Source organism: Borostomias antarcticus (genome assembly GCF_949987555.1).
Source record: "Borostomias antarcticus genome assembly, chromosome: 19".
NCBI lineage: Eukaryota > Metazoa > Chordata > Actinopteri > Stomiiformes > Stomiidae > Borostomias > Borostomias antarcticus.
The window spans coordinates 4,964,888-5,109,066 of NC_140252.1; the positions used below are offsets into that span (position 1 = coordinate 4,964,888).

The 144,179-nt window shown below is 43.1% G+C and overlaps 2 protein-coding genes across 2 annotated transcripts; both read left to right on the forward strand.

Annotated features, from left to right (window-relative positions):
* Positions 1-13,196: 13,196 nt before the first annotated feature.
* Positions 13,197-87,738, forward strand: LOC311321594 (NACHT, LRR and PYD domains-containing protein 14-like; the record flags this gene model as incomplete). The annotated part of the gene is made up of 16 exons (XM_084453587.1): positions 13,197-13,292; positions 13,538-13,607; positions 15,299-15,541; positions 15,720-15,734; positions 16,725-18,492; positions 27,666-27,833; positions 29,562-29,729; positions 32,120-32,287; positions 34,401-34,568; positions 36,425-36,577; positions 52,490-52,657; positions 65,082-65,249; positions 68,710-68,877; positions 86,934-86,998; positions 87,314-87,436; positions 87,647-87,738. 16 exons carry the CDS (start codon positions 13,197-13,199, stop codon positions 87,736-87,738), a joined length of 3,801 nt encoding a protein of 1,266 aa, XP_084309713.1.
* Positions 87,739-99,687: 11,949 nt separating this feature from the next.
* Positions 99,688-124,673, forward strand: LOC311321596 (NACHT, LRR and PYD domains-containing protein 3-like; the record flags this gene model as incomplete). Its single annotated transcript, XM_084453589.1, has 12 exons — positions 99,688-99,921; positions 100,084-100,329; positions 100,574-100,643; positions 102,342-102,584; positions 102,763-102,777; positions 103,963-105,730; positions 108,307-108,474; positions 110,595-110,762; positions 112,887-113,054; positions 115,175-115,342; positions 122,403-122,546; positions 124,547-124,673. 12 exons carry the CDS (start codon positions 99,688-99,690, stop codon positions 124,671-124,673), a joined length of 3,519 nt encoding a protein of 1,172 aa, XP_084309715.1.
* Between the last annotated feature and the right edge of the window lie 19,506 nt (positions 124,674-144,179).

The following is a 144,179-nucleotide window of genomic DNA, read 5'->3' on the forward strand; positions in this document are numbered from 1 at the left end:
GATGACTATGTGAGTGGAATTGGAAGTATTGAAGAGGAACAAGCTCAAACATTTGGAAGCCAAATAGGGAAAAGATAAACTAGGAGAGTGCTTAAGGGAAAAGACTCAAATGGGACTGTTTCAAGGAAAACTCCTTCTACTACAAGACGAGCATCTCATTGCATAACAGATATACTGATGAAACAAGCAATGAAAAACATCTGGTACCAATGGTTGAACTATACAGGGCAAACTAACAAGAAAGAAAATTGCTATATGTGCTCCAAGGCCAAAGAAAGCACATTGATAGTGATGAACACTCAATTCAGCTGGAAAAACTGTGTAAAGCTAAAGAGAGCCTGGTTGAAGAAGATGAAAGGACCAAAAAACTTTGATCAACTTGGACGCCCATCTGGTACATTTAAAGCAATTGACTTCGCACCACTCTGCGAAGCGGAATGTTTGCAACTCCTGGGATCAAAAGAATACTACGACAATACAGTGATGAAGGGCCAGAGAGTACTTGATTTGACAGGACTGACAGAATCTGTGAAAAGTATGGAAGAATGATGTACAGCTCTGGACGTTCGAGTAGATGCTCAACTAGGAACGAAACCCGCCGAGACTGAATTGAAATTAGTGGGTCATTTTGAATGTTTTGAAAGAGCAGGAACTGAACATGTAGGTATGCTGCCTACCAAGTTCTGTGAAACTATATGGGACATTTCTCACAAAGATAAAGGTGCATATACAGTTGAAGCCTTCGACTGTGCGCCCAAAAAAGGAAGACTGAAACAGGTACCAGCAGAAGTATTGAAGAAGGGGAAGCAGACTGCACCCCCACCAAATGTTTGTCCTTACCACTGTTGAGGAATTTACATCCAAACACCTTAAACCTTTGTCCTCTCACTTCTCTTGTAATTCTTTTTTTTTTAGGGGGTTTTAGGCTGCGTCGTGTTTATTAGGGATTTGTTTCAGTATAGCTTTTATTAAACTTAAATTTCCCCGCGCACGCCCACATACAACATCCGGGTCTTACATGCAACATTTTGGGAGCACCACTAGGTGTCCCTGTAACACCGGCTACTAACATATGCCTATATGTAACAGGTTAAGGGAAAAGCCTGTTAATTCTATAGACTGGTCTGCTTTTAAGATTTGGGAGAGAGTAGCACGAGAGGGTTTTTTAGATCAGGAAGGAAAGATAAGGAGGTTCAGCAGACTGTCTCTCCGCCATTTCCCCAGCAGAATAACTCTGATTTAAAATTAGATTTTTCCCCCTCGACTCGTTGCTCCGTGCTCACACCCAACCAGGCTGTTCTAACCCCCTTTTTCATGCTCCCGCCATTAGCCACGCCCCTTCTCTCTCCCCTCTACAATACGAGTTAAGCGCGCCCCTTTCTACGAGGTATTCGTCCGAACAAGAACAGGTTTTGAATAGGTGTTTGAGTTTAGGATATGAGACAGCGCTGAGGGCTGTTCTCTTTCGATGGGGCTATGTGCTAGTAACCTCTGGCCCCCGATTTGCTTTGTTGCTGTGTGATGATTTTGGTTATTTGTATGTGTTTAATGTTTTTGTTAAATATCTCATGTTTATAGTTTGAGGCACATTCATCGGGGCGGAGTGTTTTTCTGAGTGTTTTACAGACAACTGTCGTTCCGGGAGTGATGGGTGAGTGCCGAACCAGGAGACGACACAGGACCGGAGGTGGAGATGGAGGTTACCGGCCTGTTCCTCTACAGATGGGCGACCTGTGGTTCGTGGGATGCAGGGCCAACGCCATGTCACCGACTCACCGTGAGCGACAGATAAGTATGACATAGGGAAGAGACCATTTTGTCCGAAGCGGTGCCCAATACTCTGTCCTCAAATGCAGAAGAGGGAAGTTTTAGATATACAATTTTAATAATTAGCTATACAAATAAAGTTTTGATTGATTGATTGATGTTTTGTTAATTGTAAATGAAGCGAGTTCATTTTAGTGTCATTTTATTTGAGTGATGCATTTTTTTCCCCCATCTCTGTTTTATCCTGACTTCAGGAAATTTGTTTCTACCCTTAGGGGGGTGTTATTTTGTTGAGACGAGAATGTGTTTATTTTATTTTATTTCATAAAATCGCGAGAGAAATTCTAGAGCCAAATCCAATTGCCTTGATCATGACTGGGGACTGGGCGTGTTAAAGTCATTCTAACACTGCCCCTGATGTCACTGTAGGCTACTGCAGAGCCTAGATCCCTGCTACTGTCCGATTCGGTAAATGGACAAAAGCTAGATTCCCCACTGACAAACTACATAGACTGACGAACTGACTGGCTCTAATGACACTTGAACAGACACCCTGTTTAAGTTTTCCTGACTGAATAACAAAATTTTTCCCCAAAGCAGGAGCTTGCACTTAACCATGTTTCTGAGTATCTCCAACAGACTGCTGATAACCGTTCCTGACCAAAGAGGGGAACAGGGAGACCAGACCAGAGGACTCAAAGAGGGGAACAGGGAGACCAGACCAGAGGACTCAAAGAGGGGAACAGGGAAACCAGACCAGAGGACTCTCCTTTTGCTCTTCTGTTTTGTCTCTGTTGTCTCTCTCATCTGTGGATCCACAGATGGAGCACTTCATCAGCCTGTACTGGGGGAGCGGGAGCGCCGAGGTGGCCCTCCAGCAGCACGACCCGGGCCGGCCCTACGTGGAGCAGTACCGTGTGGACCGGGCTCAGTTCAAGAGCCTGTACGTGCTGCTGGCGCCCTGGCTGTGTGGGGTCCACACGGACACCGTGTCGCACCGCACCTTCACCCTGCTGAACCAGGACAGGGACTCCCTCCTCACCTTCCGAGAGCTCGCTGGCTGACCGCTCTATGTAGACCTGCCCAATGGGGAGACAAGAGACTACCAGGAGCAGATGAGCAGCCTGAGAACAGGCCAGAAAACATGGAAGAGAAGTAGATGTTGCGGGGTGAACCTACCCGTCAAAGATGGAACAATCAGCACCAGGACATTCTGGCCTGTGTAGAATAGCTGTCAAAAGTAGCTGAGAGGACGGTCCATGCAGCCGAACCAGAGATCTCAAGAGCAATCGGAGTGACCTTGACAGTCACCGCCACACTGTCCTCTCCTCTGATGAGCAATCGGAGAGTGACCTTGACAGTCACCGCCACACTGTCCTCTCCTCTGATGAGCAATCGGAGAGTGACCTTGACGGTCACCGCCACACTCTCCTCTCCTCTGATGAACAATCGGAGACTGACCTTGCCGGTCACCTCCTTCTCGTGGTTGTGGTATGACAACGTGGACAATCTCAACAGCAATGACTGCACCTCTAACCGCACACACTGGAACCTACATTAAACATTCAGAGACGCAAACATGGAAGCTATGATCCAGAGGAAATTACATGCGATTATTCACAACAAGAGTGAATGAACTTTGAAATTATCTTGAAAAAATATCATATTTGTTTACAAGAGTTACAATGGTTGAAACATGAGTTGATAAATAAGTTTGGGTTTTTCCTCTAAATTGACCAAGAGGTTTTTTGCCCTTCTTACACTGGTAACCATTTCATCTTTTTGCCTTGTTCAAACTTTAAAATCAAGTTTTTTTGGTGAATGGTTGTCCACTTTTAGACTATAAATAGTATATAATCATGTCATCTTTTTTACCTTGTTTCCTGTCATATTTCTGAAACAAGGGGTTTTGGTGCGTGATTTTGCACGTGGAAAGAAAATAATCTATTTTTTGGTTAAATATTTCACAATAAAATAAAAAAATATTATTTTTTTGCTCCACCTAGTGGAGAGATTACTTCCTTTCCACATGTATAGTATAGCTGAATGTTAACACTTTGTGTTTGGATTTTATATTTTATTTTTGTGTACCTGTTCAGGCACAAATGGGGGATTGTTGAGGAATTTACATCCAAACACCTTAAACCTTTGTCCTCTCACTTCTCTTGTAATTCATCACCTCCCCCAAATATTCACATAGCTGTGCTAACATACAAAATGGCTTCCAGAGAGGCCATCTGTCTACAACAGAATAACCATCCTTTGTCATCCTTTGTCCCCAAATTGCCGCCTTTTTCTCATGTCACATGTCTGTACTCTTGGCCACGCCTGCCATTTCATATGACGTACAATGCAGTAGCCAATCACATCCTGGAAGGACCTTACCTGTGGTTTGACTGCATATAAGGCACAGCAAAAGACCAAACGGGCACTTCGCCGAATAAACCACCCTTGTTGCGTTGTTCGGGAAGTCCTTGCGCTCGTATGCTTTTCACAATAAACCAGACTTAACCTTTTGAACGATTGGATCAACTATATCTATTACAATCAACAAAGATTCATCAATCGTACTAATGAGGCTCTTGGGGCATTAGGGAAACAACTTGCAGCAACTAGTGAAATGGCTTGGCAGAACAGAAAAGCTTTGGACTTTCTTCTTGCAGAAAAAGGTGGAGTTTGTGCGATGTTTGGCGAAACTTGTTGTTCCTTCATACAGCTCCTGAGGGGTCCTTTACTCAGGCCATGAACAAACTCAAGAACCTCTAGGCGGAAGTCAAGGGGAATGCCGGATTTGGACACGAATGGTCGGACTGGCTGGAGTCCCATCTGGGGGGCTGGGGTATTTGGTTTGCTAGAATTGGAAGTATCATTCTGATCGTCCTAATTATTCTGGGCTTAATATTCTGCTGTTGCATCCCAATCTTAAAAGGACTAGTGACTAGAGGCATCAGTGGTGCAGTGAACATTCAAGCCCTTCAGTTGGATTATCTACTAGGAAGAGATAAGGATTTTACTCCAGAGAATTGTGACCCAGATCTGTATCCAGTTCCATGGTATGAGAGATATAATGAGTTTTACAAAGACGACGAGGATGTAAAGGATGATGAAGATTGGAAGGATGGCATCAACTCTGTCTAGAATTCTGTGGAACCACCGACCCTTGTGTGAGTCTGTTCTATAACATCTTTTGAGGTCAAATACCTAATAAGTTACTTCATGATCAGTTTCAACAGCCCATAATACTCAAGTTTGAAGGATGCCGTTATTGAACTTCACACAGAAGAAACATTGACTTTGCTGTTCAAAGGAGAAAGGATCATGCAGCAACAGTGTGCTATTTGAATGTATTGATGAACTTTTCTGAAGGCAAGTCCTCATCTTGGGTGAGGCGAAGATTGGATTTAGCAGCCCGACGGCAAGGCCGTCTCCTACAGTTAGATTATGCCCCCAGTCCCCTACTATTTCATCTCTATCGCTACGCTCTATCCTCTATCTATGATTGAATGAGACAGTGGACAATACTGTTCTCCTATGGTGAGGTCATGTGCTAGTAACCTCTGACCTCTAGGTAATGGTATGTCAAGACATGAAGACAACATCTCCTGGACTTTCGTTTGTTTTTGTTTAATTTGATTTTGATTATGTAAAAACTGATATTGAATACTATGGAAGTAATCTGTTTTATGTAATCAATGTTGATACTGTTTAATGGAGTTAAAGTTTCTCAGGAAAGGTATTCTTGTTTGTTTTATTTTGTTGATGCATGAAGGTGTGCCCAGTTGCAGACTTTGTACGGTGATCGCCCTGGATGGATGGTTGGTTATGGGGGTCGCAAGAGACTTTTTCCATTACATATTGAAGTGATATTGAAATGATTATAATTTTTTTTTCACTCTGCCTGCTTCTTGGGACGTCTGCATCTTATGTGGTGTCTGCCTATTTTGACATTTATGAGTTATCTTGTAGTATTGTAGTTTGTGTCTTTTTATATGATTTAGTTTTTTATATGGCTTGTCTTAGTGTATGTGTGAGCGGAGAGACTGCAGCTCAGGGATTTTCTATGTTTATTTTCAGTTATTTGTAGTATGTGCGATGAATTGGGTTTCCCTTCAGTTGTTTTTGTGCTGGGACCCCAAGTGGTCCCAGAGGGGAGAATGTAGTATATTTTGACCAGTATAATCACAAGTTATATAGTGAATTTTAAATGCACACACATACTGGAGGGATGGAATACTACAGACAGGACACTGGGGATTTTCCAGAGTGTGTTACTGTGGCAGACTGGCACCACCTATATTTTACTAAGTGCTTCTTATCTAAACTATATGACAGTAAGTGCCTTTTAGTAAAATCCAGATATTCACTATTGCCACCTATATGACATTTAGTGGCTTTTAGTAGAACCTATATATATACTAGGCGTCAAGTTTCTGACTATAGGATTAGTTGTCTTACAGCAGAGCGTTGAATTTCAAAGGCAACTTACAACACACACACCGTCACACAGACATGGCATATAGGATCTGTTTAACTGAGACATTAAACTGTCTAACTTTAGACAAGGTAACGAAGAACAGGACAATTTTGGGTAACACCTCTTTTTGTATAACCAAGAGCGATGCGCTGTGTTAAGTTAGTTCATGATAGACCATTGGCGAGTGAACTCATCACAACTGCGCAGTGTGATTCTGATGCCAGAGATTCAATAAAAGTATTGAAACTTGCATCGACGGATCCGAGTCTTCTTCCTTACAGCCAGAAATTATCAAGAGACGACACTGCGCAGAATCGATTAGCGGTGGTCAACGCACAGTGCATGCCGGTTAGTTTTCTGTCCGAGGTGACCCAGGCTCCTAGGATTCAAAATCTAAAGTGAAGCCCTATAGGACCGCGCCATCTTTGAAAAAAACGCTTCACTGGCGCCTTTGACATGCGCAGTCAGAGGCACCAATGACGCGTTTTTGTAGTCCACGAACAGATGTGAAATGCAAACGCACGTTCATGGCTCTCCCGGCTCTAAGTTAGCAATGAAAATCGGCTTGCTTATTAATGTACTTTCGTGAAATATATCCGTTGGAAAACATATTTTTTTAGCTAGGCATCTTAGTTTTGGGAGTGGGGAGGGACTGGATTTGGAAAGGCCCCATGCACCGATGCAGGCTCGCTATTTAAGGGTATGACAGTCCACTCGTACTCCAAGTGCACTCTGCATTAATTGATTTGGGACAACCCTTAACATGGCGAAGCTTGGCATGAGCGCGCAAACGGAGGGGGCTTAGAGGACGAGGGCTTAGGGGTTGGTTTGAGATTGGGCCTTTGTCTGGTTGTCATGGAAATGAGATGACAAGTTTCCCCGAAAATGTTGAGAACAAAATCAGCGTTTTCTTTCTCTCACACAACACGCATGCGCCGGCGAGCTCGCGCTCTGCCGTTGAGCATAGCGGTTGTGAACTGTCTAGGACCCATTGCTTTCTGCCTTCACTGGCAGCATCGAGGCTGGATATGCAAATGTGGTGACACGATTCCCTGATTTACGAGACTCTGCCGCTTTGTCTGAATGTGCAAATCGACAGCGGGTTGTCAGTAATGCGGGCGCTGTAGACTCACTTCCTCATTCTATGAATGAAGTGCTTCTTGGCAGAAATGCTATTCACCTTCATACTGAATCAGAACATGGAACTTCCTATGGGGACTTTTCATGTCCCTTTCGAGGACATGGACCAGCAGAGTTTCTCCGCTGTCTGGTGGCGGTCAGGGCCAAGTTGAATTACAACAGATTCCTCAATCTGATGCCACGATCTCTGGAACAGCCTCTTTCAGACTGCTTAACAATTTGGCAGAAGTGCCTTTTGGACAGCTGGTTACAGCGCGTTCTAGGGATGTCACTGTTACAGCCAGTGGTCTGGCTGTAGCTTGTGTGTGTCGTATGTGTCCGTTTTGTCTCCCCCTTCTGTCTCCTACTCCCCTTTCAGTCATTCAGGTGCTGTGGGCGTGGCCCGGTTTCCTGGTCATCATGCACAAACTCCCTGGAGCTGCGGCCGTCCAATCAGCGAGCACGCCACCCACTATACAGTATATACCCTACTCAAATTCATTAATTTGCCTTTGTGCCATTTGCTGTATGCTACTGGTTTGTACAGTATGTTCAGTTGCCTTTGTGTTACATGTTTTTTGTTAACCTTAGTTATCTTGCCTCTTTGTTGTCCTCAGTTGTAGCCACACTAGTTTTGTTTATTGTATTTCTTAGTTGTCTCTATAAATTGTATAGCCGTTTTTGTTTGTTTATCACAATAGCTTAGCCAAGTTCTCAGTTAATGACCCAGGTGAGTGGGGGGGACAGGCTATCCACCCCGGGTTTTACACTTTTCAGCCCGGAGGTGACTCCCCTGTTTAGTACACCAGTTTAGGAGTGTGTGTCAACCCCTTGTCCTTTTATAGTCATGCTGGTCTTTACTCAGCTGGCTATTAGGTAGGGAAGGTATAGGGAAGTATTTTTGTTTGTTCAGGTAGGTACGCTAGGTAGGTTTATAGGTAGGGATGTTTTATTTTTATTTGACACCGCTCTTAGTTCCCTCTGCTCCCCGTGGTCTATTTTGGCTTTGTTAAATAAAAATACATTTTTGTTATTCCTTAAATTGGTCTCCTCCTCCACTTTGTGCCCACTCCACCTCCACTGGTACACCACGCCCTCCAGGGGGCGTAACAGTCACGGTGTGGATCTTTTCCCACCGACTAATAAACCCATGAAAACACCGGTATTACCGGTAGCACCGTCTACAATAAGAGAGCGCTTGCTTTGATCTTTAACATTAGACCTTTGCCTTACATTGTACTTAAATTTGGTGTTGTATGCCTCCACTTGCCTGCAAATGCGTGATCACAGTGAGATATAAACGTTACACTCAGTCTTGTGCTTCTTTATGATGAGAATCCGTTTTTTGACATGTCGTTTTTCAACGTAGCCTACTAGGAATATGTAGCCTACCATGCCCGAAGCAAATTCCTAGTAGGCTATGTTGAAAAACTACATGCCAATAAACAAATTCTGATTATAAAGAAGCACAGGACCGAGTGTAACGTTGATCTTATTCTTACCTTACTCAGATCGCGCATTTGCAGACTAGCCGTGGAGACAACGCCAAATTGCCGCAGTTATGTTAGTTATGAGCGAAACGCTGCTAGACTACTAGAATACAGGGGTAGCCTAGCAAATTTACCAAACTACGACCAATGTGTCCCGTCAGCTTTACGTACTGTGTTAGTAGGGTATTCCATTCAGTTTCGCTGCCCCCCACACGGGCGTTGTGGAGATGGTGATACAGCGTCTCCACAATTTGGGAGAGTGGTTGTCCACTTCTACAGTAGGCTGTACTTGAAAATTAGAATATTTCAGACTATAAGAGAGTCACTTCCTGATAACTTTTGTTGTTTCTTATGTTGTATATTTCTGATGCATCTTCTTCTTGTGAAACAGAACTTCAAGGAGGCCAAAATCGTCGAATCATCAATTTATTGAGCATGCCTAACAGGGCCAGAACTAAGGCAATACTACTTTCTTTCACGAGGCGGCCAGCTTATATGTCCTGGCTTCAGGCCAGATCTCACATGTCAAACACATTTGCATACAAGGAATATAAACATGGTCACAAATGGTTCAACTAAGTTCTGAATGGTCAAGGTGTCAACTGGTCTTTGTATCAGCTGAGCTCTTGCCCCCCTTCCTCGGACACGGGGCTTCCTGGGATCATGTTACAACTGTAGGCTCACTGACTTCTTCTTCAGAGGTGTTATCTTTATTGACTCAGGGACAAAGGAATGTTGACTTTAGGACAGGACATATGTTGTCACTAACCTGTTAAATTACTTATAATAACACAGTTCTACCTAAAGTGAAGTTTATTCATTATTCTTAATAAATTGATTACTACATGAGAGTAATACAAATGTATTGATGTAATACAGTATAAAAATATACTACACTTATAAGGAAGGTGGTGCAACAACGCCCATAATTTCAGAACAGGAAACAGTAACACAGAAACACAAGCAAGACAGTACGGAAGTAGGCTACGGAATGGAAGACAAGAAAATATAAAGTAAGTGCAAATTACATATGATAACATGCATTGTTTTATGTTGTCTGAATCACAATAGCTTTCTGATTCTGTGGAATCTACTACACACTTAACAAGTCAAAGCAAAGAAGGACCTTTTGCAGAATATTACTGAACTTTAGATCAGAGACCTTAATCAGAGCACCATGGGAGGAACAGAGGTAATCCTAACATTAGGAAATGTGCTGTTAAGCTGTGTCATCACTAGAGTGAGAATATGCATGCAACCATTATGGTACATGTACAGCATGTAACACTTAATCTGATTAATAATTGTGATAGGAGAAGTCCAATAAATCCAGGTCCAGGCACCCAATGTGGGTTTGAAAAATGTAAAAGGTTAATTCAATTCATAGAGCTGTAGAGAAGTGTAAAAACACCTACGTGGATCAGCTTGTTCCTTTTTAAGGGTGTGGCGCAAGCCGATACACGTTGGTGTATTTTACCTGTTTGGGTCATAATTTCTCCTCTGCTCTTGAACTTGATTCCTTCCATGACCACTGGTGGTTGGAGGGACACCAGTAGCACTCTAATACCGCGTCTTTCCTCATAATTGTGATTGTTTGTGGCACTTTTGGGGGTTAAAAAGTCAACACGGGGAGGGAGTTGAATACTTTACATAAGTCCCTCTGTACAGTATCTAGTTCTGAAGGCGCAAAATATAGGTCCACCTTTGTTAATGAATTATCCAGTAAAAAAAATTAATGATTAATTTATCATGAGGATGAGAAACACATTCATAAAATAGCTCTCTGACGTGACTTTGTTACTTCTATTGAGGCTGACTATTGGAGATTCTGAACCAGTAGAACCGACCAAACCCAATCAAACGATTGGCTTGTTTTCAAGGTTCCTTCTGTCCATTCTGAACTCGGTAGATCTGCTTTTGTCCATGATGCTCCTTATACCTTCAACAGACTCTAAAGCTTGAAGTACTTCCTTCAGTCGCAGAGTTTAAATCCATGGCTTTGGCATTTGTACTTCGACCTGACACTGTTTTTAATTATTATTATTATTATATTTAATATCATTATTATTATTATTATTATTATTATTATTATTATTATTAGTGTATATTGTATTTGTTCTGTACATCTGTGTGAAATCTTCAACACTGTAAATGAGGGAAACCTCAGTACTTTACGAGTATATATAAAGGTTTTAAATTAAATTAAATGAAACAGAAAGGACCGAGAAAGGAGTGGCCTAGGCTCTTGTTGAAAATAAAAATATGGACGTGACAGTATGGTTTTGAAAGCAACAATATTTTAAAATGTTAAAATTTTTAATTTCTGACTTTAATATTATGTAGCCTATTTTGTATTATCAATTAGGGGTAGGGTCAGGTTAAAGGAGTAGTAAAGGGAAAATGCATGTTTAGCCCTGTTTTAAGGTTACTTATGATCATATACAATGGTTCAGATCAAAAAGTTGACAAAACTAGCACTTTTGAGAAAGTCTGATAATTGCTCTACCACCGTTTTGGTCATACAATGGATGTGGGTGGGCACCCTGAAAAATCATTCCAAAAACATGTTAAGCTCTTAATACCTTTAAATTGTATACTTTAATTCCAATTGGTTACCTTCCAAATTGTTTACTCAGCTTTTACTTTCAGTTAGCTTTAACCATTCAAATACATTGATAATGGGTCTGTATAATAAAAACAAGATAAAACAAACAAAAAGCCGGCACAAAACAAACCCCACGGTCAGTTGCAGGCCTGTTGGTGCGTCGTAGCCACCTATAATGGCTCCTTCGCTCCACTGAGCCGAATGGCAGACGGTTCACTCAAGCAGTCTCCCAGTCACAGCGCGCTCACAGCGTGTCCCACGTGGAGAGAGAAAATTGGACAAGACATGGATAATTTCTCTATGAACGAAGTGTCTTCAGATGTTGCTCAGACACTCCCATATGCTGAGCTAGCGATCCTGCAGTGTCCTCACTCCATCCCGACAGATCTAGGTCAAGGTAAACTTTATTTATATAGCGCATTTAACAACCAAAGTGCATTCCAATATAAAAACAGACAATACAAAATACAATATAAAGTGTAAGTCAAAGTTCAATAGACAAACTCAACATGACTAGGAATGTACTGTATGTCTACTATAATAGTATTAGTATTAGTAATGGTATGTACTACTATCTTCGAGGTAGTGCAGAAACAGCTGTCAATCTCCCCCGACGCTCCCAACTTTATATTGGGTGATTTTAACCACGTTTCTCTTAAAAAGACACTAAGGAACTTTTATCAATATGTATCCTGTCCAACCAGACGGGACAGGACATTAGACCTTTGTTATGGGTTGGTGAAGGATGCCTACAAATCTCTCCCCTTGGCCCCGCTGGGCAGAGCGGACCACAACTGCGTGCACTTGCTGCCTACCTACAAAACTGTCTTGAAGAGAGAGAAGGTTCAGACAAAGGACATCAAGGTCTGGACACAAGAAGCTGTGCTCCGCCTGCAAGCGTGCTTTGACTGCACGCACTGGGACAGCTTTAAGAGGTCCTGTGGTGATAACATAGATGCACTTGTCTATGTAATATGTTCTTACATTGTTTTTTTTAGGGACATGATTATTTCTTGTAAGCGGTTAAAATTTACCCGAACAACAAACCATGGGTGAATAAATCTGTGAAATCCAGCCTACAGAAAAAGAGAGCTGCTTTTAAGCAGGGTGCTTCCTCCTCTGACTTTCACACAGCCAATAGAGAGCTCAAAAGAGAAATCTTAAAGGCAAAGCAGAACTATAAATCTGAGCTAGAGAACAAGATGGCCACAAATAACCTGGGCTCAGCCTGGACGAGTATGAAAACTATAGCAGGCCTCCAGGGCTCAAAGAGTAACAACCAGATCAACATGGATGGCTTCAACTCAGACACTGAGTTTGCGAATGCTCTTAATGAGTTTTATAACCGTTTTGATAAATTTGATTTTAGTGATGAGGTCCAGGAGCTGAGGCACAAACTGGAGGAAGACCAGCACTTTAACATAGACCTCAGAGACGTGGAAAAGGCCTTTTTCTCAGTTAAAGTGAATAAAAGTCATGGTCCAGATAATGTAGACGCCTACTTAAATCCTGTGCGAGGGAGTTGAGTCCTATTTTTCATTTTATTTTTAATAAGTCTTTACAGGCCCAACATGTCCTCGCAATCTGGAAGGATACTGTGGTAGTCCCCGTCCCCAAAGTCAGCTGCCCCAAGACTCTCAATGATCTCAGGCCAGTGGCTCTCTCATCACTTGTGAGGAAAACCTTTGAGAGACTGGTCAAGACAGAGATCCTGACCAAAACAGAGTAGGCACCAGACCCTATGCAGTTTGCATATAGACCTAATAGAGGGGTAGAGGATGCCACAGTCACCCTGCTCAACCTGATCGTCAAGCACTTGGAGGAAGTTGGGTCACACGTTAGACTACTTTTTATTGACTTCTGCTTTTAACACAATGCAGCCTCACATTGTAGCTAGCATGCTTCTAAAACAGTTCGGCTTGAGTAACAATCTTGTGGGTTGGGTTCTTGATTTTTTAACGAACAGAACACAGAGTGAGGGTAAATGGATCCCTATTGGATCAAGTCTGCTTTTCCACGGGTTCCCCACAGGGATGTGTTTTGTCACCCTTATTATATATCCTCTATACTAATATGTGTCAGAGTGGGTTCGAGAAGAGAACCATTATGAAGTACGCAGATGACACAGTCATTATCAGTCAGCTACAGCCAGGTGAGACCAGTCATGGTTCGGTCGTTGACCATTTTGTAGAGTGGTGTGACGAATCATATCTTGAGGTAAACACAAAAAAGACCCAGGATATGATCATAGACTATAGGAAGCAAGCCCCCCCATATGAAGTTACAACCATCAAGGGCCAGACAGTTGAAAAGGTACAATCGTATAAATACCTGGGGACAATCATAGATTCAAAACTTAACTTTGGGGAGAATTGCGAAGCTGTGTGTAAGAAGGGACATCAGTGTCTTTTCTGTTTACGGAAACTGTCTTATTTTCATGTTCACAGAACTATGATGATGCTGTTCTATCACTCTTTTGGTGAATCTGTCCTGTCTTTCTGTCTAATGTCATGGTTTGGTAACCTGTCTCTTAAGAACAGAAACTCACTGAGTCAGATTGTTAAATGGTCTAGTAGGCTTATCGGTGAGACACAGCTCAGCCCAGAATCCCTGTACATGAGACAGTTGCAGCGGTTAACTGGCTCAATCTTAGCTGATAGGTCTGAATCTCTGAACTGTGTGTTCCAGCTTCTCCCATCTGGCCTCACTGTACCAAGATGTAAAACCAAACGGCACAGGTCTAGCTTTGTCCCAGCAGCCATCACCCAGTTAAACACAAACCAATGATCTCTTTGATGGTGGTGGTGGTGATAGTAATGATGATGACGACGACACTAAGGTTTTTGCTATTGTTGTCAAGGTAGTGTGTGTTGCACACCAGGGGACTCTGAGAGGTAGCAGTATTTAATAGCCTATGCAAGATGGTGGTGATGATGATGAGGATGTTGATGAACTGATCCTGTTTTTTTTTACTGTATTTAGTTATGTTTTTGCTTTGCATTGTCCTGGGTTGTACGACTGACTCAACTGCAAGCCAAATCTACCTTTGGGTATCAAATAAAGTAAATTAAAGAGCAAAACCTCCTATCTGAAAAATTCACTTTTTTGAGAAACGAAAAAAAAACAACAACATGTTTTTGTGCAGAATGCTATTTTTTAGGTATACAGAACTATGCAGATAGGAGGTTTTGCTCTTCGGCCATCGGTAGGCTCAATCATGGATCAGGATCCAGTGCAAGTTCAAACGTTGCCTAAGACACTAAGGTGTTTGATTTGATTCAGCTGAATAGGTTACATTCCACCCTAATGTTACCTGTCCCTCACTAATCTAGGTAATCAAGTCACTCCGCTGCCACTAGAAGTCGTTTGATCAACGATGCCTCCTGGTGGTTAGTGTGCAACACACTGTGTGAAAGACAAAACGTGCTGATGCCACGGTGCCACCGTGCTGCTGAATTTTGCGATTTCCAAAATTAGAGGCTCAGGCACTATATGTAGTAATGATCATGTGGTTTGTAGACAAGCCAGTACTAGGTAGGTACTGTTTGCAGGAATGTACTGTAGCAGAGTGCGTTGTTCCTAGTCAAAGAGAAGAGAATGTGGTTAAAAATAAAATGAGAGCTGTTTCTCCATCTTGTGAATGTTATTCTGTATTCAATTAATTGTATTTCAATTAAATGCATCACACAACTGTTAAGAGGAATCTGTTGTACAACCCCAATGTAAACTAGACCATAACCGGCATGGCTTTCAAACTAGTTTTGACCGTTCAGCTATACAATATGAGAATCTGGTATCTGTTCTACTTTCTGTAGTGATCTACAATGGCCGCATGTGGTAAAGAACTGTTGTTGGCCATTCTGGATGACCTGTCAACACGAGAGTTCAAAAAGTTTCAGTGGTACCTGCAGAATGAAGTTCTGGATGGTTTCCTGCACATCCCAAAGTGCAAGCTGGAGAACGCTGAAAGACACGACACAGTGGATAAGATGGTGGAAGCCTACCACCATGATGGAGCTCTGAAAATCTCAGTGGCGATCCTAAGAAAGATGAGCCTGAACAATCTAGCCGAGAGGCTGAAAGCAGGTCATTCTGATTTCTTATCTTAGCTCTTCTAACATTCAAATAACATCAATGAAGTTCAAAACAGGGTTGAAACCCAGCACCGCCTCAGGCAATCCTTCATAACCATCACAGAATGTAGAACATGAGTCTCTCACACAGCATCTCCTGATCCTCCCTGTTCTCTCTTTCCATACTGTAGGTGCTGAGGAGGCTGGTGAGAAGAGTTCAGCGTCCTGCCTTCCTGAGGAAGCCCAGCGCTCCTCTCCTCCTCCCTGCCTTCCTGAGGAAGCCCAGCGCTCCTCTCCTCCTCCCTGCCTTCCCGAGGAAGCCCAGCGCTCCTCTCCTCCTCCCTGCCTTCCTGAGGAAGCCCAGCGCTCCTCTCCTCCTCCCTGCCTTCCCGAGGAAGCCCAGGGCTCCTCTCCTCCTCCCTGCCTTCCTGAGGAAGCCCAGGGCTCCTCTCCTCCTCCCTGCCTTCCTGAGGAAGCCCAGCGCTCCTCTCCTCCTCCCTGCCTTCCTGAGGAAGCCCAGCGCTCCTCTCCTCCTTCCTCCATCACTGAGACTGGAGGGCATGTTGCTGCTCCTGCACCCCCTGATGGAAACTCCACAGAGGATGGTAAATAACCTGACTGTCTCACAGTAGAATAGTGAGAGTTGAAGGACATGGAGGAGATTGTTTATGACTGCTGTGTAAACTACTGTATGAAGAAACAGTAAAATAATTTAGTATTGAGGTCCCAGTGCTGTAGTTATGAAGTCGGAAATGTTTAAAATATAAGATAACATACTTGTTTTTGCTGATACATTATTATAAAGTGATAAAATCAATCATCAATCAAACTTATTTTATTTAGCCCATTTCATACAGAAAGGCAACACAATGCACTTCACAGGAAGAAAGGTGGGGAGAATGTACATACTGATCCCCCCTGACTTTCCAGAGGGAAGCAAAAAATACAGGTCACCCATTTGAACCAATATAGACAACTGTAAAAATTCTTCCATGACCTCTCTCTCTCTCGACAAGACAATCAAGCAAGCTCCTGGAAAATGTGTAACTGTATTAGCTATATCATATGATGCATATATGTGCTGATATATTGATAGTAACATTGTTTTTTATTTTTATATCTATCTGATGAAGGTACTGCATACAAACGTGAATTCCAATTGGCACTCAAACTAAGGTTTCATAAAATATCTGAAGGGAAGAAAAAGCATGACAGGAAGACACTTCTCAATGACATTTACACAGAGCTCTACATCACAGAGGCTCAAAGTGCAGAGGTCAATCAAGAACATGAAGTGAGACAGATTGAGGCAGCATCCAGGAAATCAACAAGACCAGAGACACCAATCAAATGCAATGACATCTTTGAACCCAGAAATGGAGGTACCATCAGAACCGTACTGACAAAAGGTGTGGCTGGTATAGGAAAGACAGTCTCTGCGCAGAAGTTCATTCTGGACTGGGCTGAGGGAAAAGAAAATCAGGACATCGAGTTCATCTTTCCTCTCACGTTCAGGCAGCTGAATTTGTTGAGAGAAGAAAACTACACTTTGGTTGAAGTTCTTCATGAATGCATCAGAGAGACTGAAGTGATTGAAAAGGGATTTCTCCACCACATTCTCATGCAATTACAAACGCCTGGGACAACAAACAATGATGAACGCAAATACAAAACGTTGTTTGTTTTGGACGGTCTGGATGAGTGTCGACCACCGCTAGACTTCAAAAAGAAGAATCGCTTTGATGATGTCACAGCGTCAACCTCAGTGGACATACTGCTGACAAACCTGATCAAGAGGAAGCTGCTTCCTTCTGCTCTGCTCTGGATAACCTCCCGACCTGCAGCAGCCAATCAGATTCCTGATGATTATCTTGATCTGGTGACAGAGGTACGAGGGTTCAATGACTCACAGAAGGAGGAGTACTTCATGAAGAGATTTCCAGATGACCAGGACCTGGCCAGAAGAATCTTCTCACACATCAAGACATCAAGGAGCCTCTACGTCATGTGTCACATACCAGTCTTCTCTTGGATTTCAGCTGAGGTTCTCAAGAAGATGGACAGAGAGCAAAGTGGAGAAATGCCAAAGACCCTGACTCAGATGTACACTCAGTTTGTGATAGTACAGATCAAACAGAAGAACGTGAAGTATCATGACAAAACTGGGACAGATCCACCCTGGGATAAAGAGAACATCAACATGATCCTGTCACTGGGGAAACTGGCTTTCCAACAGCTGGAGAAAGGCAACCTGATCTTCTATGAGACAGACCTGGAGGACTGTGGCATTGATGTCACAACAGCCGCTGAGTATTCAGGAGTGTGCACAGAAATATTCTCTGAAGATTATGCATTGCAGGACAAGGTGTACTGCTTCATGCATCTGACCATCCAGGAGTTTCTGGCTGCTCTCTATGTGTTTCTGTCATTCCACAATGACAATGTTCTAGCAATGCAGCAATCCATTAAATGGAAAATGGCAAACTGGTTTAAATATAAACCTGCTGTCACATTCTACAAGAGTGCTGTGGACACGGCCTTGCAGAGTAAGAATGGACACCTGGACCTTTTCCTCCGCTTCCTCCTGGGCCTCTCACTGGAGTCCAATCAGACCCACTTACGAGGCCTATTGAAACAGACAAGAAGCAGCCCACAGAGCCATGAGGAAACAGTCCAGTGCATCAAGAAGCAGATCAAGAAGAACCCCTCTTCAGAGAGATGCATCAATCTGTTCCACTGTCTGAATGAATTAAAGGACTGTTCTCTAGTGGAGGAGATCCAACACTACCTGAGCTCAGGAGGTCTCTCTGAGGAAGATCTCTCACCTGCACAGTGGTCAGCTCTGGTCTTTGTGTTGCTGACATCGGAAGAGGAGCTGGCTGTGTTTAACCTGAAGAACTACTCCAGATCAGAGGAAGGTCTTCTGAGGCTGCTGCCAGTGGTCAAAGCCTCTACAACTGCTATGTACGTACAATATGAGGATATTTGATTTAATCATAGGGTGTCAATTATGTTTTCAAGCAACATATTTGTCTTTTCTGTTTTCAAAATATAATTCCACCATTATATGAAAACATGAAGCTGAGTAGGCTATACTTATTTATCATTCAGGCTGAGTAGCTGTAACATCTCAGTGCAATGCTGTGAAGCGCTGGCCTCAGCCCTCATCTTTTTGCTCAGTTATCCATGTCAGAGCTGTTAGCCCAGTTAGCAGTAGAGCATGAGAGTCTCAATCTCTGGGTGGCAGGTACCCCACTTGCGCAATAATTAGGTGGGCTAGCTTGCAAAAGCTAGCCCAACTTGTGATATTCCCACTATTTCTTTCTTTATTATTATTAGGTGGGCTAGCTTGCAAAAGCTAGCCCAACTTGTGATATTCCCACTATTTCTTTCTTTCTTTCTTATTATTTTTCTTCTCCCCGTTTTTTGTCTCCTTTATAACTTCTTCATACTTTGTGCTAGAAACTTCATTCAAACTTGTTCACGATATTTAGCTCTTTAACGGATGTATTCAGATTTTTGATATTTGTTATAGTTTTTTAGTAATTTAACTTTTAATAGTCATTTTTGTGCTATTGAAACTGCTGGTGGAGTGTTCAGTATCATTATGTTTTTAGAGTGGTGGCAGCTGTTGCTTTGAAAATATTTACACATTGTGTAAACTGCTGGCACTCCTACAGTTTTGAAAGCTCACACACGTATTATACATCAAAACTTTCACACAACTGTGCTGATTCGTACAATGTAAGTATCTCAGCTGTGTGACTTATACTTTTCGCTGTATGATGATTTGTTCGGCAACTGCGCTCCCCATTGAAACGTATGGCGCTGCACTCTAGCTTTTGCTGCTAATTTAGCATTTTTCCCCATTTTCTAACTTGTCGCTATGCCTACAATTTTAACAGCTCGTACACATACAGTATTATACATCTAAACGTTCACACAACTGTGCTGATTCGTACAATGTAAGTATCTAAGCTGTGTGACTTACCATTTTTGAGGTATGACGATTTGTTCGGCAACTGTGCTCCCCATTGGAACGTATGGCAACGCACTGTAACTTTTGAGCTGCTAATTTTGCATTTTTACCCTTTTTCTAACTTGTCGTCATACCTACATTGTTTAAGCTATACAGACATATTATACATAGAAATGTTCTGCAAGTTCTCAGGATCCCTATGGTGTCAATATATAAGCTGTAACATTTATAGTTTTCGCGATGGAGCTGTCTGAAGCGGACCATGTCTAGGATCAGAGTGTCAGTTGGGATTAGACTGGTGGCAGCTGTTGCTTTTTTTGAATTTGTGTGCATGTGCAGCATGTCTTAAAGGTACAGGCACCCTTTTATAACTAATGTGGTAGCACAGAACTCCAGTGGAGTCAAAGTGGAATAGAGACACAAGATCTTCACTGGTGGGGGCCGGTGGGTAGCCCGGAGAGGAGTACACCGTCCCTGACTAGCTATGACCAAGGGGGGAGCCTCGCCACCACGCCACTATTCATGTCACAGAACCCACTTTTCAGCCCCTGAGTGGGCTAGAGACACACAGTCTTCAATGGTGGATGCATGGTCACTGTACTGTCCCCGAGTAGCTGTGACCCAAGGGGGCGGAGCCTAACCAGCACGCCACTATCCACGCCACGGGCCCCACAACTCAGCCCCTGAGTGGGCTAGAGACACACAGTCTTCACCGGTGGAGTCAGGTAGGTGGCCCGGAGAGGATTACACTGTCCCCGACTGTCTCTGACCTGAGGGGGCAGTCTCTCACCACCACGCCACGGGCCCCACAACTCAGCCCCTGAGTGGGCTAGAGACACATGGTCTTCACCGGTGCGGGCGGGTAGCTGGCCCGGAGAGGGGTACACTGTCCCCAACCAGCTCTGACCTGAGGGGGCGGAGTCTCACCACCACGCCACAGAACCCACTTATCAGCCCCTGAGTGGGCTAGAGATACACAGTCTTCAATGGTGGATGCATGGAAATTGCCCGGAGGTCACTGTACTGTCCCCAACTAGCTGTGACCTAAGGGGGCGGAGCCTAACCAGCACGCCACTATCCACGCCACAGGCCCCACAACTCAGCCCCTGAGTGGGCTAGAAACACACGGTCTTCACCGGTGGAGTCAGGTAGGTGGCCCGGAGAGGATTACACTGTCCCCGACTGTCTCTGACCTGAGGTGTTGGAGTCTCACCACCACGCCACGGGCCCCAAAACTCAGCCCCTGAGTGGGCTAGAGACAGATGGTCTTCACCGGTGCGGGCGGGTAGGTTGCCCGGAGAGGGGTACACTGTCCCTGACCAGCTCTGACCTGAGGGGGTAGAGTCTCGCCACCACGCCACAGACCCCACAATTCAGCCCCTGAGTGGGCTAGAGACCCAGGTCTTCGCCGGTGAGTGCATGGAGATTGCCCGGTCCGTAGTAGTTCTAGCAGTAGCTGTTACATACAGCTGCAGCAGCTAGCCCACCTCACATTTTCTCCAGGAAATGTTCTTTCTAGTTATTAGGTGGGCTAGCTTGCAAAAGCTAGCCCAACTTGTGATATTCCCACTATTTCTTTCTTTCTTTATTAGGTGGGCTAGCTTGTAAGAGCTAGCCCAACTTGTGATATTCCCACTATTTCTTTCTGTCTTTCTTTCTTTATTAGGTGGGCTAGCTTGTAGAAGCTAGCCCAACTTGTGATATTCCCACTATTTCTTTCTTTCTTTATTAGGTGGGCTAGCTTTCAAAAGCTAGCCCAACTTGTGATATTCCCACTATTTCTTTCTTTCTTTCTTTATTAGGTGGGCTAGCTTGTAAAAGCTAGCCCAACTTGTGATATTCCCACTATTTCTTTATTATTCTTCTTCTTCTTCTTCTCCCCCTTTTTTGTCTCCTTTATAACTTCTTCATACTTTGTGCTAGAAACTTCATTCAAACTTTAAAATGTTCACGATGTTTAGCTCTTTAACGGATGTATTCAGATTTTTGATATTTTTTATAGTTTTTTAGTAATTTAACTTTTAATAGTCATTTTTGTCTTCCTTCCTTCCTTCCTTCCTTCCTTCCTTTCTTCCTTCCATCCTTCCTTCCTCCTTTCTTCCCTTTCCTTCCCCTTCCCTTCCTTCCTTCCTTCCTTTCTTCCTTTCTTCCTTCCATCCTTCCTTCCCTCTTTCTTTCTTTCTTTCTTTCTTTCTTTCTTTCTTTCTTTCTTTCTTTCTTTCTTTCTTTCTTCCTTCCTTCCTTCCTTCCATCCATCCTTCCTTCCTTCCTTCCTTCCATCCTTCCTTCCTTCCATCCTTCCTTCCATCCTTCCATCCTTCCATCCTTCCATCCTTCCTTCCCTTCCCTTCCTTCCTTCCTTCCATCCTTCCATCCTTCCTTCCTTCCATCCATCCATCCATCCTTCCATCCTTCCTTCCATCCATCCTTCCTTCCCTTACTTCCATCCTTCCTTCCGTCTTTCTTTCTTTCCTTCCTTCCTTTCCTTCCTTCCATCCTTCCTTCCTTCCTTCCTTCAATCCTTCCTTCCTCCTTTCTTCCCTTTCCTTCCCCTTCCCTTCCTTCCTTCCTTCCTTCCTTTCTTCCTTTCTTCCTTCCCTTACTTCCATCCTTCCTTCCGTCTTTCTTTCTTTCTTTCCTTCCTTCCATCCTTCCTTCCTTCCTTCCTTCCTTCCTTCCATCCTTCCTTCCTCCTTTCTTTCCTTCCCCCCTTCCTTCCTTCCTTCCTTCCTCCTTTCTTTCCTTCCCCCCTTCCTTCCTTCCTTTCTTTCTTTCTTTCTTTCTTTCTTTCTTTCTTTCTTTCTTTCTTTCTTTCTTCCTTCCTTCCTTCCTTCCATCCATCCTTCCATCCTTCCTTCCATCCTTCCTTCCATCCTTCCTTCCATCCTTCCATCCATCCATCCTTCCTTCCTTCCATCCTTCCTTCCTTCCTTCCCTTCCCTTCCCTTCCCTTCCCTTCCCTTCCCTTCCTTCCATCCTTCCATCCTTCCATCCTTCCTTCCTTCCATCCATCCATCCTTCCATCCTTCCTTCCCTTCCCTTCTTTCTCTTTCCTTCCTTCCTTCCATCCTTTCTTTCTTTCTTTCTTTCTTTCTCTTTCTTTCTTTCTTTCTTTCTTTCTTTCTTTCTTTCTTTCTTCCTCAAAGAAATATTCAGAATGACACTCTTTTTCAGGCTGCAAACTCATATTAATATATTTTCTCCTCTTTCAGCTATTGAACTCAATAAAACTATGAGTTATGATGAGTGGTCTAATCTATTTTTGAGTGTAGTACTAGCAGTACTCGTAACAAACACCTACTGCAACACCTCCACAGCTACTGGTCCGCCCGGGGTGGGCTATAGACACATGGTCTCCAATGAGGGGTGCATTGGGATGGCCTGGCAATCACTGACCTGCCCCCCACAACCTCTGATCTGAGGGGGCGGAGTCTCGCCACCACGCCACTATCCACACCACCGTCCCCACATCTCAGACCCTGAGTTGGCTAAAGATGCAGTTTTCACGGTTGGGTGCATGTGGGTGGTCCGGGGAGCAGTACGCTGTCCTAGACCGGCTCTGAACCGAGGAGGCGGAGTCTCGTCACAACGCCACTATCCACGCCACTGTCCCCACATCTCAGCCCCTGAGTGAGCTACAGACAAACGGTCTTCACTGGTGGGTGGATGGAGATTGCCCGGATGTCAGTGCACTGCCCCCGACCTGCTCTGACCAGAGGGGGCGGAGTCTTGCCATCACGCCACTATCCATGCCACGGACCTCACAACACAGCCTCTGAGGTGGCTAGAGACACACAGTCTTCACTGGTTAAGGCGGGTAGGTGGCGCGGAGAGGGGTACACTGTTCTCGACCAGCTCTGACCTGAGGGGGCGGAGTCTCACCACCATGCCACTGTCCACGCCACAGACCCCACAACTCAGCCCCTGAGTGGGCTAGAGACGCACGGTCTTCACTGGTGGGTGCATGGAGATTGCCCGGATGTCAGTACACTGCCCCCGACCTGCTCTGACCGGAGGGGGCGGAGTCTCGCCATCACGCCACTATCCACGCCACGGACCTCACAACACAGCCTCTGAGGTGGCTAGAGACACACAGTCTTCACTGGTGAAGGCAGGTGTGTAGCCCGGCATGGCCTTCACTATCCACGACCGGCTCTGACCCAAGGGGGCGGAGTCTCGCCATCACGCCACTGAACATGCTACGGACACCACAACTCAGCCCTTGAGTGGGCTGGAGACACACGGTCTTCACTGGTGAAGGCAGGTGGATAGCCCGGTGCGGCCTACACTGTTCACGCCTGGCTCTTAACCAAGCGGGCGGAGTCTCGCCACCACGCCACAGACCCCACAACTCAACCCCTGATTGAGCTAGAGACACAGTCTTCACCAGTGGGTGCAAGGAGACTGCCCAGAGGTCTTCATGGTGGAGTCAGGTAGGTGGCCCGGAGAGGGGTACACTGTCCCCGACTGGCTCTGACCTGAGGGGGTGGAGTCTCACCACCACGCCACTATCCACGCCACAGACCCCACAACTCAGTCCCTGATTGGGCTAGAGACGCACGGTCTTCGCCGGTGGGTGCATGGAGATTGCCTGGTCCGTAGTAGTTCTAGCAGTAGCTGTTACATACAGCTGCAGCAGCTAGCCCACCTCACATTTTCTCCAGGAAATGTACTTTCTAGTTATTATTATTCTCCCCGTTTTTTGTCTCCTTTATAACTTCTTCATACTTTGTGCTAGAAACTTCATTCAATCTTTAAAATGTTCACGATGTTTAGCTCTTTAACGGATGTATTCAGATTTTTTATAGTTTTTATAGTTTTTTAGTAATTTAACTTTTAATAGTAATTTTTGTGCCATTGAAACTGCTGGTGGAATGTTCAGTATCATTATGTTTTTAGAGTGGTGGCAGCTGTTGCTTTTAAAATATTTACACATTTTGTAAACTGCTGGCACTCCTACAGTTTTGAAAGCTCACACACTTATTATACATCAAAACTTTCACACAACTGTGCTGATTCGTACAATGTAAGTATCTAAGCTGTGTGACTTATACTTTTCGCTGTATGACGATTTGTTCGGCAACTGCGCTCCACATTGAAACATATGGCGCTGCACTCTAGCTTTTGAGCTGCTAATTTTGCATTTTTACTATTTTTCTAACTTGTCGCTATGCCTACAGTTTTAACAGCTCATACACATATTATATATCGAAACGTTCCCATAACTGTGCTGATTCGTACAATGTAAGTATCTAAGCCGTGTGACTTATAGTTTTCGCTGTATGATGATTTGTTCGGCTACTGCGCTCTCCATTGAAACGTATGGGCCCACACTACCTTTTGAGCTGCTAATTTTGCATTTTTACCCTTTTTCTAACTCGTCGCCATGCCTACAGTTTTTAAGCTACACGGACATATCATAGCCTAAAATGTTCAGCATTTTCTCAGGATTCCTACGGTGTCAATATCTAGGCTGTGACCTTTATACTTTTTGAGAGAGAGCTGTCTGAAGCCAACATGCCTTTCCATTGAACTGAATGAGAGGATGCTCACAGTGTCAGTTGGGATTTGAATTTGGGGACATGTGCAGGCTCTCTGTACAGGCACCCTTTTATGACTACTGTGGTAGCATTCATATTCCATCCTCCATCCATCCATCCTTCCCTTCCTTCCTTCCTTCCTTCCTTTCTTCCTTCCTTCCATTCTTCCATCCTTCCTTCCTTCCTTCCATCCTTCCTTCTTGCTTTCTTTCTTTCCTTCCTTCCTTCCCTCCTTCCTTCCTTCCTTCCTTCCTTCCTTCCTTCCTTCCTTCCTTCCCTTCCTTCTTTCTTTCTTTCCTTCCTTCCTTCCTTCCATCCTTCCCTTCCCCCCCTTCCATCCTTCCTTCTTTCTTCCTTTCTTTCCTTCCTTCCATCCTTCTTTCTTTCCTTCCTTCCTTCCTTCCATTCTTCCATCCTTCCTTCCTTCCTTCCATCCTTCCTTCTTGCTTTCTTTCTTTCTTTCCTTCCTTCCTTCCTTCCTTCCTTCCTTCCCTTCCTTCTTTCTTTCTTTCCTTCTTTCTTTCCTTCCTTCCTTCCTTCCTTCCTTCCATCCTTCCCTCCCCCCCCTTCCATCCTTCCTTCTTTCTTCCTTTCTTTCCTTCCTTCCATCCTTCTTTCTTTCCTTCCTTCCGTCCTTCCTTCCATCCTTCCTTCCTCCTTTCTTTCTTTACTTCATTCCATCCTTCCTTCCATCCTTCCATCCTTCCTTCCATCCTTCCTTCCATCCCTTCCATCCATCTTTCTTTCTTTCCTTCCATCCTTCCTTCCTTTCATCCTTCCTTCCATCCTTCCTTCCCTCCTTCTTTCTTTCTTTCCTTCCTTCCATCCTTCCTTCCTTTCCTTCCTTCCATCCTTCCTTTCCTTTCCTTTCTTCCTTCCTTCCTTCCATCCTTCCTTCCTTTCCTTTCCTTTCCTTTCCTTTCCTTCCTTCCTTCCTTCCATCCTTCCTTCATTTCCTTTCTTCCTTCCTTACATCCTTCCTTACATCCTTCCTTTCCTTTCTTTCTTTCTTCCTTCCTTCCTTCCTTCCTTCCTTCCTTCCTTCCTTCCTTCCTTCATTCCTTCCTTCCTTCCTTCCTTCCATCTTTCCTTCCTTTCCTTCCTTCCATCCTTCCTTCCTTTCCTTTCTTCCTTCCTTCCATCCTTCCTTCCTTCCATCCATCCTTCCATCCTTCCATCCTTCCTTCCTTCCATCCTTCCTTCCATCCTTCCTTTCCTTCCTTCCATCTTTCCTTCCTTTCCTTCCTTCCTTCCATCCTTCCTTCCATCCTTCCTTCCTTCCTTCCTTCCTTCCATCCTTCCCTTCCTTCCTTCTTTCTTTCTTTCTTTCTTTCTTTCTTTCTCTTTCCTTCCTTCCATCCTTCCTTCCTTCCTTCCTTCCTTCCTTCCCTTCCTTTCTTTCTTTCTTTCTTTCTTCCTTCCTTATATTCAAAGAAATATTCAGAATGACACTCTTTCTCAGGCTGTAAACTCATATTAATATATGTTCTCCTCTTTCAGCTATTGAACTCAATAAAACTATGAGTTATGATGAGTGGTCTAATCTATTTTTGAGTGTAGTACTAGCAGTACTTATAACAAACACCTACTGCAACACCTCCACAGCTACTGCTCCGCCCAGCGTGGGCTATAGACACATGGTCTCCAATGAGGGGTGCATTGGGATGGCCTGGCAATCACTGACCTGCCCCCCACAACCTCTGACCTGAGGGGGCGGAGTCTCACCACCACGCCACTATCCACGCCACTGTCCCCACATCTCAGACCCTGAGTTGGCTAAAGACGCAGTTTTCACGGTTGGGTGCATGTGGGTGGTCCGGGGAGCAGTACGCTGTCCTAGACCGGCTCTGACCCGAGGGGGCGGAGTCTCGTCACAACGCCACTATCCACGCCACTGTCCCCACATCTCAGCCCCTGAGTGAGCTACAGACACACGGTCTTCACTGTTGGGTGCATGGAGATTGCCCGGATGTCAGTGCACTGCCCCCGACCTGCTCTGACCGGAGGGGGCGGAGTCTCGCCATCACGCCACTATCCATGCCACGGACCTCAGAACACAGCCTCTGAGGTGGCTAGAGACACACAGTCTTCACTGGTGAAGGCGGGTAGGTGGCGCGGAGAGGGGTACACTGTCCTCGACAAGCTCTGACCTCAGGGGGCGGAGTCTCACCACCATGCCACTGTCCACACCACAGACCCCACAACTCAGCCCCTGAGTGGGCTTGAGACGCACGGTCTTCACCGGTGGGTGCATGTAGATTGAATGGTCCGTAGTAGTTCTAGCAGTAGCTGTTACATACAGCTGCAGCAGCTAGCCCACCTCACATTTTCTCCAGGAAATGTACTTTCTAGTTGTTTTTGTTATTTGTTTTTATTTTATTAAGATTTGTCTTTATTATTATGAATCACGTCGAGATATGGATAAACTAATGAGGTCTTATTTTCTGGGTTGTAGGTTTGAACCCCACACCAGCCACTGCTAAGCATTTCATTGTAGACAGAACCCATATTATTTACATATGGCAAATGTACAAGACTTGTTATTTTTTATTATTATTTATCAGATCATAGTATGAATACAAAATGCTGATGTCTTATTTTCTCCTGATGTCATTCAGCCTGAGTGGGTGTAATCTCTCAGAGGGATGCTGTGAAGCGCTGGCCTCAGCTCTCATCTCCTCACATCTGAGAGACCTGGACCTGAGGCTCAATGCCCTGCTGGATTCAGGAGTAGAGCTGCTCTCTGCTGGACTGGGGAATCCACACTGTAAACTGGAGACACTGAGGTCAGTATTATTGGGCATATTCATCCTGTCATTGATTGTGTTTGAATGTCTCAGTACAACAGTAACATACATTTTATATCTCTTCCCTTAAAGTAGCATGTCGAGCATGGATACTCAGCTTAAGAAATAGGCTTTCAAACAAATGGTTCACCAAACAGAGACTATCACCACAAATCAAGTACATCTGATCAGCCAAGTGCCCAATATCGAATCAGATGTACAACTTTTAATAACACTGAGTAACATGTTTACGTTATCAGAATCTGAAGACTTAAAACCATCTGATCTCTACATTAGAACATGTCTGAACAAAAGAAAGAAACCACACACTCAAGCTCTCAATGCAGGGTTATTTAATTGAACGGACGAACGTTTCGGCCTTGCGGCCTTTGTCAAAGTCATACAGCAGCCATGGGTGACACACCTTTAATAGTGCACGCCCCTGATTAACCAGTGACGTCAGGGGGCAGGTTATGCATTTCAACATTTTAAGATGTAAACAGTTTCATAGAATAATTGAGTATACAAATACAGTTGTACAAATATGAAATGCCTAATCAGCTATGATGATGAATAGTGGTGACAGTGTATACAGTTACAGAAAGTGCACAAAAGACAGCCTCAGTAATAGAATAGGGGCATAGAATACATTACACCAATAAGATATAAAATATACAGAATATTTACATAAATAATTTACAAGAAAGGGCAAGAAAAGCTTAAACATCAAATCCAAAAGGGCATCATATGAAGCTCAAACTGGACTTCCTATCAGGTGGATGAGCGTGTAACGAGGCCATTCCCCGTGGATGACAAGATTATAGGAAACATTTCAATTCAAAATAAGCATTAAAACCATGAGGGGCCAGAGTTTTCAAATAGTGAATGTAGAAGTTCTCCCTTCTGGATAGTAGGTTGTCTAAATTGCCACCCCTTCTAGGGAGGGAGACATGTTCTATTCCTATATAACTCAAAGAGGAAATAGGATCATTCTCTTCTACAAAGTGCGCTGCTACTGCCAGGGTAGTTGTGGTTTTTACATAGATAGTGCTGCCATGTTCCACGATGCGGGTCTTTAGTTCACGGCTAGTCTTACCTACATAAGACGTCCCACAAGGACCTATGTGATTAAATATACAGTATCACTGACTGAGTATGGCAAATGATGACCCCTTTAATGGGAATGGACTGTGAGGGGTGCTTGAGGGTGCTTCAGGTGTGTGTAGTTACACTGTACAGTTACACTCACAACCTCAAGAGGGAATAGAACACTGTCAAAATGTAACCCAGATGTTCATACAGGTGTGGGACTGGTACTCTAGTAAGCCTGAACTGTTAACAACTACATGTACTGTAGAAAATGTCTCCACTTACGAGGCAAATGTGATCATTATTTTGACCCGTGGCCCTTTGGTCTACAGACAAAATTAATGTTGTAGACACACCTAAGGGTTTGGTGGTCTATTCCCACTTTCTGTCATTGTGATTATAAAATATTTGCTGTCTTCCATGTTTGGGCTGTTGGTTAACTCAGTCAGGCATGGGGCTCAATCTCAGGGTTGAATGTTTGAACCCCACACCAGCCACTGCTAAGCATTTCATTGTAGACAGAACCCATATTATTTACATATGGCAAATGTACAAGAGTTGTTATTTTTTATTATTATTTATCAGATCATGGTATGAATACAAAATGCTGATATCTTATTTTCTCCTGATGTCATTCAGCCTGAGTCGGTGTTATCTCTCAGAGGGATGCTGTGAAGCGCTGGCCTCAGCTCTCATCTCCTCACATCTGAGAGACCTGGACCTGAGTCACAATAAGCTGCAGGATTCAGGAGTGAAGCTGCTCTCTGCTGGACTGGGGAATCCACACTGTAAACTGGAGAAACTGAGGTCAGTATTACTGGATTATTCATCCTGTCATTGATTGTGTTTGAATGTCTCAGTACAACAGTAACATACATTGTATATCTCTTCCCTTAAAGTAGCATGTCGAGCATGGATACTCAGCTTAAGAAATAGGCTTTCAAACAAATATGGTTCACCAAACAGAGACTATCACCACAAATCAAGTACATCTGATCAGCCAAGTGCCCAATATCAAATCTGATGTACAACTTTTAATAACACTGAGTAACATGTTTACGTTATCAGAATCTGAAGACTAAAAACCATCTGATCTCTACATAAGAACATGTCTGAACAAAAGAAAGAAACCACACACTCATGCTCTCAATGCAGGGTGATTTAATTGAACGGACAAACGTTTCGGCCTTGCGGCCTTTGTCAAAGTCATACAGCACCCATGGGTGACACACCTTAAATAGTGCACGCCCCTGATTAACCAGTGAAGTCAGGGAGCAGGTTATGCATTTCAACATTTTAAGATGGAAACAGTTTCATAGAATAATTGAGTTTAAAAATACAGTTGTACAAATATCAAATGCATAATCAGCTATGATAATGAATTGTGCTGTCAGTGTATACAGTTACAGAAAGTGCACAAAAGACAGCCTCAGTAATAGAATAGGGGCATAGAATACATTACACCAATAAGATATAAAATATACAGAATATTTATATAAATTATTTACAAGAAAGGGCAAGAAAAGCTTAAACATCAAACCCAAAAGGGCATCATATGAAGCTCAAACTGGACTTCCTATCAGGTGGATGAGGGTGTAACGAGGCCATTCCCCGTGGATGACAAGTTAATAGGAAACATTTCAATTCAAATTCAGCATTAAAACCATGAGGGGCCAGAGTTTTCAAATAGTGAATGTAGAAGTTCTCCCTTCTGGATAGGTTGTCTAAATCGCCACCCCTTCTAGGGAGGGAGACATGTTCTATTCCTATATAACTCAAAGAGGAAATAGGATCATTCTCTTCTACAAAGTGCGCTGCTACTGCCAGGGTAGTTGTGGTTTTTACATAGATAGTGCTGCCATGTTCCATGATGCGGGTCTTTCCCACTGAGCAAAGACACATCTAAAAGACGTATTTTAGATGTCTTTTTTGTCTTTTTCGGACGTCCAAAGACATCCAATTAGGAGCCAGAATGAATGTTTTTTTTTTACGTTCAGATATTGAACCGTTTGTGCACGTTCACAGATGTCTTAGAGGGGTCCAAGCCAGACGTTAGAATATTGAGGGGTCCAGCAGACGTACAAATGGGGTTCTGGACCGACGGACGTTATTAAGACATGATCTGAACGTCTCCTTGATGTTGCGTGTTTGCTGGGTTAGTTCACGGCTAGTCTTACCTACATAAGACGTCCCACAAGGACTTATGTGATTAAATATACAGTATCACTGACTTAGTATGGCAAATGATGACCCCTATAATGGAAATGGACTGTGAGGGGTGCTTGAAGGTGCTGCAGGTGTGTGTAGTTTGGGGCGGCTGTAGCTTAGTTGGTAGAGCAGGTCGTTCAATGATCGAATGGTCAGCGGTTCGAATCCCAGCTCTGACAGTCCACATGTCGAAGTGTCCTTGAGCAAGACACCTAACCCCAAATTGCTCCCAATGAGCAGGTTAGCACCTTGCATGGCAGCTACCACCATTGGTGTGTGAATGTGTGTGTGAATGGGTGAATGAGAGGCCATTGTAAAGCGCTTTGAGTGCCGCTAAGGTGGAAAAGCGCTATATAAGTGCAGTCCATTTACCATTTAGTTACACTGGACACAGACATGTGTGTGCGGGTCTTTTCTTCAGTCTGTCACCCTTTACACACCTCTCCAAGACCACGGTGTGCCTTTTCTTTTTTCTAAACTCCACTTTTCAACACAGCGCACCACCACTCACAACCTCAAGAGGGAGTCGAACACTGTCAAAATGTAACCCAGATGTTCATACAGATGTGGGACTGGTACTGTAGTAAGCCTGAACTGTTAACAACTACATGTACTGCAGAAAATGTCTCCACTCATGAGGCAAATGTGATCATTATTTTGACCCGTGGGCATTTGGTCTACAGACAAAATAAATGTTGTAGACACACCTAAGGGTTTTTGGTCTATTGCCACTTTCTGTCATTGTGATTATAAAATATTTGCTGTCTTCCATGTTTGGGCTGTTGGTTAACTCAGTCAGGCATGGGGCTCAATCTCAGGGTTGTAGGTTTGAACCCCACACCAGCCACTGCTAAGCATTTCATCTTAGACAGAACCCATATTATTTACATATGGCAAATGTACAAGAGTTGTTATTTTTTATTATTATTTATCAGATCATAGTATGAATACAAAATGCTGATGTCTTATTTTCTCCTGATGTCATTCAGCCTGAGTGGGTGTAATCTCTCAGAGGGATGCTGTGAAGCGCTGGCCTCAGCTCTCATCTCCTCACATCTGAGAGACCTGGACCTGAGTGACAATAAGCTGCTGGATTCAGGAGTGAAGCTGCTCTCTGCTGAACTGGGGAATCCACATTGTAAACTGGAGAAACTGAGGTCAGTATTACTGAGCATATTCATCCTGTCATTGATTGTGTTTGAATGTCTCAGTACAACAGTAACATACATTTTATTTCTCTTCCCTTAAAGTAGCATGTCGAGCATGGATACTCAGCTTAAGAAATAGGCTTTCAAACAAATGGTTCACCAAACAGAGACTATCACCACAAATCAAGTACATCTGATCAGCCAAGTGCCCAATATCGAATCAGATGTACAACTTTTAATAACACTGAGTAACATGTTTACGTTATCAGAATCTGAAGACTTAAAACCATCTGATCTCTACATTAGAACATGTCTGAACAAAAGAAAGAAACCACACACTCAAGCTCTCAATGCAGGGTGATTTAATTGAATGGACGAACGTTTCGGCCTTGCGGCCTTTGTCAAAGTCATACAGCAGCCATGGGTGACACACCTTTAATAGTGCACGCCCCTGATTAACCAGTGCGACGGGGCAGGTTATGCATTTCAACATTTTAAGATGGAAACAGTTTCATAGAATAATTTAATTTACAAATACAGTTGTAAAAAGATCAAATGCATAATCAGCTATGATGATGAATAGTGGTGTCAGTGTATACAGTTACAGAAAGTGCACAAAGGACAGCCTCAGTAATAGAATAGGGGCATAGAATACATTACACCGATAAGATATAAAATATACAGAATATTTATATAAATAATTTACAAGAAAGGGCAAGAAAAGCTTAAACATCAAACCCAAAAGGGCATCATATGAAGCTCAAACTGGAATTCCTATCAGCTGGATGAGGGTGTAACGAGGCCATTCCCCGTGGTTGACAAGATTATAGGAAACATTTCAATTCAAATTCAGCATTAAAACCATGAGGGGCCAGAGTTTTCAAATAGTGAATGTAGAAGTTCTACCTTCTGGATAGGAGGTTGTCTTAATTGCCACCCCTTCTAGGGAGGGAGACATGTTCTATTCCTATATAACTCAAAGAGGAAATAGGATCATTCTCTTCTACAAAGTGCGCTGCTACTGCCAGGGTAGTTGTGGTTTTTACATAGATAGTGCTGCCATGTTCCACGATGCGGGTCTTTCCCACTGAGCAAAGACACGTCTAAAAGACGTCTTTTAGATGTCTTTTTTGTCTTTTTCGGACGTCCAAAGACATCCAATTAGGAGCCAGAATGAATGTTTTTATTTTACATTCAGATATTGAACCCGTTTTGCAGGTCCACAGACGTCTTAGAGGGGTGCAAGCCAGACGTTTGAATATTGAGGGGTCCAGCAGATGTACAAATGGGGTTCTGGACCGACGGACGTTATTAAGACATGATCTGAACGTCTGTCTCCCTGATGTTGCGTGTTTGCTGGGTTAGTTCACGGCTAGTCTTACCTACATAAGAGGTCCCACAAGGACTTATGTGATTAAATATACAGTATCACTGACTTAGTATGGCAAATGATGACCCCTTTAATGGGAATGGACTGTGAGGGGTGCTTGAAGGTGCTCCAGGTGTGTGTAGTTACACTGGACGCAGACATGAGTGTGCGGGTCTTTTCTTCAGTCTGTCAACCGTTACACACCTCTCCAAGACCACGGTGTGCCTTTTCTTTTTTCTAAACTCCACTTTTCCACACAGCGCACCACCACTCACAACCTCAAGAGGGAGTAGAACACTTTTAAAATGTAACCCAGATGTTCATACAAGTGTGGGCCTGGTACTGTAGTAAGCCTGAACTGTTAACAACTACATGTACTGCAGAAAATGTCTCCACTCATGAGGCAAATGTGATCATTATTTTGACCCGTGAGCCTTTGGTCTACAGACAAAATAAATGTTGTAGACACACCTAAGGGTTTTTGGTCTATTGCCACTTTCTGTCATTGTGATTATAAAATATTTGCTGTCCTCCATGTTTGGGCTGTTGGTTAACTCAGTCAGGCATGGGGCTCAATCTCAGGGTTGTAGGTTTGAACCCCACACCAGCCACTGCTAAGCATTTCATTGTAGACAGAACCCATATTATTTACATATGGCAAATGTACAAGAGTTGTTATTTTTTATTATTATTTATCAGATCATGCTATGAATACAAAATCTTGATGTCTTATTTTCTCCTGATGTCATTCAGCCTGATTGCGTGTAGTCTCTCAGAGGGATGCTGTGAAGCGCTTGCCTCAGCTCTCATCTCCTCACATCTGAGAGACCTGGACCTGAGTCACAATAACCTGCTGGATTCAGGAGTGAAGCTGCTCTCTGCTGGACTTGAGAATCCACAGTGTAAACTGGAGAAACTGAGGTCAGTATTACTGAGCATATTCATCCTGTCATTGATTGTGTTTGAATGTCTCAGTACAACAGTAACATACATTTTATATCTCTTCCCTTAAAGTAGCATGTTGAGCATGGATACTCAGCTTAAGAAATAGGCTTTCAATCAAATATGTTTCACCAAACAGAGACTATCACTACAAATCAAGTACATCTGATCAGCCAAGTGCCCAATATCAAATCAGATGTACAACTTTTAATAACACTGAGTAGAGTAACATGTTTACGTTATCAGAATCTGAAGACTAAAAACCATCTGATCTCTACATTAGAACATGTCTGAACAAAAGCAAGAATCCACACACTCAAGCTCTCAATGCAGGGTCATTTAATTGAACGGACGAACGTTTCGGCCTTGCGGCCTTTGTCAAAGTCATACAACACCCATGGGTGACACACCTTAAATAGTGCACGCCCCTGATTAACCAGTGCGACGGGGCAGGTTATGCATTTCAACATTTTAAGATGGAAACAGTTTCATAGAATAATTTAATTTACAAATACAGTTGTAAAAAGATCAAATGCATAATCAGCTATGATGATGAATTGTGCTGTCAGTGTATACAGTTACAGAAAGTGGACAAAGGACAGCCTCAGTAATAGAATAGGGGCATAGAATACATTACACCGATAAGATATAAAATATACAGAATATTTATATAAATTATTTACAAGAAAGGGCAAGAAAAGCTTAAACATCAAACCCAAAAGGGCATCATATGAAGCTCAAACTGGACTTCCTATCAGGTGGATGAGGGTGTAACGAGGCCATTCCCCGTAGATGACAAGTTTATAGGAAACATTTCAATTCAAATTCAGCATTAAAACCATGAGGGGCCAGAGTTTTCAAATAGTGAATGTAGAAGTTCTCCCTTCTGGATAGGAGGTTGTCTAAATTGCCACCACCTCTAGGGAGGGAGACATGTTCTATTCCTATATAACTCAAAGAGGAAATAGGATCATTCTCTTCTACAAAGTGCGCTGCTACTGCCAGGGTAGTTGTGGTTTTTACATAGATAGTGCTGCCATGTTCCACGATGCAGGTCTTTAGTTCACGGCTAGTCTTACCTACATAAGACGTCTCACAAGGACTTATGTGATTAAATATACAGTATCACTGACTTAGTATGGCAAACGATGACCCCTTTAATGGGAATGGACTGTGAGGGGTGCTTGAAGGTGCTGCAGGTGTGTGTAGTTACACTGGACGCAGACATGAGTGTGCGGGTCTTTTCCTCAGTCTGTCACCCGTTACACACCTCTCCAAGACCACAGTGTGCCTTTTCTTTTTTCTAAACTCCACTTTTCCACACAGCGCACCACCACGCACAACCTCAAGAGGGAGTCGAACACTGTCAAAATGTAACCCAGATGTTCATACAGGTGTGGGACTGGTACTGTAGTAAGCCTGAACTGTTAACAACTACATGTACTGCAGAAAATGTCTCCACTCATGAGGGAAATGTGATCATTATTTTGACCCGTGGGCCTTTGGTCTACAGACAAGAAAAATGTTGTAGACACACCTAAGGGTTTGGTGGTCTATTCCCACTTTCTGTCATTGTGATTATAAAATATTTGCTGTCTTCCATGTTTGGGCTGTTGGTTAACTCAGTCAGGCATGGGGCTCAATCTCAGGGTTGTAGGTTTGAACCCCACACCAGCCACTGCTAAGCATTTCATTGTAGACTGAACCCATATTATTTACATATGGCAAATGTACAAGAGTTGTTATTTTTTATTATAATTTATCAGATCATAGTATGAATACAAAATGCTGATGTCTTATTTTCTCCTGATGTCATTCAGCCTGTGTTGGTGTAGTCTCTCAGAGGGATGCTGTGAAGCGCTGGCCTCAGCTCTCATCTCCTCACATCTGAGAGACCTGGACCTGAGTGTGAATAACCTGCAGTATTCAGGAGTGAAGCTGCTCTCTGCTGGACTGGGGAATCCACACTGTAAACTGGAGAAACTGAGGTCAGTATTACTGAGCATATTCATCCTGTCATTGATTGTGTTTGAATGTCTCAGTACAACAGTAACATACATTTTATATCTCTTCCCTTAAAGTAGCATGTCGAGCATGGATACTCAGCTTAAGAAATAGGCTTTCAAACAAATATGTTTCACCAAACAGAGACTATCACTACAAATCAAGTACATCTGATCAGCCAAGTGCCCAATATCACTACTATAATAGAGGGCACTTGGTATATTAATGAGCATTTATGACCCCCTAATTTGATATGCAAATGAGATTAAACTTATTTTATGACATGCACCTGGTCCGGGGTTTGTCTGGCACAATAGGAGGGGGTGGTTTTGTGTGTGTGTTTGAAATGTTTGTGAGGTGTGACTTTATAGTGGGTTTATAGGGTTTGAATTAAGGTCTGTATTATAGATAGGTTGATAGTGTGCTATCAAAATGCTATAGTGTGTATGTGTGTTAATGTAATGGTATTAAGATAGTATAGGGGTTATTCACTATTCCCCCAGGACTTTATGGGCTGCAGGTGGTCTTCTGTGTGTGCGTGACTGGGTCTTCTGTGTGTGCGTGACTGGGTGTTCTGTGTGTGTGTGTGTGTGCGTGACTGGTTGTTTGTGTGTGTGTGTGTGTGTGTGTGTGTTTGGATGTTTGTGAGGTGTGACTGGTGCCATGTGGACTAGTGAGTTGATTCCTTTAGTTATCAGAATGTTTTAATGTGTGTGCGTGACTGGTTGTTTGTGTGACTGGGTGTGTGTGTGTGTGTGTGTGTGATTGAATGTTTGTGAGGTGTGACTGGTGCCATGTGGACTAGTGAGTTGATTCCTTTAGTTATCAGAATGTTTTAATGTGTGTGCGTGACTGGTTGTTTGTGTGACTGGGTGTGTGTGTGTGTGTGTGTGTGTGTGATTGAATGTTTGTGAGGTGTGACTTAATAGTGGCCTAGTGGTTTTGATTCAAGGGTTAGATATCAGAATGTTTTAATGTGTGTGCGTGACTGGGTGTTCTGTGTGTGTGTGTGTGTGTGTGTGTGTGTGTGTGTGTGTGTGTGTGTGTGTGATTGAATGTTTGTGAGGTGTGACTTAATAGTGGCCTAGTGGTTTTGATTCAAGGGTTAGATATCAGAATGTTTTAATGTGTGTGCGTGACTGTGTGTGCGTGTGTGTGTGTGTGTGTGTGTGAGGTGTGACTTTATAGTGACTTTATAGGGGTTGAATCAAGGGTTATATTATAGATAGGTTGATAGTGTTTAATGTATGTGTGTGTGTGTTTGTGTAATATAGTGTGAATGTGTGTGAATGTATTGATATTAAGTTAATATAAGGTTTATTCTCTGTTCCCCCCATGATTTTATGGGGTGCAGGTGTTGTGCTGTGTGGAGGGGGCTAGGAGAGCAAGGAGTGGGGTTTGTCACTATATCAGAGTGAGAAGGTGTGACTTTATAGGGGTTGAATCAAAGATAGGTTGATAGTGTTTAATATTGGGTGTGTGCGTGACTGGGTGTGTGTGTGTGTGTGTGTGTGTGTGTGTGTGTGTGTGTGTGAGAAGGAGGCGGGGTGTGTGACTGTGTGTGTGTGTGTGAGAAGGAGGCGGGGTGTGTGACTGGGGTGTGTGTGTGTGTGTGTTTGTGGGTGGCTACTGCCAGGTGTTCTAGTGAGTTTGATTTCCTTTAGATATTAGAATGTGTGTGTGTGTGTGTGTGTGTGTGTGTGTGTGTGTGTGTGTGGCTATTGCCAGGTGGTCTAGTGAGTTTGATTTCCCTTAGATATTAGAATGTGTGTGTGTATGTGTGTGTGTGTGTGTGTGTGGCTATTGCCAGGTGGTCTAGTGAGTTTGATTTCCCTTAGATATTAGAATGTGTGTGTGTGTGTGTGTGTGTGTGTGTGTGTGTGTGTGTGTGTGTGTGAATGTATTGATATTAAGTTACTAGGGTGGGGGTAGGAGGGGGTGGGGTGTTTGTCACTAAATCATAGTGAGAGAATGATAGGGGTGTGATTTTTAATGCAGGCTTCCCCTTTTCCCTGTTTGATCTGATTGAAATGAAGATGTTGTAGTAGGTCTAGTGAGTTTGATTTCCTTTAGATATCAGAATGTTTTAATGCATCGGTGGGTGGGGTGTGAATGTGTGTGTGTGTGTTTGTGTATTATAGTGTGAATGTGTGTTAATGTAATGATATTAAGTTAATATAGGGATTATTCTCCATTCCCCAGGGTTTATGGCCTGCATGTGGTGTTCTGTGTGAGGGGCTAGGATGTTTGTCACTAAATCATAGTGAGAAAATGATAGGGTGTGATTTTTAATACAGGTTTCACCCTTTTCCCTGTTTGATATTAAAATAATATAGTGTGAATGTGTGTTAATGTATTGATATTAAGTTAATATAAGGTTTATTCTCCAAACCCCAGGATTGTATGGGGTGCAGGTGTTGTGCTGTGTGGATGGGGCTAGGAGAGCAAGGAGGGGTTTGTCACTATATCAGAGTGAGAAGGTGTGACTTTATAGGAATTGAATCAAAAGGGGGGTGTGTGACTGGGTGTGTGCGTGACTGGGGGTGTGTGACTGGGGGGTGTGTGTGTGAGAGGAAGGAGGGGCGTGTGTGACTGGGTGTGTGTGTGTGTGTGTGTGTGTGTGTGTGTGTGTGTGTCTAAGAATGTTTGTGAGGTGTGACTACTGCCAGGTGGTCTAGTGAGTTGATTCCTTTAGATATCAGAATGTTTTAATGTGTGTGTGTTTGTGTAATATAGTGTTTAATGTATGTGTGTGTGTGTTTGTGTATTATAGTGTGAATGTGTGTTAATGTAATGATATTAAGTTAATATAGGGATTATTCTCCAAACCCCAGGGGTTTATGGCCTGCATGTGGTGTTCTGTGTGAGGGGCTAGGGGGTTTGTCACTAAATCATAGTGAGAAAATGATAGGGTGTGATTTTTAATACAGGTTTCACCCTTTTCCCTGTTTGATATTAAAATAATATAGTGTGAATGTGTGTTAATGTATTGATATTAAGTTAATATAGGGCTTATTCTCCAATCCCCAGGGGTTTATGGCCTGCAGGTGGTGTTCTGTGTGAGGGGATAGGGGGGGTTTGTCACTATAACAGAGTGAGAAAATGATAGGGTGTGATTTAAATACAGGTTTCACCCTTCTCCCTGTTTGATATCAAAATAATATAGTGTGAATGTGTGTTAATGTATTGATATTAAGTTAATATAAGGTTTATTCTCCAAACCCCAGGATTTTATGGGGTGCAGGTGTTGTGCTGTGTGGATGGGGCTAGGAGAGCAAGGAGGGGTTTGTCACTATATCAGAGTGAGAAGGTGTGACTTTATAGGAATTGAATCAAAAGGGGGGGGGGGGTGTGACTGGGTGTGTGCGTGACTGGGTGTGTGTGACTGGGTGTGTGTGACTGGGGGGTGTGTGTGTGAGAGGAAGGAGGGGCGTGTGTGACTGGGTGTGTGTGTGTGTGTGTGTGTGTGTGTGTGTGTGTGTGTGTGTGTGTGTGTGTGTGTGTGTGTGTGTGTGTGTGTGTGTGTGTGTGTGTGTCTAAGAATGTTTGTGAGGTGTGACTACTGCCAGGTGGTCTAGTGAGTTGATTCCTTTAGATATCAGAATGTTTTAATGTGTGTGTGTTTGTGTAATATAGTGTTTAATGTATGTGTGTATGTGTGTTTGTGTAATATAGTGTGAATGTGTGTTAATGTATTGATATTAAGTTAATATAGGGATTATTCTCCATTCCCCAGGGGTTTATGGGCTGCAGGTGGTGTTCTGTGTGAGGGGCTAGGGGGTTTTGTCACTATATCAGAGTGAGGAGGTGTGACTTTATAGGGGTTGAATCAATTGCCGTATCATAGATAGGGTTATAGTGTTTAATGTGGGTGTGTGTGTTTGTGTATTATAGTGTGAATGTGTGTTAATGTAATGATATAAAGTTAATATAGGGAATATTCTCCATTCCCCAGGGGTTTATGGCCTGCATGTGGTGTTCTGTGTGAGGGGCTAGGGGGTTTGTCACTAAATCATAGTGAGGAAATGATAGGGTGTGATTTTAATACAGGGTTCACCCTTTCTCCCTGTTTGATATCAAAATAATATACAGGGTTCACCCTTTCTCCCTGTTTGATATCAAAATAATATACAGGGTTCACCCTTTCTCCCTGTTTGATATCAAAATAATATACAGGTCTCACCCTTCTCCCTGTTTGATATCAAAATATTATACAGGTCTCACCCTTCTCCCTGTTTGATATCAAAATAATATAGTGTGAATGTGTGATAATGTATTGATATTAAGTTAATATAGGGATTATTCTCCAATCCCCAGGGTTTATGGCCTGCATGTGGTGTTCTGTGTGAGGGGCTAGGGGTTTTGTCACTATATCATAGTGAGAAAATGATAGGGTGTGATTTTAATACAGGTTTCACCCTTCTCCCTGTTTGATATTAAAATAATATACAGGTCTCACCCTCTCCCCTGATTGAAATTAAGATGTTGTAGTAAGTCTAGTGAGTTGATCACTTTAGATATCAGAATGTTTTAACGCATCGGTGGGGGGTGTGAATATGTGTGTGTGTGTGTGTGTGTGTGTGTGTGTGTGTGTGTGTGTGAGTGAGAAGGAGGGGTGTGTGGGAGAAGGAGGGGTGTGAGGTGTGACTACTGCCATGGGGTCAGTGAGTTGATTCCTTTAGATATCAGAATGTTTTAATGCATAGATAGGGTTATAGTGTTTAATGTATGTGTGTGTGTTTGTGTAATATAGTGTTAATGTGTGTTAATGTATTGATATTAAGTTAATATAGGGATTATTCTCCATTCCCCAGGGGTTTATGGCCTGCATGTGGTGTTCTGTGTGAGGGGGTAGGGGGTTTGTCACTATAACAGAGTGAGAAAATGATAGGGTGTGATTTTAATACAGGTTTCACCCTTCTCCCTGTTTGATATCAAAATAATATACAGGTCTCACCCTCTCCCCTGATTGAAATTAAGATGTTGTAGTAAGTCTAGTGAGTTGATCACTTTAGATATCAGAATGTTTTAATGCATCGGTGGGGGGTGTGAATGTGTGTGTGTGTGTGTGTGAGTGAGAAGGAGGGGTGTGTGGGAGAAGGAGGGGTGTGAGGTGTGACTACTGCCATGTGGTCAGTGAGTTGATTCATTTAGATATCAGAATGTTTTAATGCATAGATAGGGTTATAGTGTTTAATGTATGTGTGTGTTTGTGTAATATAGTGTGAATGTGTGTTAATGTATTGATATTAAGTTACTATGGGTAGGAGGGGGTTTGTCACTATAACAGAGTGAGAAAATGATAGGGTGTGATTTTAATACAGGTTTCACCCTTTATCCCTGTATGATATCAAAATAATATACAGGTCTCACCCTTCTCCCTGTTTGATATCAAAATAATATAGTGTGAATGTGTGTTAATGTATTGATATTAAGTTAATATAGGGCTTATTATCCAATCCCCAGGGGTTTATGGCTTGCATGTGGTGTTCTGTGTGAGGGTCTAGGGGGTTTGTCACTAAATCATAGTGAGAAAATGATAGGGTGTGATTTTTAATACAGGTTTCACCCTTATCCCTGTTTGATATCAAAATAATATACAGGTCTCACCCTATCCCCTGATTGAAATTAAGATGATATAGTAAGTCTAGTGAGTTGACCCCCTTTAGATATCAGAATGTTTTAATGCATCGGTGGGTGGGGGTGTGTATGTGTGTGTGTGTGTGTGTGTGTGTGTGTGTGTGTGTATTGTGTGTGAAAATATAAACAATGATGTATACATTTTCAAAATGTTTATTGATGATAAATATGTATTGATGCATCATTATTATACAATAAAAAACATATTGAACAATAAATAGTTGCTCCACCTTGCTTTTATTTTATGTATTTGAAATGTTACAACAAACTCTGAAATATGATATACATAACACTGACATAACACTGACATAACACAACATAACACTGACATAACACTGACATAACACTGACATAAGTCAACATAACACTGACATAACTCAACATAACACTGACATAACTCAACATAACACCCTCTTTTATGATTTGATATAGAATGTTTATCACATTATGTTGATGTTATACTACGCCTCATAAAACGTATTCAAATACATCCATCCAATGGTTGGAATATCTATCCTATTCACGCGGCGTGTCAATACAACATGCGGTAAACACTGGGGAGGCTCAGTTTGGACATTACTATGTTGATGGTTTTTATGAACGTGACGGCTTGAACTATGCATTTGAATTCAACGGGTGCTTTTTCCACGGCCATTCGTGTCGATATAATGCGAACTGTGTCCACCCCTTGGCAGCCGTTTTCTTATGGTCTTTTGCACATGCGATTTAACTATAAATTAGAAATTCTTAGGACCGTTTATAATCTAACGGTTGAAGTAATGTGGGAGTGTGTATGGAATCGAATGAAACAGACAGATCCTAACGTTATAGCATTTATGGATACCTACGAAACACCGGAACGCCTACGATCCAGAGAGGGCGCCAACGCTAGGTCCGTATTTAGGTGATCTTACAAATGAAATTTCGGGGGGTAATTATATTATAGAGTTTTGCTCCGGGGGTCCAAAGACTTATGGATACCGTACTTCTGACGGTGCAGTTTGTATGAAGGCCAAGGGGATCACTTTGAACGCCGTCAATTCAGAAGTGATTAAATTGGATAACTTGAAGCAATTAGTAAGTCAGTTCATTTCTGAACGTGATGATTCAACACATCTTTTAGCCCCCACCGAAAATATCATACGCGTTTAAAAGACCCTAACTTTGAAGAACCAAACAAATGTTAAAAAATTCAGGATCGTCTACAATAAGAGGGTGTTATTATCAGATGGTACCACGTTACCCTACGGTTATTAAATATGGAAAAACAATCATCCGTCCTAAAGGATGATGTCAATTTTGATTTTAGACTAGCCCATCCATTTTCCTGTATTATAAGCGGTCCTTCTAACTCAGGCAAAACGTATTTCGTGGAGGGGTTACTACGCGAGGCCGATCGTCTAATATCTCATAAAATTGATCATATCGTATACATATATGATTGCTGGCAACCGCTATATGACCGATTGTTAACAATAAGAAACATTCATTTTGTGCAAGGATTACCTCAAAAGTTAGATGATGATGAATTACTACCCCAACTAAAAATTGTTTATTAATAATAGATGATATGATGAATGAGGCATCTAGTAATCATGAGGTTGGTAAAGTCTTTACACAATTTGTCCATCATCGTAACCTGTCTGCTCTATATTTAATTCAAAACATATTTGTACAGGGCTCTGCTAGTAGGAACATAAGTCTTAATACTAATTACATGATTTTGTTTAAAAATCCTAGAGATACCTCGCAAATTTCTGTATTGGCTCACCAAATGTACCCCGGTAATACACGTTATTTTATGGACGCTTTCAAAGTTAGCCGTAAGGTATAGAGGTTGTATCTTTGAAAGCGTCCATAAAATAACGTGTATTACCGGGGTACATTTGTAGTAGTGTAGTAGTGCGTAGTAACCCCTCCACGAAATACGTTTTGCCTGAGTTAGAAGGACCGCTTATAATACAGGAAAATGGATGGGCTAGTCTAAAATCAAAATTGACATCATCCTTTAGGACGGATGATTGTTTTTCCATATTTAATAACCGTAGGGTAACGTGGTACCATCTGATAATAACACCCTCTTATTGTAGACGATCCTGAATTTTTTAACATTTGTTTGGTTCTTCAAAGTAAGGGTCTTTTAAACGCGTATGATATTTTCGGTGGGGGCTAAAAGATGTGTTGAATCATCACGTTCAGAAATGAACTGACTTACTAATTGCTTCAAGTTATCCAATTTAATCACTTCTGAATTGACGGCGTTCAAAGTGATCCCCTTGGCCTTCATACAAACTGCACCGTCAGAAGTACGGTATCCATAAGTCTTTGGACCCCCGGAGCAAAACTCTATAATATAATTACCCCCCGAAATTTCATTTGTAAGATCACCTAAATACGGACCTAGCGTTGGCGCCCTCTCTGGATTGTAGGCGTTCCGGTGTTTCGTAGGTATCCATAAATGCTATAACGTTAGGATCTGTCTGTTTCATTCGATTCCATACACACTCCCACATTACTTCAACCGTTAGATTATAAACGGTCCTAAGAATTTCTAATTTATAGTTAAATCGCATGTGCAAAAGACCATAAGAAAACGGCTGCCAAGGGGTGGACACAGTTCGCATTATATCGACACGAATGGCCGTGGAAAAAGCACCCGTTGAATTCAAATGCATAGTTCAAGCCGTCACGTTCATAAAAACCATCAACATAGTAATGTCCAAACTGAGCCTCCCCAGTGTTTACCGCATGTTGTATTGACACGCCGCGTGAATAGGATAGATATTCCAACCATTGGATGGATGTATTTGAATACGTTTTATGAGGCGTAGTATAACATCAACATAATGTGATAAACATTCTATATCAAATCATAAAAGAGGGTGTTATGTTGAGTTATGTCAGTGTTATGTTGAGTTATGTCAGTGTTATGTTGACTTATGTCAGTGTTATGTCAGTGTTATGTCAGTGTTATGTTGTGTTATGTCAGTGTTATGTCAGTGTTATGTATATCATATTTCAGAGTTTGTTGTAACATTTCAAATACATAAAATAAAAGCAAGGTGGAGCAACTATTTATTGTTCAATATGTTTTTTATTGTATAATAATGATGCATCAATACATATTTATCATCAATAAACATTTTGAAAATGTATACATCATTGTTTATATTTTCACACACAATACACACACACACACACACACACACACACACACATACACACCCCCACCCACCGATGCATTAAAACATTCTGATATCTAAAGGGGGTCAACTCACTAGACTTACTATATCATCTTAATTTCAATCAGGGGATAGGGTGAGACCTGTATATTATTTTGATATCAAACAGGGATAAGGGTGAAACCTGTATTAAAAATCACACCCTATCATTTTCTCACTATGATTTAGTGACAAACCCCCTAGACCCTCACACAGAACACCACATGCAAGCCATAAACCCCTGGGGATTGGATAATAAGCCCTATATTAACTTAATATCAATACATTAACACACATTCACACTATATTATTTTGATATCAAACAGGGAGAAGGGTGAGACCTGTATATTATTTTGATATCATACAGGGATAAAGGGTGAAACCTGTATTAAAATCACACCCTATCATTTTCTCACTCTGTTATAGTGACAAACCCCCTCCTACCCATAGTAACTTAATATCAATACATTAACACACATTCACACTATATTACACAAACACACACATACATTAAACACTATAACCCTATCTATGCATTAAAACATTCTGATATCTAAATGAATCAACTCACTGACCACATGGCAGTAGTCACACCTCACACCCCTCCTTCTCCCACACACCCCTCCTTCTCACTCACACACACACACACACACACATTCACACCCCCCACCGATGCATTAAAACATTCTGATATCTAAAGTGATCAACTCACTAGACTTACTACAACATCTTAATTTCAATCAGGGGAGAGGGTGAGACCTGTATATTATTTTGATATCAAACAGGGAGAAGGGTGAAACCTGTATTAAAATCACACCCTATCATTTTCTCACTCTGTTATAGTGACAAACCCCCTACCCCCTCACACAGAACACCACATGCAGGCCATAAACCCCTGGGGAATGGAGAATAATCCCTATATTAACTTAATATCAATACATTAACACACATTCACACTATATTACACAAACACACACACATACATTAAACACTATAACCCTATCTATGCATTAAAACATTCTGATATCTAAAGGAATCAACTCACTGACCCCATGGCAGTAGTCACACCTCACACCCCTCCTTCTCCCACACACCCCTCCTTCTCACTCTCACACACACACACACACACACACACACACACACACACACACACACACACACACACACACACACACACACATATTCACACCCCCCACCGATGCGTTAAAACATTCTGATATCTAAAGTGATCAACTCACTAGACTTACTACAACATCTTAATTTCAATCAGGGGAGAGGGTGAGACCTGTATATTATTTTAATATCAAACAGGGAGAAGGGTGAAACCTGTATTAAAATCACACCCTATCATTTTCTCACTATGATATAGTGACAAAACCCCTAGCCCCTCACACAGAACACCACATGCAGGCCATAAACCCTGGGGATTGTAGAATAATCCCTATATTAACTTAATATCAATACATTATCACACATTCACACTATATTATTTTGATATCAAACAGGGAGAAGGGTGAGACCTGTATAATATTTTGATATCAAACAGGGAGAAGGGTGAGACCTGTATATTATTTTGATATCAAACAGGGAGAAAGGGTGAACCCTGTATATTATTTTGATATCAAACAGGGAGAAAGGGTGAACCCTGTATATTATTTTGATATCAAACAGGGAGAAAGGGTGAACCCTGTATTAAAATCACACCCTATCATTTCCTCACTATGATTTAGTGACAAACCCCCTAGCCCCTCACACAGAACACCACATGCAGGCCATAAACCCCTGGGGAATGGAGAATATTCCCTATATTAACTTAATATCATTACATTAACACACATTCACACTATAATACACAAACACACACACCCACATTAAACACTATAACCCTATCTATGATACGGCAATTGATTCAACCCCTATAAAGTCACACCTCCTCACTCTGATATAGTGACAAAACCCCCTAGCCCCTCACACAGAACACCACCTGCAGCCCATAAACCCCTGGGGAATGGAGAATAATCCCTATATTAACTTAATATCAATACATTAACACACATTCACACTATATTACACAAACACACATACACACATACATTAAACACTATATTACACAAACACACACACATTAAAACATTCTGATATCTAAAGGAATCAACTCACTAGACCACCTGGCAGTAGTCACACCTCACAAACATTCTTAGACACACACACACACACACACACACACACACACACACACACACACACACACACACACACACACACACACACACACACCAGTCACACACGCCCCTCCTTCCTCTCACACACACACCCCCCAGTCACACACACCCAGTCACACACCCCCAGTCACGCACACACCCAGTCAGACACCCCCCTTTTGATTCAATTCCTATAAAGTCACACCTTCTCACTCTGATATAGTGACAAACCCCTCCTTGCTCTCCTAGCCCCATCCACACAGCACAACACCTGCACCCCATAAAATCCTGGGGTTTGGAGAATAAACCTTATATTAACTTAATATCAATACATTAACACACATTCACACTATATTATTTTGATATCAAACAGGGAGAAGGGTGAAACCTGTATTAAAATCACACCCTATCATTTTCTCACTGTGTTATAGTGACAAACCCCCCTATCCCCTCACACAGAACACCACCTGCAGGCCATAAACCCCTGGGTATTGGAGAATAAGCCCTATATTAACTTAATATCAATACATTAACACACATTCACACTATATTATTTTAATATCAAACAGGGAAAAGGGTGAAACCTGTATTAAAAATCACACCCTATCATTTTCTCACTATGATTTAGTGACAAACCCCCTAGCCCCTCACACAGAACACCACATGCAGGCCATAAACCCTGGGGAATGGAGAATAATCCCTATATTAACTTAATATCATTACATTAACACACATTCACACTATAATACACAAACACACACACACACATTCACACCCCACCCACCGATGCATTAAAACATTCTGATATCTAAAGGAAATCAAACTCACTAGACCTACTACAACATCCATTTCAATCAGATCAAACAGGGAAAAGGGGAAGCCTGCATTAAAAATCACACCCCTATCATTCTCTCACTATGATTTAGTGACAAACACCCCACCCCCTCCTACCCCCACCCTAGTAACTTAATATCCATACATTCACACACACACACATTCACACCCCACCCACCGATGCATTAAAACATTCTGATATCTAAAGGAAATCAAACTCACTAGACCTACTACAACATCTTCATTTCAATCAGATCAAACAGGGAAAAGGGGAAGCCTGCATTAAAAATCACACCCCTATCATTCTCTCACTATGATTTAGTGACAAACACCCCACCCCCTCCTACCCCCACCCTAGTAACTTAATATCAATACATTCACACACACACACACACACACACACACACACACACACACACACACACACACACACACACACACACATTCTAATATCTAAGGGAAATCAAACTCACTAGACCAACTGGCAATAGCCACACACACACACACACATACACACACACATTCTAATATCTAAGGGAAATCAAACTCACTAGACCACCTGGCAATAGCCACACACACACACACACACACACACACACACACACACACACACACACATTCTAATATCTAAAGGAAATCAAACTCACTAGAACACCTGGCAGTAGCCACACACACACACACACACACCCCAGTCACACACCCCGCCTCCTTCTCACACACACACCCAGTCACACACCCCGCCTCCTTCTCACACACACACACACACACACACACACACACACACACACACACACACACACACCCAGTCACGCACACACCCAATATTAAACACTATCAACCTATCTTTGATTCAACCCCTATAAAGTCACACCTTCTCACTCTGATATAGTGACAAACCCCACTCCTTGCTCTCCTAGCCCCCTCCACACAGCACAACACCTGCACCCCATAAAATCATGGGGGGAACAGAGAATAAACCTTATATTAACTTAATATCAATACATTCACACACATTCACACTATATTACACAAACACACACACACATACATTAAACACTATCAACCTATCTATAATATAACCCTTGATTCAACCCCTATAAAGTCACTATAAAGTCACACCTCACACACACACACACGCACACACAGTCACGCACACACATTAAAACATTCTGATATCTAACCCTTGAATCAAAACCACTAGGCCACTATTAAGTCACACCTCACAAACATTCAATCACACACACACACACACACACACACACACACACACACACACACACACACACACACACAGAACACCCAGTCACGCACACACATTAAAACATTCTGATATCTAACCCTTGAATCAAAACCACTAGGCCACTATTAAGTCACACCTCACAAACATTCAATCACACACACACACACACACCCAGTCACACAAACAACCAGTCACGCACACACATTAAAACATTCTGATAACTAAAGGAATCAACTCACTAGTCCACATGGCACCAGTCACACCTCACAAACATTCAATCACACACACACACACACACACCCAGTCACACAAACAACCAGTCACGCACACACATTAAAACATTCTGATAACTAAAGGAATCAACTCACTAGTCCACATGGCACCAGTCACACCTCACAAACATCCAAACACACACACACACACACACACAAACAACCAGTCACGCACACACACACACACACACAGAACACCCAGTCACGCACACACAGAAGACCCAGTCACGCACACACAGAAGACCACCTGCAGCCCATAAAGTCCTGGGGGAATAGTGAATAACCCCTATACTATCTTAATACCATTACATTAACACACATACACACTATAGCATTTTGATAGCACACTATCAACCTATCTATAATACAGACCTTAATTCAAACCCTATAAACCCACTATAAAGTCACACCTCACAAACATTTCAAACACACACACACAAAACCACCCCCTCCTATTGTGCCAGACAAACCCCGGACCAGGTGCATGTCATAAAATAAGTTTAATCTCATTTGCATATCAAATTAGGGGGTCATAAATGCTCATTAATATACCAAGTGCCCTCTATTATAGTAGTAATATCAAATCAGATGTATAACCTTTAATAACACTGAGTAACATGTTTACGTTATCATAATCTGAACACTAAAAACCATCTGATCTCTACATAAGAACATGTCTGAACAAAAGAAAGAAACCACACACTCAAGCTCTCAATGCAGGGTGATTTAATTGAACGGAAGAACGTTTCGGCCTTGCGGCCTTTGTCAAAGTCATACAGCACCCATGGGTGACACACCTTAAATAGTGCACGCCCCTGATTAACCAGTGACGTCAGGGGGGGGGTTATGCATTTCAACATTTAAGATGGAAACAGTTTCATAGAATAATTGAGTTTACAAATACAGTTGTACAAATATCAAATGCATAATCAGCTATGATGATGAATTGTGCTGTCAGTGTATACAGTTACAGAAAGTGCACAAAAGACAGCCTCAGTAATAGAATAGGGGCATATAATACATTACACCAATAAGATATAAAATATACAGAATATTTATATCAATTATTAACAAGAAAGGGCAAGAAAAACTTAAACATCAAACCCAAAAGGGCATCATGTGAAGCTCAAACTGGACTTACTATCAGGTGGATGAGGGTGTAACGAGGCCATTCCCCGTGGATGACAAGTCTATAGAAAACATTTCAATTCAAATTCAGCATTAAAACCATGAGGGGCCAGAGTTTTCAAATAGTGAATGTAGAAGTTCTCCCTTCTGGAAAGGAGGTTGTCTAAATTGCCACCCCTTCTAGGGAGGGAGACATGTTCTATTCCTATATAACTCAAAGAGGAAATAGGATCATTCTCTTCTACAAAGTGCGCTGCTACTGCCAGGATAGTTGTGGTTTTTACATACAGTAGAGAGTGCTGCCATGTTCCACGATGCGGGTCTTTCCCACTGAGCAAAGACAGGTCTAAAAGACGTCTTTTAGATGTCTTCTTTGTCTTTTTCGGACGTCCAAAGACATCCAATTAGGAACCAGAATGAATGTTTTTTTTTTACGTTCAGATATTGAACCCGTTTTGCACGTCCACAGACGTCTTAGAGGGGTCCAAGCCAGACGTTTGAATATTGAGGGGTCCAGCAGACGTACAAATGGGGTTCTGGACTGACGGACGTTATTAAGACATGATCTGAACGTCTCCCTGATGTTGCGTGTTTGCTGGGTTAGTTCACGGCTAGTCTTACCTACATAAGATGTCCCACAAGAGCTTATGTGATTTAATATACAGTATCACTGACTTAGTATGGCGAATGATGACCCCTTTAATGGGAATGGACTGTGAGGGGTGCTTGAAGGTGCTGCAGGTGTGTGTAGTTACACTGGACGCAGACATGAGTGTGCGGGTCTTTTCTTCAGTCTGTCACCCGTTACACACCTCTCGAAGACCACGGTGGCCTTTTCTTTTTTCTTAACTCCACATTTCCACACAGTGCACCACCACTCACAACCTCAAGAGGGAGTAGAACACTGTCAAAATGTAACCCAGATGTTCATACAGGTGTGGGACTGGTACTGTAGTAAGCCTGAACTGTTAACAACTACATGTACTGCAGAAAATGTCTCCACTCATGAGGCAAATGTGATCATTATTTTGACCCGTGAGCCTTTGGTCTACAGACAAAATAAATGTTGTAGACACACCTAAGGGTTTTTGGTCTATTGCCACTTTCTGTCATTGTGATTATAAAATATTTGCTGTCTTCCATGTTTGGGCTGTTGGTTAACTCAGTCAGGCATGGGGCTCAATCTCAGGGTTGTAGGTTTGAACCCCACACCAGCCACTGCTAAGCATTTCATTGTAGACAGAACCCATATTATTTACATATGGCAAATGAACAAGAGTTGTTATTTTTTATTATTATTTATCAGATCATAGTATGAATACAAAATGCTGATGTCTTATTTTCTCCTGATGTCATTCAGCCTGAGTGGGTGTAATCTCTCAGAGGGATGCTGTGAAGCGCTGGCCTCAGCTCTCATCTCCTCACATCTGAGAGACCTGGACCTGAGTGACAATGACCTGCTGGATTCAGGAGTGAAGCTGCTCTCTGCTGGACTGGGGAATCCACAGTGTAAACTGGAGAAACTGAGGTCAGTATAACTGAGCATATTCATCCTGTCATTGATTGTATTTGAATGTCTCAGTACAACAGTAACATACATTTTATATCTCTTCCCTTAAAGTAACATGTTGAGCATGGATACTCAGCTTAAGAAATAGGCTTTCAAACAAATATGTTTCACCATACAGAGACTATCACTACAAATCAAGTACATCTGATTTGATATTGGGCACTTGGCTGATCAGATGTACTTGATTTGTAGTGATAGTCTCTGTATGGTGAAACATATTTGTTTGAAAGCCTATTTCTTAAGCTGAGTAGCAGCTTTTAATAACACTGAGTAACATGTTTACGTTATCAGAATCTGAAGACTAAAAACCATCTGATCTCAACATTAGAACATGTCTGAACAAAAGTAAGAAACCACACACTCAAGCTCTCAATGCAGGGTGATTTAATTGAACGGACGAACGTTTCGGCCTTGCGGCCTTTGTCAAAGTCATACAGCACCCATGGGTGACACACCTTAAATAGTGCACGCCCCTGATTAACCAGTGCGACGGGGCAGGTTATGCATTTCAACATTTTAAGATGGAAACAGTTTCATAGAATAATTTAATTTACAAATACAGTTGTAAAAAGATCAAATGCATAATCAGCTATGATGATGAATAGTGGTGTCAGTGTATACAGTTACAGAAAGTGCACAAAGGACAGCCTCAGTAATAGAATAGGGGCATAGAATACATTAAACTGATAAGATATAAAATATACAGAATATTTATATAAATTATTTACAAGAAAGGGCAAGAAAAGCTTGAACATCAAACACAAGAGGGCATCATATGAAGCTCAAACTGGACTTCCTATCAGGTGGATGAGGGTGTAACGAGGCCATTCCCCGTGGATGACAAGTTTATAGGAAACATTTCAATTCAAATTCAGCATTAAAACCATGAGGGGCCAGAGTTTTCAAATAGTGAATGTAGAAGTTCTCCCTTCTGGATAGGAGGTTGTCTAAATTGCCACCCCTTCTAGGGAGGGAGACATGTTCTATTCCAGGGACGGACTGGGACAAAAATTCAGCCCTGGCATCTTGGCCCAGACCGGCCCACAGGACTGGACTGGGTGAATATTTCCTATGTAGCCCCAGTCGGCCCACTAGCCGAGCCGACGCGTGAAATGGAACACCTTCAGTCTCGTTTTGTTGATGGGGGGGGGGGGGGGGGGGGGGTGCTGCTGCACGATTTGTTGACGGGGGGGGGGGGGGGGCCTGCTGCGCGATTTGTTGACGGGGGGGGGGGGGGGGGGGGGGGCTGCTGAGGCTCTCTAGCGGCCCACGCAAATGACACCTGAAACTAACAGAGGGAGGGGTGGGGCCTACATATGATTGGGCCAGCCCAGTGTCAGTATAGAAAATGGACCAATGGGCCGCTGTCCCTGCTCTATGGGCCGTTCGTTAGCTCGTTTTTTTAGATCGGCCCACAAGTAGGTCCGGCCCACCGGGCATTTGCCCGGTACGCCACATGGCCAGTCCGGCCCTGTTCTATTCCTATATCACTCAAAGAGGAAATAGGATCATTCTCTTCTACAAAGTGCTGCTACTGCCAGGGTAGTTGTGGTTTTAACATAGATAGTGCTGCCATGTTCCACGATGCGGGTCTTTCCCACTGAGCAAAGACACGTCTAAAAGACGTCTTTTAGATGTCTTTTTTGTCTTTTTCGGACGTCCAAAGACATCCAATTAGGAGCCAGAATGAATGTTTTTTTTTTACATTCAAATATTGAACCCGTTTTGCACGTCCACAGACATCTTAGAGGGGTCCAAGCCAGACGTTTGAATATTGAGGGGTCCAGCAGACATAGAAATGGGGTTCTGGACTGACGGACGTTATTAAGACATGATCTGAACGTCTCCCTGATGTTGCGTGTTTGCTGGGTTAGTTCACGACTAGTCTTACCTACATAAGAGGTCCCACAAGGACTTATGTGATTAAATATACAGTATCACTGACTTAGTATGGCAAATGATGACCCCTTTAATGGGAATGGACTGTGAGGGGTGCTTGAAGGTGCTGCAGGTGTGTGTAGTGTAGTTGAATAAAAATGAAAGTATTTGCCAAAGCCTGGGTTCGCTCAAAAATATGTTCAGTCAGGTTTATTAAGAAAACAATACGATTGCAAACGGACCTCAAAGTAAAAACACAGAGTGATTCTAACAGGAGAAGTAAATCAGATCGCCAATTCTTCTCCTTATATCTTGCTCAGGCCAACGAGGTAGTACAGGCGTCATTTGATTGGCCACACAGTGGGCGGGGGATGAAACTCACTTTGAATATCACTTTGAATATAGACAAAGAAAACAAAAGGTCTGAGCCAGGGCAGGAAGGACATAAGGTGTGGCCCTTCTGACTTAAACAAAGAAAGGAGGAAGAGCGAGGCAGAGGAGTTGTTTACATTTACAAAAGGGAGAGTTGAGGTGTTTACAATTACAAAAGGGAGAGTTGAGGTGTTTACAATTACAAAAGGGAGATTGAAACTACAGGTTGCAGGGGACTTGATGATTGAAATAAAAGATATGAATCTGAATAGTCTTGAGACTGTGTGTTAAATTCCATGACAACTCCCTCATCTGTGGCTGAAACAGCCACATAAAATATATACATCAGATATAAAATAAGCATAATAAAAAAAATAAAAAATAAAAAAAATAAAAATTATAAACACAAATTTCAAAAACTCTATGCTATACATGTGGAAAGGAAGTAATCTCTCCACTAGGTGGAGCAAGAACAAAATGCAAATTACGCTTTAAAACTCCTTGTTTCAGAAATTTGACAGGAAACAAGGTAAAAAAAACATGTATAGTCTAAGAGTGGAGAACCATTCACCAAAAACCCTTGATTTAAATTTTGAACAAGGCAAAAAGATAAATGGTTACCAGTGTAAGAAGGGCAAAAACCTCTTGGTCAATTTAGAGGAAAAAAACCCAAAGAAGTAAAACTTCAAAATCATCTATCAGCTCATGTTTCAAAACATTATAAGTCTTGTAGATAGATATTATGCATTTCATCGAGATAATTTTCAAAGGGGTCATCTACTTCTCCGCTCGGTACTGAAGTCTGGACCATTAGTGCTTGAGCTGGAATATCCACTAAACACTTTGTAGCACATTTGATAAACCTTCTGGAGAGGGACGATTTTGAATTGATCAGTGTTTGTTTGAACTCTAAGATTAGTTTGGTTGAATAGTTTTCTCTGAGACTGGACAAAACAATCAATAATCTGACATTTTAATCCGGAAAATACAATTGAATTTCTCCATTCTACAGTTGTGGATAAGCCAGTACACACTAACTGTGCAGTTAAAGGAACTGTATATATCTGTGTGAAGACAGCTTGAATATTATGAATTAACTGCGGTCCAGGTACTCTGGAAAAATGTATAACTCTAGCTAGTTCTAGTCGAGTAAATTCTCTTGGTTTCTGGTGTTGATTGACCTGCATAGTTAACTCTGTTAAAATGCTATTCTCTATACCGCCGTAGGAATAAATTAATCTATCTACTCCTGCATGAAATTGACAAGATGAGACTTGTTCCCTAGTGGAGAATGTATGGGTTGCTAACCCTTGCCAGTCATATTGTAACCACTCAGCCTTTGTTAAGGGAATAGGATATAGGATAGGTGATGTTGTACTAGAGGGGACCTGTTGACAAATCCAACAATCATCATAATCCATTTTTGATGCAAATTCCCGTACCATACTTATAGCAGTGTTAGGATGGGTCTTCCGATCTGAGTTGGATGACCTGGTTAAATACTTGTTACAATTAACTACCATAGTAGAGGGATAATCTGGGACAGGTTTGCAAATATCAGCACCATAGTTTCTGCTTCGAGCTACATTAATCACATCTCTGCTTAAAACACACCAATATGGCATTCTCCAATCAGCATTGGTCAGAGTCACCAGGGTAGATCCAAGGAACTTCTCATCGTCTTGGATTTTGACATCTGTAGAGTGTAACAAAGTCCAGTCATTCTTGTTCACAGTGTATATCCAACAGTCATTTAGGTGACACTTCTCTTTTGGGCAATAGAATGTCACTGGGGAATGCAAGGCGTCTTCTCTTCTGGATCGCAACTTCAATGTCGCGTTGTTTGAATCAGTTATGTTCAATGTTAGTTGCAGTGTGTGCAGGTGTGTGTGCGTGTGTGGTGCATCTTGTGAGGTCATGGCTGTGGAGTTTCTCCATGTTGCCATCATAACGACCATGAGAAGGAGGTGACCAGCAAGGTCATTTTTCCTCCGATTCTTCGTCAGAGGAGAGGACAGTGTGATGGCCCATGGTTTTGGCCTCTGAGCCCTCTGGTTCAGCTGCATCCTTGATCTCCTGGTGTTGGCGATCCCCTGGTGGACCGTCGTCTGCTGCTTTGACCCGTCGGCAATGGCTTGCATGGATCCACGAAGTCCTCTCAGCTACTTTGACCGCTGTCTGCGTGGTGAGTAGAACCTGGTACGGCCCGAGCCACCTCGGCGAGTTCCAGCTCCTTCGTCTTTGGTCGCGGACCAGGACCCAATCCCCAGGAGAGATGTGATGCAGGAACCCCTCCTTAGCCTCAGGAATGGCGGTCCTCACTCTGTTGAAGACATTTTTTAGAATGTTATTCAGTGCAAGACAATATTGTATCATATCATCTTCACATGACATGAGACTAATCTTATTTTGGGGAAACGGTGTGTTAGTCATTTTCATAGGTCGACCAGTAAGGACTTCATATGGAGCCAGCCCTGTGGTCTGGTGCGGTCTCCCTCTCATGTACATGAGTGCCAGAGGTAGAACTTTCATCCATGACAGACCTGTCTCTGCCATCAGCTTGGTGAGCTTTACTTTCAGAGTTTGATTAGCTCCCTCCACTATTCCAGCACTTGCTGGATGATAGCTACAATGCGTTCTAAGGTCAATCTGTAGGCTATTGCAGATTTCCTGAATGACACTATTTACAAAATGGGTCCCTCGATCTGAAGAGAGTTTGGTTGGCAGGCCCCATCTTGGAATGATCTCTCTCAGGAGACTCTTTGCCACTGACAACGCTGAGAAATGCCTGCAAGGAAATACCTCAGTCCATTTGGAGAAAACATCAGTTAACACTAGGCAATATTTGTACCCCTGGCATGGAGAGAGTTCAATAAAATCCATCATAACATGTTCCCATGGCCCACTTGGCCGAGGATGTGCTGACAGTTCCATTTTTATCCCTTTTCCAACATTGTTTTGCATGCATATGATGCATTTGGCACAGTTTTGTTCTGCAAAAACCGTGAAACCTGGTGCATACCAATACCTGTTAACATCCTCCGCCACCCCTGTTTTTGAAACATGATCTGGCCCGTGGGCTAGTTTGAAAGCATAATGAAAACATGAACGAGGTAGTACAGGTTTGTCATTAGGCCCTAGATACAGGTTAGTTTGGTTGTGGAATGTGCACTTATTCCTCCATTTCTTTTTCTCCGCAGGTGGAGCAGATGCTTGTAGGTCAGAAATGTCTGCCAGGGACAGTGGAGGAATCTTGTCAGGGTCTGTGGATGGTACAGAGAGCATAGAAAGCACAGGGGAGGAAGCAGAGACGGCCGCAGCTTTTGCAGCGAGGTCAGCAGTCGAGTTACCGACAGAGACAGGATCAGAGCTTTTAACATGAGCTTGGCATTTACACACTGCTAGGCTAGATGGTAAAAGCATAGCTTCTAGAAGGTTGTTGATCAACACATGGTGTGCAATAGGTTTACCAGTTGACGTGAGGAACCCACGGTTTCGCCAAAGGGAGCCGAAGTCATGCACAACTCCAAAAGCATAACTACTGTCTGTGTAAATGGTTGCAGACTTTCCACTTGCTATTTTACAAGCTCTGGTCAGAGCGAACAATTCAGCTGCTTGCGCTGAAAGGTGTTGTGGGAGTTTTGCTGATTCTAAAACTCCATCTAATGTTGTGACTGCATATGCGACAAGTGGTTGACCTGTTGTCGACCGCTGGGCTGATCCGTCCACAAAAAGCTCAAAATCAGGGTTAGAGAGAGGAACATCAGTGAGGTCTGAGCGTGGCTTATTGACCTCCTCTACTATAGCTACACAGTCATGCGGTTCCCCGTCTTCTGGAGTCGGAAGCAGAGTTGCTGGGTTGAGTATAGTGCATCTTTGAAGTGTAAGATTAGACATAGTCAACAGTACATTCTGGTAATGCAACAATCTTGCTGGGTGCAGGTGCGATGTCTTTGCCTGTAAAAGAAGAGCAGACACGGCATGCGGTACATGGACTACCAGCGGCCGCAGTGCTACTAGGTCTACAGAACTCAATACAGCCTCAGTAGTAGCTGCCACTGATCTCAAGCAGGACACGAGTCCTCTAACAACAGAGTCAAGTCTTTTGGAGTAATAGGCTACCGGTCTGTACCTATCTCCATGCTTCTGTGCTAATACTGCTGCCATGTAACCTTCCCTCTCGTTCGTGAACAGGTGGAAGGTCTTGTCATAGTCAGGAATACCTAGACAGGGTGCTGTGGACAGTCTTTGTTTAAGTGTCGTTAAAGCCAGTCTGGCTTCGTCAGTCCATGTGATTTTGTCTGAGGGAGCTAATTTCTGTCCATGAGCTAAATCAGATAGCGGCTGTGTTATCTCTGCAAAGTCAGGAATCCAAGCTCGGCAGTAACCTACAGTCCCAAGCAGTGACATCATCTGTTTTTTGGTTGTGGGCAGGGGAAGTGTAAGAATTACTTTAACACGGTCAGTCCCCAGTGTCTTGCCATCTTTTGTTATTAAGTGACCAAGGTATCTGACCTGCTCACATACTAACTGGATCTTGCTTCTAGACACCTTGTGGCCATTTTCTGCAAGGAAAAACAACAGTGCTCTTGTATCCTCAATACATGACTCCTTGTTTCTACTGGCAAGAAGTAGGTCATCCATGTATTGAATGAGAGTGCTGCCTTTTGGCGGGATGAATCCTTCTAGGTTCCGTGCCAACTCGACATTAAAGATGGTTGGAGAGTCCACATATCCTTGAGGCATTACACACCAGGTATAACTCCGTCCTTGAAAGGTGAACGCGAACCACTCTCTGGAGTCAGGGTGAACAGGGATAGAGAAAAACGCATTACTCAAATCAATAACACTAAAATGTGTAGCTGTGGCAGGTATGAATGACAGAATGGTAACAGGGTTCGGAACAAGGGCTGTTCTAGCATGGACAGCTTCATTAACAATTCTCAAATCTTGAACAAATCTCCATTCACCTGAAGCCTTCCTCACAGGCAGAATAGGGGTGTTGCAAGGTGAGCTGTCAATCTCAACAATAGCACCTCTTTCTAATAAAGAGGCGTGAACCTTAGCAATCCCCTCCTCTGTACCTCTGTTCTCAGAGGATACTGGGCACGTCTTGGACGGAATGTTCCCTTTGGGCTGACGACTACTGGGTTGACATTCTTAATCCTGCCTATATCAAACTTATCTCTGGCCCACAATGAGTCGGGCACCCCCTGCAACACAGATGGACTTTCTATGTTGTCATAAGGAATTTGGACAAACGTGGGGTTGAGGCGTTGACCCTCCATTCCACGTACCACAGGTGTCAGCCATCTAAAAGGGAAGCAGCTTACCCCTGTTGTTGGAGAGTGTCTTACTTGGTGTGGATCTCCAACCCAGTCAGTAGCTTCCATTGCCGTCTGCAGCCGCATGCCTGTCTCCTCCTTGGTAACAAACTCAGAGACACCCAGTGAAATGTGTGGGACACCTTGTTTTTCATCATACAGCTGTTTCTGTGTCTCTGTCAGACACACAGAAAGAGAGCTGCATGGTCAGGATCTACATACAGCATAGCACATTCAAGAACCTCACTACTTTGTGGTTGTAACCAGACTTTCTCAAAATCATGATCTTGTTGTAGTGGAGATACATTTGCAGTGCAGTGTAATGAAGTCTGTGGTGTGAGAGGGGTGTCATATGAATAACAGGAGTTAATTTTTGAGAACAGCTTAGAACGTTGGAGTGACATCTGATCATTATTTTCAATGTTCCAGGAATATGTCCAACTTGTCATATGTTCTATAAACATGAGGTCGCGCAGTGGTGTTACCTGTTTAGGCCGGATAATGGTGACCCCATTTGAGTCACAGCACATCTGAAAACCTAGTTTGCACAGCAGATCTCTCCCCATTAGGTTAACAGGACAACAATGAGAATAGATAAATTGGTGTTGGAATTCAGCATCATCCAACACAACAGGAAGTGACGTAGTCATTCTCTCAGATTTTTCAATACCTGCTGCACCAATGGTTTTTGCAACTTCATTTGTTAGTTTAGGAACAACATTAATTTTTGAGGAGCTTAGGACTGATGAGTGTGCGCCGGTGTCAGCTAAAAACATGAGTTGCTCTCCATTAACTTCTAAAGTTACTACTGGAAGCTCGGACGGTGTTGTATGCAGATTAAGGTATTGACAAATATGAACAACCTTCTCTTTATCCTGTACAGCTGTACTATCTGACGGTCCCTCAGCAAAACTCTCTGTCTGTTCCTGGCCTAGTCATGACTGTTGCTGTGGGTTGTTCAGGGAAATTCCAGCAGGTGGCGCCGAACCCCAGGTTGCAGGATTCTTTCTCTCATTTCGCCTGCGGTAACTGTGACAGTCTTTGATCCAGTGACCAGTTTTACCACAATGAAAACACGCGTCAGTTTTGTCTCTGTTTTCGTTTCCCTCCCTCGGTTTCCTCCTGTAGCTTATTCTGTTACTATGCCTGCTATTTCTGTTCATGTGACGACCCTGTGGTCGTTGTTCCCTCTCTGATCTCTTGGACTGGTTTTCTATCTGTTCCAGTTGAGCGGCTTTTAACTTGGCTGTACCTAACTTAAGTTCTTTCGCCTCCCTTTGTTCAATGTGAACGCGAAGCCGCTCCGCATACCGGAAATGGTCAACAACTTCCTCGAGCGAAGTTGACTCCCAGGTGTAGCAACACATCCTAACTTGGTCAGACAAAGAGGAGAGAGAGTTATTCATCAACTGTTGTTTTAGAATTTTCTTATAATCGGAATTCTCTTTGTCCATGCCACTGTGTGACGCGAAGACTGATTCCAGTCTTTCCCAAAATTTCTCGAACTGCTCATCGGATTGTTGTTTACAATATGTGATACGGTCCCAATCCATTTTCTTTGGGAAACGAGTTTTGATTCTGTTCAACAGTGCAGTGTTTTGGTCAGCAAAATCAGCATGAGAGAAAGGCAATGTAATGTCAAACGGATGTTTCACATCCACCCATTTTAGCCCAAGGCATTGTCTCATGATCATGGCGATTTCCTCTGCGTGAGGCTCATACATACGAACTAAACTGTTAAAAAGATTTTCAAACTCGTCAATGTCTTTGGTTGGATCGGGCAACGTTTTAGCAACATCACGAAGTTCGTCAGAACGCCATGGTCTATACACTCTGATTTCAGGGGTCCAGGCCGCGTGGCCCTCTTCATCATCTGTTTGAGACGGTCGGGGATTAGGGTTCGGGCATCGTACCATTGGGGCTAGGAGTTGCGGTTCCTCCAGACTATTACTAGCTATTTGTAGTTGTTCCAAATTTAACTTAGCCTCAGATATGGCTCTAGCCAATTCTTTCTTCCTGTCCTGCTTTTGCTTTGTGTAACATCTAGTCGACAGAGCTATAGAATGGACGGGAGAAGAGGGTGGTCCTGGAGGTACGCTTCGTTCGGGGGAAAGGGGCGCATTTAATTCGTATTGCGGAGGCGCCTGCATGGGTGGTGCAGAGGCAATACTGTGAGGGGATACGGCAGAGAGAGAAGGGACGTGGCTAATAATGGCGGTGGCATTGTTAGGGGGTGTGATCACGGCGCAACGAGTCGAGGGAGAGAAGTCTAGGTCAGAGTGATTCGATGGGGGAAGCGGCGGAGACGCCGTTGGCTGTATAGCTTCATTGTATCTTTTCTCTGACATCAAAAACCCTTCCCGCGCTACTGACTCCCAAATTTTAAACGCTGCCCAATCGATGGCATTACCGCTTTTCTTACCCAACTTAGTCTTCTCAAATGCTTCTAGTTGAACCCTAATGTTGGCCAAAGCTTTAACGCTAAGAGTACCAGATGGAGACGGAAAACTGTTATTCTTATTTCATAACTGAATCTGCCAACAGGCACTAGCAGAATATTTTAGCAAAACAATTTTAGCCGGACCAGACAATTTGAGAATATCAAGTGGCGAGCTAGTAACGGCACCCATTTTGCACCAAATCGCTTACGAAAAAACAAACCAAAAGATACTCTCCCACACTCCTTCGTAACACGGAGATGAACGTCTCTCAGACTACTCACTAGCAGTTACGATTTACGGCCCTTAAAAACAGTGTCGGAAAAAAAATAAACAGTACTTTTACCTGGAAAAAAAATATAGCGCTTAACAACACATACAAGACAGAGCCGAAACTCCAACAGTAAAACAGCAGACTAACAACCCCGTGCACATACAAAAAACGAAACTCCAACAGTAAAACAGCAGACTAACACGGGAACGCAAAACAAAAGAACGACCAAAGATGACGAAAAGACGACTAACATACGACTTAACACACAAGCATGCTCGAACTGCACCAGCCACTTGGTCAAGGCTAGACCGGATGTCTAGATCCTACCAAATACTGTACAGCCACTTGGTCAAAGCTAACTCTCGTTAGGTTTACCAACTTGGTCAAAGCTAACTTCTCGTTAGGTTTACCAAACCACCCGGGATCAAAGGGGAAAACGTTTCTCCAAGAAACGCGGATTGGAAACACCAATCACTCCCGTAGCTATCTTCGTTGAGCAAAGCACTCTCAACGGGCTCTGCGGTTTTAATCTCACCCGCGACCGGCCAAAGGGAATCCTGTTCTGAACACTGCTTATACCCTCGTAACGAAACAAGGACGAAGTCAAAGGACAATACGATATAAATATATATATTGCTGTTCACAACTTCCTTAGATAGTTACTTTAACTCATACGTACTAAAAATACCCACGCTGGGGTTTCTGTTTTCAATAATCTAGACCAACAAGCTGAACCAAAACCCAAGGCAAATAACAAGCATAAAAGGATTTCGCTTTTCAACGTACCGTGAGCTTAGCCGAGTGGAACCAACGGCGGGGCTTCTCCAAAACCAATGCGCATAGACGCAACGAGAGAAGCTTTCAAAAGCGGCTACCGCTCCGCACGTCTGCGTCCCTCGCTTCCACCCCGGCGAATCTCACGGCAGTCGATCCCGTCCTCGAGTCGCCAATTGTAGTTGAATAAAAATGAAAGTATTTGCCAAAGCCTGGGTTCGCTCAAAAATATGTTCAGTCAGGTTTATTAAGAAAACAATACGATTGCAAACGGACCTCAAAGTAAAAACACAGAGTGATTCTAACAGGAGAAGTAAATCAGATCGCCAATTCTTCTCCTTATATCTTGCTCAGGCCAACGAGGTAGTACAGGCGTCATTTGATTGGCCACACAGTGGGCGGGGGATGAAACTCACTTTGAATATCACTTTGAATATAGACAAAGAAAACAAAAGGTCTGAGCCAGGGCAGGAAGGACATAAGGTGTGGCCCTTCTGACTTAAACAAAGAAAGGAGGAAGAGCGAGGCAGAGGAGTTGTTTACATTTACAAAAGGGAGAGTTGAGGTGTTTACAATTACAAAAGGGAGAGTTGAGGTGTTTACAATTACAAAAGGGAGATTGAAACTAGAGGTTGCAGGGGACTTGATGATTGAAAGAAAAGATATGAATCTGAATAGTCTTGAGACTGTGTGTTAAATTCCATGACAGTAGTTACACTGGACGCAGACATGAGTGTGCGGGTCTTTTCTTCAGTCTGTCACCCGTTACACAGCTCGCCAAGACCACGGTGTGCCTTTTCTTTTTTCTAAACTCCACTTTTCCACACAGCGCACTACCACTCACAACCTCAAGAGGGAGTAGAACACTGTCAAAATGTAACCCAGATCTTCATACAGGTGTGGGACTGGTACTGTAGTAAGCCTGAACTGTTAACAACTACATGTACTGCAGAAAATGTCTCCACTCATGAGGCAAATGTGATCATTATTTTGACCCGTGGGCCTTTGGTCTACAGACAAAATAAATGTTGTAGACACACCTAAGGGTTTTTGGTCTATTCCCACTTTCTGTCATTGTGATTATAAAATATTTGCTGTCTTCCATGTTTGGGCTGTTGGTTAACTCAGTCAGGCATGGGGCTCAATCTCAGGGTTGTAGGTTTGAACCCCACACCAGCCACTGCTAAGCATTTCATTGTAGACAGAACCCATATTATTTACATATGGCAAATGTACAAGAGTTGTTATTTTGTATTATTATTTATCAGATCATAGTATGAATACAAAATGCTGATGTCTTATTTTCTCCTGATGTCATTCAGCCTGAGTGAGTGTAGACTCTCAGAGGGATGCTGTGAAGCTCTGGCCTCAGCTCTCATCTCCTCACATCTGAGAGATCTGCACCTGAGTCACAATAAGCTGCTGGATTCAGGAGTGAAGCTGCTCTCTGCTGGACTGGGGAATCCACACTGTAAACTGGAGAAACTGAGGTCAGTATAACTGAGCATATTCATCCTGTCATTGATTGTGTTTGAAGGTCTCAGTACAACAGTAACATGCATTTTATATCTCTTCCCTTAAAGTAGCATGTCGAGCATGGATACTCAGCTTAAGAAATAGGCTTTCAAACAAATATGTTTCACCAAACAGAGACTATCACTACAAATCAAGTACATCTGATCAGCCAAGTGATCGCACTAGATCGCACAACAGCCAGATCAATAGCCATTTTTCTAGCTGCTAACCAGGGGCATTTACAAAGTCCTTAATATTATATTAACCCCCAAACATTATAAAGATACACGCTACCTAACAGGCCGTATCCTCGAATTTGCATTAGGCCTATTTGGGAAAAGTACGATAAAAGTATAACGACGACACGTCTCCCCCACGACACAGAGGAAAAAGCACCCTGCAGCCGGCCACGCAAGCTTGGAGGCTTGGGCTATTAGACTAACGTTATAGCTTTCAGACAGCTACGAACAGTACCTATTTAGTCAAATAATTGCAATTGTGGGTCTTGCCAGAAGACAGATCATTTGCGCTGTGAAACCGACATAACATCCGCATTGTTCACCAGTCTAACGTTATTTATCTTAGTAGGTGTCCAACAAAGCCAGTTGAACACTGAAACGTTACTGTTCTGGGTTCAACATCTGTCAGTTGTGGTGATGTAAGGAATCGAGCGGAATACCACTGCAATAACTGATTATTGGTCAGATCAATTAAATCATTATAGCTCATTTCACATACAAAGGCAACACAATACATTTTGCAGAAAGGGGCTGGGGATGTAGCCTACATATAGGCTAGACTACTGATCCTACTAATATGTGGCAGACTGCATGCGTAGCGCAGCGATTCAACATAATCGATGAGTTTGGAGACAGAGGGCCGTGCACCACGACTCCGTGAGCGCAGCGGTCAAGGGGCCTACTCCGGAGTCTGGAGACTAACAGGTCATGCAGTCAATAGATCTCGTTTTGAATGTTATTGTAATGCCCTCTGGTTATAATAGAATATCGCTACTGGAGCTGTTTAATCCCAAAATGCGCAATGCTTCCTGAAGTTGGGTCGGATCGAGGTGCTGGGATGATCAACATTATGTGGAGCAGATGCCACAGTGATGATAAGCCTTACACAACTTTCAGAATGTTTTGCAGAATTACAATTATTTGGAGTTGTAAATTATGAAAGGAACATAACTTGACTTAATATCTTCACCTCCACCCACCCTGAAATGTAGTCATAATTTTAGCACAGTAGCCTCTATATGCGCATCACAACGCTGCAATACAAGACCTTAGGACAAACGATTCAGTACACAGCAGGTGTGTTTGATCAAGTTAAGATCTCAATGTGAGAATAAATAAATGACAAAAACCCGCACGGGTAGGACTACGTCTTTATTTTCCGAGGTAATTGTTGCGCATACAACATGACATTAAATTAAGACATAGGCTACTTTCTCATAAAACAGGGCGGTGTTGTAACATTTATAATATCATTAGGTGACATTGGCTGCAACCTGCCCTCCAGGACCTGCACACCTCCAGAGCCCTGAAGCGCGGGACCTGGACCTCCCGAGTCCCAGTATTGGAAATGTAGTGATCTGGCTACAAGAAAAGGGGGCAAATTATAAAAGCGATTAGTAATAGCATCGTTATTTTGCATATGCAAAACAGCATAAATTACAACAATAGGCTATTTATCAGTAAGTCTACATTATATCGAATTAAGTTTGAGCGAGAGATAATCGGGAGATTCTTGTGGAGACAAACTGACTTATATCCAACTTTGACTTCGTAACGTTGCCTATTGTATTGGCCAATACAACAAAGCACGCTCACAACAGTTCTGGTAGGCTATCGCTTCGGAAACCTTACAGCACAGTTTGCACCTGGTGCAAGTAGATTTGATGCCAGGGAAGAGTACAGTATGGTGCGCTGTGTTTCTGCCATTGCACTGGAGGGCTAACGTTACCAAAAGCAAATGCATTGAGAGCTAACGTTAGCATGCTAGGATAATTAACACAGCTAGCTGACATTCCAAACATTAGGCTAGCTAACGTCAACATGCTGGATAAAGACAAATAGCTAGCTGGATCAGACAGCTTTTTAAAAACTGTTGCCAATTACAGCTAACGTTATGGTTCGTTTATCTAACATTAGCTAGGTTGGCTACTCAGACACGGAGATCATGGTGAAAACTTCCCAATATGTATGACAACCACAAATACAATTAGGCCTATAAAACGTACTAATTATATAAAATAAAGAGACTGCAACTATTCAATTATTCTCAAGATGAGAAAGGGTTCAGAGCTGCCTTACCATGTTGGATAGTAGGTGAAAAGGCGCAAAGACAGCAGGTGCGGGAGGCAGACAGGTTTCTGTTGGAGGCGGTGCAGGGGAGTGGAGGCGGGATTTTCAAACTTTAGGGTGACGTCAACAAAGGGAAAAACGTCACGAATTCGGAGTATTTTTACCCCGAGTCAAATTGGACTGAAAATGTTACGCTTCCAGTTTCTCAAAAACGACAAAACGGATATATTTAATGTTTTTATTGTGTTTCTTCAATGTCCTATTGTGCAAATAGCACGTTCAAACTCAAAAAAAGTGAAAATTACCATGTTAATCCTTTAAGACATCATCTGAACATCTCCCTGATGTTGCGTGTTTGCTGGGTTAGTTCACGGCTAGTCTTACCTACATAAGACGTCCCACAAGGACTTATGTGATTAAATATACAGTATCACTGACTTAGTATGGCAAATGATGACCCCTTTAATGGGAATGGACTGTGAGGGGTGCTTGAAGGTGCTGCAGGTGTGTGTAGTTACACTGGACGCAGACATGAGTGTGCGGGTCTTTTCTTCAGTCTGTCACCCGTTACACACCTCTCGAAGACCACGGTGGCCTTTTCTTTTTTCTAAACTCCACATTTCCACACAGCGCACCACCACTCACAACCTCAAGAGGGAGTAGAACACTGTAAAAATGTAACCCAGATGTTCATACAGGTGTGGGACTGGTACTGTAGTAAGCCTGAACTGTTAACAACTACATGTACTGCAGAAAATGTCTCCACTCATGAGGCAAATGTGATCATTATTTTGACCCGTGAGCCTTTGGTCTACAGACAAAATAAATGTTGTAGACACACCTAAGGGTTTTTGGTCTATTGCCACTTTCTGTCATTGTGATTATAAAATATTTGCTGTCTTCCATGTTTGGGCTGTTGGTTAACTCAGTCAGGCATGGGGCTCAATCTCAGGGTTGTAGGTTTGAACCCCACACCAGCCACTGCTAAGCATTTCATTGACAGAACAGAACCCATATTGATTTACATATGGCAAATGTACAAGAGTTGTTATTTTTTATTATTATTTATCAGATCATAGTATGAATACAAAATGCTGATGTCTTATTTTCTCCTGATGTCATTCAGCCTGAGGTGGTGTCATCTCTCAGAGGGATGCTGTGAAGCGCTGGCCTCAGCTCTCATCTCCTCACATCTGAGAGACCTGGACCTGAGTGACAATAAGCTGCTGGATTCAGGAGTGAAGCTGCTCTCTGCTGGACTGGGGAATCCACACTGTAAACTGGAGAAACTGAGGTCAGTATTACTGAGCATATTCATCCTGTCATTGATTGTGTTTGAATGTCTCTGTACAACAGTAACATACATTTTATATCTCTTCCCTTAAAGTAGCATGTCGAGCATGGATACTCAGCTTAAGAAATAGGCTTTCAAACAAATATGTTTCACCAAACAGAGACTATCACTACAAATCAAGTACATCTGATCAGCCAAGTGCCCAATATCAAATCAGATGTACAACCTTTAATAACACTGAGTAACATGTTTACGTTATCATAATCTGAAGACTAAAAACCATCTGATCTCTACATAAGAACATGTCTGAACAAAAGAAAGAAACCACACACTCAAGCTCTCAATACAGGGTGATTTAATTGAATGGACGAACGTTTCGGCCTTGCGGCCTTTGTCAAAGTCATACAGCACCCATGGGTGACACACCTTAAATAGTGCATGCCCCTGATTAACCAGTGACGTCAGGGGGCAGGTTATGCATTTCAACATTTTAAGATGGAAACAGTTTCATAGAATAATTTAATTTACAAATACAGTTGTAAAAAGATCAAATGCATAATCAGCTATAGTGATGATTGGTGCTGTCAGTGTATACAGTTACAGAAAGTGCACAAAGGACAGCCTCAGTAATAGAATAGGTGCATAGAATACATTACACCGATAAGATATAAAATATACAGAATATTGATATAAATTAGTTACAAGAAAGGGCAAGAAAAGCTTAAACATCAAACCCAAAAGGGCATCATATGAAGCTCAAACTGTAAACTGGAGAAACTGAGGTCAGTATTACTGAGCATATTCATCCTGTCATTGATTGTGTTTGAATGTCTCAGTACAACAGTAACATACATTTTATATCTTAAAGTAACAAACATGATTGATTACATTAAATATGATGATTCATCAAACAGAGACTATCACCACAAATCAAGCACATCTGGTCAGCCAAGTGCCCAATATGAAATAGGATTTACAGCTTTAATAACTCTGAGTGACATGTTTATGTTATCAGAATCTGAAGACTGAAAGCCATCTGATCTCTACATTAGACCATGGTGCCCTGTCTTCAAATTTACTTCCGGGGTTTAAGAATTTGATCGGAGCTCGGAATTTGGTGCCCGAGACGCAGTGGCGGCGCATGCATTTGGCATACAAGGCGATTGCCATGGACGCCGAGGCACTAGGGGCGCACAAATCTCCGCTAGCACCCCCCCCCCCCCCCCCCCCCGATCAAGAAATCTTCAAACAATTTGAATTGTCCGCTAGCACCCCCCTCCTCCCCGCTCAACAACTTGTCGGGGGCGCACTATCGTTATTTTGCAGGCCCCCAGGATTCGAAATCTAAAGTGAAGCCCTATTGAACCGCGCCATCTTGGCAAATTTGTAGTCATTTGGCTATTTCCGGTGACTTTCGTACTTGCGCAGTTGTTCTTTTCTGTCCTACGCGTGTCCACGAACAAGTTCACGTTTATGTGAAATGCAATGAAATGAAAACCGGCTTGCATATTAACCTGTTTTTGTAAAATATATCCATTGTAGACATTATTTTTTTATCCAGGCATTTTAGTTTTAACAGGTTTATTATAGCTGAACATGTTTTGTTTGCTAGTCGATGGCATTCATTCCGTTCGTGATAACGTTATTGCAGCCAGGCTAAATTCCTCCAGGGAGCCAGTGACAGGCGAGTTGAAAAGCTTCACTCCCCGCCAGCAGGAGCTTTGGCCGCAGCTACCGCATCTCGGATAACCCGCTGAGTTCGTGGCTGCTATTTCACATTCGCCCTTGATCAATCCCAATATCATTCCATGGTAATAATGAATCAATCGTTCAGATATAGGTTGGGTTCCGGTGCATAGTTGAAATGGTAGTGGGATACGGTGATAAACTGGAGTGATCATTTGACATAGCCTTTTCAAGAAATGGACAGAAACGGGATATTTTTTAGAATAACAGGAATTTATTCACATACAATGGAAAGGAGTTGATGTGTAGGCATAAAGATGAAACGATACACTGCCATTCAACAATCCACAATAATTAGCCTACATGGTTAAGTTTGGGTGTTTTCAGTCAACGTTGGCGTTGACCGCTTCTAGCTTCTATATCGATAGCCTAAGGTTAGAGAGATAAATGTAGGTTATGTTAATAAAGCTAACAATGATGTTGTAAAATGCATGCAGCACTGCTGATCTGAAAGATTGATTCATTATTACCATGGATCGGTATTGGGATTGATCAAGGGCGAGTGTGAAATAGCAGCCACGAACTCAGCGGGTTATCCGAGATGCGGTAGCAGCGACCAAAGCTCCTGCTGGCGGGGAGTGAAGCTTTTCAACTTGCCTGTCACTGGCTCCCTGGAGGAATTTAACCTGGCTGCAATAACGTTATCGCGAACGGAATGAATATCCATCTACTAGCAAACAAAACATGTTCAGCTATAATTAACCAGTTAAAACTAAGATGCCTGGGGCCTCATTTATCAAAGAACGTGTAAATTCAGGTGTAAAAGATGGCGTACAACGAAAACGAGAAAAGGGCGGACTGCCGCGTACGACGAGAATATTTACAGTACACGCTTTTCGGATCTTTCAAACATGGCGTACACGCTGCTGCCTCGATTTCTCAATGATAAATCCCACGGTGTCGTAGAAGACAGCGGACGTGCACGCGCCTCATGTTCCGCCCTCTCCACGCCCACATTCAACCATATATGGTGTTGAAGAAGTTTTGATCTTAAGTCAAAAAAGGATTTGCCAAGGTTTGCACAAAAAGGTTCAGTCAGATTTATTATGAAAACAATACGATTGCAAAAGGACCTGAGGATAAAACACAGAGTGGTTCATCAGAAAGAAGTGAAGCCAAAGCTCGTCTGGCGCAGCCTTATATGTGCTCAATACAAGGATGTGACGCTAGCAGACATTTGGTTGGCTGACCCATCTATACACGTCATAATAAGGTGACGGACATCAAACAGTGGTCGAGGGATGCAAAGAAAAACGCGGTACACTTTGAATATAGACAAAGGAACAATGGCCTGAGCCAGGACGGGAAGGTTGAGGTGTGAGGCCTTCCTGTCCTGGTGAGGATACAACGACAGCGGTGTCTGTCTTAAAAAAGAAGTGGGGAAGACAGAGGTTCAGGAGGTGTTAATGGTGGAATTACAAGAGAGAGAGAGAACAAAGGTTTAAAGTGTTTAGAATAGCAAAAGGCAGGGGACTGGATCAATAGGTTTTAAGAACAAAAAGCTGAGATCTGAAAAGTCTTGAGGCCAGTTGTAAATTCTATGACAATGGTCAAAACTATGACAGTGCACAACGTGGTTCCCCGGAAGGAACCGACATAATATAGCGTGGAGCAAAGGCAAGACGATTACATTTATGGAAAAACGCGGAAAGAAGAGAAACATTTCGGAGACAGAGGAAAAAAATCATCTTCGGAAGGTATTTGTACTAGCCTACCTTTGTCTGACTGCTCCTACAGTTTAGGTAGCCTACTGTATGTTTCGTGCATCCTGTATTTGGCGTAGGCTACACGGACATTCTGTATTATGTGGCTGTGAGGAAAGCAAACATTCCAAACATTCTGTGGTAGGCTATGATTGATTTAGGACCCAAAACAGGGAACGATAACACAGATGATCACTTCACAATGTTAGACCACATTAAACATTTTCCCCTCTGGGAAATTAAGACTCATCTAAATCACCGGTAAATCACACTTAAGCATTTATTTGGCTGCCAACAGAAAAACATATCAAATGAATATGGCTACATAATGAAATGTTTAATGCATAATAAAGTTTACAGACAAACTCAAAAAAAATGACTGAAATTGTTTCTCCAGACTCTGACGTGGGGTGGGACTCAGAGGAGGGGGAGTCTGCAGTGGTCCTTGACCTGACAGTCGTGCCCCCGCCGTTTGCAGCCTCCACCTCCAGCGCCACGTCCTCCAGTGCCTCCAGCGCGCCGGCCTCCACCTCCAGTGCCATCTCCAGCGCCTCCGTCTCCACCGCCCACGCCTCCACCTCCGGCTGCCAGCGTCCCTGCCTCAAGGGTCCCTGAGGGAAACCGTCTGGGCTTCCTCTCAGACGCTGTGCTGGAGGCCCAGACGGGGACCCTAGAGGCCCAGAGGGACATGGCAGAAGGGATTGGGGGCAGTTGTGCAGCAGTTGGGGGAGGTCACCACACTACACCACCAGAGCCAACAGGACATCCTCACTGCACTTCCTTCCCTCACACATGCTGTCACGGACCTCACACAGTCACTCACTACCACACTCACGGACCTCACACATTCACTCACAAACGCACTCACACACCTCACACAGTCACTCACCAACAGACAATAAAATGGTAACAATGTGAACCTTACTTGTTTGTGTCTTCATAGCTGGCGTATGACCTCAGCGCGGGCGCTTTGGCCCCGCTGGTAACCCTCATGACGGGGAGGGGGCTGAGGGCTTGGGTCCTCATTTTGTGGTGGGGTCTTGACTGGTTCTCATTCTTATCAGCTTTGAATATGTATCTTGGCAAACATAACACAGGATGATGTACAAGGAGGGGACAGATACCTAGTGAAAGTACTATTGGTTGCTAGTAAAAAGACAATAACGAGGGCTTGGTATAAGGTGGAACCCCCAACCAAGGAGCAGTGGCTGGGTGTTGTGGAGGAGATTTATGCTATGGAGAAGTTCACGCATGCATTGAGGATGCAGGAAGGAAAGTTTGAAGGGAGATGGGAAAAATGGATGGATTATAGAAGGAAGTGTGATGATACCACTAATATTGAAATTGTAATATTTGAGTAAGAGAAAATAGCTGCATTGTGACTTGATGGAAGTAGCCATAAGCTGTTATTGTTAGTTTTTATTGTTTTTTGTTTTATTGTATTGTTGTTGTATGGATGGAAAATGCTAATAAAGAGTAAAAAAGAATATGTATCTTGGCATATGCACTCACTAACAAGACAGCCGTCATGCGCAGCGCCTGCCTCCAGTCTAGCCCCTACCCTGCTGTGCGCCAGGATGAATGAGTCATGCGTGGAGCCAGGCCACCGTGCCACTACACTTGTGATGAGCATGTCGGCGTCACATATGATTTGGGTATTTATAGTGTGCACATTTTTGCGATTCACATAGACGTATTCATTCACTGATGGTGCCCTTATCAATATGTGGGTGCAGTCGCCATCGCCGCCACCTCTTTGGAGTTCTATCTCGGCCAGTAGGCCGAGTAGCGCCGGATTCATTTAGGTTCGCAATACGCACAGGAGGACTGTCATTTACATGCTTACCAAACAGCAAACGGGTCCACATGGTCACATATTAATGACAAACATATTGGTCAACTACTGCCATTTGATGGAGTGCCTGCATTAGGTGTGTGACAGAAAGGTTTGGGACAGCGCATAAGTTCAGTTTGGGGAACAAATTCATATCGGACCATTAATGAGCCGGTGTAGTATATTTTTATACTGTATTATACTGTATTACATCAATCATCTGTATTACTCTCATGTAGTAATCATTTTATTAAGAATAATGAATAAACTTCACTTTAGGTGGAACTGTGTTAACTTAAGGAGTTTAACAGGTCAGTTACAACAGATGTCCTGTCCTGAGTCAGCATTCCTTTGTCCCTGAGTCAATAAAGATAGTAGATGGTTGTCTTGGAAGTCAGTTAGCCTACAGTTTGTAACGCGATCCTGTGAGGTAGAACTTAATTGTCTTGACAGTCAAATTTGCTGTTGCTATAAGGAACTTCTGATAAATAAGGAGAATAAGTTAAATTATTTAATTAAGACGCATAGTTTGCGTTGACTTGTTCAGGTCTAGAAACTGATAAAAGACACATAGTTTGTGTGAGATCTGTTCAAAATCCAACGCACATTTGATGGTGCGTGGTTCGTTATGTTCAGGTCTGAAAGACGCATACGTTTAGTGAAGACTTGAGCTTAGTGAAGTTCAATGTCTATAAAGAAAGCCAGTTAAATTAAATGCATACGTTTGCATATTAGTGTAGAGAAAAGGAAATTGAGGTACTGTGTGTGCGCAGGCTAAAACCGGAGCCCTGCGTGTGTCTTGTTAAAGTGTGTTTGGCCGTCTGCTATGTTCTGTGTCTTTCATGTTCCTTGTAACTGTCTAGTAGGTCCATTGTATATTTGAGATTAGTTTAATGTAGATATTACTTGTTGAATATTTCTGTGTAGTCACAAGAACCTGGATGTGAGAGGGAAGGGAGATCCTTTTGTTCTCTCTCCCACGTGAGTGGCTATGCGTGTGTGCCCTTTGATCTTTTGTGTGTGGAGACACATGGGCTGTGTCGGTGTGAGAGGAGAGCGTGTGTTGCGTCTTTTGTGTCTTGAGTAAAGTTTTGTGTTTGTTGGTTGGATCCATTGTATGTTTGAAAGTTGAGTTAATGTAAATACTATTTGCTGGTATTTCTGTTTAACTGTCCTGTATGGGTGAGGCCGCATGTCCGTTCATGCAGCTGAATTCCTTAGCCCCAATAAAACCGCTGTGAAAGGGGGGTCAGTGAAACGCATTCACGGGCCTATTAAGGGGGGTTGTGCTGTCTTGTGCGGACAGTGAAGTCAATTGTATGTCTTTCTCTCCCTATCTATCTATCTTTATCTCTCTCTTTTTCTCATTCCTTTCTCTGTCTTTCCTGTCTTTAGAAATTAGGGAAAGATAATTCATCCAGTGGGTCGTGCAGTGTATTGGGACGACTGGATTAGAATTATTAATTTATAAATTCATAAGTGGATGCTGAATCTGGGCCAGGTGGACACTGATCGAGACATCGGTTACTCAGCACTCAAACCCTAGCAGCAATCCACTAGTCAATCATACCCTTTATTAATGAAACCCTTCTTCAATCTTCATACATTGAGGAGGGGTGTAGCTAATCTATATTTTAGGGATATGAAGAAATCTTTCATCCTTCTCACCTCTGTTGTCCAATGTCGCCCACTAGTGGTTGTTATAGTGCAAGTATAATATATTAGGTTGTTTAATGCTGCCATCCAGTGTTTACTATTATACATGACAGTCTTTTGATTTTTATAATAATGGGTTGAGATGGCAAATTATTTTTTAATTATCATTGCTTTGTGATTAATTGTTATTTCCCCTTTGAGTAAATCTGTTTGCAGTTATATCCGGAATAGTTTTTGTCCTTACCAGACCATCCATCTCAGACCATCCATCCATCCATCTATGAGGGACTTCTTTGCAAAAACCATCCATCGCCTGTACTGAAAAGTAAGCCTGAATTGCTGATTAATGCTCATTGATTGAAGTAAATTGTCCATCTGATTTAATTGTTTTGAGTGGTTGCTATGCATTTGAGGCTTGGTGTTTTATGATAAGGTGATTGATTGGTTTGGTTACTTGATATGATAGGATAAATGGTTAGTTTATTAATTGATTAATTATTCAATATTTTATTGATTATTTGATTAATTATTTATAGTTATTCAACTTTTTATTATTATAAGTATTATCTTCTTCTTCTTCTTCATCCGCTTATCCGGGGTCGGGTCGCGGAGGCAGCAGCTCCAGCAGGGGGCCCCAGACATCCCTTTCCCTAGCAGCATCAACCAGCTCTGCCTGGGGAATCTTTAGCCGCTCACAGGCCAGTGCGGAGATGTAGTCCCGTCACCTAGTCCTGGGTCTACCCCGCGGCCTCCTCCCAGCCGGACACGCCTGGAACACCTCCCTAGGGAGGCGCCCAGGAGGCATCCTCGCTAGATGCCCGAACCACCTCAACTGGCTCCTTTCGACGCAAAGGAGCAGCGGCTCTACTCCGAGTCTCTCCCGGATGACTGAACTTCTCACCCGATTTCTCAGGGAGACCCCAGCCGCCCTCTGGAGAAAACTCATTTCGGCCGCTTGTATCAGTGATCTCGTTCTTTCGGTCATGACCCATCCTTCATGACCATAGGTGAGGGTGGGGACGAAGATAGACCGGTAGATCGAGAGCTTTGCCTTTTGGCACAGCTCTCTTTTCGTCACAACAGTGCGGTAAAGCGACTGCAGAACCGCACCAGCTGCTCCGATTCTCCGGCCAAACTCCCTCTCCATGGTTCCCTCACTCGTGAACAAGACCCCCAGATACTTGAACTCCTTCACTTGGGGTAAGGACTAATTTCCTACTCGGAGCGGACAGGCCACCGGTTTCCTGCTGAGAACCATGGCCTCAGATTTAGAAGTGCTTATTCTCATCCCAGCCGCTTCACACTCAGTTGCGAACCTATCCAGAGAGTGCTGGAGGTCGCAGGCAGCTGATGCCATCAGGACCACATCATCTGCAAAAAGCAGTGACGTGATCCCCAGCTCACCGAACTGCAAACCCACCTCCTCACGGCTACGCCTCAATATCCTGTCCATGAAAATCACAAACAGGATTGGTGACAAAGCGCAGCCCTGGCGGAGGCCAACCCCCACCGGAAAGGAAGACGACTTACTGCCGAGGATCCGGACACAGCTCTCGCTCTGGGTGTACAGGGATTGGATGGCCCTAAGTAGGGACCCCCTCACCCCATACTCCCGCATAACCCTCCACAAGACCTCTTGAGGGACCCGGTCGTAAGCCTTCTCCAGGTCCACAAAACACATGTAGACAGGTTGGGCAAACTCCCAAGCCCCCTCCAAGATCCTTGCGAGAGTGAAGAGCTGGTCGGTAGTTCCACGACCAGGACGAAATCCGCATTGTTCCTCTTCGATCTGAGGTTCGACTATCGACCGGACCCTCCTTTCCAGCACCTTGGAGTAAACTTTCCCTTGGAGGCTGAGTAATGTGATGCCTCTATAATTCGCACACACCCTCTGGTCCCCTTTTTTGAATATTGGGACCACCACCCCAGTCTGCCACTCCTTCGGCACTGACCCAGACTTCCACGCAATGTTACAGAGGCGTGTCAACCAAGACAGCCCCTCTACACCCAGCGCCTTCAGCATTTCTGGGCGGATCTCATCAGTCCCTGGGGCTCTGCCACTGTGGAGTTGTTTGACTACCTCAGTGACCTCCTCCAAGGAAATTGACGACCCCCCATCATCTTCCGGCTCTGCCTTGATCGTAGAGGGTGGATTAGTCGGGTTCAGGAGTTCCTCAAAGTGCTCCTTCCAACGCTCAACAACCTCCTCAGTTGAGGTCAGCAGTGTCCCCTCCTTGCTGTATACAGCTTGGATGGTCCCCCGCTTTCCCTTCCTGAGGTGTCTGATGGTCTTCCAGAAACACTTTGGTGCCGACCGAAAGTCCTTCTCCATGGTTTCTCCGAACTCCTCCCACACCTGCTGCTTTGCCTTGGTCACAGCCGAAGCCGCAGCCCTCCGGGCCAGTCGATACCCTGCAACTGTTTCTGGGGTCTTCCGGGCTAACATATCCCGGAAGGCCTCCTTCTTCAGTCGGACGGCTTCCCTGACCACCGCTGTCCACCACGGTGTCCGAGGGTTACCGCCCCTTGAGGTACCTATGGCCCTCAGGCCACAGCTCCCAGCCGCAGCTTCAGCAATGGAGGCTTTGAACACTGACCACTCATGCTCGATGTCCCCAACCTCCACAGGGATGCCTGAGAAGCTCCGCTGGAGGTGGCAATTGAAATCTCTCCGGACAGGCTCTTCCTCCAGACGTTCCCAGTTCACCCTCACTACACGCTTGGGTTTTCCAGGTCTGTCCAGAAGCTTCCCCCGCCATCGAAACCAGCTCACCACCAGATGGTGATCAGTGGACAGCTCTGCCCCTCTCTTTACCTGAGTGTCCAAAACATATGGCCTCAGATCAGACGATACAATAACGAAATCGATCATCGACCTTCGGCCTAAGGTGTTCTGATGCCAGGTGTACTTGTGGGCATCCTTGTGTTCGAACATGGTGTTTGTTATGGACAAACTGTGACTTGCACAGAAGTCCAACAACAAAACACCACTCGGGTTCAGATCGTAATTATAAGTATTATATATATAATAATTCTACTTGATATTGGATATAAGTGGTTTTGATGGTGTTTAATTGTTAAATGGATGTAGATGGTTTGGTGTTGAACTGTGGTTCTTGAGTGATTGGTGGTCTGTTTGATATCTGGTTTAGAGGTGTCTTGGTTGTTTTTGATAGAATAAACATCAGTTAGTGGGTTTGCTTTAGTAGAGAGGTATTTACATAGATACACATATTACGCTGTGCATATTGTGTGTGTGTGGAGGGAAAGGATTGTGAGTGGACGGACAGTAGGACTCAACTTGCTGACAGGCAAAGTGGTGTGGACATTTTGATGTCTACGTCAAATCTTTTTTATTTTAATTTATTATTTTCTGGCATACAGCGATTAATGATGAGGGGATTGTCTTCTGGTGCACAATACCTAAGCTTGTGTCAAATCAGGCCTGGTGGTTTTTAATTTGTAAAAATTAAAAGTGCTTAAAGAGGCCGATCACTCCCTGTGCTGAAGACTAGGGTTGAGTTGAGCAAGATTAGATCTGGTTAGGAAGTTTAGTCAGAGCAAGAAGTGTCCCATGTCCGTGAGTGATTGAGTGTTCATTTCTTTATTAATTACATAATTGATAAAGCTTCATTTTTATGGTGTTAGATTCTTAAGAGGTTTATTAATAGTTTGAATTGTTAACAGTTTATCAAATTGTGAGGATTCTAAACAGTCTTGACGCTGTTCAGTAAAGTGGGACGGACACAGAAAACAGCATTGGAAGCAGTAATCATAGCTCAAACTGAAATAAAGGAAGTCAACAGCACGACGGACAAGCTGCAGAGTGAAATTGATGCTCTGTTCTCCCACATGAATTTAGTTTTGACTTCGCATCCTTGTGACATCAAGAGGGAATCTACTACGGCTTATTCACAGTTACTTGTGCTAAACACTGAGGGAAGATATGTCATCAAAGATGATAATGACGACATTATGAAGACGGGAAATGCCAGATCGACCATCACTACCCATCCTGATGGGAAGTGCAAAACCAGGAAGTTAGCTCAGTCTCTGACACCAGCTGAAAAGAAGAAGAAGAAGATAAACAAAAAGGGAAAGTGTGGAAGCGACAGTGACTCTTCTGAAGATGAAGGAGTGAATATTGGAGGATATGATGAAAGTATTAGAAGGATTATGGCATGTGCTGAATAGAAAGAAAGGAAGCGTTGCTAATGAAACAGACTCTAGTAGTAGAAGTAGTGAAGAAGTGAATGAGGAGTCTGACTCGAATGAAGATGATACAACGTGGACCAAGGACGTACCAGTGGAAGTAGAATTGAAGGAAATGAGGAAGTAGAATTGAAGGTAATGAGGAAGTAGTTTAAGGAAATTAGGAAGTAGTTGAAGGAACAAGATGCAGAGCTGAAGAAGAAACTCTCACAAAGTCAGCTATTGGATGAAAAATGGAAAGTAATGGAGAAGGAACAAGCTATTGTTTTGCAGAATGAACAATCACAAATTCAACGACAACCAATGATGCAATCTTCACTCCCGTTCCCTGTTTTCCAGCAGCCTCAGACATGGAGAGGTGTGGAAGAGGCTTTATTATTCATTCTGAAGAATTCAAAACCAATTAGAAAAAAAAAAAAAAAAAAAGGGGGGGGGTGAAGAGGAAGTCGAGTATGTCATTGGACAGATGCCATCAGCTCCAAGCAATGTCAAGAGTCATGTCATCAGGGGATGATGAGTTACAAGCTCAACCTAGAGGGTTAAGACCAGCCAGGACGAAGAAGAAGAAAAACCCCGATGGCAGGAGGACTATGTCACCTAGTCCACAGGTGTGTCTTCACTGTCAGGAGGTGCAATGGGAAAATCTAGAGATTAGATTAGGAATTCTGGTCTATCCCTGTTTGGATGAGTCACCGAGATCAATCACAGAAAGAAGATCAGGGACACAATGCCAGTACCTGAGTCAATGACTTCTGGACTTATGACTACAGCCATACTTAAGACTAAGACAAAGACAGTTACTATTAGGACTGTACTTGAATCAGAAACTCCCGGTATAACTCAAGAAACTACAGAGACTCCAATAATATCAATGAAGATTGACATTCCAACTGACAAAACTGAAACCCCAGCAATGAAGACAGAAGTGGTAGAGACTGCAACTCAAAGAGACACTAATAGAATAATTGAAGGTGAACTTGCGGAGGATGAGGATGACTATGTGAGTGGAATTGGAAGTATTGAAGAGGAACAAGCTCAAACATTTGGAAGCCAAATAGGGAAAAGATAAACTAGGAGAGTGCTTAAGGGAAAAGACTCAAATGGGACTGTTTCAAGGAAAACTCCTTCTACTACAAGACGAGCATCTCATTGCATAACAGATATACTGATGAAACAAGCAATGAAAAACATCTGGTACCAATGGTTGAACTATACAGGGCAAACTAACAAGAAAGAAAATTGCTATATGTGCTCCAAGGCCAAAGAAAGCACATTGATAGTGATGAACACTCAATTCAGCTGGAAAAACTGTGTAAAGCTAAAGAGAGCCTGGTTGAAGAAGATGAAAGGACCAAAAAACTTTGATCAACTTGGACGCCCATCTGGTACATTTAAAGCAATTGACTTCGCACCACTCTGCGAAGCGGAATGTTTGCAACTCCTGGGATCAAAAGAATACTACGACAATACAGTGATGAAGGGCCAGAGAGTACTTGATTTGACAGGACTGACAGAATCTGTGAAAAGTATGGAAGAATGATGTACAGCTCTGGACGTTCGAGTAGATGCTCAACTAGGAACGAAACCCGCCAAGACTGAATTGAAATTAGTGGGTCATTTTGAATGTTTTGAAAGAGCAGGAACTGAACATGTAGGTATGTTGCCTACCAAGTTCTGTGAAACTATATGGGACATTTCTCACAAAGATAAAGGTGCATATACAGTTGAAGCCTTCGACTGTGCGCCCAAAAAAGGAAGACTGAAACAGGTACCAGCAGAAGTATTGAAGAAGGGGAAGCAGACTGCACCCCCACCAAATGTTTGTCCTTACCACTGTTGAGGAATTTACATCCAAACACCTTAAACCTTTGTCCTCTCACTTCTCTTGTAATTCATCACCTCCAAATATTCACATAGCTGTGCTAACATACAAAATGGCTTCCAGAGAGGCCATCTGTCTACAACAGAATAACCATCCTTTGTCATCCTTTGTCCCCAAATTGCCGCCTTTTTCTCATGTCACATGTCTGTACTCTTGGCCACGCCTGCCATTTCATATGACGTACAATGCAGTAGCCAATCACATCCTGGAAGGACCTTACCTGTGGTTTGACTGCATATAAGGCACAGCAAAAGACCAAACGGGCACTTCGCCGAATAAACCACCCTTGTTGCGTTGTTCGGGAAGTCCTTGCGCTCGTATGTTTTTCACAATAAACCAGACTTAACCTTTTGAACGAATCTTGGTAAATCCTTTTGACTAGATCAGTTATTTTACTATTACAGTTGGCGACGCGGATGAAAATGGGAGGACTGCCTGCGTGTTGCTTCGGGATTCCAGTGGATGAACTGGTATAGACAGACGTGTCGGTCCATATGGGCTTGGAAAATCAATCTTCTCTCTTGCGCCAGAGCGCACGCTGAGATTATTTCCTCAGTTCTTCCACTGGATTCTTGAAGCTCACAGGTACGTTTAAACGAACCCTCTTATGGTTCTGAGTTGTATTTGCCTTGTTTTAATTTCGGATTGTGTTGGTCTGGCGTGTTCTGAAAACAAAAGCCCCGCGGGGGGGGAGTTGGGTGTTTCCTACCGAGGGTAGGGCGCTCGTTGTTGTTGATGTTTCGTTTCAGAACGATTACCAACTAGCTTAAGCCTCATTGTTGATGTTTCGTTTCAGAACGATTACCAACTAGCTTAAGCCCCGTTGTTGATGTTTCGTGTTAGCACGATTGCCAACTAGCTTCGAAGTGATTGTTGATGTTTCGTTTTAGAACGATTACCAACAGATGTAGCTACGGGAGTGATTGGTGTTTCCAATCCGCGTTTTTTGGAGAAACGTTTTCCCCTTTGATCCCGGGTGGTTTGGTAAACCTAAACGAGTTTTAGCTTTGACCAAGTGGCTGGTGCAGCCGAGCAAGCATATGTTTTTTTGCTTGTCGTAAACGTGGGCCTGTGTGTTCGTCCTGTGTTCGTCCTCTTTGTTCGTTCTTTGTGTTCTGCGTCCCTGCACTTAAGCGGTGTTCGGGTTGTTGTTTACTGTTTGAGCTTCGGCTCTTGCCTTGTATTGTTTGTTAAGCGCGCCATTGATCCAGGTAAAGTATTGTAAGTATTTTGTACAATCTTTAGACTGTTAAATTCGTAACTGCTAGATTTCCATTAGGCTAGCTGGTTGTCTGGGAGACAAAAGGAAACAACAACTACTACTCCGCTCTCCCGGTGATCCGCCATCGAGCCAGAGGGAGAACAAAGCATGAGTTGCTGGGTGAGTTAATTAGCGGTTTAATGTGTCTTTGTTTCTTTCGAAATTGTATTCTTTCCCGCCGTGAGTTAACTATAAGGTTTCCTTTCATTGCTGTTTTGGGGTTTTAGGCTGCGTCGTGTTTATTAGGGATTTGTTTCAGTATAGCTTTTATTAAACTTAAATTTCCCCGCGCACGCCCACATACAACATCCGGGTCTTACATGCAACATTTTGGGAGCACCACTAGGTGTCCCTGTAACACCGGCTACTAACATATGCCTATATGTAACAGGTTAAGGGAAAAGCCTGTTAATTCTATAGACTGGTCTGCTTTTAAGATTTGGGAGAGAGTAGCACGAGAGGGTTTTTTAGATCAGGAAGGAAAGATAAGGAGGTTCAGCAGACTGTCTCTCCGCCATTTCCCCAGCAGAATAACTCTGATTTAAAATTAGATTTTTCCCCCTCGACTCGTTGCTCCGTGCTCACACCCAACCAGGCTGTTCTAACCCCCTTTTTCATGCTCCCGCCATTAGCCACGCCCCTTCTCTCTCCCCTCTACAATACGAGTTAAGCGCGCCCCTTTCTACGAGGTATTCGTCCGAACAAGAACAGGTTTTGAATAGGTGTTTGAGTTTAGGATATGAGACAGCGCTGAGGGCTGTTCTCTTTCGATGGGGCTATGTGCTAGTAACCTCTGGCCCCCGATTTGCTTTGTTGCTGTGTGATGATTTTGGTTATTTGTATGTGTTTAATGTTTTTGTTAAATATCTCATGTTTATAGTTTGAGGCACATTCATCGGGGCGGAGTGTTTTTCTGAGTGTTTTACAGACAACTGTCGTTCCGGGAGTGATGGGTGAGTGCCGAACCAGGAGACGACACAGGACCGGAGGTGGAGATAGAGGTTACCGGCCTGTTCCTCTACAGATGGGCGACCTGTGGTTCGTGGGATGCAGGGCCAACGCCATGTCACCGACTCACCGTGAGCGACAGATAAGTATGACATAGGGAAGAGACCATTTTGTCCGAAGCGGTGCCCAATACTCTGTCCTCAAATGCAGAAGAGGGAAGTTTTAGATATACAATTTTAATAATTAGCTATACAAATAAAGTTTTGATTGATTGATTGATGTTTTATTAATTGTAAATTAAGCGAGTTCATTTTAGTGTCATTTTATTTGAGTGATGCATTTTTTTCCCCCATCTCTGTTTTATCCTGACTTCAGGAAATTTGTTTCTACCCTTAGGGGGGTGTTATTTTGTTGAGACGAGAATGTGTTTATTTTATTTTATTTCATAAAATCGCAAGAGAAATTCTAGAGCCAAATCCAATTGCCTTGATCATGACTGGGGACTGGGCGTGTTAAAGTCATTCTAACACTGCCCCTGATGTCACTGTAGGCTACTGCAGAGCCTAGATCCCTGCTACTGTCCGATTCGGTAAATGGACAAAAGCTAGATTCCCCACTGACAAACTACATAGACTGACGAACCGACTGGCTCTAATGACACTTGAACAGACACCCTGTTTAAGTTTTCCTGACTGAATAACAACATTTTTCCCCAAAGCAGGAGCTTGCACTTAACCATGTTTCTGAGTATCTCCAACAGACTGCTGATAACCGTTCCTGACCAAAGAGGGGAACAGGGAGACCAGACCAGAGGACTCAAAGAGGGGAACAGGGAGACCAGACCAGAGGACTCAAAGAGGGGAACAGGGAAACCAGTCCAGAGGACTCTTCTTTTGCTCTTCTGTTTTGTCTCTGTTGTCTCTCTCATCTGTGGATCCACAGATGGAGCACTTCATCAGCCTGTACTGGGGGAGCGGGAGCGCCGAGGTGGCCCTCCAGCAGCACGACCCGGGCCGGCCCTACGTGGAGCAGTACCGTGTGGACCGGGCTCAGTTCAAGAGCCTGTACGTGCTGCTGGCGCCCTGGCTGTGTGGGGTCCACACGGACACCGTGTCCCACCGCACCTTCACCCTGCTGAACCAGGACAGGGACTCCCTCCTCACCTTCCGAGAGCTCGCTGGCTGACCGCTCTATGTAGACCTGCCCAATGGGGAGACAAGAGACTACCAGGAGCAGATGAGCAGCCTGAGAACAGGCCAGAAAACATGGAAGAGAAGTAGATGTTGCGGGGTGAACCTACCCGTCAAAGATGGAACAATCAGCACCAGGACATTCTGGCCTGTGTGGAATAGCTGTCAAAAGTAGCTGAGAGGACGGTCCATGCAGCCGAACCAGAGATCTCAAGAGCAATCGGAGAGTGACCTTGACAGTCACCGCCACACTGTCCTCTCCTCTGATGAGCAATCGGAGAGTGACCTTGACAGTCACCGCCACACTGTCCTCTCCTCTGATGAGCAATCGGAGAGTGACCTTGACGGTCACCGCCACACTCTCCTCTCCTCTGATGAACAATCGGAGACTGACCTTGCCGGTCACCTCCTTCTCGTGGTTGTGGTATGACAACGTGGACAATCTCAACAGCAATGACTGCACCTCTAACCGCACACACTGGAACCTACATTAAACATTCAGAGACGCAAACATGGAAGCTATGATCCAGAGGAAATTACATGCGATTATTCACAACAAGAGTGAATTAACTTTGAAATTATCTTGAAAAAATATCATATTTGTTTACAAGAGTTACAATGGTTGAAACATGAGTTGATAAATAAGTTTGGGTTTTTCCTCTAAATTGACCAAGAGGTTTTTTGCCCTTCTTACACTGGTAACCATTTCATCTTTTTGCCTTGTTCAAACTTTAAAATCAAGGTTTTTGGTGAATGGTTTCCACTTTTAGACTATGAATAGTATATAATCATGTCATCTTTTTTACCTTGTTTCCTGTCATATTTCTGAAACAAGGGGTTTTGGTGCGTGATTTTGCACGTGGAAAGAAAATAATCTATTTTTTGGTTAAATATTTCACAATAAAATAAAAGTTTTTTTTTTTTTGCTCCACCTAGTGGAGAGATTACTTCCTTTCCACATGTATAGCAAAGCTGAATGTTTACACTTTGTGTTTGGATTTTATATTTTATTTTTGTGTACCTGTTCAGGCACAAATGGGGGATTGTTGAGGAATTTACATCCAAACACCTTAAACCTTTGTCCTCTCACTTCTCTTGTAATTCATCACCTCCCCCAAATATTCACATAGCTGTGCTAACATACAAAATGGCTTCCAGAGAGGCCATCTGTCTACAACAGAATAACCATCCTTTGTCATCCTTTGTCCCCAAATTGCCGCCTTTTTCTCATGTCACATGTCTGTACTCTTGGCCACGCCTGCCATTTCATATGACGTACAATGCAGTAGCCAATCACATCCTGGAAGGACCTTACCTGTGGTTTGACTGCATATAAGGCACAGCAAAAGACCAAACGGGCACTTCGCCGAATAAACCACCCTTGTTGCGTTGTTCGGGAAGTCCTTGCGCTCGTATGCTTTTCACAATAAACCAGACTTAACCTTTTGAACGAATCTTGGTAAATCCTTTTGACTAGATCAGTTATTTTACTATTACACCACTATGGCAGTGGCTGATCAGTTCTGGATCTGTGATACAGAGACTCTTCTTACCACCCTGCCCAGAAATTGGAATGGTAGGTGTGCTCGTGTCCAAGCAGTCCAATCTCTTATTGTTATTCCAGCGCAAGATATAGAAACCTAAAAAGAGCCTGGATCAGCAAGACGTCGAGGAGATTTAGACTCAGAGGTATATTTAGATGCGTTGGGAATTCCTTGTGGTGTACCCAACAAATTTAAAGCCATTAATTCAATAGGAATGGGGTTTGCATCTTCCCTTCTTCCATCTGCTGGAATAAAGGTTAATTCAGATTGGATCAACTATATCTATTAGAATCAACAAAGATTCATCAATCGTACTAATGAGGCTCTTGGGGCATTAGGGAAACAACTTGCAGCAACTAGTGAAATGGCTTGGCAGAACAGAAAAGCTTTGGACTTTCTTCTTGCAGAAAAAGGTGGAGTTTGTGCGATGTTTGGCGAAACTTGTTGTTCCTTCATACAGCTCCTGAGGGGTCCTTTACTCAGGCCATGAACAAACTCAAGAACCTCCAGGCGGAAGTCAAGGGGAATGCCGGATTTGGACACGAATGGTCGGACTGGCTGGAGTCCCATCTGGGGGGCTGGGGTATTTGGTTTGCTAGAATTGGAAGTATCATTCTGATCGTCCTAATTATTCTGGGCTTAATATTCTGCTGTTGCATCCCAATCTTAAAAGGACTAGTGACTAGAGGCATCAGTGGTGCAGTGAACATTCAAGCCCTTCAGTTGGATTATCTACTAGGAAGAGATAAGGAAGATGTTACTCCAGAGAATTGTGACCCAGATCTGTATCCAGTTCCATGGTATGAGAGATATAATCAGTTTTACAAAGACGACGAGGACGTAAAGGATGATGAAGATTGGAAGGATGGCATCAACTCTGTCTAGAATTCTGTGGAACCACCGACCCTTGTGTGAGTCTGTTCTATAACATCTTTTGAGGTCAAATACCTAATAAGTTACTTCATGATCAGTTTCAACAGCCCATAATACTCAAGTTTGAAGGATGCCGTTATTGAACTTCACACAGAAGAAACATTGACTTTGCTGTTCAAAGGAGAAAGGATCATGCAGCAACAGTGTGCTATTTGAATGTATTGATCAACTTTTCTGAAGGCAAGTCCTCATCTTGGGTGAGGCGAAGATTGGATTTAGCAGCCCGACGGCAAGGCCGTCTCCTACAGTTGGATTATGCCCCCAGTCCCCTACTATTTCATCTCTATCGCTACGCTCTATCCTCTATCTATGATTGAATGAGACAGTGGACAATACTGTTCTCCTATGGTGAGGTCATGTGCTAGTAACCTCTGACCTCTAGGTAATGGTATGTCAAGACATGAAGACAACATCTCCTGGACTTTCGTTTGTTTTTGTTTAATTTGATTTTGATTATGTAAAAACTGATATTGAATACTATGGAAGTAATCTGTTTTATGTAATCAATGTTGATACTGTTTAATGGAGTTAAAGTTTCTCAGGAAAGGTATTCTTGTTTGTTTTATTTTGTTGATGCATGAAGGTGTGCCCAGTTGCAGACTTTGTACGGTGATCGCCCTGGATGGATGGTTGGTTATGGGGGTTGCAAGAGACTTTTTCCATTACATATTGAAGTGGTATTGAAATGATTATAATTTTTTTTTCACTCTTGCCTGCTTCTTGGGACGTCTGCATCTTATGTGGTGTCTGCCTATTTTGACATTTATGAGTTATCTTGTAGTATTGTAGTTTGTGTCTTTTTATATGATTTAGTTTTTTATATGGCTTGTCTTAGTGTATGTGTGAGCGGAGAGACTGCAGCTCAGGGATTTTCTATGTTTATTTTCAGTTATTTGTAGTATGTGCGATGAATTGGGTTTCCCTTCAGTTGTTTTTGTGCTGGGATCCCAAGTGGTCCCAGAGGGGAGAATGTAGTATATTTTGACCAGTATAATCACAAGTTATATAGTGAATTTTAAATGCACACACATACTGGAGGGATGGAAAACTACAGACAGGACACTGGGGATTTTCCAGAGTGTGTTACTGTGGCAGACTGGCACCACCTATATTTTACTAAGTGCTTCTTATCTAAACTATATGACAGTAAGTGCCTTTTAGTAAAATCCATATATTCACTATTGCCACCTATATGACATTTAGTGGCTTTTAGTAGAACCTATATATATACTAGGCGTCAAGTTTCTGACTATAGGATTAGTTGTCTTACAGCAGAGCGTTGAATTTCAAAGGCAACTTACAACACACACACCGTCACACAGACATGGCATATAGGATCTGTTTAACTGAGACATTAAACTGTCTAACTTTAGACAAGGTAACGAAGAACAGGACCATTTTGGGTAACACCTCTTTTTGTATAACCAAGAGCGATGCGTTGTGTTAAGTTAGTTCATGATAGACCATTGGCGAGTGAACTCATCACAACTGCACAGTGTGATTCTGATGCCAGAGATTCAATAAAAGTATTGAAACTTGCATCGACGGATCCGCGGCCTCTTCCTTACAGCCAGAAATTATCAAGAGACGACACTGCGCAGAATCGATTAGCGGTGGTCAGCGCACAGTGCATGCCGGTTAGTTTTCTGTCCGAGGTGGACCCAGGCTCCTAGGATTCGAAATCTAAAGTGAAGCCCTATAGGACCACGCCATCTTTGAAAAAAACACTTCACTGGCGCCTTTGACATGCGCAGTCAGAGGCACCAATGACGCGTTTTTGTAGTCCACGAACAGATGTGAAATGCAAACGCACGTTCATGGCTCTCCCGGCTCTAAGTTAGCAATGAAAATCGGCTTGCTTATTAATGTACTTTCGTCAGATATATCCGTTGGAAAACATATTTTTTTAGCTGGGCATCTTAGTTTTGGGAGTGGGGAGGGACTGGATTTGGAAAGGCCCCATGCACCAATGCAGGCTCGCTATTTAAAGTCCCAGTTAACCAAAATCAGAGATTTGCTTGAAAACACATTCTATGTGTTAGTGATGCATTGCTGATAACATGTAAAAATGGGATGAACCATGCGTAGTACTGAATTGTGAAGTTAGACCAGTTTTGTGTTTTTGACCAGTTTTGATTTCTGGATTTTCTGGGCGGGTTTAAAACGGTACCGGATGACGTAGAGCGGTGTTCTTAGCATATCCCCGCCCTAACACTATATAAAGCTAGAACGGATTTGAATCTTCGGTTCTCCTGCTCAATCTTGAGTCTAGAATTAGCTAGTTTTAACCAACAGTCTAGAATTAGCTAGTTTTTCTTAGTCAGCAATGCCTATGCATAAAACTAAACGAAAATGCATCCTTCCTGGATGCCAGCAGGAATGGGATGATAAGGTCTCCTTCTTTCACTCCTGAGTAAAGCTGAAATGAGAAGCAAATGGTTAGCATTTTTGAAGAGCCATGGTGTTACAGAGGAGTCTGTCACCGCTAGCGCCCGCCTCTGCAGCAAACATTTCACTCCCGAAAGCTTCTGCAATTATAATATGAGGCTTTTGGGTTTCACGAACTCACGACTGGTCCTGGTGAATTCGGCGGAGCCAACCATCTCCCTCCCCGGCCTCCATTGTCCTCCTGTCGCATCAACCTTTGGTGCCGACACCGCTGCCTTGTGTGCTTATAGCTAATTAACGTTATAACGTTAGCTAGGTAACGTAAGCAATAGGAAAATACACTGCTACGTTAATCTACAAAAGGTGTCTTGACATTTATTTGGTAATGTCAGCTATGATGAATTATATGTAATCTTAGGAGGAATTATAGCTAACATTAGCTATGTAGCTTGTTGCAGATGGGAGTGTGTATATAACCTTAACCTTAGTCTAGCTAACATAGCTAGCAGCACCGACCAGGCGACCACCCACCAAATAACGTTACGGATGATATATTATGACTATAAGCGTTAACTATACAGAAACTGCCTGCCATATTTGTGGCACCTGATGTGCGTATGGGTTCACTGGTAATGGTTACAGTATATTTCTCCAGCGGGAGACCGGGAGGCGGGAGCGAGGGGGATGGTTAGGTAGACCAGCTGCAGCTGGAGAAAGACGCACCCTCTCCCAGTGAAGCGGTGCTCGGCGGCTACTGGCTGAACATTCCAGTTCTGTTGGATATGTTGCGGGAAAGTTGAAGCCGAGTGCTCGTTATTCTCACACATAACATTGCCAACGAGAGTGGATGAGTCTGTCCCGATTATCAACTCCGGTAGTGTACGCTTCTTCGCGCTATCAGCGCTGTTCAAGACAGTGACTAAAAGGTACATTTTAAACAACTTTTTCCATTGATCCCAAGGGACGACAGGATCGCCTGGGAGGGATAGGAATGGGTCCGGAGGTGGCAGGGAGAAAATAGGGACAGACTCATACATTCCTCGTTGCCTGTTTTTGTATTTTGCATCTAAGGGCAGTAACACTGGCGCGTTGGTATAGAGTAGCTACAGTTTTACCTGTGTTGTTTGTCAGGAGGTAGGTTAGGAGGAAGCATCTGTGCGTTTGACTCATTAGACAAGTGTAATTTCAACTCCTCTCTGTTTTCACAAAGCTGTGCCTTCCTACCACAAAAGAGACGGCGTGCCAGTGTGACAATATGCAGACCAGAGAACGGTTTGACAGGTTCTTCCCTCCACACCCCCTCCCCACGCAATTGGGTGTGGCTTCGGTGCCTTCAGCAGACACGCCCCCACAGTCTCAGACCAGAGAATGCTGCTGATTTTTAACCGATTTTGAAGCCTTATTTTATATACTTAGCGACATTTTTAATCACTCAGATTTGGCTGTGTGGTTAATGACATGTTTTCCTGTGGTGTGTGAAGCTCATAACAAAAATTTGAACTGGGTTAACCTGGACTTTAAGGGTATGACAGTCCACTCGTACTCCAAGTGCACTCTGCATTAATTGATTTGGGACAACCCTTAACATGGCGAAGCTTGGCATGAGCGCGCAAACGGAGGGGGCTTAGAGGACGAGGGCTTAGGGGTTGGTTTGAGATTGGGCCTTTGTCTGGTTGTCATGGAAATGAGATGACAAGTTTCCCCGAAAATGTTGAGAACAAAATCAGCGTTTTCTTTCTCTCACACAACACGCATGCGCCGGCGAGCTCGCGCTCTGCCGTTGAGCATAGCGGTTGTGAACTGTCTAGGACCCATTGCTTTCTGCCTTCACTGGCAGCATCGAGGCTGGATATGCAAATGTGGTGACACGATTCCCTGATTTACGAGACTCTGCCGCTTTGTCTGAATGTGCAAATCGACAGCGGGTTGTCAGTAATGCGGGCGCTGTAGACTCACTTCCTCATTCTATGAATGAAGTGCTTCTTGGCAGAAATGCTATTCACCTTCATACTGAATCAGAACATGGAACTTCCTATGGGGACTTTTCATGTCCCTTTCGAGGACATGGACCAGCAGAGTTTCTCCGCTGTCTGTTGGCGGTCAGGGCCAAGTTGAATTACAACAGATTCCTCAATCTGATGCCACGATCTCTGGAACAGCCTCTTTCAGACTGCTTAACAATTTGGCAGAAGTGCCTTTTGGACAGCTGGTTACAGCGCGTTCTAGGGATGTCACTGTTACAGCCAGTGGTCTGGCTGTAGCTTGTGTGTGTCGTATGTGTCCGTTTTGTCTCCCCCTTCTGTCTCCTACTCCCCTTTCAGTCATTCAGGTGCTGTGGGCGTGGCCCGGTTTCCTGGTCATCATGCACAAACTCCCTGGAGCTGCGGCCGTCCAATCAGCGAGCACGCCACCCACTATACAGTATATACCCTACTCAAATTCATTCATTTGCCTTTGTGCCATTTTGCTGTGTGCTACTGGTTTGTATGTTCAGTTGACTTTGTGTTACATGTTTTTTGTTAACCTTAGTTATGTTGCCTCTTTGTTGTCCTCAGTTGTAGCCACACTAGTTTTGTTTATTGTATTTCTTAGTTGTCTCTATACATTGTATAGCCGTTTTTGTTTGTTTATCACAATAGCTTAGCCAAGTTCTCAGTTAATGACCCAGGTGAGTGGGGGGGACAGGCTAGCCACCCCGGGGTTTACACTTTTCAGCCCGTAGGTGACTCCCCTGTTAAGTACACCAGTTTAGGAGTGTGTGTCAACCCCTTGTCCTTTTATAGTCATGCTGGTCTTTACTCAGCTGGCTATTAGGTAGGGTAGGTAAAGGGAAGTCTTTTTGTTTGGTCAGGTAGGTACGCTAGGTAGATTTATAGGTAGGGATGTTTTATTTTTATTTAGTTCCCTCTGCTCCCCGTGGTCTATTTTGGCTTTGTTAAATAAAAATACATTTTTGTTATTCCTTAAACTGGTCTCCTCCTCCACTTTGTGCCCACTCCACCTCCACTGGTACACCACGCCCTCCAGGGGGCGTAACAGTCACGGTGTGGATCTTTTCCCACTGACTAATAAACCCATGAAAACACCGGTATTACCGGTAGCACCGTCTACAATAAGAGAGCGCTTGCTTTGATCTTTAACATTAGACCTTTGCCTTACATTGTACTTAAATTTGGTGTTGTATGCCTCCGTTTGCCTGCAAATGTGTGATCACAGTGAGATATAAACGTTACACTCAGTCTTGTGCTTCTTTATGATGAGAATCCGTTTTTTGACATGTAGTTTTTCAACGTAGCCTACTAGGAATATGTACCATGCCCGAAGCAAATTCCTAGTAGGCTATGTTGAAAAACTACATGCCAAGAAACAAATTATGATTATAAAGAAGCACAGGACCAACTGTAACGTTGATCTTATTCTTACCTTACTCAGATCGCGCATTTGCAGACTAGCCGTGGAGACATACAACGCCAAATTGCCGCAGTAACTGTATGTTACTGTAGTTAAAGGACAATGCTCGTTTTTGACAACCTTGACCTTATTAACGGCATATTATAAGACGTTTCACTCACCGAGATAACTTTGGTGTAATTCGGAGGCCTGTAGAAGAAATGTAAAATCCAGCACAAGCCAAGTATATCCATGTAATGGCGGCGGACGGGGCACTGAAAATGCAGCTTCTAAAAATCTATTTTCTGCCGCGAAACAGTTGTTTTCATCAATCTGTCTTTATGAATCGCTAGTTGTGCTTACATAGAGCGTAGGCCTGTTGTGGTTTTTCACATGCCTCTGTAATATGATCTTTAGAAATGTCTTTAGACACGAAATAGCTTCCTCACTTGCTCCAGCACGCATGCGCACAGCTATTTCGTTTCGAAAGACGTTTCTAAAGATCATATTACAGAGGCATGTGAAAAACCACAACAGGCCTACGCTCTATGTAAGCACAACAAGCGATTCATAAAGACAGATTGATGAAAACAACCGTTTCGCGGCAGATAATAGATTTTTTAGAAGCTGCATTCTCAGTGCCCCGTCCGCCGCTATTACATGGATATACTTGGCTCGCGCTGGATTTTAAATTTCTTCTACAGGCCTCCGAATTACACCAAAGTTATCTCGGTGAGTGAAACGTCTTATAATATGCCGTAAATAAGGTCCAGGTTGTCAAAAACGAGCATTGTCCTTTAAGAGCGAAACGCTGCTAGCGTTTGCGTCTCCACAATTTGGGAGAGTGGTTATGTGAGTGGGCGTTGTCCACATCTACAGTAGGCTGTACTTGAAAATGAGAATATTTCAGACTAAGAGAGTCACTTCCTGATAACTTTTGTTGTTTCTTATAAGGAAGGTGGTGCAACAACGCCCATAATTTCAGAATGGGAAACAGTAACACAGAAACACAAGCAAGACAAAGTACAATGGAAGACAAGAAAATATAAAGTAAGTGCAAATTACATATGATAACATGCATTGATTTTATGTTGTCTGAATCACAATAGCTTTCTGATTCTGTGGAATCTACTACACACTTAACAAGTCAAAAAAAGAAGGACCTTTTGCAGAATATTACTGAACTTTAGGTCATAGATAAAATTAATCAGAGCACCATGGAGGAACAGAGGTAATCCTAACATTAGGAAATGTGCTGTTAAGCCGTGTCATCACTAGAGTGAGAATATGCATGCAACCATTATGGTATATGTACAGTATGTAACACTTAATCTGATTAATAATTGTGATAGGAGAAGTCCAATAAATCCAGGTCCAGGCACCCAATGTGGGTTTGAAAAATGTAAAAGGTTAATTCAATTCATAGAGCTGTAGAGAAGTGTAACAACAGCAACGTGGATCAGCTTGTGCCTTTTTAAGGGTGTGGCGCAAGCCGATACACGTTGGTGTATTTTACCTGTTTGGGTCATAACTTCTCCTCTGCTCTTGAACTTGATTCCTTCCATGACCACTGGTGGTTGGAGGGACACCAGTAGCACTCCTAATACCGCTGTCTTTCCTCATAATTGTGATTGTTTGTGGCACTTTTGGGGGTTAAAAAGTCAACACGGGGAGGGGATTGAATACTTTACATAAGTCCCTCTGTACAGTATCTAGTTCTGAAGGCGCAAAATATAGGTCAGCCTTTGTTAATGAATTATCCAGTAAAATAAATAAATAATTAATTTATCATGAGGGTGAGAAACACATTCATAAAATAGCTCTCTGACATGTCTTTGTTACTTCTATTGAGGCTGACTATTGGAGATTCTGAACCAGTAGAACCGACCAAACCGGAACGACTGGCTTGTTTTCAGGGTTCCTCCTGTCCATTCTGAACTCGGTAGATCTGCTTTTGTCCATGATGCTCCTTATACCTTACAACAGACTCTAAAGCTTGAGGTACTTCCTTCAGTCGCAGAGTTTAAATCCATGGCTTTGGCATTTGTACTTCGACCTGTCACTGTTTTTAATTATTATTATTATTATTATTATTATTGTTTATATCATTATTATTATTATTATTATTATTAGTGTATATTGTATTTGTTCTGGACATCTGTGTGAAATGGTCAACACTGTAAATGAGGGAAACCTCAGTACTTTACGAGTATATATAAAGGTTTGAAATTAAATTAAATGAAACAGAAAGGACCGAGAAAGGAGTGGCCTAGGCTCTTGTTGAAAATAAAAATATGGACGTGACAGTATGGTTTTGAAAGCAGCAATATTTTAAAATGTTACAATTTTTAATTTCTGACTTTAATATTATGTAGCCTATTTTGTATTATCAATTAGGGGTAGGGTCAGGTTAAAGGAGTAGTAAAGGGAAAATGGATGTTTAGCCCTGTTTTAAGGTTACTTATGATCATATACAATGGTTCAGATCAAAAAGTTGACAAAACTAGCACTTTTGAGAAAGTCTGATAATTGCTCTACCACCGTTTTGGTCATACAATGGATGTGGGTGGGCACCGTGAAAAATCATTAAAAAAACATGTTAAGCTCTCAATTTGATCCATTGTCTATGATCATAAGTAACCTTAAAACAGGGATAAACATGATTTTTCCCTTTACTACTCCTTTAACCCTATGGTGTGGTGGCAAGGATTTTCGTCCTTAGGCTAATTAAACACTCAGACTAAAATTCACAAGACAGAATAAAGTTAGTAAAGATGATTTAAGTGATTGAACATTACTTTAGTCAGAACAGAGACAGAGATAGTCACCCTGACAACACACAATAGGCTGCTGACACTTGCTATCCACTTTGGGGATCATAAGGACGTCATATAACCAGGCCAGTTCCAGCCTGGCTTATGTGCATGGCAGGCTTGTTTCTGTTCAGGACCGGTAGGACAGAAGCTAGTCATGCCACTGAAATAGCTGTGAATTGAAATGACTGATGTCTAATAAATTAAGATAGGTCTTGTCGCCTAGACACATCAGTTGCAATGCTTCCAATGCTAATCCAGCACAACAGAGCGGGATAGCCAGTTAGCTCATGAGCTCACAACAACTAGCAGCAACTTCCATAACATTAAAAGTAGCGGTCAGTGGCTAAAGCAGTAACACTGATGATTCCTGTAATGTTAGCTATTTTGCTGCAATTGGTTCCATTTCTGTTTCTGGAAAAAGTAATTACCTGCTGTATGCACTTCCCCTTATGTGGTGAAGTAAGTAGATGGTAATCTCTGAGAATGTCCCGAGTGGGAGTCCAATGCTCTGACCACTACTCTACTTGTAGAATTTAGGTAAGGGATAAAAAGGTTGGGGTGAAAGGATGAACATGTGGAGGTTTTGTGTATAGTCCCATAAAGTCATCCCCACCGGGTCTTGAACCCCGGTCTCCCGGGTGGGAGTCCAATGCTTTGACCACTACTCTACACTCTACACTACAGTGGAAATCGTCTGGTTGGTTTTGGTGTCCTTCTTCCGGTCCCTAGTGTGGGTTGGGGTTAGAATATGGGTTGGGGTTGGGACAGGATCTGACCTATTAGGCAAGGGGTAAAGGTTGGAGTGAAAGGATGAACATGTGGAGGTTTGGGGTATAGTCCCATAAAGTCATCCCCACCGAACCCCGGTCTCCCGGGTGAGAGTCCAATGCTCTGACCACTACTCTTCGTGTGCAGTGGATATCGGCGGATTGAGTTTGGTGTCCTTCTTGATTTTGGTGTGCTGGGACTACTGCCTCTTGTGGTGCAAGGTAACAGAGAGATGCAGGCCAACATTGTCGGGAGGGAGAGGTAACCCGACATACGTTATACTGGGTGCGCTGGCTTCCAGCCACACACAAAAATGAAAATTTTTGACTTGAGAACCAACGTGACTTCCTCTTTTCCTTGTTTAAGACGATAAGGGGAACCTCTCGTTGGAGAGGAGAAATACTTGACTTTGTGCGGTCATTTACTGAGGAGAGGACCTCACTGGACCCACAGGTGTATGCTTGAGTTACTTTCTCAATTTATTAAAGACTTTTGCTCAGATCTGATATGTCTCAGAATTTTCTGTGCTTGGTGCTTGTAACAAGTTGTGTTTGAAATCTCCACTTCCCTCTTTCTGCTGGAAGAATGAGGAACTTGCTCTCCTTCACTCAGCAGTTACCATGATAACCTGAACTTGGTTTGAGATTAATTGTGCATATGTTGTGCGTACCTGGATGTCAGCGTCTCATGGTGTCCGATATCAATGACTCAGAAGGGAGATTGCTCCGTTTTGGGGTTTTCCAGTAGAGACTTTGGTTTGGATTTGATTTGTCTCATATTACAGACACTCAGTCTGATAGAGAGTTTTGCAAGAGAAGCGGAACTCAGCCTGCAATGGAGGAATGTAACTACTCCAAAAATTCCTTGATGACATTGGGTGTCAGAGGAGAGAAACTCGACTCTATGATCATTCTCCCTCGTCACTGGAGGAAATTGTTCTAACTCCAGAATTCGTTGCAGAGGAGGCTGATCGTTGCTGGTGGTCATTGTAGCGCCCCTTTGGTGTACTGACCTAATTAAGGGACCTACCCTGAGTTCAGTTTTTGGACAATATAATATCGTCTTAAATACACGTTATAACTACCCAGTAAATTATATCTGCATACTGTACTAAAATAAATCACACCACACTAGGTTCTCAATTTCAAAAGTATTATTGATCATTAAATAAAAGAAAATTAAAAAACATAAATCCGATTACCACACTCAGTGGCAACTATGAATAAAATATTAAAATCGTCCTCAAAACCTAAATAAGCTAATTGGGCCCCTGTTTACTTGATTCGAATTGAATACCTTTAAATTGTTTACTTCAATCCCAATTGGTTACCTTCCAAATTGTTTACTCAGCTTTTACTTTCAGTTAGCTTTAACCATTCAAATACATTGATAATGGGTCTGTATAATGAAAACAAGATAAAACAAACAAAAAGCCGGCACAAAATAAACCCCACGGTCAGTTACCGTTGCAGGCCTGTTGGTGCGTCGTAGCCACCTATAATGGCTCCTTCGCTCCACTGAGCCGAATGGCAGACGGTTCACTCAAGCAGTCTCCCAGTCACAGCGCGCTCACAGCGTGTCCCACGTGGAGAGAGAAAGTTGGACAAGGCGTGGAGAATTTCTCTATGAACGAAGTCTCTTCAGATGTTGCTCAGACACTCCCATATGCTGAGCTAGTGATGCTGCAGTGTCCTCACTCCATCCCGACAGATCTAGGTCAAGGTAAACTTTATTTATATAGCACATTTAACAACCAAAGTTGCACCAAAGTGCATTCCAATATAAAAACAGACAAATACAAAATACAATATAAAGTGCAAGTCAAAGTTCAATAGACAAACTCAACACGACTAGGAATGTACTGTATGTCTACTATAATAGTATTAGTATTAGTAATGGTATGTACTACTATCTTCGAGGTAGTGCAGAAACAGCTGTCAATCTCCCCCGACGCTCCCAACTTTATATTGGGTGATTTTAACCGTTTCTCTTAAAAAGAGAACACTAAGGAACTTTTATCAATGTATCCTGTCCAACCAGACGGGACAGGACATTAGACCTTTGTTATGGGTTGGTGAAGGATGCCTACAAACCTCTCCCCTTGGCCCCGCTGGGCAGAGCGGACCACAACTGCGTGCACTTGCTGCCTACCTACAAAACTGTCTTGAAGAGAGAGAAGGTTCAGACAAAGGACATCAAGGTCTGGACACAAGAAGCTGTGCTCCGCCTGCAAGCGTGCTTTGACTGCACGCACTGGGACAGGTTTAAGAGGTCCTGTGGTGATAACATAGATGCACTTGTCCATGTAATATGTTCTTACATTGTTTTTTTTAGGGACATGATTATTCCTTGTAAGCGGGTTAAAATTTACCCGAACAACAAACCATGGGTGAATAAATCTGTGAAATCCAGCCTACAGAAAAAGAGAGCTGCTTTTAAGCAGGGTGCTTCCTCCTCTGACTTTCACACAGCCAATAGAGAGCTCAAAAGAGAAATCTTAAAGGCAAAGCAGAACTATAAATCTGAGCTAGAGAACAAGATGGCCACAAATAACCTGGGCTCCGCCTGGACGAGTATGAAAACTATAGCAGGCCTCCAGGGCTCAAAGAGTAACAACCAGATCAACATGGATGGCTTCAACTCAGACACTGAGTTTGCGAATTCTCTTAATGAGTTTTATAACCGTTTTGATAAATTTGATTTTAGTGACGAGGTCCAGGAGCTGATGCACAAACTGGAGGAAGACCAGCACTTTAACATAGACCTCAGAGACGTGAAAAAAAAGGCCTTTTTCTCAGTTAAAGTGAATAAAAGTCATGGTCCAGATAATATATGTAGACGCCTACTTAAATCCTGTGCGAGGGAGTTGAGTCCTATTTTTCATTTTATTTTTAATAAGTCTTTACAGGCCCAACATGTCCTCGCAATCTGGAAGGATACTGTGGTAGTCCTCGTCCCCAAAGTCAGCTGCCCCAAGACTCTCAATGATCTCAGGCCAGTGGCTCTCTCATCACTTGTGAGGAAAACCTTTGAGAGACTGGTCAAGACAGAGATCCTGACCAAAACAGAGAAGGCACCAGACCCTATGCAGTTTGCATATAGACCTAATAGAGGGGTAGAGGATGCCACAGTCACCCTGCTCAACCTGATCGTCAAGCACTTGGAGGAAGTTGGGTCACACGTTAGACTACTTTTTATTGACTTCTGCTTTTAACACAATGCAGCCTCACATTGTAGCTAGCATGCTTCTAAAACAGTTCGGCTTGAGTAACAATCTTGTGGGTTGGGTTCTTGATTTTTTAACGACAGAACACAGAGTGAGGGTAAATGGATCCCTATTGGGTCAAGTCTGCTTTTCCACGGGTTCCCCACAGGGATGTGTTTTGTCACCCTTATTATATATCCTCTATACTAATATGTGTCAGAGTGGGTTCGAGAAGAGAACCATTATGAAGTACGCAGATGACAAAGTCATTATCAGTCAGCTACAGCCAGGTGAGACCAGTCATGGTTCGGTCGTTGACCATTTTGTAGAGTGGTGTGACGAATCATATCTTGAGGTAAACACAAAAAAGACCCAGGATATGATCATAGACTATAGGAAGCAAGCCCCCCCATATGAAGTTACAACCATCAAGGGCCAGACAGTTGAAAAGGTACAATCGTATAAATACCTGGGGACAATCATAGATTCACTTAACCAAACTTAACTTTGGGGAGAATTGCGAAGCTGTGTGTAAGAAGGGACATCAGTGTCTTTTCTGTTTAGGGAAACTGTCTTATTTTCATGTTGACAGAACTATGATGATGCTGTTCTATCACTCTTTTGTTGAATCTGTCCTGTCTTTCTGTCTAGTGTCATGGTTTGGTGACCTGTCTCTTAAGAACAGAAACTCACTGAGTCAGATTGTTAAATGGTCTAGTAGGCTTATCGGTGAGACACAGCTCAGCCCAGAATCCCTGTACATGAGACAGTTGCAGCGGTTAACTGGCTCAATCTTAGCTGATAGGTCTGAACCTCTGAACTGTGGGTTCCAGCTTCTCCCATCTGGCCTCACTGTACCAAGATGTAAAACCAAACGGCACAGGTCTAGCTTTGTCCCAGCAGCCATCACCCAGTTAAACAAAAACCAATGATCTCTTTGATGGTGGTGGTGGTGATAGTAATGATGATGACGACGACACTAAGGTTTTTGCTATTGTTGTCAAGGTAGTGTGTGTTGCACACCAGGGGACTCTGAGAGGTAGCAGTATTTAATAGCCTATGCAAGATGGTGGTGATGATGATGATGATGTTGATAAACTGATCCTGTTTTTTTTACTGTATTAATTTATGTTTTTGCTTTGCATTGTCCTGGGTTGTACGACTGACTCAACTGCAAGCCAAATCTACCTTTGGGTATCAAATAAAGTAAAGTAAAGAGCAAAACCTCCTATCTGAAAAATGCACTTTTTTGAGAAACGAAAAAAAAAAAAAACATGTTTTTGTGCAGAATGCTATTTTTTAGGTATACAGAACTATGCAGATAGGAGGTTTTGCTCTTCGGCCATCGGTAGGCTCAATCATGGATCAGGATCCAGTGCAAGTTCAAACGTTGCCTAAGACACTAAGGTATTTGATTTGATTCAGCTGAATAGGTTACATTCCACCCTAATGTTACCTGTCCCTCACTAATCTAGGTAATCAAGTCACTCCGCTGCCACTAGAAGTCGCTTGATCAACGATGCCTCCTGGTGGTTAGTGTGCAACACACTGTGTGAAAGACAAAACGCGCTGATGCCACGGTGCCACCGTGCTGCTGAATTTTGCGATTTCCAAAATTAGAGGCTCAGGCACTATATGTAGTAATGATCATGTGGTTTGTAGACAAGCCAGTACTAGGTAGGTACTGTTTGCAGGAATGTACTGTAGCAGAGTGCGTTGTTCCTAGTCAAAGAGAAGAGAATGTGGTTAAAAATAAAATGAGAGAGCTGTTTCTCCATCTTGTGAATGTTATTCTGTATTCAATTAATTGTATTTCAATTAAATGCATCACACAACTGTTTAGAGGAATCTGTTGTACAACCCCAATGTAAACTAGACCATAACCGGCATGGCTTTCAAACTAGTTTTGACCGTTCAGCTATACAATATGAGAATCTGGTATCTGTTCTACTTTCTGTAGTGATCTACAATGGCCGCATGTGGTAAAGAACTGTTGTTGGCCATTCTGGATGACCTGTCAACACGAGAGTTGAAAAAGTTTCAGTGGTACCTGCAGAATGAAGTTCTGGATGGTTTCCTGCACATCCCAAAGTGCAAGCTGGAGAACGCTGAAAGACACGACACAGTGGATAAGATGGTGGAAGCCTACCACCATGATGGAGCTCTGAAAATCTCAGTGGCGATCCTAAGAAAGATGAGCCTGAACAATCTAGCCGAGAGGCTGAAAGCAGGTCATTCTGATTTCTTTTCTTAGCTCTTCTAACATTCAAATAACATCAATGAAGTTCAAAACAGGGTTGAAACCCAGCACCGCCTCAGGCAATCCTTCATAACCATCACAGAATGTAGAACATGAGTCTCTCACACAGCATCTCCTGATCCTCCCTGTTCTCTCTTTCCATACTGTAGGTGCTGAGGAGGCTGGTGAGAAGAGTTCAGCGTCCTGCCTTCCTGAGGAAGCCCAGGGCTCCTCTCCTCCTCCCTGCCTTCCTGAGGAAGCCCAGCGCTCCTCTCCTCCTCCCTGCCTTCCTGAGGAAGCCCAGCGCTCCTCTCCTCCTCCCTGCCTTCCTGAGGAAGCCCAGCGCTCCTCTCCTCCTCCCTGCCTTCCTGAGGAAGCCCAGCGCTCCTCTCCTCCTCCCTGCCTTCCTGAGGAAGCCCAGGGCTCCTCTCCTCCTCCCTGCCTTCCTGAGGAAGCCCAGGGCTCCTCTCCTCCTCCCTGCCTTCCTGAGGAAGCCCAGCGCTCCTCTCCTCCTCCCTGCCTTCCTGAGGAAGCCCAGGGCTCCTCTCCTCCTCCCTGCCTTCCTGAGGAAGCCCAGTGCTCCTCTCCTCCTCCCTGCCTTCCTGAGGAAGCCCAGCGCTCCTCTCCTCCTCCCTGCCTTCCTGAGGAAGCCCAGCGCTCCTCTCCTCCTCCCTGCCTTCCTGAGGAAGCCCAGCGCTCCTCTCCTCCTTCCTCCATCACTGAGACTGGAGGGCATGTTGCTGCTCCTGCACCCCCTGATGGAAACTCCACAGAGGATGGTAAATAACCTGACTGTCTCACAGTAGAATAGTGAGAGTTGAAGGACATGGAGGAGAATGTTTATGACTGCTGTGTAAACTACTGTATGAAGAAACAGTAAAATAATTTAGTATTGAGGTCCCAGTGCTGTAGTTATGAAGTCGGAAATGTTTAAAAATATAAGATAACATACTTGTTTTTGCTGACACATTATTATAAAGATATAAAATCAATCATCAATCAAACTTATTTTATTTAGCCCATTTCATACAGAAAGGCAACACAATGCACTTCACAGGAAGAAAGGTGGGCAGAATGTACATACTGATCCCCCCGACTTTCCAGAGGGAAGCAAAAAATACAGGTCACCCATTTGAACCAATATAGACAACTGTAAAAATTCTTCCATGACCTCTCTCTCTCTCGACAAGACAATCGAGCAAGCTCCTGGAAAATGTGTAACTGTATTAGCTATATCATATGATGCATATATGTGCTGATATATTGATAGTAACATTGTTTTTTATTTTTATATCTATCTGATGAAGGTACTGCATACAAACGCGAATTCCAATTGGCACTCAAACTAAGGTTTCATAAAATATCTGAAGGGAAGAAAAAGCATGACAGGAAGACACTTCTCAATGACATTTACACAGAGCTCTACATCACAGAGGCTCAAAGTGCAGAGGTCAATCAAGAACATGAAGTGAGACAGATTGAGGCAGCATCCAGGAAATCAACAAGACCAGAGACACCAATCAAATGCAATGACATCTTTGAACCCAGAAATGGAGGTACCATCAGAACCGTACTGACAAAAGGTGTGGCTGGTATAGGAAAGACAGTCTCTGCGCAGAAGTTCATTCTGGACTGGGCTGAGGGAAAAGAAAATCAGGACATCGAGTTCATATTTCCTCTCACGTTCAGGCAGCTGAATTTGTTGAGAGAAGAAAACTACACTTTGGTTGAAGTTCTTCATGAATGCATCAGAGAGACTGAAGTGATTGAAAAGGGATTTCTCCACCACATTCTCATGCAATTACAAACGCCTGGGACAACAAACAATGATGAACGCAAATACAAAACGTTGTTTGTTTTGGACGGTCTGGATGAGTGTCGACCACCGCTAGACTTCAAAAAGAAGAATCGCTTTGATGATGTCACAGCGTCAACCTCAGTGGACATACTGCTGACAAACCTGATCAAGAGGAAGCTGCTTCCTTCTGCTCTGCTCTGGATAACCTCCCGACCTGCAGCAGCCAATCAGATTCCTGATGATTATCTTGATCTGGTGACAGAGGTACGAGGGTTCAATGACTCACAGAAGGAGGAGTACTTCATGAAGAGATTTCCAGATGACCAGGACCTGGCCAGAAGAATCTTCTCACACATCAAGACATCAAGGAGCCTCTCCGTCATGTGTCACATACCAGTCTTCTCTTGGATTTCAGCTGAGGTTCTCAAGAAGATGGACAGAGAGCAAAGTGGAGAAATGCCAAAGACCCTGACTCAGATGTACACTCAGTTTTTGATAGTACAGATCAAACAGAAGAACGTAAAGTATCATGACAAAACTGGGACGGATCCACCCTGGGATAAAGAGAACATCAACATGATCCTGTCACTGGGGAAACTGGCTTTCCAACAGCTGGAGAAAGGCAACCTGATCTTCTATGAGACAGACCTGGAGGACTGTGGCATTGATGTCACAACAGCCGCTGAGTATTCAGGAGTGTGCACAGAAATATTCTCTGAAGATTATGCATTGCAGGACAAGGTGTACTGCTTCATGCATCTGACCATCCAGGAGTTTCTGGCTGCTCTCTATGTGTTTCTGTCATTCCACAATGACAATGTTCTAGCAATGCAGCAATCCATTAAATGGAAAATGGCAAACTGGTTTAAATATAAACCTGCTGTCACATTCTACAAGAGTGCTGTGAACACGGCCTTGCAGAGTAAGAATGGACACCTGGACCTTTTCCTCCGCTTCCTCCTGGGCCTCTCACTGGAGTCCAATCAGACCCACTTACGAGGCCTATTGAAACAGACAAGAAGCAGCCCACAGAGCCATGAGGAAACAGTCCAGTGCATCAAGAAGCAGATCAAGAAGAACCCCTCTTCAGAGAGATGCATCAATCTGTTCCACTGTCTGAATGAACTAAAGGACCGTTCTCTAGTGGAGGAGATCCAACGCTACCTGAGCCCAGGAGGTCTCTCTGAGGAAGATCTCTCACCTGCACAGTGGTCAGCTCTGGTCTTTGTGTTGCTGACATCGGAAGAGGAGCTGGCTGTGTTTAACCTGAAGAACTACTCCAGATCAGAGAAAGGTCTTCTGAGGCTGCTGCCAGTGGTCAAAGCCTCTACAACTGCTATGTACGTACAATATGAGGATATTTGATTTAATCATAGGGTGTCAATTATGTTTTCAAGCAACATATTTGTCTTTTCTGTTTTCAAAATATAATTCCACCATTATATGAAAACATGAAGCTGAGTAGGCTATACTTATTTATCATTCAGGCTGAGTAGCTGTAACATCTCAGTGCAATGCTGTGAAGCGCTGGCCTCAGCTCTCATCTTTTTGCTCAGTTATCCATGTCAGAGCTGTTAGCCCAGTTAGCAGTAGAGCATGAGAGTCTCAATCTCTGGGTGGCAGGTACCCCACTTGCGCAATAATTGTTTTTGTTATTTGTTTTTATTTTATTAAGATTTGTCTTTATTATTATGAATCACGTCGAGATATGGATACACTAATGAGGTCTTATTTTCTGGGTTGTAGGTTTGAACCCCACATCAGCCACTGCTAAGCATTTCATTGTACACAGAACTCATATTATTTACATATGGCAAATGTACAAGGGTTGTTATTTTTTATTATTATTTATCAGATCATAGTATGAATACAAAATGCTGATGTCTTATTTTCTCCTGATGTCATTCAGACTGAGTGAGTGTAATCTCTCAGAGGGATGCTGTGAAGCGCTGGCCTCAGCTCTCATCTCCTCACATCTGAGAGATCTGAACCTGACTTTCAATGCCCTGCTGGATTCAGGAGTGAAGCTGCTCTCTGCTGGACTGGGGAATCCACAGTGTAAACTGGAGAAACTGAGGTCAGTATTACTGAGCATATTCATCCTGTCATTGATTGTGTTTGAATGTCTCAGTACAACAGTAACATACATTTTATATCTCTTCCCTTGAAGTAGCATGTTAAGCATGGATACTCAACTTAAGAAATAGACTTTCAAATAAATATGGTTCACCAAACAGAGACTATCACCACAAATCAAGTACATCTGCTCAGCCAAGTGCCCAATATCAAATCAGATGTACAACTTTTAATAACACTGAGTAACATGTTTACGTTATCAGAATCTGAAGACTAAAAACCATCTGATCTCTACATTAGAACATGTCTGAACAAAAGAAAGAAACCACACACTCAAGCTCTCAATGCAGGGTGATTTAATTGAACGGACGAACGTTTCGGCCTTGTGGCCTTTGTCAAAGTCATACAGCACCCATGGGTGACACACCTTAAATAGTGTACGCCACTGATTAACCAGTGACTTCAGGGGGCAGGTTATGCATTTCAACATTTTAAGATGGAAACAGTTTCATAGAATAATTCAGTTTACAAATACAGTTGTACAAATATCAAATGCATAATCAGCTATGATAATGAATTGTACTGTCAGTGTATACAGTTACAGAAAGTGCACAAAAGACAGCCTCGTTAATAGAATAGGGTCATAGAATACATTACACCAATAAGATATAAAATATACAGAATATTTATATAAATTATTTACAAGAAAGGGCAAGAAAAGCTTGAACATCAAACCCAAAAGGGCATCATATGAAGCTCAAACTGGACTTCCTATCAGGTGGATGAGGGTGTAACGAGGCCATTCCCCGTGGATGACAAGTTTATAGGAAACATTTCAATTCAAATTCAGAATTAAAACCATGAGGGGCCAGAGTTTTCAAATAGTGAATGTAGAAGTTCTCCCTTCTGGATAGGAGGTTGTTTAAATTGCCACCCCTTCTAGGGAGGGAGACATGTTCTATTCCTATATAACTCAAAGAGGAAATAGGATCATTCTCTTCTACAAAGTGCGCTGCTACTGCCAGGGTAGTTGTGGTTTTTACATAGATAGTGCTGCCATGTTCCACGATACGGGTCTTTAGTTCACGGCTAGTCTTACCTACATAAGACGTCCCACAAGGACTTATGTGATTAAATATACAGAATTACTGACTTAGTATGGCAAATGATGACCCCTTTAATGGGAATGGACTGTGAGGGGTGCTTGAAGGTGCTGCAGGTGTGTGTAGTTACACTGGACGCAGACATGAGTGTGCGGGTCTTTTCTTCAGTCTGTCACCCGTTACACACCTCTCCAAGACCACGGTGTGCCTTTTCTTTTTTCTAAACTCCACTTTTCCACACAGCGCACCACCACTCACAACCTCAAGAGGGAGTAGAACACTTTTAAAATGTAACCCAGATGTTCATACAGGTGTGGGACTGGTATTGTAGTAAGCCTGAACTGTTAACAACTACATGTACTGCAGAAAATGTCTCCACTCATGAGGCAAATGTGATCATTATTTTGACCCGTGAGCCTTTGGTCTACAGACAAAATAAATGTTGTAGAAACACCTAAGGGTTTTTGGTCTATTGCCACTTTCTGTCATTGTGATTATAAAATATTTGCTGTCTTCCATGTTTGGGCTGTTGGTTAACTCAGTCAGGCATGGGGTTCAATCTCAGGGTTGTAGGTTTGAACCCCACACCAGCCACTGCTAAGCATTTCATTGTAGACAGAACCCATATTATTTACATATGGCAAATGTACAAGAGTTGTTATTTTTTTATTATTATTTATCAGATCATGGTATGAATACAAAATCTTGATGTCTTATTTTCTCCTGATGTCATTCAGCCTGATTGCGTGTAATCTCTCAGAGGGATGCTGTGAAGCGCTGGCCTCAGCTCTCATCTCCTCACATCTGAGAGACCTGGACCTGAGTCACAATAACCTGCTGGATTCAGGAGTGAAGCTGCTCTCTGCTGGACTGGGGAATCCACACTGTAAACTGGAGAAACTGAGGTCAGTATTACTGAGCATATTCATCCTGTCATTGATTGTGTTTGAATGTCTCAGTACAACAGTAACATACATTTTATATCTCTTCCCTTAAAGTAGCATGTCGAGCATGGATACTCAGCTTAAGAAATAGGCTTTCAAACAAATATGTTTCACCAAACAGAGACTATCACTACAAATCAAGTACATCTGATCAGCCTAGTGCCCAATATCAAATCAGATGTACAACTTTTAATAACACTGAGTAGAGTAACATGTTTACGTTATCAGAATCTGAAGACTAAAAACCATCTGATCTCTACATTAGAACATGTCTGAACAAAAGAAAGAAACCACACACTCAAGCTCTCAATGCAGGGTGATTTAATTGAATGGACGAACGTTTCGGCCTTGCGGCCTTTGTCAAAGTCATACAGCACCCATGGGTGACACAACTTAAATAGTGCACGCCCCTGATTAACCAGTGACGTCAGGGGGCAGATTATGCATTTCAACATTTAAAGATGGAAACAGTTTCATAGAATAATTTAATTTACAAATACAGTTGTTAAAAGATCAAATGCATAATCAGCTATGATGATGAATTGTGCTGTCAGTGTATACAGTTACAGAAAGTGCACAAAGGACAGCCTCAGTAATAGAATAGGGGCATAGAATACATTACACCGATAAGATATAAAATATACAGAATATTTATATAAATTATTTACAAGAAAGGGCAAGAAAAGCTTAAACATCAAACACAAAAGGGCATCATATGAAGCTCAAACTGGAATTCCTATCAGGTGGATGAGGGTGTAACGAGACCATTCCCCGTGGATGACAAGTTTATAGGAAACATTTCAATTCAAATTCAGCATTAAAACCATGAGGGGCCAGAGTTTTCAAATAGTGAATGTAGAAGTTCTCCCTTCTGGATAGGAGGTTGTCTAAATTGCCACCCCTTCTAGGGAGGGAGACATGTTCTATTCCTATATAACTCAAAGAGGAAATAGGATCATTCTCTTCTACAAAGTGCGCTGCTACTGCCAGGGTAGTTGTGGTTTTTACATAGATAGTGCTGCCATGTTCCACGATGCGGGTCTTTCCCACTGAGCAAAGACACGTCTAAAATACGTCTTTTAGATGTATTTTTTGTCTTTTTCGGACGTCCAAAGACATCCAATTAGGAGCCAGAATTAATGTTTTTTTTTAACATTCAGATATTGAACCCGTTTTGCACGTCCACAGACATCTTAGAGGGGTCCAAGCCAGACGTTTGAATATTGAGGGGTCCAGCAGACGTACAAATGGGGTTCTGGACTGACGGACGTTATTAAGACATGATCTGAACGTCTCCCTGATGTTGCGTGTTTGCTGGGTTAGTTCACGGCTAGTCTTACCTACATAAGAGGTCCCACAAGGACTTATGTGATTAAATATACAGTATCACTGACTTAGTATGGCAAATGATGACCCCTTTAATGGGAATGGACTGTGAGGTGTGCTTGAAGGTGCTGCAGGTGTGTGTAGTTACACTGGACGCAGACATGAGTGTGCGGGTCTTTTCTTCAGTCTGTCACCCGTTACACACCTCTCCAAGACCACGGTGTGCCTTTTCTTTTTTCTAAACTCCACTTTTCCACACAGCGCACCACCACTCACAACCTCAAGAGGGAGTAGAACACTGTCAAAATGTAACCCAGATGTTCATACAGGTGTGGGACTGGTACTGTAGTAAGCCTGAACTGTTAACAACTACATGTACTGAAGAAAATGTCTCCACTCATGAGGCAAATGTGATCATTATTTTGACCCGTGGGCCTTTGGTCTACAGACAAAATAAATGTTGTAGACACACCTAAGGGTTTGGTGGTCTATTCCCACTTTCTGTCATTGTGATTATAAAATATTTGCTGTCTTCCATGTTTGGGCTGTTGGTTAACTCAGTCAGGCATGGGGCTCAAACTCAGGGTTGTAGGTTTGAACCCCACACCAGCCACTGCTAAGCATTTCATTGTAGACAGAACCCATATTATTTACATATGGCAAATGTACAAGAGTTGTTATTTTTTATTATTATTTAACAGAGCATAGTATGAATACAAAATGCTGATGTCTTAATTTCTCCTGGTGTCATTCAGCCTGAGTGGGTGTAAACTCTCAAAGGGATGCTGTGAAGCTCTGGCCTCAGCTCTCATCTCCTCACATCTGAGAGACCTGGACCTGAGTCACAATAAGCTGCTGGATTCAGGAGTGAAGCTGCTCTCTGCTGGACTGGGGAATCCACAGTGTAAACTGGAGAAACTGAGGTCAGTATTACTGAGCATATTCATCCTGTCATTGATTGTGTTTGAATGTCTCAGTACGACAGTAACATACATTTTATATCTCTTCCCTTAAAGTAGCATGTCGAGCATGGATACTCAGCTTAAGAAATAGGCTTTCAAACAAATATGTTTCACCAAACAGAGACTATCACCACAAATCAAGTACATCTGATCAGCCAAGTGCCCAATATCAAATCAGATGTACAACTTTTAATAACACTGAGTAGAGTAACATGTTTACGTTATCAGAATCTGAAGACTAAAAACCATCTGATCTCTACATTAGAACATGTCTGAACAAAAGAAAGAAACCACACACTCAAGCTCTCAATGCAGGGTGATTAAATTGAATGGACGAACATTTCGGCCTTGCGGCCTTTGTCAAAGTCATACAGCACCCATGGGTGACACACCTCAAATAGTGCACGCCCCTGATTAACCAGTGACGTCAGGGGGCAGGTTATGCATTTCAACATTTTAAGATGGAAACAGTTTCATAGAATAATTTAATTTACAAACACAGTTGTAAAAGGATCAAATGCATAATCAGCTATGATGATGAATAGTGGTGTCAGTGTATACAGTTACAGAAAGTGCACAAAGGACAGCCTCAGTAATAGAATAGGGGCATAGAATACATTACACCGATAAGATATAAAATATACAGAATATTAATATAAATTATTTACAAGAAAGGGCAAGAAAAGCTTAAACATCAAGCCCAAAAGGGCATCATATGAAGCTCAAACTGGAATTCCTATCAGGTGGATGAGGGTGTAACGAGGCCATTCCCCGTGGATGACAAGTTTATAGGAAACATTTCAATTCAAATTCAGCATTAAAACCATGAGGGGCCAGAGTTTTCAAATAGTGAATGTAGAAGTTCTCCCTTCTGGATAGGAGGTTGTCTAAATTGCCACCCCTTCTAGGGAGGGAGACATGTTCTATTCCTATATAACTCAAAGAGGAAATAGGATCATTCTCTTCTACAAAGTGCGCTGCTACTGCCAGGGTAGTTGTGGTTTTTACATAGATAGTGCTACCATGTTCCACGATGCGGGTCTTTCCCACTGAGCAAAGACACGTCTAAAAGACGTCTTTTAGATGTCTTTTTTGTCTTTTTCGGACGTCCAAAGACATCCAATTAGGAGCCAGAATGAATGTTTTTTTTTTACATTCAGATATTGAACCCGTTTTGCACGTCCACAGACGTCTTAGAGGGGTCCAAGCCAGACGTTTGAATATTTAGGAGTCCAGCAGACATACAAATGGGGTTCTGGACTGACCGACGTTATTAAGACATGATCTCAACGTCTCCCTGATGTTGCGTGTTTGCTGGGTTAGTTCACGGCTAGTCTTACCTACATAAGAGGTCCCACAAGGACTTATGTGATTAAATATACAGTAGGCCTATCACTGACTTAGTATGGCAAATGATGACCCCTTTAATGGGAATGGACTGTGAGGGGTGCTTGAAGGTGCTGCAGGTGTGTGTAGTTACACTGGACGCAGACATGAGTGTGCGGGTCTTTTCTTCAGTCTGTCACCCGTTACACACCTCTCCAAGACCACGGTGTGCCTTTTCTTTTTTCTAAACTCCAGTTTTCACACAGCGCACCACCACTCACAACCTCAAGAGGGAGTAGAACACTTTTAAAATGTAACCCAGATGTTCATACAGGTGTGGGACTGGTACTGTAGTAAGCCTGAACTGTTAACAACTACATGTACTGCAGAAAATGTCTCCACTCATGAGGCAAATGTGATCATTATTTTGACCGGTGAGCCTTTGGTTTACAGACAAAATAAATGTTGTAGACACACCTAAGGGTTTTTGGTCTATTGCCACTTTCTGTCATTGTGATTATAAAATATTTGCTGTCTTCCATGTTCGGGCTGTTGGTTAACTCAGTCAGGCATAGGGCTCAATCTCAGGGTTGTAGGTTTGAACCCCACACCAGCCACTGCTAAGCATTTCATTGTAGACAGAACCCATATTATTTACATATGGCAAATGTACAAGAGTTGTTATTTTTTATTATTATTTATCAGATCATAGTATGAATACAAAATGCTGATGTCTTATTTTCTCCTGATGTCATTCAGCCTGAGGTGGTGTAATCTCTCAAAGGGATGCTGTGAAGCGCTGGCCTCAGCTCTCATCTCCTCACATCTGAGAGACCTGGACCTGAGTGACAATAAGCTGCTGGATTCAGGAGTGAAGCTGCTCTCTGCTGGACTGGGGAATCCACAGTGTAAACTGGAGAACCTGAGGTCAGTATTACTGAGCATATTCATCCTGTCATTGATTGTGTTTGAATGTCTCAGTCCAACAGTAACATACATTTTATATCTCTTCCCTTAAAGTAGCATGTCGAGCATGGATACTCAGCTTAAGAAATAGGCTTTCAAACAAATATGTTTCACCAAACAGAGACTATCACTACAAATCAAGTACATCTGATCAGCCTAGTGCCCAATATCAAATCAGATGTACAACTTTTAATAACACTGAGTAGAGTAACATGTTTACGTTATCAGAATCTGAAGACTAAAAACCATCTGATCTCTACATTAGAACATGTCTGAACAAAAGAAAGAAACCACACACTCAAGCTCTCAATGCAGTGTGATTAAATTGAATGGACGAACATTTCGGCCTTGCGGCCTTTGTCAAAGTCATACAGCACCCATGGGTGACACACCTTAAATAGTGTACGCCCCTGATTAACCAGTGACGTCAGGGGGCAGGTTATGCATTTCAACATTTTAAGATGGAAACAGTTTCATAGAATAATTTAATTTACAAATACAGTTGTAAAAGGATCAAATGCATAATCAGCTATGATGATGAATAGTGGTGTCAGTGTATACAGTTACAGAAAGTGCACAAAGGACAGCCTCAGTAATAGAATAGGGGCATAGAATACATTACACCGATAAGATATAAAATATACAGAATATTAATATAAATTATTTACAAGAAAGGGCAAGAAAAGCTTAAACATCAAACCCAAAAGGGCATCATATGAAGCTCAAACTGGAATTCCTAACAGGAGGATGAGGGTGTAACGAGGCCATTCCCTGTGGATGACAAGTTTATAGAAAACATTTCAATTCAAATTCAGCATTAAAACCATGAGGGGCCAGAGATTTCAAATAGTGAATGTAGAAGTTCTCCCTTCTGGATAGGAGGTTGTCTAAATTGCCACCACTTCTAGGGAGGGAGACATGTTCTATTCCTATATAACTCAAAGAGGAAATAGGATCATTCTCTTCTACAAAGTGCGCTGCTACTGCCAGGGTAGTTGTGGTTTTTACATAGATAGTGCTGCCATGTTCCACGATGCGGGTCTTTCCCACTGAGCAAAGACACGTCTAAAAGACGTCTTTTAGATGTCTTTTTTGTCTTTTTCGAACGTCCAAAGACATCCAATTAAAAGCCAGAATGAATGTTTTTTTTTTACGTTCAGATATTGAACCCGTTTTGCACGTCCACAGACGTCTTAGAGGGGTCCAAGCCAGACGTTTGAATATTGAGGGGTCCAGCAGACGTACAAATGGGGTTCTGGACCGACGGAGGTTATTAAGACATGATCTGAACGTCTCCCTTATGTTGCGTGTTTGCTGGGTTAGTTCACGGCTAGTCTTACCTACATAAGAGGTCCCACAAGGACTTATGTGATTAAATATACAGTATCACTGACTTAGTATGGCGAATGATGACCCCTTTAATGGGAATGGACTGTGAGGGGTGCTTGAAGGTGCTGCAGGTGTGTGTAGTTACACTGGACGCAGACATGAGTGTGCGGGTCTTTTCTTCAGTCTGTCACCCGTTACACACCTCTCCAAGACCACGGTGTGCCTTTTCTTTTTTCTAAACTCCACTTTTCCACACAGCGCACCACCACTCACAACCTCAAGACGGAGTAGAACACTGTCAAAATGTAACCCAGATGTTCATACAGGTGTGGGACTGGTACTGTAGTAAGCCTGAACTGTTAACAACTACATGTACTGCAGAAAATGTCTCCACTCATGAGGCAAATGTGATCATTATTTTGACCCGTGGGCATTTGGTCTACAGACACAATAAATGTTGTAGACACACCTAAGGGTTTGGTGGTCTATTCCCACTTTCTGTCATTGTGATTATAAAATATTTGCTGTCTTCCATGTTTGGGCTGTTGGTTAACTCAGTCAGGCATGGGGCTCAATCTCAGGGTTGTAGGTTTGAACCCCACACCAGCCACTGCTAAGCATTTCATTGTAGACAGAACCCATATTATTTACATATGGCAAATGTACAAGAGTTGTTATTTTTTATTATTATTTATCAGATCATAGTATGAATACAAAATGCTGATGTCTTATTTTCTCCTGATGTCATTCAGCCTGAGTGGGTGTAAACTCTCAGAGGGATGCTGTGAAGCTCTGGCCTCAGCTCTCATCTCCTCACATCTGAGAGACCTGGACCTGAGGCTCAATAACCTGCAGGATTCAGGAGTGAAGCTGCTCTCTGCTGGACTGGAGAATCCACAGTGTAAACTGGAGAAACTAAGGTCAGTATTACTGAGCATATTCATCCTGTCATTGATTGTGTTTGAATGTCTCAGTACAACAGTAACATACATTTTATATCTTAAAGTAACAAACATGATTGATTACATTAAATATGATGATTCATCAAACAGAGACTATCACCACAAATCAAGCACATCTGGTCAGCCAAGTGCCCAACATGAAATAGGATTTACAGCTTTAATAACTCTGAGTGACATGTTTATGTTAGCAGAATCTGAAGACTGAAAGCCATCTGATCTCTACATTAGACCATGGTGCCCTGTCTTCAAATTTACTTCTGGGGTTTACGAGTTTGTACCGGAGCTCGGAATTTGGTGCACTATCATTATTTTGCAGGCCCCCAGGATTCGAAATCTAAAGTGAAGCCCTATTGAACCGCGCCATCTTGGCAAATTTGTAGTCTTTTGGCTATTTCCGGTGACTTTTGTACTTGCGCAGTTGTTCTTTTCTGTCCTACGCGTGTCCACGAACAAGTTCACGTTTATGTGAAATGCAATGAAATGAAAACCGGCTTGCATATTAACCTGTTTTTGTCAAATATATCCATTGGAGACATTATTTTTTTTATCCAGGCATTTTAGTTTTAACAGGTTAATTATAGCTGAACATGTTTTGTTTGCTAGTCGATGGCATTCATTCCGTTCGTGATAACGTTATTGCAGCCAGGCTAAATTCCTCCAGGGAGCCAGTGACAGGCGAGTTGAAAAGCTTCACTCCCCGCCAGCCAGAGCTTTTGGCCGCTCCTACCGCATCTCGGATAACCCGCTGAGTTCGTGGCTGCTATTTCACATTCGCCCTTGATCAATCCCAATACCATTCCATGGTAATAATGAATCAATCGTTCAGATATAGGTTGGGTTCCGGTGCATAGTTGAAATGGTAGTGGGATACGGTGATAAACTGGAGTGATCATTTGACAGCAATTATTAGCCTTTTCCAGAAATGGACAGAAACAGGATATTTTTTAGAATAACAGGAATTTATTCACATACAATGGAAATGAGTTGATATGTAGGCATAAAAATGAAACGATACACTGCCATTCAACAATCCACAATAATTAGCCTAGGCCTACATGGTTAAGTTTGGGTGTTTTCAGTCAACGTTGGCGTTGACCGCTTCTAGCTTCTATATCGATAGCCTAAGGTTAGAGAGATAAATGTAGTTTATGTTAATAGAGCTAACAATGATGTTGTAAAATGCATGCAGCACTGCCGATCTGAAAGATTGATTCATTATTACCATGGATCGGTATTGGGATTGATCAAGGGCGAGTGTGAAATAGTAGCCACAAACTCAGCGGGTTATCCGAAATGCGGTAGCAGCGGCCAAAGCTCCTGCTGGCGGGGAGTGAAGCTTTTCAACTCGCCTGTAACTGGCTCCCTGGAGGAATTTAACCTGGCTGCAATAACGTTATCGCGAACGGAATGAATACTACTGGCAAACTGAATCTACTAGCAAACAAAACATGTTCAGTATCAGGAGTTCAAACATACTCCAGGAGCTTGCTCGATCGCCTTGTTGAGAGGGGTCAGGGAAGAATTTTTACAGCTCACTTATCTGGCCCCCGGGTGATTACTGTTTTTTTTTTCATTTCATTCATTTCTCATTTATCAAAGAGCGTGTAAATTCAGGTGTAAAAGATGGCGTACGACGAAAACGAGAAAAGGTCGGACTGCCGCGTACGACGAGAATATTTACAGTACACGCTTTTCTGATCTATCAAACATGGCGTACACGCTGCTGCGACGAATTTTCAATGATAAATCCCACGGTGTCGTAGAAGACAGCGGACGTGCACGCGCCTCATGTTCCGCCCTCTCCACGCCCACATTCAACCATATATGGTGTTGAAGAAGTTTTGATCTTAAGTCAAAAAAGGATTTGCCAAGGTTCGCACAAAAAGGTTCAGTCAGATTTATTAAGAAAACAATACGATTGCAAAAGGACCTCAGGATAAAACACAGAGTGGTTCATCAGAAAGAAGTGAAGCCAAAGCTCGTCTGGCGCAGCCTTATATGTGCTCAATACAAGGATGTGACGCTAGCAGACTTTGGTTGGCTGACCCATCTATACACGTCATAATAAGGTGACGGACATCAAACAGTGGTCGAGGGATGCAAAGAAAAGCGCGGTACACTTTGAATATAGACAAAGGAACAATGGCCTGAGCCAGGACGGGAAGGTTGAGGTGTGAGGCCTTCCTGTCCGGGTGAGGATACAACGACAGGGGTGTCTGTCTTAACAAAGAAGTGGGGAAGACAGAGGTTCAGGAGGTGTTTGGAATTACAAGAGAGAGAGAGCACAAAGGTTTAAAGTGTTTAGAATAGCAAAAGGCAGGGGACTGGATCAATAGGTTTTAAGAACAAAAAGCTGAGATCTGAAAAGTCTTGAGGCCAGTTGTAAATTCTATGACAATGGTCAAAACTATGACAGTGCACAACGTGGTTCCCCGGAAGGAACCGACATAATATAGCGTGGAGCAAAGGCAAGACGATTACATTTATGGAAAAACGCGGAAAGAAGAGAAACTTTTCGGAGACAGAGGAAAAAAATAATCTTCGGAAGGTATTTGTACTAGCCTACCTTTGTCTGACTGCTCCTACAGTTTAGGTAGCCTACTGTATGTTTCGTGCATCCTGTATTTGGCGTAGGCTACACGGACATTCTGTATTATGTGGCTGTGAGGAAAGCAAACATTCTGTGGTAGGCTATGATTGATTTCGGACCAAAAACAGGGAACGATAACACAGATGATCACTTCATGTTGTTAGACCACATTAAACATTTTCCCCTCTAGGAAATTAAGACTCTCATCTAAATCACCCGGTAAATCACACTTAAGCATTTATTTGGCTGCCAACAGAAAAAACATATCAAATGAATATGGCTACACAATGAAATGTTTAATGCATAATAAAGTTTACAGACAAACTCAAAGAAAATGACTGAAATTGTTTCTCCAGACTCTGACGTGGGGTGGGACTCAGAGGAGGGGGAGTCTGCAGAGGTCCTTGACCTGACGGTCGTGCCCCCGCCGGTTGCAGCCTCCACCTCCAGCGCCATGACCTCCAGTGCCTCCAGCGCGCCGGCCTCCACCTCCAGTGCCATCTCCACCTCCAGCGCCTCCGTCTTCATCTCCACCACCCACGCCTCCACCTCCGGCTGCCAGCATCCCTGCCTCAAGGGTCCCTGAGGGAAACCGTCTGGGCTTCCTCTCAGACGCTGTGCTGGAGGCCCAGACGGGGACCCTAGAGGCCCAGAGGGACATGGCAGAAGGGATTGGGGGCAGTTGTGTAACAGTTGGTGGAGGTCACCACACTACACCACCAGAGCCAACAGGACATCCTCACTGCACTTCCTTCCCTCACACATGCTGTCACGGACCTCACACAGTCACTCACTACCACACTCACGGACCTCACACATTCACTCACAAACGCACTCACACACCTCACACAGTCACTCACCAACAGACAATAAAATGGTAACAATGTGAACCTTACTTGTTTGTGTCTTCATAGCTGGCGTATGACCTCAGCGCGGGCGCTTTGGCCCCGCTGGTAACCCTCATGACGGGGAGGGGGCTGAGGGCTTGGGTCCTCATTTTGTGGTGGGGTCTTGACTGGTTCTCATTCTTATCAGCTTTGAATATATATCTTGGCAAACATAACACAGGATGATGTACAAGGAGGGGACAGATACCTAGTGAAAGTACTATTGGTTGCTAGTAAAAAGACAATAACGAGGGCTTGGTATTAGGTGGAACCCCCAACGAAGGAGCAGTGGCTGGATGTTGTGGAGGAGATTTATGCTATGGAGAAGTTCACGCATGCATTGAGGATGCAGGAAGGAAAGTTTGAAGGGAGATGGGAAAAATGGATGGATTATAGAAGGAAGTGTGATGATACCATTAATATTGAAATTGTAATATTTGAGTAAGAGAAAATAGCTGCATTGTGACTTGATAGAAGTAGCCATAAGCTGTTATTGTTAGTTTTTATTGTTTTTTGTTTTATTGTATTGTCGTTGTATGGATGGAAAATGCTAATAAAGATTAAAGTTTAGAAAAAAAAGAATATGTATCTTGGCATACAGTATGCACTCACCAACAAGACAGCTGTCACGCGCAACGCCTGCCTCCAGTCTAGCCCCTACCTTGCTGTGCGCCAGGATGAATGAGTCATGCGTGGAGCCAGGCCACCGTGCCACTACACTTGTGATGAGCATGTCGGCGTCACATATGATTTGGGTATTTATAGTGTGCACATTTTTGCGATTCACATAGACGTATTCATTCACTGATGGTGCCCTTATCAATATGTGGGTGCAGTCGCCATCGCCGCCACCTCTTTGGAGTTCTATCTCGGCCAGTAGGCCGAGTAGCGCCGGATTCATTTAGGCTCGCATTACGCACAGGAGGACTGTCATTTATATGCTTACCAAACAGCAAACGGGTCCACATGATCACATATTAATGACAATCTAATTGGTCAACTATTGCCATTTGATGGAGTGCCTGCATTAGGTGTGTGACATATTGCGCAGAAAGGTTTGGGACAGCGCATAAGTTCAGTTTGGGGTACAAATTCATATCGGACCATTAACGAGCCGGTGTAGTATATTTTTATACTGTATTATACTGTATTACATCAATCATCTGTATTACTCTCATGTAGTAATCATTTTATTAAGAATAATGAATAAACTTCACTTTAGGTGGAACTGTGTTAACTAAAGGAGTTTAACAGGTCAGTTACAACAGATGTCCTGTCCTGAGTCAGCATTCCTTTGTCCCTGAGTCAATAAAGATAGTAGATGGTTGTCTTGGAAGTCAGTTAGCCTACAGTTTGTAACGCGATTCTAGGAGGACACAGGAAGACCCAAAATAGCCTCATGTCGGAGGGGGGCAGAACATCAGTTGACCGTTTGTGACCATGTTTGTATTCCTTGTATGCAAATTTGTTTGTCATGTGATATTTGGCCTGAAGCCAAGATATAAGCTCGCCGCCTCGTAAGAGAAAGTAGTATTGCCGAAGATTCGACCCTGTGGTAGGCATGCTCAATAAAGTGATGATTCAACATTTTTGGCCTCCTTGAAGTTCTGTTCCACAAGAAGATGATGCATTTGAAATACACTGCACCGGTTAGACGACATGGTCTTGCATTGAGATAGGCTACATGTTTGTGCTGAATTGGGCTATTAGCCTACATGATTGTGCGTTTATAAACTCTCGCTCTTCCCCTCTCCATCAAACATTGTAATTCACCGATGCACCACCGGCGTCGCCAGTTCCCTCTGTGTTCAAAAAGGGTGCAAAAACCCGTCTAAATCGGAACGCCGAGTCAAGAGGTGTCGTACAAAAGCGTGTAAAAAGGCGACTAAATATACGCCCTTTTTGGTTGATAGATCGCGCTGTGGGGGGGGAAGAGGGCGTACGCCTGAAATCGCGGAAAAGACCGTGTAAAAAAAGGCGTACCTCAATGATAAATGAGGCCCCAGGATAAAAAAAATAATGTCTCCACATGAAAAAAACAGGTTAAAGTCGCACTGAAATGAAAAAAGCATTCTGTCCCATTTTGGTTCACATAATTGGTCATAGTGTTCACCTATTCAACGATGTATGCCAAAAAATTTACAAAATTCTACTTTTGTTGTAATCTTATATCAAAGTATATAATTTCTTACTTCCTGGAAAACGGTAGGTCACGTGCAATGACGACAATAGGTACCTTAGATTTTAGGCCAATAATCTCACGACATCCACCCGTCAATCAACGCTATCCTTCTATCGAATGTCTAAAGTTCTTAAAACCCGTCCACTTGTCAATGTTCCAATCAAATTCCTCTAAACATATGTCCCACCCTCATAGCTTGTTTGCGTTGGAAATACATAAAACTACGGAAGTTAGATGATCTCAAACGTCCGTTTCAGTGTGACTTTAATATGCAAGCCGGTTTTCATTGCTAAATCAAAGCGGGGAGAGCCGGGAACGTGCGTCTACATTTCGTGAACTTGTTCGTGGACGCGCATAGGCCAGAAAAGCACAACTGCGCAAGTACAAAAGTTACCAGAAAGCCAGAAAAGCACAACTGCGCAAGTACAAAAGTCACCGGAAATAGTCAAATGACTACAAATTTGCCAAGATGGCGCGGTTCAATAGGGCTTCATTTGTGATTGTGGTCAGTGAATGGAGTGACTGTATCCAGTTCTATTAATACATCCATGTTATTTTGCCTAGGGCGGCCAATCGCCTTCCGCCGGGCCTGCCGAGACGGCCTCACATCGAAGTTGAATGCGTTCCAGAAACAAAACGCAAAACCCTCACTTTCACCCAATCTTTGTAGTTCTAGGCAAGCTAGCTATTTTTAGCCATTGTTAGCAATACTGTTGTTTTGCGTATTTGACTTAACAGACACCATGTCTTGACCCAACGTCAGTTACTGAGGTAGACACTGTAGAATATGTTCGTAATAATATTAGGCTACATCCGGAGAAAAAATTTGTTTGAGAACAAGGTAATAATAACAATAAAACGTTATTTGTATAGCACCTTTTATACAGATAAATTCAGCTCAAATTGCTTTACAACAGAACATTTAAATTAAAGAATGGAAATGTAATGATGCAATGATCAGGCTTGTCTTCATTCGTAGACTATAGGAGAAATACACTGTGAGCCCAGCCTGCGAAATCTACTCAAAGACGCCACCTGGCAGTGGTGCATCACAAAAATGAAATAACACCCGTCTGAAATCCCACGAGATTTCCAAATGGATTTCCCTGTCAAATACCGCAATGGTGAAATGCTGCAGGATGAATAATTTCTAACTACCCCCAACTGTAGCTGCATCCTCCCCTCTTCCCTCCAGAATGAGTCAGTCTGTTTCTAACATCATTATATGAATTGTCTGCAGGACAGGCTCATCTGGCGTATTGCGTCATCTTATCCAAGTAATTAAAAAAATAAAGTTGACATTCTTCATTTTTATATTTTGTATGAAAAACAATAATGATCCTTCTTTAGTCTGTCAAGGTGTAGCATCACAGAGGAAGGCCTACATTCTCTGGCCTCAGCACTGAGGTCAAACCCCTCCCACCTGAGAAAGCTGGATCTGGGTCTCAACCAAAGATTATCAAGAGCAACAGAGCTCTCTGATTTACTGGCAGAGATTTACTGGTTAAACTGGAAGTCACACTGTAGATATGTGAGAAATACTGAATCTCTGCTTTGATTATCAGTTTTGATCTATGACATCTAGACATGTAACAAAACCATTAGCAGACTCAGACTAACAATACACATTTAACAATGAGATTAAAACTCCCCTCTATCACAGCAGCTGACACTCATAGGAACCCCCGTCCCTGAGTCCTGATACCCCCTCTGACTGTCTGACTGACTGCTGGAGGCCCTCAGTGACCAGGAACAGCACCTCCCTCCTCTGACTGACTGACTGCTGGAGGCCCTCAGTGACCAGGAACAGCTCCTCCCTCCTCTGACTGACTGCTGGAGGCCCTCAGTGACCAGGAACAGCACCTCCCCCAGATTAGAGTTAATGTAAAATAAATTTACTCTTGTCAATGTCATGATCACGACTGCAAATGTATGATAAGAAATGCAAACAAAGAGTCATTCTTTGTTACTGTTTCTGTTATTTACTAATGTATCAATATTAATATACAGATATGAGCGTTGATCTTTGAACAGATATGAGCGTCTTTGAGAATGCTAGGATGTTTATACTCATTTACAGATATCAGCGATCAGCGTTGATCTTTGAGAATGCTAGGATGTTTATATTCATGTTCAGATATCAGTGTGGATCTTTGAGAATGCTAGGATGTTCATATTCATATACAGATATGTTGATCTTTGAGAATGCTAGGATGTTTATATTCATATACAGATATGTTGATCTTTGAGAATGCTAAGATGTAGCCTATATATTCATGTTCAGATATCAGTGTTGATCTTTGAGAAAGCTAGGAACAAGGTACAATAGACATTAACCCTATAAAATAGGGAGAGATACACTGTACAAGGTTATAGCTAAACAGCTCATTTCCACCTGCAGTCCCTGGGCAAATAAATATACAGTCTTAAAAATAGTGGGGAAAATAGTATAGGAGAGTTACATACATAGAAGGAATACAAAAAGTTAGAAGCCTATAGCAGAAATTTCCAGACCGGTCGCCTCCTCTTTATCTGTGTATGGACACGCTTCTGCAAGTCACTTATACGTGTTCATTGACACGTATCTCACAGATGCGAATGTTCTTAATATGTGAGTCTTAGCTAAATTTGCTATCTTAAAATTATTTTTTGAAGCAGATATTAACCACATTATTGAATTAACGTTATATGTGTGGTTAAGGAAACTCCGCAAGCTATAGAGAAAGCATTAACGTCTGCTCAATTTGGCTGGCTGGAAGAGTAACGTTAGCTAGCTAGGCTAATATTTAGCTAGCACGACCGGTAACTAGCTAGGTAGCTAACGTTAGCCAACTAGCAAATGTCTTCATGAACATTTGTATTATAAAGCTAGGCTAGCCCTTTGGTGTTAAATATTGTTATACTAGTTAGCTTATTACATTTGATGATCATTAGTGTACTGTACGTTAGTACACTTAGCTAGCCCAGGGCTAGTCCCTCTCGGTCCTGCGTTGGACGAGCTAGCTTAAGCTCTCGAGTCTAGCTAACGTTAGAGGGGCTAGCCCAGGCAGAGACTAGCTAACGTTAACGTTAGAACATTTGAACTGTGCTAGTGTGACAGCGTTCACACTAGAACATTCCAGAGGGTGAACCACGACATTAGCCCAGGACTTGCTGACCCTGCGCCGGAGCAGTAGTTTGTTGGGTTATCCCCCGAAAATCGATTAACACAGGGCTAAAAAGTGCCAGTGTGGCTAAATTAACCCAGGGTTAACTCTTAAGCTAGGACCAGGGATAGCCCTAGGCTAAGAGTATGCAGTGTGAAAATGTTATAATAGAACAGTAAGTCAGCATTAGAAATATAATTATAATAGCTACTTAGTCAGGCATTTAACCTTTAGACTGCTGGACCCTTTAATAGACAGTTGTCCCAGCCAATCTCACTGCTCCTCCAACTGACTGTGTGTGTGTTGTGACAACCTCAGCCACGGACGAGGCACAGCGATCTGATCACCGTGCTTCAGCACCAAGGCCACTGACCCGCGCACCGTGGCACGCACAGGAGACCCAAACCCAACTCCAGCACTGAGACCACCTGTGGCCACTTTCCCCATGAGAGAGGAAGACACGCAGCACCACGCTTGCCTCTAATCCGAGGCTGATGAGGCCTGGGATGAAGGAGAGCCGGAGAAAACCAGACATTTGAACCTTTTTTGAATAAATACCCATACCGGGCTTAACTTGCCGTCTGTGTCTGTCTTGTCGCTCAGTTGGGTGCGAAGTCCCCCCCGGGTTTGGTCCGTGGTTGTCAGTGTGTGCATCACCTGTGTGTGTGTGTGTACGCGTGCGTGCTTTCTGTTGTCTCTCTGCCCTCCACAGAAAAGTATAACTACATTGGCATTTGGCAAACCGCTGAAGAGTGAAGCCCGCAGAGCACACAGAGTCTACTCTACCGTAGAGTAGATGAATACATAGCTTGATGTTATATCATTTACATCGTACAGATGACTTAACTATATGGCTAGATGGAACCAACTGTTCCCAAATGCAAAACCCATCTACCTGACTCAAGTAATTTAAAGCATCTCACATAGTATGTTAATGCAGGTTTTTCATCTCGGTATGAAAAATATCTTGCTTGCTCTAGGATTATATGCTATAGCTACAATCAAAAGTTAACCTTTTGTTAGGGTTTGAGGCTGGTAGATGGAGGTAGGACCCATAAGCAGACAGCAGGCAGGCAGTGCAGGTTCAAAGAATAAAGATTTAATATTAAAAAAAATAAACAAGTAACACGCACTAACATATGACAATGAACCGACAGAGAACAAAGGAAACATGAGGGCATATATACTCTGGGAGAACAATCAAGGAACAACATACAAGTGTGCAACAAGACATAATGAGACACAGGTGCAGACAATCACCCAGACAAGGACATGGAGGGATTCCAACAACACACCAACACAAGGACAGAGGAACAAGGACACAAGGGCAGGGAACGGGGAACGAGGCTGGGGGGAACTAAAGGGGGGAACTAGAGGGCCAGGAGAGGAGGGACTGGAGTGACTTGAGACTAGTGAGGGGACAGGTGTCTAGAGCTGGGAGGACACAAACCAACATAGAAGACAAGACAACAGACAAGACAACGAACACAAGACCAAACACACAAGGAGGCAGAACAAACCCAAGAGACAAAGTGACCAAAGTGTACAACAGTCTCTGGGGGGTAGTGCAGGGGCAGTCACTGGGAGGGGAGGTGCTCAGGGTCCAGGAAGGTCCAGGGGGCACAGGAGCTCAGGGTGAGGAATCCAGGCCGGGAACAGGGGGTGAACATGGCGAACCAGGGGTCCGGGGCAGGGGCGAGGGTCTGGACCGGGAGCAGGGGGCGAGCAGAACAAACCAGGGGCCCGGGGCAGGGGCGAGGGTCTGGACCGGGAGCGAGCAGAGTGGACCAGGGATCCGGGCGAACCAGGGGTCCGGGGCGAATCAGGGGTCCGGGGCAGGGATGAGGGTCTGGACCGGGAGCAGGGGGTGAGCCGGGGCGGACCCGGCCCGAACCATAACACCTTTACAGATATAATGGCATGTTGAAGAGGCAATGGAAGCAGCACAACCATAAACATTTTATTTCATAAGATATATTACACAATGGTCTTCAGAATCATACTTTGATTTGTTTATAAATGTGGTCAGATCATTAGCTTCCCTCAAAAGACAGGAGTGACGAAAATGCTCATCTGTGGTCTCCCCCAAAAAACAATGAAACCAAAATCTACAATGTGAAATGGTTATTATAATAATGTGGGGTAGAATAATTAAATGCCATTGTAAGTAAAAACGGGGTCAGGTTGCATACATATCAGACCTGCAAACCCATCACAGGTGAAACAAGTCACAAAGATGCAAACCCATAAAACGTTTATTTTCACCTAAAGGTGACACGTCTGCACCCCTGCATATATATGAGGCAATCTAAACAAAGTACAGGACAGGACTGGATAATTCTGAGTGGGCAACAATCAGTGCAAACGGGTCAGAGTAATAAATAACAAATGGCTTCTCACCGTAGTAGACGTAGGTCATGATGGCTAAGTGATGTGGAGTTTCATGACTGGCACCCCTGAACCTTGAGCACACAGGAATGTGGAGAGCATCTCTTCAGACAAGAATAATTCAATAAACTTCAAACCTAACTAAAAACCTACTCACAACATCAACGTTGGGCACGGAAAGTGTTAGGGTAAGGTCTCAGACCCAAAAGCAGACACAATCATTAAAGCAGCCCAATCTAAGATTTCGAATTGTTGCGATTTGCCTCTAGTGTGTAACCGCCAAATAGCACAGCGTTGGTTGATATGGTTGCTAAGGGGCTGTAACATAGTGCGAGCGAAAAGCATGTCCCACCAAATCTTAATTAGTCCTAGAACTGGCTTGGAGGAGGCAGGATTTGGAACGAACAATGGGCCATTCTCTTTATTACAATACAGTGTACCCAAAAAGACTTTGGAGCTATTATTTGGATGTACTTTTTTTTAACAGGAAAGTTAGAACGTGCTGCTTTAAATTTACGAGGGTCAGGAAGGAACAGGTTAGTCAGACAGGCGTGGGTCAGGCAGGGACATGGTCAGACAGGCGAGGGTCAGGCAGGGATGTGGTCAGACAGGCGAGGGTCAGGCAGGGACATGGTCAGACAGGCGAGGGTCAGGCAGGGATGTGGTCAGACAGGTGTGGGTCAGGCAGGGATGTGGTCACAGGCGTGGGTCAGGCAGGGATGTGGTAGTCAGACAGGCGTGGGTGAGGCAGGGATGTGGTAGTCAGACAGGCGTGGGTCAGGCAGGGATGTGGTCAGACAGGCGTGGGTCAGGCAGGGATGTGGTCAGACAGGCGTGGGTCAGGCAGGGATGTGGTGGTCAGACAGGCGGGGGTCAGGCAGGGATGTGGTAGTTAGACAGGCGTGGGTCAGGCAGGAATGTGGCAGGGGCGTTTCCGGACCTTTTTGACTGGGGTGGCACAAGTGGGGCACAGAGCTAGGCACGGGGGGCACACTTTTGCACGCCGCAATTTTTGGGGGCGAGTTGGAGCAAATCTCTTATGCCTGCGAAGCGCAGATCATGCCCACAGCGGTGGTTCTGAAGTTTTCATTAACCATAGCCTACTAATTTCACCATCTCACAGCACAAATGCAAATCCAAAGAAAAGGTCTTGAATATCAATCAACACTACACAGCATTGAATAGTATGACAAAAACGTGTGTAGCGCTGCATTGTAATAATCGTGCATTATGTAATAATGTAATAAATTGTCACTTCATTATGTAATAACGCCGCATTTTGTAATAATCTGCCGCATTATAATAACATTCTTGAACGCAATATGTAATAAACTTTGACGCATTTTGTAATAAGTTGTTACATATTGCCTCGGTTATTACAGAATGCGGGTGTTGCACTTTTTTATGAAGAAAATTGTATAATTTGGTGCATTATTTATTAGAAAAAGAAAAAAAACACCGGAACAACATTGACTTTAAGCATTCCAGCATTAGCCTAATCATAACTAGGGATTCATTTATTTTAAAAACTATTGTGCCAAAAAAAACATCTGGAGCTGTTGCGCATCAATTGACAGGAGGCGGTGCCAACCAGACAGTTCACATACAGTTCAAACAAATAAAAGTCTGTGTGTTACCACATATCTCCACATTCCCCCCTTCCAAAGTTCGCTACGTCCTCGTGCGAACCAGAATGTCCAAAGGGGTGCAATAATAACATGCAACAGGTTACAACAATAACATATACCTGTACATTCTCCTACAACACTTAAATGGCACTTGATCTGCACCTACAGGATTTTTCAGCACAACTTGTTAAGATCCGTACACAACCCCCACAATGTACCCCCTTTAAGACATACTACTTTCGAAACCTAACAGGGAGCTGCCCCCGTGTACTGCGTTGCGGTCTAACGGGTCTCTCTAGCTCCTCACTCTCAGTGTCTGACACATCAGAATCTCCTGTCACAGATTCCCCCTCTGTCATAACCCCGCTATCACCCTGCTGTGACCCCCGTCTGTGTCGGGATCTGAGACTACCCCCATATCACTGTGAGCATGTGTTGGGTGTGGGATAGGGACATAGACTATATCATATGTGTCCAGGTCTGAGTGGTTCGTATGTTACGGCTGCCCTGCAAGGCTTCACTCCGACCAAGGTCGGAACTTTGAGTCTAGTGTAATTAAAGAGCTCTGCAGGATGTACGAAATCTCCAAAAGTCGCACCACTCCCTACCACCCCCAGGGCAACGGTCAATGCGAGAGGTTCAACCGTACCTACCATGCACGACATGTTGCGCACCCTGCCCACGGAAAAGAAGAGGAACTGGAAGGAACACCTTCCAGAGCTAGTCATGGCGTATAACTGTCACGTACACTCCTCCACAGGCTACGCCCCCTTCTACCTTCTGTTCGGAAGGGATGCGAGAATGCTTAGAGACATACTGGGCGGCAGAGACTTGGAGAGCGGCGATGCCGAGAACTTGGATGACTGGGTGAGAGAGCACCACGAGCGGCTTGAGGTCGTTGCAGAAGCAGCAAGGGCGGCAGCGGAAGATGCGTCACGTCGCCGGAAGAGACTATATGACCGGAGATCCTGAGGAGCGCTTATCCGACCGGGAGACCGGGTGCTGTTACAAAATCACCGCCCCAGGGGCCGAAACAAAATCCAAGACAAATGGGAAGCTGAACCTTACTTGGTTGTTTCACAAAACCATGACGATATGCCAGTATTCACCGTGCAGCCTGAGTCCGGTGGTCCTACAAAGGTGGTAGCCTACATCGAGACCAGATGAAGCCTTGCACGTTCTCCAGTCCAGCCAGCAAGGGACATTATTATTATTTTTATTTTTTTATTTCATTGTAACAAATCTGAATTGCAGATCTTCCATGAATTTGAATAAAAAATGTGTCACTACTGTCAAAAATGTGTCATTACTGATCTGGAAAATAAAATGACTATTGTAGCAAATTCAGTGGCAGCAGGAATTGAACCCAGTTTGCCCAGATCATAGGCAAGCACACTAATCAGCTAAACGGTCCAACCTATTAGTCAAGGGCTAGAGAGCCTACACATCCATGGTCATTATGCTGCCCCTTCAGGAAACATGGACCCCATGCTTCACCATAGCAGCTCCCTCACACCCTGGGCATGTGAATCAGTCATTGCCAATTTCTGCCCATATTTCTTTGTTTATTTCTACATGAAGTCCTGTCACTGGGGTTGGTTGTGGAATGATTCTGAGGACATCATCAAAAGGATACCACATAGTATCCTCACGGCTTGGCCAGTAGAAGCGATTTTTCCCCACTCTATACATGCATTTGACTTTTGCATGTGTCTCATTGATCTCTATAATTGTCCCAGGATAAAGGTCGTCGTCATATTTGAGGACACACCACTGTCCGATGATGTCGTTGCTTTCCCACTGGATTTCATTTGTTGTCTGCACTTCTACGGTGGCGTCAGAGAGGATGGGCTGAATCTCAAATTCAAACCTTTGTGTGTTGTGACATGTGTACTCAAGAATCAGCTCAGTTGAGCAGAGACAGCTGACTTCTCTGTAGATGACGTTTCCTGGTGTGAGAGTGATCATATGATGGAGAGGCATTGTCGAAGGAACCACCGGGAGTCGTTTCGGCATATTCTGTACAGCTTTGTTCACAGATTCCTCTTCAATATAGAACAGCTGTATAGAGGTCTGGACATTCAGTAGACTGTTGTACAATTGCTTGGCATTTGGGATGTCTTTTCCTTCACTGACCAATCGGTCCGCTGTTCTTTTTAAAACCCCACCCACTCCATCTGGAGCACCTTCTCCGTGGCTTGCTTAACACAAGCAGCGCCAAGCATTTGAAACTTACCAGCTTAGCTGGGGGGTGGGTCAAATGCCCCCGCAGTCTTTAGAATGGGAGGCTGTTATTGACACACAATGGCCGCTAGATGGCGCTCGTGTGTGTGTTTGTGACACCAAATGCGGCTGTATCGGCTTGGGCTACAAATAGATACACCTGTCTAGAAATAAGATGGTCGTGTCTGGGACTACGTTTTCCCAAGCCCTATTATCAAATAGAGAGCATATCACTGATAACACTTGAAAAATAAGAACACATTGGCGCAGTATGATGTAGGACTATTCACCTATTGAGCAATTTATAGATGGATTTATGGATGAATTCCATGTTTACTCAGGCCCGGTCGGATTTCTGGCTAAGCCGCTGGGGTAGGCTTGTGTTGCAGTTTTATTTTCGGAATTTGAGCTGAAAGGCATTTTTCTTAACATGTATTATGATATATAGATATATATTATACTAAATAAATATATAATATTTGGGCGGGTTTTTATCGCATTGGGGGGATTTGGAGCACTCATGGGGCTGGAGCACCAATCTGGCAATCCGGCTTGTTTACATCCGGACGTGAAGTATGTAGCAACATTCTGTAATAGTTGCATCGACACTGGCCGTAAGAAGAAGTGATTGAATACATTTTCCGCATGTTTGTTGTATTCTATTTGACATGTTCCTTTGCCTCATTTAGCACCAGCTGCAACAATCTCCTCCAAATCCGTTCTCTCCGTTAGCAGGGCTAACGTTGCACTCAGTAGCTTGTGCTTATTAGCTAGGTTTGGTAAAAAGCTTGTGCAGTGGAGGGGTTCTTTTGGGGGAATTATTGGATTATGCCAGCTAACGTTAGTTCCCAAGCTTGTTTGATAACTATTCGATGCAGTCTGCCAGGCTAGTGCCTGTCGCAGTCATGAATGAGACGGCCCCACTTTATAGACGGCCCCAGCTTTTGTTTGCTTTTAACTTCAAATTAACGTTTTTGTGTTTTGGGGCAAACTCTTAAAATAATATAATACGGCATGCATAGCTAGCGAGAGATATGCCCCCGCATCATTTTTGCAACTGCTTGTCCACATCTACACGTTGGGTGTATGAAACTGGATTGTGAACAATTGCACAACCCTCATCCCACGATGGAGGCTATCAACTGGGCTTGGGACTCTGCCTCTCATCGCTAACTGGAAACTGTCCCGGTTGAGCTAATGGTAGGTAACGTTAGCTAGCTCAAACGTAGTTTTTTATTAGGCTATTATTAGCCTATCCAACCAATATCCAACCAATGTTATGTAGTTGTAGTATACTGTTGTATGGGTGGGGGTTGCAGAGGGCTACAAACAAGAGTGTGACACATGAGCACAGTTGTATTGTACTGAAAAATAAATTGACACAAACAATAATCTGATTAAGGTGACACTTTATTTTTAAATAATGTCGCGCTTAACATAGTATTTTGAGCCCGTAAATTACGACTGACTTGAGATTTACACTGTCAGAGCTGGCAAGCTAAACATTATGCCTAAATTCGTTATGCTAAGAAATCGTACATTATTGACATCATCGACTTTTCGCCGTTTGCGTGGTCAAGTTCAGGTTTACCTTAATGTTAGCTAGCTGGCACTAGCTATCTCTTGTCAACATATTTGGGCATCATTACATACACATAGCAGATTGTAGTGCATAATCGTTTGTATTATTTTGATTACAACGTACAAATTTACTTTACGTTGCCCTAAAGTTATCTTTGTCGCTGTACCCATGTGGGCTGCCATCTTGTTTGACTGCCATTCCAGTGCATTTTCACATCTAGAAGGTTGGAAAAACACGGGTTACGGGTTGCCTGGAACGCGCCATAGTGCTTGCTTGTTTACAAAAAATGGGAACCAAATAAAATAATAATAAATAGATTAAAAAAAAGGCTAGTTCCGAGCAACGAGTGCTAACGGTAAAATATCGCAGGTTAGGTGAAGGTTAGGGTTAGGATAAGGTTAATGTGAGGGTTAGGTTAGGGTTAGGGTCCGGGGGTAGCTAGCTAGCTAAACTAGCTAAGATGGACATGCACTAACCAGAGGCCTTTGTTCCCTGTAGGCTATATTTGCCAAAGTTGGCGTTCCCTGCACATCGGTGGTGCGTTTTAGAGCATTCGCCACAGACCAGTTGCCTTCGCTCTCTGTAGACTAACGTTATATTTGCCAAAGTTAGCATTCCCTGCACATCGGTGGTGCATTTTTAGAGCATTTGCCACAGACTAGTATGATATGGTTGATAATAGTGAAGAAAATGTGCAAGTTGTGTGTCATAAAATGTAAAAAAAGTACACATCAGCTTATCACAGAGTTGGCTGAAATATAAGGTTGCTCCCTGTCCTTTGACATTCGCTACCCGCAGACAGACGGCATATTTGCATGTCAATGTATGCTCAAACTAATTTGAATTCCGTGGGGGTTGGGGGGGTTAGTTAGGGTGAGGAAAACGACTCGCGGTCTCTTTAGCCCTGAGACCATCAGGCAGGCAGCTCAGGAAGGCTATATATTAGTATGATATTATGTCTAATAATACATTTGTTGAAAGTAACGAGAATAACATGCCCAAAAAACAGAGATAGGACACGAACATTACAGTTGATAATAGTGAAGGACAAGTTGTGTGTCATAAAATGTGGAATCTCTATCTTATTTTCGTTGTAGATGGAATCAAACCAAAAAATACGACTTTTGAACCGGCTCTCCCCTACCTACACCGAGACCAATTAAATTGGGTGATAAGTGATACGCTGATAGGTCTATAAAAACATACATGTTCAAATAAAATGCCAGATCAGATGCCACATAAACTAAAGTAAACATCATCTTATTGCCACCCCTGAAAAATGCCTTGCCAACCCAGTTGCCACCCTAACTGTAGGCAATTAATCTTTTTTTTAATTTTTATGTTGATTGTAAATGTTGGTGATATTTCTCCGTAGTTCATGTAAACGTCTTACTCACCAGCTTACAATTAACTTTGCCCTAAATAGAGAAAAAAATGGTTGCACCCGTGACCCGCCCACCTGACTGACCTGCAGAAACCACAACAATACTAACGTTACGCTACGTGGTGACTGGAGCGATCCTCACTACCACAGCATATTTCCAGAGTGAGTCAGGTAAGCAAGCTATAATTTGTTTGTTGTTGCTTTATGTTTAAAATGTTCAAATGTTCTGTCAAGTTTGACAATGTGAAATATGTGATAGAGCTCAACCACATGACTATTGTTATTGTATGACATGAGTTACTGCAGATTCATGCTCTACAACATCAGGAGGATTCGCCCTTTCCTCACTAATGAAACGGCGCAGGTACTCATCCAGGCCCTGGTCATCTCCCGCCTGGACTACTGCAACTCCCTCCTCGCGGGGGCACCGGCGTCAGCCATTAAACCTCTGGAACTTGTCCAGAAAGCTGCTGCTCGCCTGGTGTTCAACCACCCCAAATTCTCCCACACAACTTCCCTCCTCCGTTCTCTACACTGGCTCCCTGTAGCGGCTCGCATCCAGTTTAAAACTCTGGCGCTAACCTACAGGGCAATGAAAGGAACAGCCCCCTCCTACCTCCAGGCCATGGTCAAACCCTACATCCCCTCCCGACCACTACGCTCTGCTACCTCAGGGCGACTGGTTGCCCCGTCACTCCGAGGCTCCTGCGGTCGATCGACACGGTCACGGCTCTTCTCTGTCCTGGCCCCGCAGTGGTGGAATGAGCTGCCCACTGATGTCAGGACAGCAGAGTCGCTGCCCATCTTTCGTCGCAGGCTCAAAACTCATCTCTTCAAGAAGTACTACAACAATCCTCCCACCTAAGCACTTATTATATTATATTGCACTGTACTTTAGATTGTGATTCTTGCACTTTGCCTTCAGCACTAGATTATGCTCTTGGTCACTTATATTGTTAGTCGCTTTGGATAAAAGCGTCTGCTAAATGACTGTAATGTAAATGTAATGTAATGTAATGTTATTCTAAACTCTTTGGCGTACATACTGAAGCGGGGGGGAATCTAGCTTCACATCAACTAGCTAGCTAGCACTAGTGAAATGAGACAACTGTTTCCCTCAGCGTGCGCTGTTGTCAAATGGTAGCCTGTAATGAAATGAGACCATCATGGTTTTCCTCAGCTAGGCCTATTTGCATGTCAATGTAAACCCGTGGGGGTTGGGGAGGGCTACAAGGTATGGCTTTTGGTTAGCCTATAGCCCTACCAAGAAATGTTAGTTCTGCTTCATTCCCACAGCAATTTTCTATAGGGAGGCTTTAGCGGCTCTCAACCTCAAGTACAAACCCTTCTCTACATGGCCGCTCAGAAGATCTACAAGTCCAACTGGGCAGCCAGGGTCCGTGCCACAGTGGTGTGGATGAAGAGGTCCCACAAGGCCAAAGTGGTCTTGAAGGAGAAGCAGCAATTGCTCAGTGAGATCACATCTCAGTACATTCTTTTGATTATAGATGCATGATTGAAAAATGAATGATAATGAATGATAATGCTAATTTATCGTTTTTTGAATCATGCTTTTTATTATTTTGTCATTAAAGATAACAGCAACATACAATATGTTATTCACTCAGTTAGGCTATATGAAAATTATTGCTAGTAAATTGATAGATTTTGGGTGACAATTTTGTTTGTGTGTGATTTGTTTGCGTTTTCCTGTCAGTTGGACCCACAGCTCAGGAAGTAGGTGGAGAAGGACAGAGTCAACAGCATGAACACAGGGGACTTCAGGAAGGCAGAGGAGTTTGTGGAGCCGATGCGTGTGCTGCACACATCCACACTCTGTGTCTCCAGTGAAAGAAACCCAACCTGTGGCCAGATCATTCCAATCCTCTAAAAGTTGCAGGCCCATTACAATGTGCGCCAGGGGGACTCTGCCCAGCTAGCAGATCATGAGTGGGCAGCCAGCGGCCCGCTGACGACCAACTCGGCGGCCCTACGTCCTCCGTCAGTGCGTTGGTGGCTTGCTGCTCACACTGCACCACCCTCCCCACACACTGCATGCTAATGCGCTCTATACGTTGCTATGCTAATGCATGTAATATTGCTAATAATGCATGCAATAAATGAGAACAGATGTGTGAACTTTTTTTAAATTTTATTTAAAGTAGCACATCAATATAACACAGATTAATGCAATACTCGTAAGAGGAGACAGGTACAGTAAAGAAAATGTTCAAAAGCAGCATAACGAACATACAGTACATAACATATATCAGCATACATATAGTACACTATGAACAGCATATGACATTATGGAGATGGACACTAGACATATGGTAGGCTATATAAATACTCTAGACAGATGGCATGTACAGTAACAATCAATAGTTTGGACACCTTCTCATCCAGTTGAATGCAAAGGTGTCCAATCTTTTGACTGGTACTGTAACTGTACACAACTGTGCACACAACTCAGGTGTACAGTAGTCTGATGGCTGTACAACAAAAGCAGAATAACCTGGGGGGTTGTGTGTAGCCCCAAGACGTCATGGCCGATCTAAAACACAGAATTCAAACTAAATTTGACTTTGTAAATGGCTGAAAGAATTGGTCTTTGATAAGTATATATAATAAAAAAAATGTGAACAGGTCAGAAAAAACAAACACCAACCATAAGAACTGGCGTCGCATGCTGTGGTTTGTGGACGATGTGGCGTGGAGTCCCATGTTCGGGCCCCAAGGTAGGTGGTCTAAAATAAGATTAAAAATAATATTAAGATAAAGTAGGTGGCCTAAAATAATATTTAAAATAATATTAAGATAAAGTCTAGACCAAGTGCCCGGCTATAGAGTACCTGGTCTGCACGTATTCATGGCTTTCAAATGTAGTCCTAGACCTGCCGGACCAACACAGGTGTTTCAAATTAATGAATTAGTTCTACTGCATAAGATACATTGAAACACCTGTGTTGGTCCCCAATATGGCAGGTCTAGGACTACATTTGAAACCCATGAATATGCTGGTCTGTGCTAATCTTCACTGTTCTGTGCTAGTATAACAGTAACATCCTGGTTCTACTCTGGTCTCCATACCTGTTCTCTGTACTGGTCCTCATGTCTCCTCTCGCCCTTCGCCTGCATCATCACCTCAAGTTTTTCCCAGTTTCTGGCACCTTCCAGTTTGGATGTGCCAGAGCCCATAGGCCACCTGGGCTGGAGGGAGAGACAGGACAATTAACCAAGTGAAAGAGACAGAAATACTGCACACAGAAGAGACATTGATATGACTGTCCAGCCTGTGATAGACCTCTGAAGTTTTGCAGAATCTAATAAGATGGCGAAGTTTTGCAGAATCTAATAAGATGGCTAATTTTAGCAATAAAATCTTAGCTAGCTAGTAGTGCCAACTGCCTACCTAGCACAGCCTACTCATTGACCAAATGAACATGGGAACTTTCACAGACGTTGCCAGAGCATTTGGGACAGTTAGCTATTCTGTTCTCTCTCAAAATGATTAAAGATTGGCTTATAGCCAATCAGACGACGATTACATTGCCAAAACTGTAGCTAGCTAACGTTAGCCGAGATGAATTTGCGTCAGGCAGCCTAATGGTGGCCAACGAACAAAGGCCCTCCACAACGCCTCACAAAAGTTCAAGAAACGGTCACAACTGAAATGTTTCAAAGTTGCCAACTCAACGTTACAATTACCACAAAAAGCAGAACGTATAACACTCATGGCGACAGAGTAATTTTAGCACTAGCCTAAGCACTAGCCTAGGTATGCTGCTAACGTTGGAGATGAAGTAAACATGGAGATGTTACGCCTGTTGCTCATAGCACTAGTGCTTATTCATGTATATTGTCCTCTTATTTCGGTTATTTCAGTTATAATATTTCAGTTATTCAGTCCCTCATCACCTTTGCGCTAGCTCGCTAGCTAGCTCGCACTCCACTGGAGAGTAAACAAACAGTGCGCCCCACAATGCACAGCGCATCTGACTACGGGTCTTTTTCAGGTCAAACATGTTGCGTCCGTCCGAGAACGGGCGGTTTCACACAACTGGAGCTTCCTAGAAATCACTTGTAACCGCTCCGAAAACACCTCTTCAGGAGGGTCTCGGAGCGGCTGTTTTAGTGTGCACTTGTCTGCGATTGTTGTGTTCACACAGGCCCATACAGAGCGCTCTCGGGCCCAAAGCTCGTTTGGTGCGCACAAACTGTGTTCGGAATCGCTCCCTATTCACTATATATTGAACTATATAGGGCGTCAGCCATTTTGGGCTGAACGAGGGAGCGATTCCGAACACAGCTTATGTGTGAAACCACCCTAAGTTACTCCCTTTACGCACAAATATAATGAGCGGATATTTATTCTTGATAAGTTCATGAGGCAACTTACAGTAGGATTGATCATGTTGTGTGCATAAACAGTGGCTTAGCATAAAACATAAACAAACAGAGCTAGCTAACATACAGTGCTAACATAAACAGTGCTAGCTAACATAAGCAGTCGGCAACATTACAGTAACGTCAACATTACCGGTAAGAATGGGCTAACGTTAGCGAAGCTAGCCAAACTTACATCATCGACGAGATCCAAATTGTTGTCACGTCTCCAAATCCCCCAAGCTCCTCTTCTGATGAGCTGGACTCAAAGACAGCCTCTAAAACCTCAGCACATCTCCTGTTTTTGTGTTTGTTTGCTCATTTGATCTCCTCCGGTAGCCTAAGTTCATTCAGGTAACGTTAGCCCAGCCGGCTTCAAAACATCCTCCCTAGTTGTTTGCAAACCACATGGCCCAGGTTTATCCAATGGGGGGCTCTGTTGATAGAACGTGGTGAATAATGTGGATGGTCATTGGTTTATTATGTCTGAGACTGATAGACAGCTGAATCCATGGGGAAAGCTCCAACCAATGGATTCAGAGAAGGCGGCGTATGATGCCTTCAGGAACCAATCATAAACGCTGTAAATCTCAAGACACAAAACAGACCTTATACACAAAACAACGGTGTAAAATAATGTATATGATTTCTGTGCGTGTTGATATGGCGGAAAAATCTATAAAAACGTACGACGCCCGCGCCACCGCGGGCGCAGACTCCAGAGGGATAAAGCACAGTTCTTTTTACTCACACCAATGCTCCTATATAATTATAATTATATTATACTCCCAGTTATATTATATATTTGCTTTGTCCAGATTGCCAGTTGAACAAAAACCATCCAAGTGCCAAGTGCAACATTGTAACATATTATTCCCTGAACCAATGCAAACGGTCTAGAGGGTTGAATAGCCTGCACCCCTAGTAATTTTGCATTCATTCAATAGCCTACATAAGCATTCACATCCATAAACATAAGGCTGTGTTTTCAAGACATTCACAGCATTTCAGAATTCAACATTTGCATCATAGACTATTGAGTGCTATTCGTTTGAAGACATTTGACCTGTGTTGAGCTGATAGCATACGTTTTGAGATTAAACATAGTTTTATCTAAATGAGCCATTGTGTGAGTGTAACCTTTTGCATTCATTGTTGAAGTCACATATAGTCTACCACAAAAATATTATTGCTGTGCACATTCTTATATCCATATGTAAGGATGGATTATTCATTCAACCTTGATTCCTATTAAAAGGAGGCTTTTAGCCAGAATACACTAAAAAAATGACCAAACTACCTTTTCCTGGTGGGATTTCGAAGTTTCAAAAACACTGACACGTAAAACGCACATATCTAGGAAAAGTCATGAAAGCAGGGCGCTGTAACTTGAACGGTTGCAGAGAATTATTTTTTAATGTAGTTGCATGGGTCACCTTGACCCACCCTCAGCTATTCTAGTGTTAACATGGCGAAGCTTGGCATGAGCGCGCAAACGGAGGGGGCTTAGAGGACGAGGGCTTAGGGGTTGGTTTGAGATTGGGCCTTTGTCTGGTTCTCATGGAAATGAGATGACAAGTTTCCCCGAAAATGTTGAGAACAAAATCAGCGTTTTCCTTCTCTCACACAACACGCATGCGCCGGCGAGCTCGCGCTCTGCCGTTGAGCATAGCGGTTGTGAACTGTCTAGGACCCATTGCTTTCTGCCTTCACTGGCAGCATCGAGGCTGGATATGCAAATGTGGTGACACGATTCCCTGATTTACGAGACTCTGCCGCTTTGTCTGAATGTGCAAATCGACAGCGGGTTGTCAGTAATGCGGGCGCTGTAGACTCACTTCCTCATTTTATGAATGAAGTGCTTCTTGGCAGAAATGCTATTCACCTTCATACTGAATCAGAACATGGAACTTCCTATGGGGACTTTTCATGTCCCTTTCGAGGACATGGACCAGCAGAGTTTCTCCGCTGTCTGGTGGCGGTCAGGGCCAAGTTGAATTACAACAGATTCCTCAATCTGATGCCACGATCTCTGGAACAGCCTCTTTCAGACTGCTTAACAATTTGGCAGAAGTGCCTTTTGGACAGCTGGTTACAGCGCGTTCTAGGGATGTCACTGTTACAGCCAGTGGTCTGGCTGTAGCTTGTGTGTGTCGTATGTGTCCGTTTTGTCTCCCCCTTCTGTCTCCTACTCCCCTTTCAGTCATTCAGGTGCTGTGGGCGTGGCCCAGTTTCCTGGTCATCATGCACAAACTCCCTGGAGCTGCGGCCGTCCAATCAGCGAGCACGCCACCCACTATACAGTATATACCCTACTCAAATTCATTCATTTGCCTTCGTGCCATTTGCTGTATGCTACTGGTTTGTACAGTATGTTCAGTTGCCTTTGTGTTACATGTTTTTTGTTAACCTTAGTTATGTTGCCTCTTTGTTGTCCTCAGATGTAGCCACACTAGTTTTGTTTATTGTATTTCTTAGTTGTCTCTATAAATTGTATAGCCGTTTTTGTTTGTTTATCACAATAGCTTAGCCAAGTTCTCAGTAAATGACCCAGGTGAGTGGGGGGGACAGGCTATCCACCCCGGGGTTTACACTTTTCAGCCCGGAGGTGACTCCCCTGTTTAGTACACCAGTTTAGGAGTGTGTGTCAACCCCTTGTCCTTTTATAGTCATGCTGGTCTTTACTCAGCTGGCTATTAGGTAGGGAAGGTATAGGGAAGTCCTGTTGTTTGGTCAGGTAGGTACGCTAGGTAGGTTTATAGGTAGGGATGTTTTATTTTTATTTGACACCGCTCTTAGTTCCCTCTGCTCCCCGTGGTCTATTTTGGCTTTGTTAAATAAAAATACATTTTTGTTATTCCTTAAATTGGTCTCCTCCTCCACTTTGTGCCCACTCCACCTCCACTGGTACACCACGCCCTCCAGGGGGCGTAACAGTCACTGTGTGGATCTTTTCCCACCGACTAATAAACCCATGAAAACACGTCTACAATAAGAGAGCGCTTGCTTTGATCTTTAACATTAGACCTTTGCCTTACATTGTACTTAAATTTGGTGTTGTATGCCTCCGCTTGCCTGCAAATGCGTGATCACAGTGAGATATAAACGTTACACTCAGTCTTGTGCTTCTTTATGATGAGAATCTGTTTTTTGACATGTCGTTTTTCAACGTAGCCTACTAGGAATATGTAGCCTACCATGCCCGAAGCAAATTCCTAGTAGGCTATGTTGAAAAACTACATGCCAATAAACAAATTCTGATTATAAAGAAGCACAGGACCGAGTGTAACGTTGATCTTATTCTTACCTTACTCAGATCGCGCATTTGCAGACTAGCCGTGGAGACAACGCCAAATTGCCGCAGTTATGTTAGTTATGAGCGAAACGCTGCTAGACTACTAGAATACAGGGTTAGCCTAGAAAATTTACCAAACTACGACCAATGTGTCCCGTCAGCTTTACGTACTGTGTTAGTAGGGTATTCCATTCAGTTTCGCTGCCCCCCACCTCCCTACACGGGCGTTGTGGAGATGGTGATACCGCGTCTCCACAATTTGGGAGAGTGGTTATGTGAGTGGGCGTTGTCCACATCTACAGTAGGCTGTACTTGAAAATTAGAATATTTCAGACTATAAGAGAGTCACTTCCTGATAACTTTTGTTGTTTCTTATGTTGTATATTTCTGATGCATCTTCTTCTTGTGAAACAGAACTTCAAGGAGGCCAAAATCGTCGAATCATCAATTTATTGAGCATGCCTAACAGGGCCAGAACTAAGGCAATACTACTTTCTTTCACGAGGCGGCCAGCTTATATGTCCTGGCTTCAGGCCAGGTCTCACATGACAAACACATTTGCATACAAGGAATATAAAAATGGTCACAAATGGTTCAACTAAGTTCTGAATGGTCAAGGTGTCAACTGGTCTTTGTATCAGCTGAGCTCTTGCCCCCCTTCCTCGGACACGGGGCTTCCTGGGATCATGTTACAACTGTAGGCTAACTGACTTCTTCTTCAGAGGTGTTATCTTTATTGACTCAGGGACAAAGGAATGTTGACTTTAGGACAGGACATATGTTGTCACTAACCTGTTAAATTACTTATAATAACCCAGTTCTACCTAAAGTGAAGTTTATTCATTATTCTTAAGAAATTGATTACTACATGAGAGTAATACAAATGTATTGATGTAATACAGTATAAAAATAAACTACACTTATAAGGAAGGTGGTGCAACAACGCCCATAATTTCAGAACAGGAAACAGTAACACAGAAACACAAGCAAGACAGTACGGAAGTAGGCTACGGAATGGAAGACAAGAAAATATAAAGTAAGTGCAAATTACATATGATAACATGCATTGTTTTATGTTGTCTGAATCACACTAGCTTTCTGATTCTGTGGAATCTACTACACACTTAACAAGTCAAAAAAATAAGGACCTTTTGCAGAATATTACTGAACTTTAGGTCATAGATCTTAATCAGAGCACCATGGGAGGAACAGAGGTAATCCTAACATTAGGAAATGTGCTGTTAAGCCGTGTCATCACTAGAGTGAGAATATGCATGCAACCATTATGGTATATGTAGAGTATGTAACACTTAAGCAGATTAATAATTGTGATAGGAGAAGTCCAATAAATCCAGGTCCAGGCACCCAATGTGGGTTTGAATAATGTAAAAGGCCTTTAATTCAATTCATAGAGCTGTAGAGAAGTCGTCGAATCATCAATTTATTGAGCATGCCTAACAGGGCCAGAACTAAGGCAATACTACTTTCTTTCACGAGGCGGCCAGCTTATATGTCCTGGCTTCAGGCCAGGTCTCACATGACAAACACATTTGCATACAAGGAATATAAACATGGTCACAAATGGTTCAACTAAGTTCTGAATGTTCAAGGTGTCAACTTGTCTTTGTATCAGCTGAGCTCTTGCCCCCCTTCCTCGGACACGGGGCTTCCTGGGATCATGTTACAACTGTAGGCTAACTGACTTTTTCTTCAGAGGTGTTATCTTTATTGACTCAGGGACAAAGGAATGTTGACTTTAGGACAGGACATATGTTGTCACTAACCTGTTAAATTACTTATAATAACACAGTTCTACCTAAAGTGAAGTTTATTCATTATTCTTAATAAATTGTTTACTACATGAGAGTAATACAAATGTATTGATGTAATACAGTATAAAAATAAACTACACTTATAAGGAAGGTGGTGCAACAACGCCCATAATTTCAGAACAGGAAACAGTAACACAGAAACACAAGCAAGACAGTACGGAAGTAGGCTACGGAATGGAAGACAAGAAAATATAAAGTAAGTGCAAATTACATATGATAACATGCATTGTTTTATGTTGTCTGAATCACAATAGCTTTCTGATTCTGTGGAATCTACTACACACTTAACAAGTCAAAAAAATAAGGACCTTTTGCAGAATATTACTGAACTTTAGGTCATAGATCTTAATCAGAGCACCATGGGAGGAACAGAGGTAATCCTAACATTAGGAAATGTGCTGTTAAGCCGTGTCATCACGAGAGTGAGAATATGCATGCAACCATTATGGTATATGTACAGTATGTAACACTTAATCTGATTAATAATTGTGATAGGAGAAGTCCAATAAATCCAGGTCCAGGCACCCAATGTGGGTTTGAAAAATGTAAAAGGTTAATTCAATTCATAGAGCTGTAGAGAAGTGTAACAACACCAACGTGGATCAGCTTGTGCCTTTTTAAGGGTGTGGCGCAAGCCGATACACGTTGGTGTACTTTACCTGTTTGGGTCATAATTTCTCCTCTGCTCTTGAACTTGATTCCTTCCATGACCACTGGTGGTTGGAGGGACACCAGTAGCACTCCTAATACCGCTGTCTTTCCTCATAATTGTGATTGTTTGTGGCACTTTTGGGGGTTAAAAAGTCAACACGGGGAGGGAGTTGAATACTTTACATAAGTCCCTCTGTACAGTATCTAGTTCTGAAGGCGCAAAATATAGGTCAGCCTTTGTTAATGAATTGTCCAGTAAAAAAATAAAATAAATAATTTATCATGAGGATGAGAAACACATTCATAAAATAGCTCTCTGACATGTCTTTGTTACTTCTATTGAGGCTGACTATTGGAGATTCTGAACCAGTAGAACCGACCAAACCCAATCAAACGACTGGCTTGTTTTCAAGGTTCCTTCTGTCCATTCTGAACTCGGTAGATCTGCTTTTGTCCATGATGCTCCTTATACCTTCAACAGACTCTAAAGCTTGAAGTACTTCCTTCAGTCGCAGAGTTTAAATCCATCCCGACAGATCTAGGTCAAGGTAAACTTTATTTATATAGCACATTTAACAACCAAAGTTGCACCAAAGTGCATTCCAATATAAAAACAGACAA